This window comes from Halichoerus grypus, chromosome 3 (genome assembly GCF_964656455.1).
Source record: "Halichoerus grypus chromosome 3, mHalGry1.hap1.1, whole genome shotgun sequence".
Classification (NCBI taxonomy): domain Eukaryota; kingdom Metazoa; phylum Chordata; class Mammalia; order Carnivora; family Phocidae; genus Halichoerus; species Halichoerus grypus.
Window position 1 is genome coordinate 110,850,016 of NC_135714.1, and position 123,158 is coordinate 110,973,173.

The window sequence follows — 123,158 nt, forward strand, 5'->3', positions numbered from 1 at the left end:
GGTTTAATTCTGAACCCCATGAAACTCCCAACCTTGGTAAAGTGACCTGGACTATGGACAGAACTTATTTTCCCCCTCCTTTGGAGTTAAGCCAGTCGCTCACAGAATTTCTTCCCAGTAATGCATCACATCCTTATACTCACGGTATTTCCACAGTCATATTCAGATTTTACGATTCACTCACTGTGGTCTAGGACAGTGTTGCTCAAATTTTTAAGTCTATTTCCTCTTTTTGATAAAGTTAAACATTCCAGCCTTTCTAACGAGCAGTCTTCTACCCTCTCTGACCCTAGAGATTGTGAAAAGAGCCATCACTAACCCTCTCACTGGAAATCGCTGACTTGTATTATATGTAGTACACCTGGGCTCTTTTGCACCTGGGCTCATCTCTTGATGTCTTATAGTGGCAATGGTGAGAAGAGACAGAAGGAAAACCTAAAGGACAAAAAAAGAGGTAAGTGAGATAACCTTTTTTCTCCAAAGCCTACAGAAGGGATGACTTAACCTACTGATCCTACCTCTAAGCATCCCCACAATGAGGACCTGCCCAAGTAGAAGACAGCACTGCTCTCTTTGCCCACCTGTTACAGGGAAATAAGCAATTCAAAAGAGAATACATTTGAAGCAGGATCCAAAAATAAAAGATGTAAAGAGAAAGCAGGCTACGTAGAAATAAGCACATTTAATGCTGAGAGTTAACATCTGAAAACTGCATACCTTGGTTCCTTGGCATCAAGCAGTGTCCCTGACCCACATGATAACTGGTTCTCCTTGGTGTGGGAAAAGACTGGAGCAAGAGAGCTGTGAGATTAACAGTGGGAAAAGTACAGGTACTACAAAACAGTGTTCTGTTTCCTGTTGAATTTTAAAATGCTAAGCCTTTAAATGGTTAAAAAAACCTAGTTATAAACACGTATTGCTTTATTGCTTACATCTTTCCTTGGGGCACATTCTGTTCTTCATTTCCCTTACTTGTTCTCTGGTCTGCAGTTTTGAACAGCAATTCGCTGCAGAGATCCCTGGGTTAAGTAGTGAGGGAAATCATTCCAGCTTAAGCATGTTAAGTTTGGATGAGGGCACAGAATTTTCAAAGAAATTGAAACTTACAATTGTGCTTAATTGGCTTTAACCCTTCAACATATTGTGCAGAAGTACACTGGGTAATAATATATACTGTTGCTCTGTGCAGATGTTAAAACGTAAAATCCTTTAAATGCAAACAGCACTTGTCATTCCATCTACTATTCAAATTGTCAGAGATGTATCAGCCAACCCTAACTACCCTCTGCAGGCAATCTGGAGCCAGCCTGCTGTTTAATAACCAGCATTTAACAAGAAATAACATGTAGATGTGGTGTGTGGTTTCAAACATGGTGTTAAGCGTCATTAAAACTCAGTCTCCTAAGAGTCTTATTAAAGGAGTCCTTTCCTCACCATAATAAAACATTTCTCTGTGACTGTTTCCATCTAGCTGCTAACAATACAAACAAAATGCCTCTTAATTTAGCATCCCACTAGAGGGCCATTGTGATTGTAGAACTGGAAAGGCAGGGAGGAAAAAACAACCCTAAACTACCTTACCCAAATCCCACCTAATCAGTGAAACGGAAGCACTAGGAACCTTTGATTTTAGGATTTACTTTTACATTTTTTTTTCCCTCTCTCTTCCCTTATGGTCTATGCGTGGTTATTATTTGGAGCTGTGCCTTTGTTCAGGACTCTGAGGAAAGATTGCTGATGACTTAGAAATGGGCCCTGCATCATGGGGTCAGCAATCTGCCGTTGTTGGATGGGCTGATACAGTTCTCAAGACAATGCATACATGAAACTTTTCCCGTGAGAACTCATGTGCTCTTGATGCTACTATTTATTTGAAAAGAGAGTGAAATTTGCTCACCCTACAATTAGTCTGAAGTCCTCCCATCTTGTTATTACAAGAGAAAATACATGTGTAATTGTGTCAATGAATACAGATAATAATTTGAATCTTCTATGGCAGAAACAGGGAAGAATCCAATTCTCTTTCAGATATTCGTTCTTTGAAAATGTCTATGCCAGTTTTCTCTGTACAACTATCCTCACTGTTTCATAGACAGTTACAGAGCTAACAAAATTGACAAATCACAATAATATTTTGATAGAGGATGCTAACAAATTAGATTTAGGAAGATTTCATTCTAATATTTTTATTTACTGAAAAGATCTTCTAACTTGCAGTATTTAAAGTGACTCAGTGGAAACAGAGGATTGTAAGTGGCCCGCTGACTGAAATTGACCTTTGCTTTCTTTTGAAATAACCACCAAGAAAAGAGAAATTATTTTACCTCCTTTTTAGTTCATCTTACCTATGAGATTCAGATAAGTTGCCAAGCATGATGATTTTATTTTCACTCATGCTGTTCATCCAAATGCCGGAAGAAGAAATTTCCCTGAAACATAGAATAACTCTCCTAGGTTTGTAACAGTTCATGGTATTTGCCACTTAAATATATTGAAGTCCAAGAATACAGTATTTAAGATTCGACAAAACATATTAATCACACTTTTTAGTTGAGGGAGGATGATTTATCTTTAAGATATATTTGAATAGTTTAGAAATAGTTGATACTCTTCACAAACATCAAAGTTGTTTCCAGTTGGGATATGTACTTGGTTTTCTATGCTGTTTTAGTAATATGAAACTTAAAGAGTATTTTTAATATAAGGTGTTAGGCCAGACAAACTAATAAGATTGCTATTACTGTAAATTTTCTCTAGAAACATTTAGATTGAACCATATGAAGTTGCCATTTCATAGTTCAAAAATTGTCAACAATTGGCAATTTCATATGACTCAACTGTCTCCTTCTGAGATTAAACTGAGTTGCAAATTCATTTTAATAACAGTTTCTCTTAATATAAAGATCAAAGTTCAAACAGCCTTTTCTCATGAAAGAATGATTCCAACACATATGTATCTCTGTAACATATTCTCCCTAAAAACTCAGGAGATGACCCATAAAAGCTCTTTTGGTGTGCCAAGCATCTCTTTAAACAGTCCAATTTGAAAATACATGCTGCTGATGAAGACTGAGAGATGGGAGATTGAATTACTTACTTGCAAGGGTGACAAGTCAAGAGTGTGTCCAATGTCCATTAGAGGAGAATGTTTTATTCTCATTCTCTCTCTTATCTCCAAGATAGGTAGCACTGTGAATTCACTACCTTTTCACTACATTAAAATTCACTCAGGGCCAAATAAAATCTGCCAGGTGATTCCCAGGGGGCCCTCTGAGGGCAGAGCCATTAGAGAAGTACACGATATAATTAGAATGTAGACTGTGAAATCCATTCACACCAGTATAATATAAGATGTTATGTATACCCAACTGTGATTTTCTTTTGAAATCTCTCCATATTGTGTTCCTATGTGGCATTTTCCTTGTATACCACTTCCTCTTCTCAGGTACTACATATTTCAGCAATTTAGAGAAAGTATACAATATTCCACCTCAGTAGAGAATATGTCATTTAAAGGTAGCCCATCTAAAGTTAGAAAGGTCTTATGGAATTCACAAACTTAAAATAAATTAGGTCATTATGTTTTAACTCTTATAAATAAAACTTCACATAGAAATTATGATAATTTTCCAAAAAATGGAGCTCACAATATAATTTGCTATGAGATTAGATATTGATGTGCAATTAAAAAAAAAGATATCCATGCTAAAATGTGAGTTTCCATTCATTTAAAACCAGTTTTTTGAATGCTTACTCACAGCCTATACTAGGCGTTATAGATCCAAAAATGCAAAGATACAGACTTTGCCTTCAAATTATTTATTGCATAGTGGGTGGACTGAAAAGCATACATAGGCACCAACAAGGAGAAGTGCGAAGGTCAGTGGGACCACAAAAGAAACCCCTTTGTTTAACCAGAAAATGTTTTTTCTTGCCGACGCTTAAAGATTGGGAAGATGTCCTCCAGGCAGAAGAGGCAACATGGATAACAGACATAATTCCAGGCCTGAAGGAGCTTGGAATGTTTGGGTAAGTACTGAGGTCTAGATCATATAGGGCAGTACATGCTGTACAAGGAATATAAATTTCACCTTTCATGGAAATGGAGGCAATTGAAGAATTGTGAGTAGGTGAGGGATACGGCTAATTTAATTGTGTGGTTGATCTCTCTGATGGCAGTATCGATAGGTAGATTGAACAGGTGTGAGTCCGAGGAGTGAGGTGTGATTCCGATAGCCTGGTAGAGGTCTGACAGATGCCCATACCAGTGCATCTGAAGTCTGATGAAAGTAAGAGGATGGATAAAATAAATATTTAGGGAATAGAGTTGATTGGACTTAATGATCAATTGAATATGAAAAACAGAGAGAATAGAAACAGGATTTAGGATGATGTCTGACGTGAGCCTCATGTTTGTTTCAACTATCATCTATATCCTGAAGACCATCTATTTCCCCAGCCTATCATTCTAAGTTCTTTATTTTAGTTTCTAATACTGACTTTAAAACTGTGACCAATTGCTCTTTTCCTCCCATAGATGTTCCCCTTTTATTGTGCCATACCTCCAACACATGGTACCATTATTTATTTACCTCTTAGCTCAAGCCATAAATCTGCGTGTCAGGCTTATATCTCATTCCTCTTCACTGTTCACATCCACTGAATTACCTACCGCCATGATTTTTCCTTATAAATATTTTCTCAGATCTCTCCACTACTCTTATTCCCACTACCATAAATTCCCCCCACCACTTTCTGCCTTGAGTCTAAGCTACTGCATTCTTTCCCTTTTTCTGCTGAAATATCTTTTTGTTTTCCCAACTCCTGCTCTCCAATTCACACTGAAGCCAAATGACCTTTCAGGAACATAACTGGGCATTTTTGAAATCTAATCAACTTTGTTCTCTGCCATCATCTCAAACCAAATCTCACAGCATTTACTACCTCCTGTATACATACAACTTCTATGACTCAGTTTTACTGGCCTTTCTTTCTTGATTCAGCAGTTACGTATGTTTTTGAGTAACTTTTACTCATGTTTCTCAAGTCTGCATAGGTATAACTTCCTCCAGATTAGTGTAACCCTAGTAATGGGTTTACATAATGCTCTGAATCACTTTGTTGTATCACTGAATAAATATTCTTTTTTTTTCTTTTTAAAGATTTTATTTATTCTTGACAGAGAGAGAGAGTATAAGCAGGGGAAGCAGCAGGCAGAGGGAGAGGGAGAAGCAGGCTCCCTGCTGAGCAGGGAGCCTGATGTGGGGCTCGATCCCAGGACCTGGGATCATGACCCGAGCCGAAGGCAGATGCTTAACCATCTGAGCCACCCAGGTGCCCCTGAATAGATATTCTTAGTAAGGAATAATGCAATGCTGTGAAATTGGAGTATGTTTCAGACTTGGATTGGTCATAAGTCAAGGGATAAAGTTGAATGGAGGGAAGGACAATTAACATTTAAGAGGTAAAGGATCTGTGGGGTTAGTTTGTTACATGAGTCAGATGCAAGGAAACTAAAGGCCTTCGAGAAATCCGCAGTACTGGAGTGGTGAACAGTTTGGTAAACTGGGTATCAAAGTCAGTAATGAATGTGTGGGAGTTCAAAAGAGAGTGGAATAGGTTGATTGTAAGAACATTAAAGAAGGAATAATTTTTGGGGAACAGTGTGATGCGATGATCTGGAAATGGCAGTGGGCTTACTAGTAGAAAGAAGGTATGGTTATTGGCTTTCTGGAATTTATTTAATGTGGAAAAGAGGGTTCACATTAAGATAGGAAAATAAACCAGGGAGTTAGATGTATGGACTAATGGGGGAAGAGAGTGATAGGAAAGGTATGAGGGGTGGTTATGTTTAGTGAATGGCAATGGATAACAGTAGAAAAAAACAGAGTTTTTTATTTCAAAGTCTGTGAACAGAATTGAGATTAAAATTATTCTGATGAAAAAAACTGATGCAACCTCCATGTGGTTGGGGGAAGTATGACTTATATCTTGCTGTTGAATTTCAATCGCACGGGGAGGATGAAAGTTAAACAGGTCTCTGTGTCTAACAAGCAGGGAGTAGGACAGATGGTGTTAAATATCACTTGAAGCGGGAGTCCACCAGCTCTAGCCTGTGGGCTGATTCTGGCCCTGTGGCTGTTTTTGTATGCATTTTGAGCTAAGAATGCTTTTACATTTTTATACGGTTGAAAAATATCAGAAGAGTAACATTTATATCGACTGCTTTGTAATATGCTATGCACTGTTCTAAATATTTGCATTAGTTGGCTCATTTAACAACAAATCTATAGAGTAGGTACTATAATTTTTAGATAAGGAAATCGAAACTTTGAGAGGTTAGATAAGTAGTCTAAGATAATACAGCCTATGAGTAGTCTAGCTGTAATTGAAACTGAGTCTTAACACAGAACCTGTGTTTTCATCTGCTTCCCCACTTGAAAAGTTACCCAATACCATGAGGGCAGTCTGGAAGTGCAAACAAGAGAGATGCAGGTAACACATTTGGTGTTAGTCCCAGGGTGAAGTTTCAGAGAGGCAAGGAAAGGCTTAGGAGAATAAGACCATGTTTCTACCATGATGATAGAGAATTAACTTTGAATCCCAATTAATCAAAATGTTTCCCCTTCCTAAAAAAGAATTCCATTCTTCTCATTAAATGAGTTCTATTACAAAATTTTTACTCAGTTATTGTTGTTATTAGTAGTATATTTTGAATTTAATCAATTGAAAATCTGTGGAAATTTTCTCTCATAAGTACCTTGATAGTATCCTTGATTTGGTCTCTTGGCTCACAAAGCCTAATATTTTTACTGTCTGTCCCTTTACAGAAAAGCATAACAACTTTTGACTTAGAGTCATAATCTGTAAGTTACTCAAGCCCAACTGAAAAGTAGGATAAACCTGGAGTATATAAGACCATGTCTGATAAGACCAATTGAATGTTTTTTCATTACATCATGTTTAGACTTCTCTTACCAGTCTTTCATTTGTTTTTCTATCACTCCTAGTTTCTCCCTAACTAGGGGGACCAAACCAGAACATCTCCCAGTGCAGGGAGTTTGCTTTCTCCATTTGGGATTTTGCCGATGGGAAGTACATCTGTTCTTGCTGTGTGACGTTTCTTTGTTAGCTCGTTCCTCCCCCACAGCCAGTATCAGTTGTCCCCTGTGCATATAGTCACTTCATTTCTGCCAAATTTTACCAGATGTTAGTTGTGTTATTGAGAAAGGAAGATGGACAAAATCCAAAATCCCAGATCAGCTATTTCCTGCCAATGCTTACCTTTATTCCTAGGGGATACATATATACAACAAATTCCCTGTATAAAGCATCTCACATTGACAATTTCAGTGTCAATCAAATTTTATCCCAGTGTGTACATTCTGTTACATTTGCATATAAGAAGACCTAACATAATATATGTCTTGCTTCCAAAACAAGGATTATATTATTCTTAGTTAGGTTTTCAATTTTCTGCATAGCTATATCTCTAAGAGAAAATGGACTCGATATTCCTGATATAAATGGCACACACCATCAGATTTAGACCATTAATTCCTAGTCCAAAAAGTCAGAACACCAAGGAAAGAAAGTTGTGTAGAGCCCATCCTTTGTAAGGACAAGTCAAGGGAACGTAGCCAGCTAGAGGCAAACTCCCTGGAGAGAACCAGGGGAATGACTTTCCTGAAATAGCTCCCTTTCCTTCCCCAAATCACTCCCCAGAGATCACCATTGACTGATCCCATAGCCAGAGGGGACCAGGTGAAAAGCAGGGTAGAAAAGAGTGGGGAGTAAATTTGGAGAGACTAATAGAAGATATTCTTCATTACTTCCTTTTCCTTATGCAGTCAATAAATACTCAACCGTGTTTTGTGCCTGTAATTACACTAGACCTGGATATTCTGCAGTAAATGAAGCTCATTCATGGTCTAATCCAAGGGTTATTCTGGTAGGTAATGTAGTGTTATAGAATGAAAAAGTTAGATCAAAGAGTGCAAGTACCAAAGGGTACAAAAGATATGTAGATTAAACAAACAGTTAAGAATCACAAATGAAGCATTGTTCTCTTTTGTTTTTATTTTCACAACAGATGGTTGAATGAACAACTCCAATAAACTCAGAATACTGATTTAATAATGGAATATTATCAGTATAGCTCATTTAGAATATGTAATTAGATTTCATCCTTGATTATATGTGCAAATACCTCCTAAGAAAATAACAGCTGAATTTTGGTTCAGTAGCCATTTTAAAACTTTGAACCTCATGCTTTCTAAATTTTTGTGTAGTGTGATAGTCAAGGAAAGCAGTCTGTATTTATAAGTTGAAAATTTTTTAGTCTTAAATTGTTTCTAGGAAAATAAATAATATTGCCATTGGAGTAAAGGAAAGTTGCTATGGAAAACCTATTACACTGAGGTATAACCCAAGAGAAATCAATAATCATCCATTTTTGGTGTATAGTAAAATTAATGTAAAAAATTGATATCCCGAATACTACCATTCAAACTGCCATATCAATAACAATAACAATAATAATAATAATACCCTATAAAAATATAAAGAGTCTGCTCAGAGAAAAAAATCTTTTGCTGCTCTTACAGTAGGCTCCAAATTCTTAAAAGATTTAAATCTAAACTCATTTCAGTTTGCCATTTGTTTCCAAGATGATTCTGTAGACTAGAGAGCAATTATTAATATAATGGATATTTACCTCCTTGTTGTAAGGACTTTTTTGTGTCCCTAAGGTCTTTCTGTAATGAGATCAAACAAGAGACCTTCATTTATTGTTTGTGGTCAACTAAAATTCCCATAATTTTTTCCATTAATTTATTTGAAGCTAAATCTCTCTCGGGTATATTTTTTAAAAATTCTTAAATGCAGGTACATTGCATATCAGTATAACCGTATTACATTGATTTTGTTTTGTCTTGAGCCGGTTATTCTCGTTTATAATATACTTTATTCACATTAATTCTACCATCTGGCATTGTAACTGTTCTTCCTCTTTGTGTTTGGATCACAATTTTGATGACGATAGACTCAGTTCAGAAACATGTGGTGTTATCAATAGAGGCATTCCTACGGGCTGACAGAGATTAATTCAGCTGCATCAGTTCTGAATTTATCTAACTGCATGGTTTTGAACCTTCTTTATTTTTTAAATTCTTTTCAATGCATATTCTTAAATATGACTGTATGAAAGAAAGTGGGTCAGGGGATGGGAATAGAAAATGAAAAAGCCATGATCTCTACCTCACAGGCTAGCTCTACCTCACAGAAATCATGAGGCCTAGAAGGTTCAATAGGAAGAGTACATGGATGGTTTAGAGGTCCAAGGTATATGGCTAACTTTTCTTGGTGAATACTTTGCATCAGGAATTGCTAAAAATGCTATAAATGTTAGCTCATTTAATCTTCACAGTATTACGAAACACTTTGAGGTGAGTTTCAAGGTCACATATTTAGACTCTGCTTTTGAGTCTGTATTTGAGCACTGGTAGTCTCTCATCAGAGCCTATGTTCTTTGGGACCAAATTTGAATACCCATAAATACAACATTAAGAGTGATTCACTTATTCTTGCTAGCAATAAGGAAGTATCAAAAGGTGATTTATGACGAAAAATAACAATGCAGTTATTTTTTAAGAAAAATGATTCTAGAGTCAGTTTGAAGACTGGAATGGATAGGTCCATGGAAGGAGACTGGAAAAATGGAATATTTGACTTCTGTATTGACAGGAGAAGGGTCTGAGCTAAAGCAAAGCTTAGTCACTCTCATCACTTCCACCTCCATACCCTTCACCCTGCTTATGAACTGGGTCACAGGAAATCCTAAAAAAGCATTCTCTCTATTCACCTCTTACCCCAGGGAATCTCCTCCATTTGCTATCCACTAAAGCCTCTTTCCTGCACTGTTTTTGCAGATCTGCTATTTTTGATTCCATGCTTGCTTATGAAAAATTGCACTGTTTCTTGATGTCTTCAACTTTACTTTCCTAAAATCCAAATTTGATTTTCTAAAATCATAGCTCATTCTTTCCCACTTTTGCAACAGCTTTATTTCCTGGAAATCCTAATCTGAGTTTGAGTGTGGCCAGGACACTTGAAACGGAGTGGTAGGAGTGTTTCAACAAGAAAGTTGATCCTTTTATTCAAAGATCTCACTGGGCCCCAGAGTAGGTTTTGAAGCATCTCTCTTTCCCTGCCCAGCTCCGGTAAGTCTTAAGGGCTGATGGGTTTTGCCGCTATAACACATGTTGGAGGATCTAGGTCAATACTACCTGGGCTTAACTGGGACTAGTGTAGTCCTCTATTATGCCTCTTATAAACATCTCCTATAAATTTCTCATGAGGTTTACTTCTGTGGCAAATTTGCAGCCTGTCATGGAGAGGGAGTAGTTAAAAATGTATTGACTGTTCTACTTGTACACATTTAGACATATGATACTGAAAGTATCAGCATGTATGTTGTGACTAAAGGCCTCATCCTGGCTAGCAGCCATCACACAGAGAGCACAACAGATTAATTCATTGTCATTTTTTAAATTATAAGCATTCTTAATATGAATTATTTGTTTAATTAACACCTTCTGCCTTAAAGAGAGGTATTAGCATATGGAAGCATCTGTTGAGTCTGGCCTCCTGATGTGAAATGCAAGATTTCTGAAACTTAAACATGTGCACAGATATATGAGCACACATTCAAAGGCTGTAATTCGCATTTCTCATGTAACCAAATGGTTTTGTGGATAAAAATGTAAAAAGAATCACAATTCATGGTAAGATAAGCCTTCACTCTGCATAAGTGTTGTTGTTAGCTCCAGTATATAACAACCAATTATTCTGGTCACTATAATAATAATACAGTTTGTTAGACAGTTGTATTAGCCCAAGGAATTAGCATTAATTTGAGAAAGCTTTATGAAAGAAGTGACTTTGTGAAAGTAGATAAGAAAATTTAATGGAGAAGTGGAAGGGTAATCTTCTGTACCTAAGTAGAGAGTCAGAATTTGATCTATTTGTTTCAGAATTTGTGATGCCCCTTCTAAGGTGCATGTAGGAAAAAAATCAGTTATGGTATAGAAACTATGTAAATACAAAGGAATATCTGAGGGAAGCGAGGGTGCAATCAACTTAGTGTCCATGATTAGGAGATTCAGTTTAGTTTGAAAGGTAAATTGAAGTCAATGTAAGAGCCAAAATGAATGAATTGATTGTGGTATATAAATCAATAGTGGAAGAAGTTGACTACAGTCCACCAGTTTTAGCTATAGTTCAATAATAGAGCATTTAGGAGGGAAACCAAATATATGATGGCAGGAATAAAAAGAGAAATGCATAGACACAAGAAATATCTGAGGGAAAATAGGTTGAAATAAATGAGTATTGTTTCAATCCTTTGAAACTGAACACTTTAATGGTATTAATAATGGAAGAGTTTTTAGGGAAGTAAAGAGGTTTTACAATTTAGAGTGAGGAAATAATTTCTGTATAGAAATATTGGGTTCTATATATTGGTGGGCAAGTAGAAAAATTTTAAAGGGTCAAAAATAAAGAAAATACTGTCATCTCCATTAGTAGAAATGTTCAGAAAATCTGGATATTAATGACTGGCCAGCAGATGGACTAGATGATGCAAATTTCATTTTCCTTCTGTGTGACTTTTCCAGTTTTATTGTTAACATTGTCTTCTTTCAAGTGTTTCTGGTATGTGTGTGTATATGTGCATGTGTGCACACACATGCACATATACGCTATTCCTGTCGTCTGGCCGCTCTTTTTCTGTTTTCTGGTACTGAGCATCAGCATTGGAAAACAGGAAACAGCAGGTTGAGCGCTAAATAAAATGTGTAAAAATAGAAGTAACAGACTCAACGATACAGTGAGATCTATAAGACTAGAGAATTAAGAAAAAAGGCAGTTGTTTTCTTCCAATATTTGCCTAAAAAACAGATGTAATGGAGGAAGATATAATAATTTGCCTTATAAATAAGATAAAAAAATAGCCACCAATCTTAGAGAAAATTTTAGGGCCCAGTAACCACCCGATGACACCTTGCCTCCACTCAAAACTCTTCAATGGGATAATGAGAGCTAGGGCTGAAAGAAACAAGGAGGTTCAGACTTTGGGGATGGGAGCATTCTCAGATGAATCATGACAATCTTAAAGGGCAAGTAGAAGTGGAGGTTGAAAATGAAAAAATGACTTAAAGATTTCAGATGCTTACAAAATCATGTATTTGAAATGTCTATAGGTGAAAATATTATTTAAAAGAAAGGGCAATCTTGCTACTCAGGTTTTAGCATAAATACAATTTATTTCATATGCAAGACTAAAGGAAAACATAGTGAGAATTTTTAAAAGTAAAAGGGATAAAGAGAAACTCAGTACCTGAAAATCTTGAAATTTCATAGTCTGTAAAAATATATTGTGAATTCCAGAGAACCATTTTAACCCTAATTAGAACAGAATAGAAATATTAACTCTAGAGAATGGAGTTGTGCTTTTTCACTGAAAACCTCAAATAAGAGGTAATTATCCAAGTTCATTATTTTTCTTTGTTTTAATGCTGTTTCCTTTATCTTAATTCCATATCAAGCAATGTAATTCATTACAATTTAGAAAACTCATTTTCCTTTGTTTTCCACTCTGGACATTTTGTGATAATTATTCCTCCTTCAGAGAACCCTCTATCCTCTTATTCAGAGCCTCTTCAGCTTCTTATTGGATTTTTTTTTTTACATTGACTTGCGTTTCCTTTAACACGTTTTTATTTTCACTTTGATATTTTTTATTTGATTAGTAATAACCCTATGAAATGATTTCCTAAATGAAAGTTGGACAGTCTCTGGGTGAGTCAGTTTCCAGATGACTTATGAGAACTATAGGTCCTGTTTTATGTTCACCATTATTTTTACATCTGCCCATTATTTCCCCAACATAGGCCCTTCCCTTCTTGGAAACTTTCCTGTGATCCGTTTCTAGGTCTCATTTCAAACCTTTTCTCCCCCCTTACTTCTCTGCACTCCATTTGCTTTTAGAGAAATCTTTCTCCTTTCTAGTCTCCTTCAGAGGAACTCTCACATTTCATTTCTTCTCAAACTCAATTGTCGTCTTGTTCTTTCATGATTGTCTTGAAGGTTCATCAAACCCAGATCTGAATCATTAGCAATTGAAAATGACTGACTTTCTTTGAGAGTTTCAAAATTAAACTTCAGGAAGAGAGGAAAGCATTCCCATTTTATTCCCTTAGTACGACTGTGAAAATAAAACAGCAAACTTTCAATATTAGAGCAATTCAAACATCCTAATCCTGCCATACAGTCAATAAAAAATATTTATTAAGTCATAAACTGATGTAACTGAAGGCTTATCTTTTGTCTCTTTCTATGACAGAGGGTGGAAAACCTTTCTTGCAGCTTGATGTGAGCCTGTGCCCAAATGGAGGAAACCCAGCTGGTGGTGACGGTGGTAGGTAAGGGGTTCCTGGGATGTCTTTTTCTTTCTTGGTAAAATGATGGATTGAGACTGAACATGGATGTGATGTGTGATGCAGCATTCTCTCTGTGACCATGAGGCAACAAGCATGCAGATGGAGAGCTATACATTGAGGATGGTGAAGCAAAACATGAAGTTCCTGGGTCACGGATGGCATCACAGAGCGGTTGGAAGGCCACTAACAACTGCCTACCTTTTTACGTTTATTTTAGTGTGATAGGAATTTCTTTGATCTCTTATTTGTCTAGTTTCCTGTTACTTGGAATCACAACTAATCCTAACACACTTCAAAGCTTCATCCTTGTGAGTACATGCCATGGAATCAAAGCCAAATGTGTTCTTTATAGAGGAGCCCCCTTGTCTAATCTGTGTCCCTGATTCTCAGTTTCCCTTGGGGAGAAAAGCTTGCTTTCCTTCAGCTGTGTCTCTGGTTCAGACACAAATCGACAGCGTCAGTAAGAGGAGAAGGTATTGAACATTGGCAGGCTACTATCTTTTCCTCCACTCTCCACTTGAATAAAACCATTTTCTGCCTATTGCTAAAATCAATCATGCAAATTGGCTTCTTTTGTCTCAATTACTGGTTCAGGGGAAATGTTCAGACACATCTGAATCCCTGCTTATCCAAGTTGGGATGTCCAGTCTTTTTTTTTTTTTTTTTTTTGGTAATATTTATCCAATTTATTTAATTAAATGTATGTGGAGTCCTGGTATGTTATTCAGCAAATCTAAAGTAGTGACATAAACAAGTCTACCTCTTTTGCTAGCAGACATTGAACTAATCATAGATTTCTGTCTATATTTCTGATAACTCAGTTCTTTTCTCAGAATTTGTTTTTCTTCTAGTCATCAATCCTAGATCTTTAACTTACCATCATAGGACTTATAATTTCTTTTCTTTCCACCATTAACTGTTTTACACTCTTAGTATTCAGAATGTTGGCAGAAACATATTTTTTGGCAGATTACCATAGCTCTCTTGTTTTATTTCCTTTTCCACATTATCTATTTTGTATAGTCTCCCCAAGTTTTTCTTTTCATTCAAACATATTGACCACTTTGACAGGAACCTCATCTTGAAAATATTCCTTCCTAGTATTATAAGAGCACATAGAAACTGTGCCAGACACAATATATATTACAAATATTATAATTTTATTTCAAGTTATCTCAGACATTATGGCTGAAATTATTAAAATTATTATCAATATACAAAGTGTGGCATCTCTCTCGATGATCAGATAGGGGTCCCCAAATGTGGGGCGAGGATCGCGTGGAAGCCCGTGGAAAAGATTCATCCAAGGCAGAAGAAAAGAGACAGAAATTTATTGAATACTGCAAGGGAGTGGTGGGCTGAACAGCAAAGGAGAGACTGCAATGAGGCAGTGGGTGGGGGCTGTTTTTAAAGGGGGAAGATAAGAAGGTAGGGCGAGGTATGGCATTTTCCCTTTTTTGGTAACTGTGCCTGGTTGGAAGTAGCCCATTTGTTAGTTAGGGCCTGTGGATATTTTGAGGTGGGTGGCCTCATGGGCCTGTCTGTATTCAGCCAGGGGGCTACTGTGGGCCTTGACCAAGTTTCCATTGCTCAAGCCTATTGTCTAAAAGCAAGGTTTCACATATTTTTAGAATATTTAAATGTCCAATTCATACATAACTCACTTTTATGTCTTTATTTATTTATTTAAAAAGATTTTATTTTTAAGTAATCTCTACATCCAACATGGGGCTCGAACTCACAGCCCCAATTCCAAGAATCACGTGTTCTACTGACTGAGCCAGCCAGGTGCCCCTCATTTTTTTTATGTCTTTAAAATTTTATCCCATGTTGGTTTAACAAGGAAAATTTATGTATCACTAGGACATAATTAAATTCCTGCCTTTATAGTTACTATATGCAAAGGTAAAAACTTTGAACTTCATTTATAAAATATTGAAATTATTCAATAATTTTGAAACAATTCAAACTATTTCAATTGGATATTTTTTTAAAACCTAGTGTTTTTTGTAGTCATAGAATACACTGTAACAGGTGTAACCACTGGAAGGCTTGAGCTGCTGTGTGTGGTAGTGGAGGGAACATTGATTGGCTTTACAACCTGGCAAACCTGGACTTAGACATCTCCGCCACACTGATTTGGTTACCTCGTGCGCATCACTTTCCTTTTCTGAAGCTCAGTGGTCTTAATTATAGATGGTAATAATAATAGCTATTTAGTGCTGTGATGTTTTTGTCTCTTTTAAAATTAAACATATAAACTAACAAGCCCTTTTTTCTGACAATACCCTTTTTCTCTAACAATTAAAGATTTAATTCCTTCATGGAATCTTTTTGAATTAACTAGATTTCTTCTTCAAATCAACCATCCTCCAGTTCAGAAAAATTTAAAAATTTGGTCCTCGTGCTACTGTTCTGTATTTGAATTTATGACAAATTATATTTTCCTCTCTCTTTGTCACCTATGGCTTCAGCTGTTTGAGATACAGCAAACGCATTGACCATTCTGTTGACTAACTGCCTAAGATAGAATGTTTGCTATTTCCTATCATTTTCATATAGTTTATTCATGCTTGATTTGTGGTTTTTACAGAGTTAAAAATAAATAACCATTATTTCTCTTCTTTAAAAACATTTTTGAATTATTCTTACAGACATTTGGTGGAATCTCTAGAACTTACCATCACCTGTTAGTTTAACCATATTTGTAAAAGTAGTTAAGTACCTGTTAGGTTTGCCTGGTGTCATATCACAAGTGGGCTTATATGTTAGGTATAGTGGGCCCTTTGGCAATAAGATCCACTGGGCAGGAAGGAAAACTGGGCCCAGGAAAGATGATGCAGCAACAGCTCTGTGGCCTGCCTCACAGTCCCTTGGCCAGCCCCGATTTTAGCTGTAACTATGGTAGATGGTTTTCTATAAGTTCAGATTCACCTAACACTGACCCATGTAAAGCTGGTCAGGTGTCTTTCCATTTTTGACTTGGAGAATTCCTTGGCACTACAAGAACCTAACTAATCTACTCTGCCATCTTTTAAGTGAACAATTCTGGATGGCAATATTTTTATGCTTCTTAGAAGGTTTCAGAAAGTCAAGCCAACCTGTCTCTTGGTAGTAATCTCAACACACAACCTTATCTAGGGTTTTCTTTCTTCCACGTCAAGTCTACCTCTTCCTTTTCTCCTGCTTCATAAGATCATCTATCAAATAAACCTGTACCCAACCCCTTATCTCCGACTCTACTTCCAGGGAAATCCTATATAAAACAGGTGTGTTCTGTGAGAGGCTGCCCCTTGTGGTTATTCACACGGTCCCATGGACAATCGCTGAAAAGCACAATAAGCCTACATATGACTAAAGACAAATATGGTATAAAGAGGACATCTAATTTTGTAGTGAGGTTCAGGCAGGTAGACTAGAGGGTGACACTATAGTGGGACATAGTGGGATCCCAGCTGACAATAGAAAACAAATTTTTTTGTAAGAGTAAGCTGTGGTGCAGCCAAACGAGCCAATGGGAGCCAGCACAGGTGTCCTGGCCCACACTGGAAGACTGAATTTGCTGGATAGAAAGCCTGGGTCAGAAACTCAAGAGCCTATGTTACACTGGTTCAACATGTCAAGGCAAAGTGAGAAATGTTGCAATTCAGAAGCTACAAATGAGTCCCAGCCTCATTCATAGAAAATGAGATATGGTGTTTGTGCAATAAGATGCCCAGGTTGCCTTTTGTTCTTGTTTTCCAAGTGAAAGGTATTTGTCAGTTCATCTTTCTATCTGAGGAAAGTAGGAGCTAATGAAAAAACATCAGTACTTTTCTACTTCTTATTTATGTTAATGTAGTGGAGGTACTTGGAGGTTAAAGAGAGAAAAGAAGGAGAGGGGATCTCTCCCCAACTCCCTCTGCCCTTGGAACATCTATCTGAGTCATTGTCATGGAACCCCTTATGTTCTGGATTAATAAGTTTTTGTAGAACCCTTGTCTTATGTAGCTTTATATTTTCTGTAGTGTCTGCTTGGTAAAAAGTTTCAAAACTTAATTACTTCTACAGTGAACAGTCTATTAATAAGGTAAAATGCATAATTCATAGAGGATGCTTATATTTCCCAGATTTCTGAAGCAGTCAGAGAAGAGCAAAGCAGGAAGGTGGACCTTTAAGGTCTAGATGCAACATCCAACCAGCAACTAGGTAAACACCATGGAGACGGCTTAACCTTTTTGTTGTTGTTCTAGAAAAAAGAATTTGTCATGTGACACATATTGGGTTATTATGTTAAACTCCATGTGAAAATTTTGCCATAGTTGCTGACTGGGGTTTTGTGAGTCAATAAGATCTGTGTTCAAATTTCAGCTCATCACTTGATGACCATGTAACTTCGGGTAAGTCACCTCATCTCACTGTTTCCCTTCCTGCTAAATGAGTGGTGGGTTTGAAATAATCTCCAAAGCCCCTTCAATTTCCAGCAATTTTATTTTAATTCAAAACAGCCCAAATGTTCATAAAATATTCTGGAATTGACAGTACATGAGTAATCAGATTCTTAAGTGAACAAAATGAGTCATTTTTGGATATTTATACTAAACATTTAACGATCATTTTATTCCTCTCAAAATACATATTTATTTTTAGTTTAAGCATTGAGGTGTAGATTTAAGTGTTGTTGGCATGAACATTCTGACCCTTTTTACAAAAGAATGATACTCTTGGGAGATTAAAAATTCTAAGATGCAAAAAAGCCTGGGGAATGTAAACTATATTTTAGTGTACCAACTGATTTTGCAATTGTCAAATGCATTTATATTCACATTCACAATAGATTTCATTAGAGATTCTTAGCATATTTTTACCACATGATTAAAACCTTTATAGTGTTTGAAGACATCTCTCCTAAAGGAACAAATGCAATAGAAACAGATGCAGAAATCAAATAAGATAATATATGTGAAAAAATTTTTAATTATAAAGTATATACATACAAAGGAGTATTATAATTAGGTATGATATAGTGACTGCAATTGTGTAAACTGTTTCTAGATGATTTTCAAAAGTCAAATGACCAATTTGATGTCGTATTCTTATTTTTATTCTTATTCCATATTCCAGTACTCTAAAGTTAGAATTCCATCACAGCTGCTGGTTTTACTAACATGTTGACCTGGGCTAAGGAATAGCAGAACTGACCAATTTTTGTGGTGTAAGCTTTTGTGGATTTTCTAGGGCACTTCTTGGTGAAGTGTTAGTCCTGTGTGTAGGATAATGAAATACCTGCACCAGCAAGAGTGTAATGGATAGAAGTAGAAATTGAACTTGTACTCTAAGGATAATGGGATGGGAATTTGGAAGAATTACACTGGGGGACAAAGGGGATAACCATGTCAAATTATAGTCATTTAGTTGGTTCAGACTAGCCAATGGCAGTGACCAAGTCCTCTGAAGGAAAGGTCCTCTTCAGCAATATCAGGACAGAGGGCACTTGAGTCAGGTGGGAACCTGTAATCCATAGATTTATTAGTTTGCCCATAAGGCCTGTAAACTGCCCATAGCAGCGTCCTATTCTCTCTAGGCGAATGTGTAAAGGACCTTGTAAGTTCTCCTCAGTCACTCCCAGATACCTCTTCTGTGAAGATCAAGTCTTGAGAATGCCAAGAAGAAAAGTCAGCATCTTGGTATCGAATAGGTTTTAGAATCTTCTTTTGTGGTGAAGAAAAACATGAGGAAAGTATGACTAATTTTTTCTCATGATGAGTAAATAAGTTAATTTCAAAGCTCAGCGAATCAATGAATCTATCAGTCTAATAAAGTTGAGTCCTAAAAATGTGCATAAATTATAGAGGAAAAATAAAAGGCATAAAGTATAAAATGAAATTAGAATAAAGAATATGTTTTGTGAGATAAACTATTTTATTTACAGAGTTGTTATTTGGATATCTCTTCTGGTTAGTTGTATAGGAAAATGTGTTACTTTATCTCTCAAAGAATCAAACTATTTGTTCTCAACCTTTCTGGCCCATCATTCCAGACTTAGCTGAAGCTTTTTTGGAATGCAACAGCAGCCTTTACACTGTCTGCATGGCTGAGGGGTTAGGATCTTGGGGTGTTGAAAGATAACATTACTTGGTAATCTGTATTATTTTGTCTGCAATTCTGGTGGTATAGCTATGTGTCCCAGGGCAGCCTGTTCCCAATGCACGGAGAGTGGAATTAGATTCACTGAGGCAATAGAAAAATCAGCTTTAGAATATAGATTCCCCACAGTTACACTCAATGCTTGGGTTACTAAGCCATGTTTCTTCTGAGGTGATTCAGAATCTGTCCTATTGTCCTGTACGTATTTCAGACACCTGCCAACTAAGCCTATAAAAGTGGTTTATGTGGACATAACTTTCTATTCTCTGAACTTTCACTTTTTTTAAAATCAGATGATTTTTAATAATGTAATAAACTCCTGGTGAATATAAACTTAACAATCCCCTATAAATACAAATCTCATGACAAAGAAAGGAAAGATAGGCCATGTACATGATTTTCATTGGGACCATTGTCTGATTTCCTTTGGCCATTGAATATTTTTTATGTGCCTTCATTGGTAGTCAGTGGTCATCTTTATGTTGATATAAGAGGCTTTTATTAGAGAAATTATTAATAGAATGTTTATCTTAAGTCTGGACTTAATATTCAGAATCTTTTTCAAATAAACACATTCAAAATGGAAATGATTGTTATCTCTGTTCTCAGTAACACACAACTTGACAATTTCTAGAGGACTAAATGCTACTTAGAGGCACTCTGTTTTCCACTGGTCAATGCCATTGACTTTAGCAAATATCTGAAAGCAGAGATTTCAGTTCATTGCAGTTTTTTTCCAATTTTCCCACAAAGTTCTCCTTCTTTATTTCATTAAAACCAATTAGGCATATTGCACTGGCAGAGATTAATACTGCTAAATGTCAATGATGTGTCTGCTTTGAAAAACTATTGAGCTGAAGAGTAAATAGCAATACAATACAAATGCCCTGACATCTTCCTTGCAGGAAGCAAAGAGCTGTAGGTTGGCAGGAAGAGTAAAGAAGGGGATAATAATGGTTGATCACTAAATTGATTTCAGTAGTTCACATTCCCAGAAAATGAGCTGAATGTACACACAGAAAACAAAGCAAACCAAAAAGGAAAGATGGACAGTCATCTCTGGTGGGTACGGTCTTTGACATAAGTGGACACCTTTGGCAGTGTTCTCAAGAATGTGCTGAAAATGAAATAGTGATCTTTCCTCTTCTTTACCACTCACAGTGTCATTAATTAGCAGTATTCTTGAAAAGTCTTGTTGTCCTCCAGGCATGTGGACTATGTTGTTCATCTCTGAAATCTAGTTTCTATAAGAAATTTCTCAGTATGCAGCAAAACACCAGATACAACAGAAATGCTTTTCTTAGTTGAAAACCAAGGTGACTGGCTGGATCAGTGACCAGCAAATGATGGCCAGGGGACCTAATCTGGCCCACTGCCTGGTTTTGTAAGGACCTTGTGCCAAGAATGATTTTTTTCTACATGTTTTAATGGCTGGGGAGAAAAATCAAAAGTAGAATAATATTCTGAAATATATGAAATTTAAATTTTTATATTGATAACTCATGTGTCTGTAAAGAAAGCTTTATTGAAATGCAGCCGAACCCATTTATTTCTGTAGTGTCCCCAGCTGCTTTTTGCACTATAGCCACGATGGCGGAGTTGAGTAAATGCCTCACATACCATGTGGACCCAACTAAGACCAGGTGTAATTTCTCAAATTCCAAACTTTCTTTGCTGGATCTATGATGGACTCCAGAGTTTGTCTTGTTGCCTATCTAGACAGGAGAAAAATGGTCAAACTCCTTGAAAGAGCATTACCACACTGTTCTTAATAGCACAGGCTCTGAAGACTGATACCTGGGCTTACATAGTGGTTTTTTTCCCCTCCTTTAAAAAATAAATCTAAAAAAAAATTATTTCCTGGTTTGTATACATTGTTTCAGCCATTTCTTTTGTTTGCTTCCTCTAGATGGCTCCCTGCTCAGGCTCCACGGTGCAGATCTAAGCATTTCCAATGGGGTGATAGCAGTTCTCAGCCTCACATACTCATACCAACTTAATCAGAGAAGGGGTCTTATATTCCCAGCTAAACTTAAGAGTTAGAATATTACCATCATTCTCTCTGAACCAAAAAAATACGATGGGGTGATTGATGTGCACCACTCATAGCCCTCTCCTGGAAATTGGCATTGAGGTAAACTCTCCAAAATACACACGGGGGAGACGAATACCTAAGGAAAGTTTGAGATGCTGTTGCAAGGCAGAGGTAGAATAGCCACAGGGTAGCAAATAGTGGTTCACATCAAGATCAGAGAGCCTCTCAGATAATGAACACGTGCAGAGCACAGCCTACATCCACACCTCAACCCAGCTCTGTGGCCCCCACCCATCCCCAAGCATACAGTGTTTCTTATTAGGTGATAAAAACTCTTTCCTGTGGGACACCTGGGTGGCTCAGTCGGTTAAGTGTCTGCCTTCAGCTCAGGTCATGATCCCAGGGTCCTCAGATCGAGTCCCACATCGAGCTCCTTGCTCAATGGGGAGACTGCTTCTCCCTCTGCCTGCCACTCCCCCTGCTTGTGCTCTCTCTCTCTCTCTCCCTCTCTGACAAATAAATAAAATCTTTAAAAAAAAGCCCTCTTTCCTGATAAAATATGACTAAAAAGAAAGCCAAATTGCCTGTACTAGGCAGGATGTGAAGAAAAAGAAAAGGGGACCAGCAAAGTAAAGAAGTCACTGAGAATTCTGTTATGAATATCAAGGATCAATTCTATTATCTTCTATTATTCCTCTAGTCTAGGATATGTAGACAACTTTCCGGCAAAAAAAACAAAACAAAACACACACACAACAAACAAAACAAAACAAAACAAAAAACCACACAGGACAAATAGCTCCAGCCCACTTTTCTCTAGAGAGCATTTGCCTTTCTAAAATTTTTGAACAGGGTTAAAACCCCAGTGGACCTTTGTCCAAATAGAATGTTTATACTAACTCTTTGATTTTGTGCTTGCTGATTTTATTTTATTTTTAGGTGGTATAACAAAATGTCTCTTAAATCTGTTTTGTTCCATCTAACTGCTGTATCAGGTGATGTCCAAACTTTATACAACAGTTTCTCAATTTACACCCATGAATCCATCTCCCCAAGATACCCTTCAGAATGCTGCAAAATTAGTTTTACAAAAATTTCAAATGTACGTCCAGAAATTAAATACAAAAATCCTTAGTTTGGTTACTAAAATCAGTTCACTCTGTTCTTCCAGGTTCCTTTTTAAGGCCAAGTATCACACACTCTAAATTTCACCAACACTTAGTCACTATTTCCTCAACTTGCCTTGCACGTTTATGCCTCCACAAGTCTTATCATGTCATTTCCTTAGTTTGAAATGCTCCTTTTCTTCCCCCACTTCCATCTGTCTTTTTTGACTAGTCAACTGGTGATGTACTTGAGGTGTTTTTGCTTGAAATCTCTTGGTGAGAAGTCCTTTCTGCCTGGGAGTTCACTTTGTGCCTCTGGTACAGATGGCATGTGCTACACGTGGCCCGAGAATGGTGTTGGGGCCAGCCTCCCCACTAGACTGCAAGCTAGATAACTGGAGAGCAGAATGGTTGGAAGCACAGACTTGGGAATCAGAGACTGATGTTCCACAATCTAACTTTGACGCTAACTAGTTATATGACCTAAGGTAAATCAACTTAAACTTTCAGTTTTCCTGTCTGTGCAAGGGCAGAGCACAATGGCTTCTGGGATGGCTCATATAATTTGCAATCACCCTCTTTTATATTCCTCTTATCAGTTCACAGATCATAAATTTAGCACCATGCATACCAAACCCCTTAAAATTCTATAGGCCAATTTTTGGAGGAGGGGAGGGGAGAACACAATGACCAAAAAAAGAAAGAGTTAATCTTCTAACTGAATGTGATTAGCATGGCTGTAATATTGCCGACCTCTTTATCAGGAATTGGCATTGATGGACACTGTTTTGCCTGGCTTGGCTTCTTCTTAGGTGGGGAGTTGTGCAGGTTGTCAGGTAACTATATTATTTATCAAAATCCAGACACATCTGAGAGTGAAAGGGATGCTATTGATAATTACGCCGATAATAATAGGCTTAAGCAACATAGGACCAGAAGAACCTTCCTGTACATGCTGAGACATTAAGTTTGATTTCTCAGCATCTGAAAAATAACATATCCTGTAGCAGGCCACTCTCTGATTAGGAACCCAGCCTTTTTTGTGCTCCTTCCAACTTTTGTACCAAACCAGGGTCACCACCTTCAGAGCAAGGCAGCTACTTCACTCAAGGCTCTTACATCAGATTGGAGGAATTGGGAGAGGCATAACTCTTCACAGATTTATTTCCCCTAAAGACCAAATGAGAGAGTATGAAGTATGATTTCTGTTTAATCTGATTTAGAAGTATGACTTTACTAATACAAATTAAAACTTTTCATTGTCCCATATCCTACTGTGGAGAATAGATGTCTCCAGCTTGTGTCTCTTAACACTTCTTATCTAAACCCAAAATTGATCACTATCACAGTTATTTCCTTTTAATAGGGTGAAAACAACAAGAATCTATACGTAAATCCTTAATACACAGGCATATATGTATGTATTATATTATTTTCCAATATCAAATTTAGAATACCTTAAGCAGGATTTAAATAGTCCTTAAAAATGGAGATAACAACCCCAATTTCACAAGGAGGAGATTGAGATTCTAAAATTCAATAGACATGTGTGATTAAAGACGAAACTATGTAAATATGTGGTTTAGTAATGATTCTTATCTTTTCCAACGAATATGCTGCTGATTACTTTCAGTACAATGGAGGAATAGAAAGTTTGAATGTTGGAGATTTCCAAGTATTGCTCCTGGACATTCTTTGCTCCAACAAGTAAACTCTCTCCTTAGGTAATACCTTCCAGTTTTGTGACTTAAACACCATCTATAAATGTTCATTTGTAGGCCATACCTCAAATAACTAAATACTTTCTTGCCATCTCCACATGTATATATAATACACATTTTCTAACTTAATTATGTCCAAAATAAGCTCTTGTTTTCCCAGGACCTCACAGCCCTTTCCTATCCTATGTTCAAATCCCAGTAAAGGTCTCTACTCTCCAACCATAGCTTATGCCAAATCCTAGGAATTAATCTTAGTTTGACCTCTTCTTTCATCCTTAAAAAGTGTAAGTCAGTCAGAGAAAGACAAATACCATATGGGTTCACTTTTATGTGGAATTTAAGAAACAAAACAAATGACGGGCAGGGGGGTGGGGGCAGGGGAGGGGTGGCAAACCAGAAAACAGACTCTTTTTTTTTATTTTTTATTTTTTTTTTAATTTTCTTTTTGTAGTTTTTAATTTTATTATATTATGTTAGTCACCATACAATACATCATTAGTTTTTGATGTAGTGATCCACGATCCATTGTTTTCGGATAACACCCAGTGCTCCATGCAGTACGTGCCCTCCTTAATACCCATCACCGGGCTAACCAATCCCCCCTCCCCCCTCCCCTCTAGAATCCTGTTTGTTTCTCAGGTCCATAATCTCTCATGGTTCATCTCTCCCTCCAATTCCCCCCCCCTTCATTTTTCCCTTCCTTCTCCTAATGTCCTCCATGTTATTCCTTATGTTCCACAAATAAGTGAAACCATATGATAATTGACTTTCTCTGCTTGACTTATTTCGCTTAGCATAATCTCCTCCAGTCCCATCCACGTTGATGTAAAAGTTGGGTATTCATCCTTTCTGATGGCTGAGTAATATTCCATTGTATATATGGACCACATCTTCTTTATCCATTCATCTGTTGAAGGGCATCTTGGCTCTGTCCACAGTTTGGCTATTGTGGACATTGCTGCTATGAACATTGGGTGCATATGGCCCTTCTTTTCACTATATCTGTGTCTTTGGGGTAAATACCCAGGAGTGCAATTGCTGGGTCATAAGGTAGCTCTATTTTTAAATTTTTGAGGAACCTCCACACTGTTTTCCAAAGTGGCTGTACCAACTTGCATTCCCACCAACAGTGTAAGAGGGTTCCCCTTTCTCCACAACCTCTCCAGCATTTGTTGTTTCTTTCCCTGTTCATTTTGGCCATTCTAACTGGTGTAAGGTGGTATCTCAGTGTGGTTTTGATTTGGATTTCCCTGATGGCTAATGATGATGAACATTTTTTCATGTGTCTGTTAGCCATTTGTATGTCTTCTTCAGAGAAGTGTCTGTTCATATCTTCTGCCCACTTTTTGACTTGATTATTTGTTTTTTGGGTGTTGAGTTTGAGAAGTTCTTTATAGATTTTGGATACCAGCCCTTTATCTGTAGTGTCATTTGCAAATATCTTCTCCCATTCTGTGGGTTGCCTCTTTGTTTTGTTGACTGTTTCCTTTGCTGTGCAGAAGCTTTTTATCTTGATGAAGTCCCAAAAGTTCATTTTTGCTTTTGTTTCACTAGCCTTTGGAGATGTATCTTGAAAGAAGTTGCTGTGGCCGATGTCAAAGAGGTTACTGCCTATGTTCTCCTCTAGGATTTTGATGGATTCCTGTCTCACATTGAGGCCTTTCATCCACTTTGAGTTTATCTTTGTGAGTGGTGTTAGAGAATGGTCGAGTTTCATTCTTCTGCATGTGGCTGTCCAATTTTCCCAGCACCATTTATTGAAGAGACTGCCTTTTTTCCATTGCATGTTTTTTCCTGCTTTGTCAAAGATTATTTGACCATAGAGTTGAGGGTCCATATCTGGGTTCTCTATTCTGTTCCATTGGTCTATATGTCTGTTTTTGTGCCAGTACCATGCTGTCTTGGTGATCACAGCTTTGTAATATAGCTTGAAATCGGGCAACGTGATGCCCCCAGCTTTGTTTTTCTTTTTCAACATCTCCTTGGTGATTCGGGGTCTTTTCTGATTCCATACAAATTTTAGGATTGTTTGTTCCAGCACTTTGAAAAATGTCATTGGAATTTTGATCGGGATGGCATTGAAGGTATAGATTGCTCTGGGTAGCATAGACATTTTAACAATGTTTATTCTTCCGATCCATGAGCATGGAATATTTTTCCATCTTTTTGTGTCTTCTTCAATTTCTTTCATGAGTGTTTTGTAGTTCCTAGAGTATAGATCCTTTACCTCTTTGGTTAGGTTTATTCCGAGGTATTCCGAGGTATCTTATGGTTTTTGGTGCTATTATAAATGGAATCATTTCTTTAATTTCTCTTTCAACAGTTGCATTGTTAGTGTATAAGAAAGCAACTGATTTCTGTGCATTGATTTTGTATCCTGTCACATTACTGAATTGCTGGATGAGTTCTAGTAATTTGGGGGTGGAGTCTTTTGGGTTTTCCACATAAAGTATCATGTCGTCTGCGAAAAGAGAGAGTTTGACTTCTTCTTTGAATACCTTTTATTTCTTTTTGTTGTCTGATTGCTGTTGCTAGGACTTCTAGTACTATGTTGAACAACAGTGGTGAGAGTGGGCACCCTTGACGTGTTCCTGATCTTAAGGGAAAGGCTCTCAGCTTTTCCCCATTGAGGATGATATTTGCTGTGGGTTTTTCACAGATGGATTTTATGAACTTGAGGAATGTTCCCTCTATCCCTATACTCTGGAGAGTTTTAATCAGGAAAGGATGTTGTATTTTGTCAAATGCTTTTTCTGCATCAATTGAGAGGACCATATGGTTCTTCTCCCTCCTCTTATTAATGTGTTCTATCACATTGATTGATTTGCGAATGTTGAACTGCCCTTGCATCCCGGGGGATAAATCCCACTTGGTTGTGGTGGATGATCCTTTTAATGTATTGCTGGATCCTATTAGCTAGGATTTTGTTGAGGATTTTGGAATCCATATTCATCAGGGATATTGGTCTGAAATTCTCCTTTTTGATGGGGTCTTTGCCTGGTTTGGGGATTAAGGTAATGCTGGCCTCATAGAATGAGTTTGGAAGTTTTCCTTCTGTTTCTATTTTTTGAAACAGCTTCAGTAGAATAGGTATTATTTCTTCTTTGAATGTTTGGTAGAATTCCCCAGGGAATCCATCAGGCCCTGGACTCTTGTTTTTTGGGAGGTTTTTGATCACTGCTTCAATCTCGTTACTGGTTATTGGCCTATTCAGGTTGTCAGTTTCTTCCTGTTTCAGTCTTGGCAGCTTATAGGTTTCCAGGAAGGCCTCCATTTCATCCAGATTGCTCAGTTTATTGGCATATAGTTGTTGATAATAATTTCTAATAATTGTTTCTATTTCCTTGGTGTTGGTCATGATCTCTCCCCTTTCATTCATAATTTTATTAATTTGGTTCCTTTCTCTCTTCTTTTGGATAAGTCTGGCCAGTGGTTTATCAATCTTATTAATTCTTTCAAAGAACCAACTTCTAGTTTCGTTGATCTGATCTACTGTGTTTCTGGTTTCTAATTCATTGATTTCTGCTCTATTTTTAATTATTTCTCTTCTAATGCATGGCTTAGGCATCATTTGTTGCTTTTTCTCTAGTTCTTTAAGGTGTAGAGTTAGTTGGTGAATTCGGGATTTTTCTATTTTTTTGAGTGAGGCTTGGATGGCTATGTATTTCCCCCTTAGGACCGCCTTTGCAGTATCCCATAGGTTTTGGACCGATGTGTTTTCATTCTCATTGATTTCCATGAATTGTTTAAGTTCTTCTTTGATTTCCTGGTTGACCCAAACATTCTTGAGCAGAGTGGTCTTTAGCTTCCAAGTGTTTGAATTTCTGCCAAATTTTTTCTTGTGATTGAGTTCCTGTTTTAGAGCATTGTGGTCTGAGAATATGCAGGGAATAATCTCAATCTTTTGGTATTGGTTGAGACCTGATTTGTGACCCAGTATATGGTCTATTCTGGAGAAAGTTCCATGTGCACTCGAGAAGAATGAGTATTCTGTTGTTTTAGGGTGGAATGTTCTGTAAATATCTATGAGGTCCATCTGGTCCAATGTATCATTCAAAGCTCTTGTTTCCTTGTTGATTTTCTGCTTAGATGATCTGTCCATTGCTGAGAGTGGAGTACTGAGGTCTCCTACAATTAACGTATTGTTATCAATATGACTCTTTATTTTGGTTAACAGTTGGCTTATGCAGATGGCTGCTCCCATGTTGGGGGCATAGATATTTACAATTGTTAGATCTTCTTGTTGGATAGACCCTTTAAAAATGATATAGTGTCCTTCTGTGTCTCTTATTACAGATTTTAGTTTAAAATCTAATTTGTCTGATATAAGAATTGCTACCCCAGCTTTCTTTTGAGGTCCGCTGGCATGGAAGATGGATCTCCATCCCTTCACTTTCAGTCTGGATGTCTCTTTAGGTTCAAAATGAGTCTCTTGTAGACAGCATATGGATGGGTCCTGTCTTTTTATCCAATCTGCAACGCTGTGCCGTTTTATGGGAGTGTTTAGGCCACTCACGTTGAGAGCGATTATTGAAAGATATGAATTAATTGTCATCATGTTGCCTGTGAAAACGTTGTTTTTATAGATTGTCCCTGTAAATTTCTGTTGCAGATCACTCTTGGGGTCTTTCTCCTTTTATAGAACCCCCGTTAATATTTCTTGCAGGGCCGGCTTAGTGGTCACATATTCTTTCAACTTCTGCTGGTCGTGGAAGCTCTGCATCTCTCCATCCATTCTAAATGACAGCCTTGCTGGATAAAGTATTCTTGGCTGCATGTTCTTCTCGTTTAGTACCATGAATATGTCTTGTCAGGCCTTTCTGGTTTGCCAGGTCTCTGTGGATAAGTCTGACATTATTCTGATGTTCCTCCCTCTGTACGAAAGGAATCTCTTCCCCCTAACTGCCCTTAGGATGGTTTCCTTAGTTCTAAGATTTGCAACTTTTACTATTACATGCCGGGGTGTTGGCCTGTTTTCCTTGATCTTGGGAGGGGTCCTCTCTGCCTCTAGGTTGCGAATGTTTGTTTCATTCCCCAGATTAGGGAAGTTCTCAGCTACGATTTTCTCAAATACATCTTCTAGCCCTCTCTCTCTCTCTCCACTCCCTCCGGGATTCCAATGATTCTGACATTGGAACGCCTCATGGTGTCACTTATTTCTCTGATTCTATTTTCATGGATTCTGAGTTGTTTTTCCCTGGCCTCCTCTTTTCCCTTTTTATCTATTATACTGGCTTCCAGATCACTTATTCTTTCTTCTGTCTCAGTTACCCTAGCTGTTAGATTATCTAGATTGGATTGGATCTCATTGATAGCATTTTTAAGTTCTGCCAATTCACCTTTTATTTCTTCCCTTAGAGACTCTATGTTGCCATTAATTGATTTCTCCATTCTAGCCATTGTCTTCACAATTGCTAGCCTGAATTCCACCTCCGACATCTTGGTTATATCTGCATCCATTTGTAAATCTGCAGCATAAGTCATAATCTCTGAGTCTTTTCTGTTTTGGGGGCTCCTCCTCCTAGTCATTCTGTTGATGGGTGTTTGAGGGAATGTATAGAGTCGAAATTATTGACCAGAAACCAAGCAAGATGCATCTGTTTTCTTGGGACCTTAGGGTTGCTGGCCTCTTGTTTTCCCAGCCTGTCTTCTGCGGGAGGGGCCTGACACGCTGTTACTCAGGCAACCCTGTTTGGGCGGAGTTTTCCTGCCCCCCTGTGGCGGGGGATGGGCTCAGTGGGAATCAGTCTTGGGGCTTCTGTTCTCTGGCGGCTTTCCGTGTCTCTTCCGCGAGTCAGAGCAGAAGAGACCGTTTCCAACCCTCTGCCTCAGAGCAGAGAGACCGCAGTCTGTTCTTCAGTGAGCTCTCCAGGCCGCACTGTCTCCGTTTCTGTCCGTGCTGCTATAAACTGCAGCGTCCTGGGTTGTGCGCCCCTCCGCAGCGCTCCCAGTCCTGCCTCCAGGTCCGGGCACGTCTCTGCCCTTTGTGCTTCTTTTTTTTTTTTTTTTGTGCCCTTTGTGCTTCTAAAACCGCCAGCTGCTCACAGTTCGTGCGCGCGCGACTCCGCCACTTGGGGTTTCCACCCCTGGGGGTTGCAGTTCACCGGTGGGATCCCGGCGCACCGGGTTTCCGTCTTGGAGGCTGCAGTTCGTGTGCGCGCGACCATTGCTCCGGTTTCTGTTTGGGCGGCTGCAGTTCGCGTGCGCGTGACCCCACGGGTCTGGTCCTCCACCCCGGGGGCTGCCCTAAAGTCCTTTCCCGACGCTACCGGTCTGTGAGTCTGTGCCCCGGCCGCAGCGCGCGAGGCTGTCACTCACCGGCAGTGTAGGATCCCCACGTCCAGGCACCCTCCCGCTGCCATTTATCCTCCGATATCTGCCCGCAGGATCACGGCTCTCCGCTTTGTACCTCAAAAACAACTACCTGCGATATTCTGCTTGTAGAGATCCAGATCTTCTTACATCTCAGGCTGGTTTTGTGGGTGCTCAGAGTGGTCTGGTAGTTATCCAGCTCAATTCCAGGGACCAGTTGAAATAGGGCCCCCTACTCCTCCGCCATCTTTCCCCTCCTCGCCCCAGAAAACAGACTCTTAACTATAGAGAACAAACTGAGTGTTGCTGGAGGGGAGGTGGGTGGGGGATGGGTTAAATGGGTGATGGGGATTAGGAGGGCCCTTGTTGTGATGAGCACTGGGTGTTGTATATAAGTGAGGAATCACTAAATTCTACACCTGAAACTAATATTACACTGTATGTTAACTAGCTGGAATTTAAATAAAAACTTGAAAAAAAATTATCAATTTACCTACAAAATCAAACTCTAAATCATTCACTTGTCTTTATAGCCATCACCATCATGTACTCCTGTTCCCTAGAGCACTGCGATTGTCTTCTAAATTCAGCCTTCTGACAACATTCACAAACCATTCTCCTTAAAGTTTCTTAAAAACAAACTAATAAACAGATCATGTTATGCTGCTGCTTAAACACTCCCTGAATGCCTTTTTGTTTCCTACAAAGTCTTTATAATCCTGTTCTACCTCTCTGACCCCATCTCATGTACTTATTCAAAATATTTAAGACACACTGTCTCCATCTCCTCCTTGAATGTGCCAAGCTCTTCCTTGCATCCTGGCTTTGCTCCTACTGTTACTGTTGCCCAAAATGTTTCACCTCTGAGTCTTTGCAAGGCTCACTGGTTTTCACCCTCAGGGGCTCAGGGGTCACCTCTTCAGGGTAATCGTCCCTGGCTACCTTATCCTTCCCCAGTTGTTCCATTATATTTTTGGTACTTATATATGTCTATGTATCATATACATGTATGTTTTCTTGTTAATAATTTGTCTTCCATCATGAGAATGTGATCACAGATTCATTGCTAATATCCCTGACACGTAGTTCAGTGCCTGGCTTATAGAAGGAGCTCAATAAATATTTGTTGAACTATTTATGAATATATTTGATTAATTAAGGTAACTTAAGTAAAAAGGGATAACAAGAATTATTACTCCCTCTTCATAGGTCATGTGAGTGGATTTATTTGGGTTGTGAAGCGAAAGGAAACCCATTTGCATTCTGCCCTCTTAGCACCAGAATAGAAGACCAGACCCTAATAACATGGCTTTATATTCTCTGATATCTTCTGAAAGGTCCAAGAGGTTCATTGACATTTCTTATGTCTTGAAAAAAATGAAACCAAATGTAAGTGAACAAAGTATTAAAATTCAAGCCAGTAAGTGTTGTGTGCAAACTTTAAAAAGTAGTATAGCTTGAGTAAACACATCACTAGATCAGCAGATGGATAGCAAAGCAATATTTCCTGAACAATTAAAGAAAGGGATTCAGGATAAGACTTACTTGCCTAAGCAGGTTTTTAATGCATATAAATTTGTTTTGTTTTGGAAGATGCTTTCTAGAAGACTTATTTATTATAGTTCCAAACACATATTTAATTCTATTTTTATCACTTTTTTTTCTACAGCCCCCTATTTTTACAAATGACAACTCCATTTATCATCTTACATTTTCTAAGTTATATAAATCTCATACTTGAGCGGAATTAACTATGTTCATCTATGCAACAAAAGTGTTCTGCTTCATAATTTAGCATATTCGTAATTAGCACTGATCAGTTCCCAGAACATAATTATCAAACTCCTCCTCCATAGGTAAAAGCAGATTTAGTCTCAGAATCTGTCTTGTACCTTACATTGGCTCTAACCAGTTCCCATTCAAAAATGTAAGGATCTCCTGTCTTACTTAGACATATCTAAGCTCAAAGCATCTATTCTTGCCTGGGTCTATTTCTATTCACTGCCTGTAGCAATGTCAGGCTGGTTCAAACTGAGTGTTCCATATATGAAGAATACAAGCTGTGGTGACATTTTTGCTAAAGCAGTAGCCTCAGGTGCTCGGCCAGCATTTGTACCAATGGTGGTGAGAATTAGAAGCAGACTCTCCATATAAGGCTCAAAGAAAGGGGATTTTGGCCATATGGGCCAAAGACATTTATGTTAAAATAATTTTGATTATTGCTGTCAGTCACCTCCACAAAGTGTTTGGCCCTTCCAGGATGGCCAGCAAAGGACATGTCTGGAGCCAAAGCAAGGTGGTAGATTCAGATTTCCGTAGAGGCTACCATCAACAACATGCTGCTTTTATGGTGAAGTGGATCAGGATCTTAGTGGTAGTGGCGTCTCTCCAATGGAATGCACACTTGGCAAATGGGTGAATTTTGGCTCAAGGGGTGATTTACCACAGAATCAAATTGGTCTTTCAAGACATGAAACCCTTTCAGTAGAGCATGATATGGTAATTCGAATATATCCTTTGCCTATTGGAGCTTGGAATAACTAACTTAATAGGCCTGAGGCATAAAGGCCACAAGCTTGGTGGTCAGTTCTTTCAGTTTACAACTTCAGTCATTTCCCAGAATGAAATTAATCCCCTGCAAAATGGTTCACATGATTACATATTTCTCTTCCTTTTGATTCAGTTCTAGAACAAACCAAATAGTTCTCTTCAGTTTTTTATTCTTCCCTGATCCTGGGCCTTGCAGTATGGCCACCCTGTTCCATGCTAGTTGGATGTCTCTACTGCTGCATTCTGGAAAGAAGGTTAAGATATATCTTGGCTTCTTCCCTTCCAGGAGAGTCGATGCTAGTCATCCTCTTTTCCTGCCACCACCAGTACAAGATATCAAGAGGTGAAATAACTTTGGCAATCACTATGTGAAAACGAATAGACAAATAAAATATTATACCATATCCTTATTTCAGGAAAATAGAACCTACCCATTTGTGTTTGACAAACTCTCAGTGCTTCTAAAAAAACAGCCTTTGTAAGACAAAGATCTGTTTTAGCTAATTAAAACATAATACCATGCATGATAAATCATAACAACTACAAATGATTATAGGCCAAATAAAAGAGCCTCAAAATACATAAATTGGAGTTAAATATAGACAATTCCACAAAAGTTGTAAAAGATTTTAGCAACCCTCTTTCAACATTCAGAGAACAACGCGAGACAGCCTGGTATTGGTATAAGGAAGACAAATGGATTAATGGGACAGGATAGAGAACCTAGAAAAAGACCCACATGTATATGGCAAATAGATTTTTGACATAAGTGTCAAGAGAATTCAATGGGTAAATTTGAAAGTCTTTCCAGAAAATGGTGCTGGAACAACTAGACACACTCCTGGGGAAGTAGGGAAGGAAATTTTGTTAACACTTATCTTACATCATACATAAGCAATTAACTTGAAAGAAATATAGAACTAAAGGTAAAAGCTAAACTATAAAATTTCTAGAATAAAACATAGAAGAAAATCTTTGCCTTGGGGTAGGCAATGACTTCTTTGATAAGGCACCAAAACATGAACCATAAAAGAAAACAAATAACATTGGACTTAATCAAAATTCAAATCTCTGGCTCTTTGAATGCCACTATTAAGAAAACTAAAAAGCAAGCTACAGAGTTGAATATTTCCCAAACATATTCCCAAATATATTCTCCAAATATATACCTGACAAAGGATTTGTTTCTAGAATATATAAAAAACTCTTACAACACAACAATAGGAAATCAAGTGTATAGAATGACCCAAAGATGTGAGTAGACACTTCAAAAAAGAAGATATACAAATATATGAGCATATGAAAAAGCTCAGTATCATTCATCATCAGGAAAACTGTGGAAAGCTATTTGTCCTTTCCTGCAAAATGTGAAACATATACCTAGCAGACAAAATACCAAATCTTAGGTATTTACCCAAGAGAAATGAATCTATATCTTCCCACAAAGATTCACCCTCAGATGGGGATGGCAGCTTTACTAGTAGTAACCAAAAGCTGTAAATAACTCAAATGTCCACAGATAGGCAAAACATATGTGGTACATCCAAACACTGGAATACCACTCAGCAATTAAAAGGATCAAAATACTGATAATTGCAATAAAAGTGATAGATTTAAATTCTCTATGCTGAGTGACAGAAGGTAGACACAAAAGAACACATAGTATACGGTTCCATACATATACAATTTTTAAAAATGCAAATGTATTTAGAATGACTAAAAGCTGATGTTGCCTTTAGACATGGACAGAGGAGAAGGAAGGATGGACTGCAAAAGGACATCATCTCTTTCTCGAAATACTGATGATGTTCTGTATCTTGATTGTGCAGATGTTTTCAGAGGTGTATCCACCAAAATTCATCTAATTTTATACTTTATATAGGTACAGATTATTGTACATAAATTATGCTTCATACAATTGATTTATGGGTAGCAATGTGGGGATTTAAATTTGTAATTTTCTGGATCCAAGGCAACCTTGTTAACCAATATTTAATTACTTCTCTTAATATGTTTATGTAACTTCATGATTTAAGCTTGGAGTTTCGTTGATGTAGCAAAACCACACTAGACACACTCATTTCTACAGTGTCCATGAACAAGCTACCTCTTCGGTCTCTAGCTAGTGTCATCAGTGCACTATGAAACTATGAACTGTGGGGCACCTGGGTGGCTCAGTCTGTTAAATGCTCAACTCTTGATTTCAGCTCAGGTCATAATCATGGGTGGTGAGATCGAGCCCCATCAGGCTCCACACTGGGTGTGGAACCTGCTTAAGATTGTCTCTCCTCCTTTGCCCTTCCCTGCCCTCTCTCTCTCTCTCAAAAAACAAAACAAAACAAAACACTATGAACTGTTACTTTATGAGAATATGTGAGGTTGGCATTATTCCAAGCTGCTTAATCTATTTTGGTTTTCATCATTGTATATCTACCAATAAGCCGTTAAAAAAATCCATGATGGAGTGGGAAAGGAAACAAACTAATTTCCGTGGATATTGTTATTTTCACCCTCTGCTCTCTGTTCTTGTCATCCCAAGGCAGTTATATCTTATGCGAATAGGGTCTCCCCATGTCCTTTGTTCCTTATTTTATAAAGCATTCTTTTACATTGTAAAAGTACTAGTATTACAGTGTGGTTAAATATGACTAGTTTAATATCCTCCCAGAGATAATAGATCCTTGAACTTGTAGAAAATCTTTTATGTGGCTGTTGGTTGTATATATATTTTTATATAAATATATAAATATATAAATATTATATATATATTTTATATATATTTATATATATTTATATATATTTATATATATTTTATTTTATATATATATAATATATATAAATATATATTATATATATTTATATTTATATTATATTTATATAGTTTATATATATTTTAGACTTGCCCTTTAAAGTAAAATGTTGTGGTTGTTCTTCTTTCAAGTGTCCTTTTGTTTTATGATTTAAAAATGCAAAAAGTAATAATTTCATTTTAGTTATTGGAAGTAGGGTTTAATTATAAAGCGATTCTTCCTTCCCTTTCACAGAAAAATGAATCAATAGAGTTTTCCATGTGGCTAAAGAAGACAGAGAGTACAAACAAGGTGGTGACTATTATTGTGGCAACACAACATTTGTATTTACCCATTTATTTTTCCACCAGATATTTTCAACATAGAATATTAAAAAGTTTGTGATTTTCTTTCTTGGTTTTATTTATAACACATTTACATGTGTTTAAATTTAACTCTGTGTTTTTCCACAGAGAACTGAATTGCTCTTTTTGTTGGCTATTAAAAATTGTTTTGAGAATTTCAAACACATATTTCTGTTGTAATCCTTGGAACTTTTAAAAACAATATATTTGGGAAGGGGTAGTTTCCTGATTACCTGATTTTGTAAGGGTACATAAACTTAGAATTCTGAAAAAAAATTCCCAAATCTTGTGTTTTTCTCAACTCATCTTTCCTCATGGCTTGCTTTTAATTTTTAAAGTTCATTTCATAGCTTCAGTTCTGATTTTCATTTTATTTTTATTCGGCTTTGCCTGTTTTCTCCTTGTCCAAGTTTGTGTCCAGCCTGGCTTCTGGCTCTGGGCTGGGTGAGCCCTAGTGTAGTGGAAGGAACAAGAGTCTTAGAGTCCTGAAGACGTGAACTTGTAACCTAGTTCCATTACTGCCTAATTGTGTCCACACGTGAGCTATTTAGTTATGCTGAAGCTTATGTGTCACGTGGACTTATAATAGTCAAATTACAGTGTGGTTTTGAGAATAGAATGGGGCTCTGTAGGTAAAACACCTGGAGAGTAAGTACTAGTTCTCTGTGCTTGATGCTGTGTTCTTCCCAGCTACCCAGACCCTGACCTCCAACCCTGGCATCTTTATTCATCCATTTCAGTGATACCAAAACACACCATTCCTGATAGTTAGCTGATTTTTAGATATTAAAAGGCTCTCAGTTCTCACATTGCAACTAACTTGTCCTGCATTTCCTTGTGGTAATTATTTTATTATCTACAATGTGAAGTTGACTTTAGTGGCAGTCACAGTCCTGATCTTATCTTTAGTTATTTATTTTCCTAGAGGTAGTAATCAAGTATTTCATGTTGAACTTCCAACATTTAATTGATGTACCAGAGTCATTATTCACTTTCTGTTATATTTGTTCAAATGACAGAAAATGGAGTTAGAAATTGAGAGAACAGTATTGATAATATTGATTGAGCAAATTCTTCAAAGAACATTATGTATATCCTATATACTGTATTAATTCCTAAATTATTAAGCTTTTATGTTTAATAATTATTATTGTTCTATAAAAATAATATTTTGCATGAAATGTAATAAGAGAGCCTAAAAATGGACACTTAGTTTGGGTTTATGGGGCAGTATTCTCTAAGAGTTATCATAATTAATTAATATTATGTTATTATTGTTAAATATGTTCAATAATTTTAATTTGCACTCTAGTTCCTAGTTTCATTGTATATATATATAATAGGTAAATGGGACTTCAGACACAAATTCAAATTAAAAATTCTGAAGCACTTACTTAAACATGCATCCCCACCCATGACACAGTATTCCTTACTTCATTATTGCTGTAGCCAACATCTTAAAAAACACTCGCAGTTTAAATTTAGGGACTACATGAACTGCTTAATTTATGAGACCTGATTTTCATGAAAAGCACCTAAGATAATTCATAGTAATATACATTTTTTTTCAAATAATGATAATGAGGAAGCATCACAAATTTTACCAATTGCAGCATACAGAGATAGACTTTCTCACCTGTTTTGTTTGGGAAGAAAAGAAAACATCAAAAGGAAAGAAAGCCAGATGAATACTTTTGTTGCAATTAGTGGTGATGCATGTAGTGAACTGCTAAGTATCCATGACTAATCGAGATAGACAGGGCTGTCCCTTGCTAATCACAGAAGATATTGGCCTGTCCATAGGAGAATGGAGTGATTATATCAAAAAGAACAGTCAGCTATTACCAGGGCAAACTCTGTCAGGAGTGTCTGTGAATGATAAGACAAAAGGACAGAGATGAAATTAAAAGCAGCATTAACTATCTTTAAATAAGAAGGCATTTTTATGTGCTCACGTATTGCATTGAAAGATGCTTTGTTTTGTTTTTACAAAATGTATTTTTTTAAAGAAACACACTACTTTATTATAAACTCATGAAATTCATCGTCATAAAAATTTACCATAGTAATTGTTTCCTACAATATTGTAAAGCACTTAAAGCTTTATCATTATTTTATATTCTCTACAAAATCTCTAAGTGCTAATTACAGCCATCAAATCAAGTACAGAACAGAGGATGAAGCCAAATGAAGCAGGTGGGTTGAATTTTTGTGGTAAGGTAATGTAGTTCTGTTTGTTTTTGGTCTGCCATTATTTATGTAAACACATGATTAAGTCTTAGTTTATAATTAATAAATGATTATTTTCTACCAAATACAGGTTTAACTTTTTTTTTAAAAGATTTTTTTTTATTTATTCATTTGAGAGAGACAAGAGAGTGAGCGAAAGAACAGCAGGGGGAGCGTCAGAGGGAGAGGGAGAAGCAGACTCCCCGCTGAGTAGGGTGCCCAAACCAGAGCTTGATCCCAGGACCCTTGTATCATGACCTGAGCCGAAGGCAGACGCTTAAACGACTGAGCCACCCAGGCGCCCCTACAGGTTTAACTTTTAAGTTTTGTTGTTGTTTTTGAGGCTTCTGTTTGAATATCATCTCTGAATTCAGCAAATATTTTTTTTTTAGGAATCAGCAGTTGTAAATTAACCTTTTGGTGGATTATCACTGAATCATCTCTGCTCTCTCATTATTATAGTCTTTGAAAATTTCCCCCTTTTCCAGTTCATTGGATAAATCTAACTAATCAAAGAATAACACAAAAATTCATAAAAGTTCAGTTTATAAAGAAATATATTTTCAAATTTCAGAGCTCTAATAACTGAATATATTTGGTGAAAGAATTATGTTGCAGTGAGTAAAAAACCAGAATTTTGGGGAATTTTTTTTTTTTTACTCTTTTCTGTAGAATGCACATAGTTACAGAATAACTTCAGTAGAAAAGAAAATACAAAGTCAATGCAAATAATATTGTCAATGCATGTATATACCAGATACTGTTGTAAATACTTTTATATATACTGAGTAACTGACCCCTCACATCAATACTGTGGTAGATTCTGTTTTTATCCTTGTTTTACACAGGTGGGAACTGAGATATAGGAGACTCAAGTACTTCAGATCACACAGTTAATATGATAGAACAAGAATTTAGGGGCACCTAGGTGGCTCAGTGGGTTAAGTGTCCAACTCTTGGTTTTGGTTCAGGTCATGGTCTCAGGGTCCTGAGATGGAGCCCTGCCTCAGGCTCTGCACTCAGCGCAGAGTCTGCTTGAGATTCTCTCCCTCTGCCCTGCCCCCTCCCCTACTCATTCGTGCACGTGTGCTCTCTCTCAAACAAATAAATAAAATCTTTAAAAAAAAAAACACAAAAGAACAGGAATTTAAATCTATTCAGTCTGGCTTCACAGTCCGTAATTTTCATTACCGTAGTATTTTTCATTTCATGGTGAAGCAGATACAAAGTTGTGTGACAAGAACTTTGACTTGGTTGGGTTGATAAGCTTGATTTAGATTGCTATGGAATAAATAGAATAGGTATATCCTTGAATTTTTTTTTCTTTCAATGATTGCTGTAACTCAGCTCCAAAGAGAGAACTCTACAGACTAGGCATAAATTTTTGGTTGGCTGAACAACTTCAAGTCATATTAAGTCACAAGGGGATTAATATAAATTGAAAGCCTCAACGAGCTTGCACCAAAATTCTTTGAATGTTTACTTTAACTGACTTACTGCTTTTATTCAATTCTAAAACATTATAAATTTTAGAACAATTTCTGGGTATAGAGGGGGTTTAACTGAAATACTAGGAACTCATTGAATTTAAGACACAAGCAAATTTTGTAAATGAGAAAACACAGCTCTGCTAATCAATGAGTAGCACATCATTATAGTTTGTCAGTGAGTTGTTGACTCTCAGAGGGTTGTCCATGACGGTGACCAAATTCATTTTGGAGAAGGTAGGGCAAGATGAGTAATGTAAACTTTCCCGAGATTGGCTGCTGAAAACTTGATCTTATGAAAATTTATTTTTCCAATTTTTTTTCCATTTCCAAAGGGCATTTTTTCCCTCGACCTGAAGAAACCACCCTATCTTTCTGACTGTGCAGAATATGGGCTTGCTAGTACAGGTACTGGAGGTCTTGCTTTATAGGTGACCAATATCTTCTGACAGCGCCTTCACCTTGCCTATCATAAGATCTGAGTCAGTGAGCACAGTCTTCCTTAAGATGTTCTTCCATAGGCAACATTGCATTGTTATCTGAAAGTCCCAAATGGACCACGTCCTTCAAGTGAGGTCTTGCTAATCTTGGTGTTTCCTGAGCTGGCCACTAATACCACAAGACTATCCAATATAACCTGCCCTCACTCCCCCAGGGGAAATTGGGCAGAACCGCACTAAAAGATGCCTTTGACATAGCCCTATGCTTCTGGCTTTGGAGTTGCTGTATGTGGTTCTTTTATTCCCTAAATAAACCTGAGACATATTTTAATTTTTCTGAAAAAAGCCAATGTCTTTTAATCTCCTACACATTTTTTAAATGATGCTATTATCTTCCAAAAATTTAATGCTTCTTACTCTCCCTATTGGGGCTATAGGTGCCCTAGGTGCCCAGTGAGACCCTCCCGTTGCTCTTGGAGGCCACCTCCACGCATAAATAAAAGCCTGCTCCACAGAGTCTTCACCAAACTTTGTTCTTTTAATTAGATGTATACTCAGGGTTTCTAGACTCTGGGTTACATTTCACTTGACCTTCAGATGGTTTTTCTTCTTACTAACTTACTTGTACAAGCTAGATTATTTCTTCTAACTGAGACATGTTTCTGAGAGCTTTTAATGTATTAATTAACCTAGTATTTTTAGCATCCATAGAAGTAATTACTATAACTACCAACATTTTACTGATGAATAAACTGAAATACAGAAGGGCTAGATAACTTACCCATCGTCATCAGCGGGCAATACAACAGGTTTTGCATTCAGGCTGTTTGGGTATAGAGTTTACACAGTAAACTGACAGCTGTGCTACTGTAGAGGGGGAAGGTGGATTTATATTGGGGTCAGGGAATTGACGTATTTCACTGCTGATGGTCCCAGTACCCTCTATGATTCCTATGTAGTAGAAGGTTCAGTAGGATGGAGGATTGTTAAAGAGATGTGAAGGGAGGGGCAGAACTTTGGTCAGACTTCCCTTTGGTGTGATTTTTCCTCTCATCAGAAAACCACAAGCTATACTATAAAATGACAGGGGAGCAAGGGAGTTGAGGATATCAAGGGAGAGTGGTTCAGGTAAGCAGACATCTAGGGTGAATAAAGAAGAGAAGCCTTGAGAGACTATTGGAATGGAATAGCACAAAGTAAGATTTTTTTCTGCAAGTGAAGGATGGCATTTTGTTCATGTTTAGTTAGAGAGAGGTAGGTAAATCTTGGAGAATCTCAATGCTGTGGACAGTAGAGTCTGAGTTTTCTGATCCAGAAAGTCTGAGGATAAAGGAAATGGTAAAGGATGTATGTCTGGTTGGAATCTTGATGGGAGATGGATTTGTGAGAGGAAGAGTAATTTGTGATGCAGGCATCACGTGGGAGGAAGCCAGGATTTAACCTCCAGGTTTCAGCCAGAATATAGGCATAGAACAGTTAGCTAGGCAATGGGGGTCCTTCGGATAAGTTTGTCAGGGACAGTACAATAATTCTACCATGGTGATCACATGCTTTTCTGACAGAAGGACATTTCAGGCTTTTTGCTTGAAGTAACTTATCAATTAAATCTTCTCTGTTATTAGTTGTAGGCTGTTATACATGTCTGATGAGACTGTGGTTGTTTATGACTTAAAATAGGTGGGAAAAGTGTGCAGTGATTCCTATGACAAGATTTTAAATGCAGCGAAAATTGTCAAGGCCAATCTGTTAATAGGCTTCTCTTTTTAATTAATTAATTAATTAATTTATTTATTTATTTATTTTTATTATGTTATGTTAATCACCATACATTACATCATTAGTTTTTGATGTAGTGTTCCATGATTCATTGTTTGCGTATAACATCCAGTGCTCCATGCAGAACATGCCCTCTTTAATACCATCACCAGGCTTCTCTTTTTATTGCTTGTAAATTTTTCTGCCAAAATCAAGGGCTGAAAGACGAGTTTTGTTCTCTGTAGATGGTATTCCTACACTTGTATTACTTCAACAACATTCTCCCTATTTCTTTATAGCTTAAAAGCTCCCTGGATATATTATAAGAATCACTGGGCACAAGGTATATAAAATAGTTATGCAAAATAGCTATAAAGCCCAGGATGTTCTCAGGTTCAGTTCATTTGCTTCACTACCAACAGACTCGTTTTGGTACCAATCAGAGTTTTGGTCGCCTACTCCTTAAATATATCGCAAATCCTTCTATTTCTCCCCATCTCCATTATTGCGCCTTTGCTCAGGCCACATCATCCTTTGTCTGCAATGCTACAGTAGCTTCCTAACTGATCTTCACCTTATCCGTCCTCCTAATCATTCTCCACACTACAGCTAATGGCATCTTTCTAATGCAGAAGTGCAGTATCTCTCTTTAAAGTCTTTCAACTCTTCCCTATTTTGCTTAGTAAAAAAGTCCAGGGTTGGGGCACCTGGGTGGCTCAGTCGTTAAGCGTCTGCCTTCGGCTCAGGTCATGATCCCAGGGTCCTGGGATCAAGCCCTACATCGGGCTCCCTGCTCTGCAGGGAGCCTGCTTCTCCCTCTCCCCCTGCTTGTGTTCCCTCTCTCGCTGTGTCTTTCTCTGTCAAATAAATAAAAAATCGTTAAAAAAAAAAAAAAAAAGTCCAGGGTCTTTTTAGATCTCCTTCTTAATCTCTCTAGTCTTCTATCTCAGTACAAGTGTCTTTGGTTCTAGAACTTTGATTAGAAAACGGTTCTGCCTCTCATTCCTCTCCTGTTCTTGCCACCTGGTTGATTCCTAATTCCTCTTTCAAATTTGGTTTGGATGTCACTCCCTATAGGAAGACTTGTTCCTTTTAGATTAATTAGGTTTTCCTGTTTTGTGTTCTCAAGCATCCTGTACTTATTTGTTTTATTTAAACTGTTCAAAAGATCTTGAAATCACCTGCTTCTTTCAACAGAGTATAAGATCCTTGAGGTCAATGTCCACATCTTTTTCATGGTTGTATCTCTGGTGTGAAGCACAATGGTTGGCACAGAGTAGGTGACCATATGTTTCTGGAAATTGAATGTAATTTGATATTACTCCAGAGCAATCTTTCTCAGGTCTCTTGAATAAAGAAGACATACAACACCTATTTCAGATGGTTTTCTAGACATAAAGGCTGGGTTTATTCTGAAATAACTTGGAGGGTGTCTGATATATTAAGCTGATTTTTGTGTCCCCCTCAATCAAAAATTTTCCTGATCTAGGTCTTCAGAGCCATTCTACCTATTTTAAATGTCTATAGTGGGTTTCTCACTCACTCAGAAATATTCCTGAGCCAGCTCTCCAGAGATACTCAGCCTATCTTTAAACCATCTTTCTCTTGCTTTTAGCTCCCCTTATCTTTTGTTTTCACCTTCTGATTCTTTATGCTTTCCTCTTGCTGACACAGCCACATCCATATAGATGGAAACTTTTTCTCTAAATAGTGCTCTGTTTTGGCCAAAATCTGGGCCATCAAAAATTCCATGTATAAATCCCCTAGGTAACATATACAAACAGATATAAATGAAAAGAGTTTATGCAAATACATATATACTTGAGGAGGGACGTGTAATCTCAGGATTGGCACTTGTAGAAGAAATCATATGTGATTAGGCAGTACACATTACAGGCAGAAATAGTGGGAAGTCTACAGCTGCCATTTCAGAATATCATAAAATTTAACAACTATTCCAAAACATAAATGCATTTTTACCAATGGTAAGTCAGATTCAAAGCAAATGATTGCAAAGTCTCAAATATGTTTTTATTTTAAACACCAATTTAACAAGTTTTTAAAAAACAAAATTATGTAGGTTCCGTACACACTGATTCATAGACAGGTCTTATGTAGACTTAGTTGTAATTGAGACAAGTAAAAAGTAAGGTTAAATAAAATTATAATTTTATACAGGTTTTTTTTTCATCTGTAGTATTGGTATCTTCTTTATTTCTCCCAAGACAGCCCTTGGGTAAGTGACATTTCAAGATGCCACCAGAAGATAGATAACAGCATCCAATTACTTTAGGGTTAATCGTTAGCAACATGGTTGTACTAGTGACATTGTTTATAGTGTTCAATTAAATGCCAATTTAATGACACTCCACATTTAAACAGCACTGCTGAGCTCTTATGTAGTTCCCAGCCCGGAGGATTGACCAGCTGTCCACCCTTGTTGACCCCATGCCTTTCTTTCTATCTTTCAAGGATGCAGGTAATTGCTAGTACTGAAGGAGACTCAAACAAGCTATTTTCTGGCTGTATTCATGATGCCTTTCTTAATAGGAAATGAATTGGCACTCTTCGTAGTGCCAAATATCCAACAGGAAAGTGGGTTTGGGTATTTATGTGGTAGGAATTTTGTTTCATGAAGCCTTGGCTGGATATTCCACTCTAGATTTACAGCTTTTCATCATACCTTGGATTTTGAGGGGAATGATGGCTGCATTACTATTGACTAAGCAGCTGCAGGATTATCTCTTCCACCCCACCAATTCACCTGGGCTTTTGGAAATAGGTTTTCAGACCCAAAAAGTATTCCCGTTCCAAGGGTGAGAGTGAATAAACCGAACAAGCGCTAATATTCAGCTGCAATGAGACTGTCAGGTCCTGATAATTTGCATCCAAAGAAACCAATTTGAACCAAAGTGCTGCTACTGAAATGTGTCTTTTACTAATAGACTCCTATAAATATACGATGTTTTGTTCATTCAAATATCCTCAGGTGAAAGAAAATAAAGTTAAGGTCATTTTCACCCCACAGCTTCACTAGCCGCTTGTTCAGATATATTTTAGAGATGACCTCCAACGGGAATGTATATTGAAGATATCCATCCCATCCCCCTCCTTATCCCTTTAAACAAATATAGCAGACAAGGAGTGCCTGGGTGGCTCAGTCGTGAAACATCTGCCTTCAGCTCAGGTCATGATCCTAGGGTCCTGGGACTGAGCCTTTGTAGGGCTCCCTGCTTGGCAGGGAGCCTGCTTCGCCCTCTGCCCCTCCCCCCCTTCTCCTGCTTTCTCTCATGATCTCTCTCCCTTTCACTATCTCTCTCTCAAATAAATAAATAAATAAAATATTTAAAAAAATATATAGCAGACAAGAGCTTACATATGCCATGCCTGCAGTGTTTTCTAATGATATAGATGTGCAAGAGATAGTCTCAGAGGACTTCACAGTCCAGTGGGAAAGACAGAAATAAACAGAAAAGTATAACATAGTGTGAATATGACTATGATGAAAGTGGTATTGCACTGGGCAATAAAAAGGAGGAAGACATTATTATTTTTAAAAAATTCTTCTATTTATTTATTTGAGAGAGAGAGAGAGAGAGCAGGAACTGGGAGGAGAAGGAGAAGCAGGTTCCCAGCTGAGCAGGGAGCCTGATGTGGGGCTCGATCCCAGGACGCAGGGATCATGACCTGAGCCAAAGTCAGATGCTTAACTGACTAAGCCACCCAGGCACCCTAGAGGGAGACATTCTTGTCAAAAGAATATAGGAAAAAAAAAGAATTAAAGAAAACACATACAGAAAAAAATGGGTTGAATCACCAATCTGAGGTGATTTCAGCTCTTGGTTCATATAGCTATATTGTCAACTTCTAGAATATAAGGTTGGTTTTTTTTTTTTTTTTTAAAGATTTTATTTATTTATTTGACAGAGAGAGAGAGAGACAGTGAGAGAGGGAACACAAGCAGGGCAAGTGGGAGAGGGAGAGGTGGGCTTCCGGCGGAGCAGGGAGCCTGATGCGGGGCTCGATCCCAGGACCCTGGGATCATGACCTGAGCCAAAGGCAGACGCTTAACGACTAAGCCACCCAGGCGGCCCTAGAATATAAGTTTTAAAAATACCATACATCACCTATGAGGAAAATCTGTGTGAAAGAATAGTATCAACTTGAGTAATGTGAGAATTAAATATCTCATTTGAATTTCTTAATATAGGATATAGTAACATCTGACATATAGCAATTGTAAACATTCTATATAATTAATCAGAAACTATTATTAATGAAAGATGAGCAAATGTTTTTTATTAAGAATATATATTTGTGGGGCGCCTGCGTGGCTCGGTTGTTAAGCGTCTGCCTTCGGCTCAGGTCATGATCCCAGGGTCCTGGGATCGAGCCCCGCATGGGGCTCCCTGCTCAGCGGGGAGCCTGCTGCTCCCTCTGCTTGTGCTCGTGCTCTCTCTTTCTCTGTGTCAAATAAATAAATAAATAAAATCTTTTAAAAAAAAGTCTCATAAAAAAAGAATATGCATTTGTATGAAGAATGTATACCTATGTCTATAGATCTATACTTAGCCATAGTTACAGCTATATATGGAGCAACAGAAAGAGAGAGAAAGAAGGAAAGAGTCCTATTATATATCAGATATTAATACTACAGGAAACTGCTCAAGGAATCCTATTTTATAGCAAACCACATTTGAGAAATACTGTTTTAACTAAATTATAAAAAGAAGCAAACTATACTTCAACACACTGGTTTACCAAGACTACGCCTTTGTTTTCTATCACTTCTAGCTATTCAAGTGAGAATTTAATTAAATGTTTCTTACTTGAATAAATAATCTGATAAAATGAGATCAGTGATGGCTAGTGCCTGGAGGAGACTGTCTTTGGTGATTGATGGCTCTGTGAATGCCATGCTGAATCTTATTTTACATTATATTCCAACCCGTAAGTAGTGTTTGATCTTAAGCAAAGCCAATCTGAATCAGAAGATTGAATCAAAATTTTGAGGATGGAACATAATAATCTGGTTATTTTTCCTCTAGGATTTCAAGTCAATCATTAGAGTTAATAATATTTCTTAATTTGTGAAACATTATCATGATAACTCTATGGAAAATTTCTTCCTTGTTTAATTTAGTTTTATTCTAATTCCTATTTCCTATTCCTTTTTTGGTGATCATTTAATGAGGTCAATTTAGTTCTTTGAATACACATGGATCCTTGAAGTCTGCCCAGTGTTTTTGATGCTACTATACTTATGTGTTTTTGTTGAATACATTTTATAATATAAGTAATACTGTGCTGTAACATTTTCCTCTTTATCCTTTCTTACTTGTTTCACTCAACACTAGTTTTTAGATGTATACGTATATACTTCATTTACTTGAATTGATCCACAGTTCCCATCATGGATAGCCTAGAATGTGATTTTTGTATCTTGAGTATTTGCATACTTAATTTCACTAAATGTTGTCACACTGTTCTTCAAGAGGTCTGGGACTATTTGCACTCCCACCAGAAGAGCATGGTGGATTTCATCAGCATAATATTTACCAAAGAAGGATTTTTAATAGAAAACCTGTGCAAATTTCTGTAGAAGTAAATCTCTATAGTGCATGTTGTATGATATATAATTTAAGCAAAACAATCTGGTATATCTTGTGTTAAAGAGATGCTCAATAAATACTTTTTGAATAAATGGAATGAAGTGCAGTTGACTTGTGGCTCTGACACTTAAGAGTTGTGTCCCTTGGACAAATTAATGAATTTCTTAGTTCTCTGATCTGTTAAGTAGACCTAATAATACACATTTATTAGATTGTTAGAAAGATTATATGAAATAGTGTTTGAAAAGATTTAGCAAAATATTCAAAAAATAATAAACATTATTTTTTGTTATTATTTTCTTCTATTTATTATTTAGTGGTGCCATGGAGGTTCATACATAACTGCAAAGCAGTGACATTAAGCAAGTTTTGAAAGTGAAGGTAAGCTTACACAAATCTATCATCTCTATTACCATATTCCCAGTAGAACACCCTTAGTGTTTAAATACTTAAACTTCACCAAGTGCATGTAACTCTCAATACCTTTTGAAGCTGATGTTTTACAGAGGAAATTTCATATTCACATGTGGAAGGCAAAATACAACCATTTTTAGAAAACAAGGTGCATGAAAGCGCTTCAGTTACATTTCAAATACAATTAGGAAACCATGACAATCCCATGCAAATATTTTGAAAAGGGAAGCATGTGTCAATAAAAGACACACACATGTATTAGAGATATTTCTGGCTATAAGAGCCAATATCACACTTACTGCAAACCATTCTCTACCCACGTACTTTGTCCTAAAGGTGTTTCCAGAGTGCCCTGCAAAGTCAACCCTTATTTTAAACTAGATTCACATGAGTCTTCCTAAAATCAAGAAAGTGTCAAAGAAGGTATCTATAAAAAAGAAAATAAGTAAATGAAAAAACATAGTATAGTGGGAAAGATGTGCTATACACAAAGGCAACTCTGTCCTATCTGTATCAATTGTTTGGTAATCAGGAAACAAAGTTTTAATCATTTTATTCCCTAGCATATTCATATAACAGTTTTCTGTGTTTTATCTACATTTAAGAAATAAGTTAGGTGTTTTACTAGAGTGATCTAAGTAAGAGCTATGGTTTACAATATTTGAGAGGAGTCTTCTTTAAAAGAATACACAATTATCCTACATTTATTAATGTTATAAGCATTTATTGCTAAGCTTTCTTCCAAGATCTTGAAAGGTGCTTATTCAAGCAAGGAGCTCTCAAGGTTAAGCTTCATCAGCTTTATAATAAATCAACCTCTGGAATTTGAGATTATTGTGTAATGCATCATAATCTCTCCCTTTTCACATAATAGGAAATAGGTACCAGTTAGCATTTTGGCACAGAACATCTGATTTTCAGGAATGTGTAACTGACTGATATGAAATATAGGATTCCTGTTTTAAGGCAAACTATGAAGAAAAAAATACAATAAATTAAATGAGAGGAAAAGAAGTCAAGCAATTGTAGCCAAAAGTTCCTCTTTAGTTATTACTTGATGCAGTAAATCTCTACTGATTTTCTTTTTTTTTTTGGACTCATTTGCTATTACTAAATGTATCAGCTCTTAGATTCTCAATTTAATAGAACTGATTGCACTTGTAAGCAACAATTACAGGTGATTTTATTTTTATTTCCCATTTCCTTAAAATACAGTGTGTGGAGTTATTTGTTTCCATGCCCCTGATGAAAACTTATGCAGATTCCATGAATTTTCTTGTCTTTCTTAGGCAATAAAAGTTCTCTAGTTCCTCTGAATCACAACTCAAAAGTTAAAATGTCCAGTCCTACGTAAAATAAAAATTTTCAAAATATATAAAGAACTCACCCAACTCAATATCAAAAAAGCAAGCGATCCAATTATAAATGGGCAGAGGACTTGAATAGACATTTCTTCAAAGAAGACATACAGATTGCCAGCAGACACATTAAAATGCTCAATATCACTCATCATCAGGGATATACAAATCAAAACCACAGGGAGATATCACCTTACACCTGTCAGAATGGTTATTATCTAAAAGACAAGAAATAACAAGTGATGGTGTGGATTCGGAGAAAAGAGAACACTTACGTACTCTTGGTGGGAATGCAAACTGGTGCAGCCACTATGCAAAACAGTGTGGTGGTTCCTCAAAAAAAATTAAAAATAGAACTATAATATAATCCAGCAAATTCTACTTTTGGGCATTTCAACCAAAGAAAAAAACACTAATTTAGGGCGCCTGGGTGGCTCAGTTGGTTAAGCGACTGCCTTCAGCTCAGGTCATGATCCTGGAGTCCCTGGATCGAGTCCCGCATCGGGCTCCCTGCTCGGCGGGGAGCCTGCCTCTCCCTCTGACCCTCCCCCCTCTCATGTGCTCACTCTCTCTCATTCTCTCTCTCTCAAATAAATAATAAAAAAAAAAAAAACAAAAAAAAAAAACACTAATTTAAAAGATATATGCACTCCTGTTTTCACTGCAACATTATTTACAATTGCCAAGATATGGAAGCACCCTGAAGTATCCATTGTGGATGGATGAGTGGATGAAGAAGATGTGATATATATCAGAGTATTACTAGCTATAAAAAGAATGAAATCTTACCATTTGTGACCAACATGGATGGACATATTTTAAGTGAAATAAGTCGTACAGAGAAGGACAAATACCATTTAATTTCACTTATCTGTGGAATCTAAAAAACAAAACAAATTAACAAGCAAAACAACACAGAAACACACTCATAGATACAGAGAACAATCTGGTGATTGCCAGAGGGGAGAGGTGAAAGATGGACGAAATAGGGAAAAAAGACTAAAGGGTGAATTAAGGGTACAAACTTACAGTTATAAAATAAATAAGACACGGAGATGCAATGCACAGCGTGGGGAATATAGTTAATAATACTGTTAACAACTTTGTATGGTGACAGATGGTAGCTTGATTTATGGTGGTTCATCACTTCATAAGGTATATAAATGTCAAATCACTATGTTATACACCTGAAACTAACATAATATTATATGCCAACTATACTTCAATAATTTTTTAAAAAAATTTTAAAGGTGAGTTCCAGTTTATCTTCTCCTTTCTCACCTAGTACTCCTCTACTCCTTTTCCCCATCTCACCATGGATATTTTCTGACCTCTTTCAAAATTTGAGCATGGGGCAGAAGAATAGATAGAGGAGGAAGAAAAGTTCTGAACCAGCTGGTACTGGTGTGATGACCTGGTAATGACTCTTTTTCCTTCTGTCCCTGACATTTTTCCAGCTGCATTTCTTTGAACAAAGTAAACGAATCTCTCTCCCACTTACTGCTTTTTAATCCTTATGCATCTCTCAACCCCTTTTTTCTCTAGCTTTTTTGTCCAGAGAAGCTGTATCAAACAGGACCAAAGATGACCCCATGCTACCTCTACAATACGGTTCATGGGAAACAATCATATATAGGCTTCACCCCAACAGACTCTGCCTCTTCACCATTGCACCTCTTGTATTCTGCTCTAAAGCAGTAACTCAGCCCATCCTTTGTCCTATATATTTCCTAGGCAAAAAAGCCAGAAGCCAGACAACAGCCTCCCGAAACTGTAAAGGCACATTTAAGGTTCTCTTAATGACAAAGAATGAAGAACCCTCCATCCCTCCCCCTTAGGGGGTTATGGGGAGAGGACTCATGAACAAATAACCACTCACTACAAGCAAAAATTTCCTTCCCTTGTATTTATATTACCAATGTAGGTAAATGGTTTTAGAAGTTAGTTGTTTTGTTTCCTACCATCTTCTGTGAAATACATTTATCCTGAACTGAAAACTCACTTGAAATCTATTTTGTCTTAGTACTTTATTTTTTTAAAAAAGTACTTTCTTATGAAGAAATAAAACAATTTTTGCAAACCTAAATATTTTCAGCATAGCATCTTCTCGTATTTATGTGGTAATTAAATAAGATATAGTATTTGCAGTGGTTCTTATTGAATTTATATCATGGTATACTTAGTCATCTCTTTAAAATGGCATTAAATGTTTTAGTTTGTAATGTCCTTATTTTTCCTTAACTGATGTTAATAGTAGTTATATGATATTATGATATGATATTATGAGACTAGCATAATATGATCTATGCCATTGGTATTTAGCCCTAATCTGAAACAAAAAGGCAAAAATGCCTCAGGGAGAGATACTGGTCTTTTAACTTAAGGGGCATACAAGATTTAAACATTTCATCCAGTTTTGTTTGTATTTTTCCTGTTAGAAAAATAAAGATAACCACTTTGGTCTAGTATAAAGAAAACATAAGTATGTCTTAAGGACAGTTGCATCAAATATTTTGAATGACATGATTCTGGGATCTTAAATGTGTGTGTGTGTGTGTGTGTGTACTTAAGACCCCCTTCTAGAATACTGTATCAGAAGGGTTGAGAAGCTAAAGGAAATAAATTGACAATTGACAATCCTAAAAAAAATTAAAAGGAGGGGGTAAGAATTGAAGACTGGATTTTGGGTAACACGAGAAGATATTTTTTACTGCTCAAAATTTATTAGGATCTACTACTTCTTTGACAGAAACTATAAATAAAGTTGCTTTGTAAATTGTTTATTCTCTTTGTGTAGGTTAACACTGAAATTTTAAATAGTTGTATAAGTATAGATTAGAAAAGGTTTACAAAAATAAAAATACAAACATATTATTTCCCAGAAAGAAAGAAATATTTTTATACAGCAGCAATTCTTTTTTTCCAGTGTATTCTACCTAATACAGTAAATGTCGAATAAATGAAGTTTCATTTTTTTAAATATCAGCTATTTATTTTTATTAACATTAGAACAGATGGCAGTTTTAGTAATAGTAGAATTATGATGGCAATTTCTGTTTTCAAATGAATCTTTCAGTATTAAAATAAAAAAAAAAAATTCAGACTCAGGGCCTGGATGGATCAGGTAAAAACGCTACAGGTTTAGAACTTAACCACTGCTATTAAAGGTGCTTTTAATTCTGATTCTGATGTAGAGCTTTCATATAGTTACAGAGCTTCCGGTGGAATTAGGTCCATGCTATCTATACCCTGCTAATGAGTCCTACTTTGCCTAAGTCGTGTTTATAGTGTGCGAAAATCTTTTTCTTTTAAAGATTTTCCAACGGTAGTGTCTGCTGTGCTGTGTGAGAAATGAAAATCTTTAACAAAATAAAAAAAAAAATCAAGTTTGGTACCTGCTTAAGTGGTTGTTCCACATTATGTTGACACCTCAAACTTAACTCTTCCGTTGAGCACACTTCTCTGACTTTCCTGTTGGTCCTTGGGTAAGATGCATGTAACACAACATAGAGATACAAGTAATATACTTGCTGATTTATTTGAGGATTTCCCTCAATTAATGCTGTGTAGAATTATAATAATCCAACTTGATGATGTTTGTATTGACATTTGGATGAGTATGACTGATAAATCCCACTCGCTTCCTCTCCAAGATCACTGCTGAGCATTCTTTTAATTCACTGGTGTGATAACATTTACAGAGTCAGGGTTATCTGAAATAAGGATAAAGGTAAAAGATTGAGACTCTAAAGTTCAACTATGAAATTTAGATTTAGAGAGAATATTAATTTGGGGGTTGTTTAAGATAATTTTGCCTTTTACCAGTAAGAAAATTGAGGTGGGGCAGATAGAGCCAATAAGTGATGGTGTTAGGATAACTGTGAGTGAATATCACCGAACACAGACATCCCACCCGCCACTAATCCAGGGCTCTGTCAGCCACGCTGAATCCAAGCATGAAGAGATAAGACAGAAATATGCTTTCCAATCTTAAGTCATCTGAAATTTACTTAAAACAAGCATAAACTAATAAGCTACACTGCCTTAGGTCTGCTACTTTCATTCTTATCCATCAATAACACTTCACACATAGTAAATGCTTGATAAATATTTGTTGAAATGAATTAAATTTATTCAAGGATAAATATAGTGTAACACATCTTTCTAAGGCTTCACCACCTTAATATCAACTCATGAATTTTACTAGCTATGAGGTTCTACCTATTCAGTAGCAGTATCTGCCCTTTACTGAAGACTGTTAATTCTGAAATACCCCAAAGCTAGTGGTCTCCCATGTGCAAAAAAAAAAAAAAAATCACCTTTTGCTGTTTTGCTCTGAGGCCAGGAGCCCCATCTATATCTCTGTTGACTGTACCTGTTATTTGAATATTGTTCCACAGGACAATGACATACGGCAAGAGTGGCTGCCCTGCCCTATCAAATGCCCAAGATGGGGCGCCTGGGTGGCTCAGTTGGTTAAGCGGCTGCCTTCGGCTCAGGTCATGATCCTGGAGTCCCTGGATCGAGTCCCGCATCGGGCTCCCTGCTCAGCAGGGAGTCTGCTTCTCCCTCTGACCCTCCTCCCTCTCATGCTCTCTGTCTCTCATTCTCTCTCTCTCAAATAAATAAATAAAATCTTTAAAAAAAAAAAAAAATCAAATGCCCAAGATGTTCTACAATAAGGGATGGAAATGGGGAAAAAGACTTTCTCCTCGCATTTCCATAATTCTCCTCTTCTGGGGGCCGGTAGCTCGCCTGCTAGGTCCTACAGATTGGAAAGTGGAGGAGCCAATCTTTAAAGGTAGTCTGGCTCTGGTACCTGGGTGGCTCAGTCGTTAAGCATCTGCCTTCAGCTCAGGTCATGGTCCCGGGGTCCTGGGATCGAGCCCCGCATCGGGCTCCCTGCTCAGCGGGAAGCCTGCTTCTCCCTCTCCCACTCCCTCTGCTTGTGTTCCCTCTTTCACTTTGTCTCTCTCTGTCAAATAAATAAATAAAATCTTTAAAAAAATAAAAAAAAAATAAGTAAAGTATATGATATTAGGGGCACCTGGGTGGCTCAGTTGGTTAAGCGTCTGCCTTCGGCCCAGGTCATGATCCCAGGGTCCTGGGATCGAGCCCCACATCGGGCTCCCTGCTTGGCAGGAAGCCTGCTTCTCCCTCTCCCACTCCCCCTGCTTGTGTTCCCTCTCTCCCTGTGTCTCTCTCTGTCAAATAAATAAATAAATCTTAAAAAAAAAAAAAAAAAAAGATTATCCAAAGGAAGTCACAAGGCTCAGTCCAAAGTTATCAGGGTAAGGACGGCTATCTCCCCTACCCTATGGGGAAGCACCACTGCAGAGTTATGATACAAAAGGTTTGGATGTAATCCTATTACAGGGAGGGGGTGAAAAAATGGAACAATAATTCATATTACTGCAATTGGGAATAATGGCAATGACAACGGTGATAGTGATGATGATGATAATATGAGCAGATTTTCTTTTTTCCTTAATTTTTAATATTAAGCTATATTCACCCTGAGATTTTATCCTTAATGCTAAAAGTCTAATAAGTCAGACTTACAGAATTATTTTCTTTTTCTTCCCAGGAACAATTAAAGAGCATTTTGGGGGAAAAAATTTCTTCTAAGTGAAGAGAGAAGGGCATAGAGATACTGTGTCAAAGAGGACACAGGACTTTGAGATGTTCTTTGAAAGTGTGTCCCCCAGTCAACATCTTGCCTAGCTCCCATGATCTTATACTTGAGTATTAGAAAGAAAGAACTGTGATCCCAAATGTGTAATTTTAGAAGAGACTCTAAAAATTTGTTTTAAAATATGGGCTGCAGTATTTTGTTGGTTTGATAACAAGGATATGTCACACTTTGAATGAAGATTTCTTCCTCCCACTTTGCGGGCGCTCCCGAAACCCAGCAGTCTGAGAATGAAGTAGAAACCAGAAGCATGTGAGCCAGAAGGAGGAGAGGACATTGTGGCTCAACAAGCAGGGGCATGAGCAGGAAATCCCATTTTGCGGTGTGATGCCTTCATGAGACGAATAGCGGAGGCAGGAAAGAGGTAGTCTCCCTGGTATTGTGACAGAACTGGTTCTAGGACATTCGCAGACATAGTAGCTGAGAAGAAAATTCAGAGGAGGAATTTTCCTGCTACTGCAGGCTCTTTTCTTCCAAGCCAGTGTTTTGGGAGGGATTGCAGCTTATGTTGTTGTTGCTATTATTAAGTACCGTTACTTTTCATATATTAGTGTTTTACCTTCAATGTTGTATGGGAAGAGTGAACTCTGACAAATCTTATGTTCATGAAAGGAATATGGTTACCCAGTGAAATTCCCTTTGCTTAGGTGAAAATAAAACAAAATTGGTTCTATCTTAGGGAAACAAGGATGAATGATAGCTTATCAGATCAATGAAAAATTGTTGCCGTTGGATAAGAATACGCCCAGTGGACAAAAATTTGCTTGGCACTTCTAAGTTTTTATGTTTCATAATATGTTACACAAGGGCTAGAATTTATTTATTGCTATCAAGTTAGAAGAAAATAAAAGTTACCCCATCAGTACCATAGAATTGTATTCCAATACTTTTTATCACCTGAGGGACATTCCACAGGCTGTGAAATTCTCAATAAAATTGTAAACCTCATTGAATTGTCTCACACTGAGTTGAATATCAATAAAACAACAATTTCATTGACAAGTACTGGCCAGCAAAAATGGGAATCACATTGATTTACATTATCATAGTTTCATATCTTTTAGCAGACATTGTCCCTTAGGTTTAGCCCTCAAATAACTTTCTTCTATCTTTCAACTTACCCTTTCTGTGGGACTTTCTTCCTTGAGAATCTCATCTATTCTCATGCTGTAAGCATCAATGAATCCTGAAATTGTATTTCTAGACCTGCATTTCAGTCTCCTTGATGATCTACCTTGGAAAACCCTACAAGGAACTGAGACTGGGCAGGTTAAAAAACAAATCCATTCATTTCCTCTCCTCAGTGTTTTCCACAATGTGCTATTCTTCTGGACTTTCTCATTTCTGTAAATAAATCTAGTGTATTAAGGCCAGAGCTATTATCCTTCTCCCGTTTTCTTTATATTTAATCAATTCAAATTCTATGTCTACCATGTGTCAATATTTTATCCCCACATTTCCATTTTAAGTCCATTTCCTCTACTGTAGAGCCTCCTAATTCCCGAATTCTTTGAAAAATTCTTCCAAATGCAATTTTCAGGTTTACTTCTTTTGCCTTCTTTATTCATCCATAATAACCCACTGTTGATTAATCTTCTTAAGATGCAGTCCTTCTGCTACTTCAAACTTTTATCTCTGGGTTTCACTTCAAATGCCATTAACTCCATTAGGATTTTTTTTCTGGTGTCATAAACATATACAGTCTCTTGGTTATGGAATTTTCTTGTAAATATTGCCCCTCAAATACTGTCATCAATGATTAATCCTTTTTAAAATGTGATCAGTTTTGTGTTTGTTCTCCTACTTTTGCCCACCAGGCAAAAAAAGTGTCTCCTACTGCTGAGAATGATGAGTTACTCACCTTTCTAACCCAGGCTGTAATTTGTACATAAAAGATGAACAGGAAATGCTACTAAATTTAATCAGCAACTTGACTCAGGCCCTGTGAATTCGCAGTTTATTTTGTAGCAAAAACAAATATCATAATTTTCTTCCAACGGTCATGCTGTTGAAGAATTTAATCTAGAGTCACATCAATACCCAAGAACACAAATGCTCACAAATACCTATTGTTATTCTTTTGCTTTGATTTATTAGAAAGCATTTCCACCGCCCAACCTGAGGAAGACATTAATGTCCTCTGTTTGACACAGGGGCCTGTTAAAAATATTGGAGGTTGTTCTCACCCGCTGAAGCACTGGAATATTGGATCGGAAGTTCTTGCCATTGACACACTGGTGTGAGTGCCTTCCACAGAGCAGATGTTACATATCTTTCCGGTGAATTAATCTGGATGCCTATTGATATTGAAAATGGTGTATTTTTGGTAAAATTAACTGAGACATTTCAGTTTGTCTTAAAATTCAGTAAAACCTTGATTTGCAGTTAAAAACAGAGAGAGATGTAATTTATATGCTCAGTAATTCTTTAAGTAGCCTCTGCATTTACTGATTTCTACTTCTCTTTATGACCAAGTCTAAACCAACTTGTACTGTTTCTCCGATGATAGTTAGATTTGAACATGTGTTGAATCTTGCAAGCTTATCTGCTGTGAAAATAAACATAAGTATGGTTCATTTGAGATGATCGCTTATATTTTCTTGGCTATTTGGGGGTTACATGATCCTAATAGTACATGCTCTCCCTTAGCTTCTGTTTCATGAATTGACATTAAATAAACCATGAAACCCTGGTGGTAAAATAGACAATTCAACAACTAAAGAGACAGAAAATGAAGATAGTATACTTACTTTAACACTGCCTCCATTATTCTAAACCTCTTAACAGCAGTAATAAAATATTTTAGCAAGAGTTACCAGATGCAGTAGGAATTTAATTTTCTTCTCGGAAAGGCGAACTTGTTCATAACTCACCAGAGAAGACTGGGCTTGTAAGTTATTCAGTTCTTCTTATTGTGATAAAATTGGGGCACAGAGTAATCTATTTTTTTTTCAATGTGGTGGATACACATAAAGCTAAATACTTGAAGTAAAAATTAATATGTGTGAGTTATAAATTGTTACTTTGGGAAATATAAAGTCTTGGTGGTTTCAATACTACAGATCTGAGTATCTTTCTCTGCACTCTCATCATGTAAAAGGTTTTGCTGATGGTTTTGTGTAAGTGAGCAGTGTGTGGACAGGTATGCTGGAGAAGAGGAAGCAGCTTTTATCTGTGCTGCAGTCACGCTCCACCCACCTTACATGTGGGATGGGCTTTTCAGGGAATCACCCTACATCTTTGCTTTACTGACTGTGGAAGCCCCGTTAGCTGTCTGTTGCAGGGAATTTAGAAGGTATGGACCACATTGTCCTTAAAGAACTGTTTTGGCCTAATTTTGTCCAATTTCAGTCACAGACCTGCAGCAGATATTTGAGAAACATAGTTTCCTTATAGCCATTTCCATCGACTCAAGTTTAGTGTGAGCGGTGCTGCTGTACATGCAGAGTTTAATTATGGTTTTTTTTTTTTTAATGCTTTTTTTCTTACTATTACAGGAATTCACGAATTTGGAACCCTCAGAAATTTTTACAAATACATAGAAGGAAACATTTCTCATCTCAATGATAACACTGCAATGTGTTCTATTTTATTCCTTTTATTATGTATATGCATACATATATGTATCTGGTCACATATGTATGCATTTGAATCTTACATTTTTGTGTTACATCATTATTGGAAATGGTTGCATCACAGTCCAATGAGAGATACACCCTAATTCATCTATCCAGTCCCTATTATGAAACATTGATTTTTTGTTTGTTTTTATTATCATAAGTTCTATTGTAATGAATTAACTTCTAAAGAAAATTAGTTTTTGGCGCCTGGGTGGCTCAGTTGGTTAAGCGACTGCCTTCGGCTCAGGTCATGATCCTGGAGTCCCTGGATCGAGTCCCGCATCGGGCTCCCTGCTCAGCAGGGAGTCTGCTTCTCCCTCTGACCCTCCTCCCTCTCATGCTCTCTGTCTCTCATTCTCTCTCTCTCAAATAAATAAATAAAATCTTTAAAAAAAATAAAAATAAAAATAAAAAAAATAAAGAAAATTAGTTTTATACAAACTGGTGAACTGTTTTCTTTCAAAGTTCACCTTATTCTACTTAGCTTACTTTTCATAGCAAAGACAGTCCTTTTTAATTAAAAGTATACAAAAATATTCCTTATGATATATGTTACTTACAAATAAAACTCCTTGTTCTTTCAAAACCATAGCTCCTTTTCTCTCATTTCTCGGTCCTCTTTCTCTGGCTGCATTTTTCTGACTCTGTTAATACCATCTGTCTAAATCTTCTTTCTAGGTCTCTGTAACTCTGACCTATCTAGGTTGACTTCCTAAGTCTATGACTGATTTTTGTTTTCCTCTCTTCACACTGAGCAATTCCCAGGATGTGGCGCTCAGTCTTCTCTCTGGCGTTTCTTCACTTGAGGAACTCATTCATTCTGAAGACTTCAGTAATCAATGCCATGTGAATTGAGCCTATTTTTGTTTGTATTATATCTTAGCTCTTACTAATGGGATAGACCCTTGAACCACAGAATATACTATATGATTTTCCCTTACTCTACATACTTCATACAATATTATTAGCACTGCTACTACTGTTAATGGCAATGCTCACTGGCCACTGCATATGCCAAGTGTTGCGCAGAGTACTTTTTTATATTCATCTAAACTGACCTTCACAAAAATTCTCTGAGATATGTATTGTTATTCTTATTTCACAAGTAAATATGTGAGTTCCAGGATGTTAAGTATTTTACCACAATCTATATGATCCTAAAGAACAGATATAACCTATTATAACATCCAGTCTCATTGTAAACCATACATTGCACACAGATCATTACCATATTGACAAATAGCTCCTTTGTAAGTCAATTGCTTTTTTTTCTTAATAACTAATTCAAGATTCAATATAGAAGTTAACCATGGAGTTCAACAATGGTTCTGATGAAGCAGAAGAGCTAGGTTCTCATCTCACGGAGTCGAAGAATGAATCTTGCAGACAAAGGAGAGTGAGTAAAGTGATAGAATTTTATTAAGTGAAGATACAGAAAAGGCTCTCAAGATTGACAGGGGTCCCGACAGGGTAGCCAACATGGGCCTCCACTGACAGTCTTTTATTTAGAACTGACCAGGGAGCTTGTGACCTTAACTTTCTTGTGATGTCTTGGCTTGAGTAAGGACTGGTGAGAACATCTTCAGTGGCTTACTTCTTCTTAGGGTCTGGTTATTCTTTGTTGGTCACAGGTGACTGTCATAACAGAGGACACCCACCCCACATGTCTAGGGCAGGGTGGCCTGTGTGTTCCCTTATCTCTGGTTTCCCCACACCTCCACATTTTTGGCATTTCTGTGAGCCTGATTCTGTAGCCCCCTACCTATCTCTCCCTACCTAGCCCCACCTGTCCCTTTCTCACTGAGAGAAAGCAATTCAGAATTTGAACCTGAAATGTGAGGTTATAGATTGTTCCCTTGCTAAACCTGTATAGTTTTTAATCCCTAATCTGAGTGCAATTTGCAAACCATGTTTCCATTATCCCATTCTATTCTTTCTTGCCCTCCTCAGCCAGTGGGGCCTGGATAATGGATGTAGGGTTGGGCATAAAGGAATTTGTTGATGAGTAAACAACACAGCCACAGATCCGCAGACATGTAGGACAGTGGGGCTAAGCATTATTGCCAATATGAATCCATTCCAGGGAACATTTTCTGCCTTGGTCCGTGTAGCTCTTCATTCACCTCCTTCGTTTACTTCTTATGGCTTCAGGATGTCTTTCTCTTTCTTCTTTCACTTCTGTTGTTACTTTTTACTAGAATATCTCTCTTGAATAATGTGGCCTCACAGTTATTCTCCTCATTGAGAAAGAACTCCATGACTCTTTTGAAGTTTTTCTTCTAGTCTGGTTTCCTTTCCTGTCAGCAACAAAGAAACAACACAAGTTTAATTGAAAAAAAAAAAAAAAGAAAGAAAGAAAAGAAAAGACTGTGGCCAAATGTCTCCTGTGGGAGTGAAGAAGTCCTAGGTCTACAGTCCCAGGGCAGTGCGCTCTCATTTATGAGAGCATGGACTCCTTGAGTGCAGACCTGAATTTTAGTCCCACTCCTTTTTGTCACTTGGCCAAGGGGTTTCTCCTTTCAGAGACTCAATTCCCTCGTGTTTAAAAGGAGAAAGCTGTGAAATTCAGCTCTATTTCATAGCATGGTCTACAATCAATGCCTTCTTTGTTTTGTAGCAGTGGGCAGAAAGGGAAAGGGGAAAAGGAAGCCCGGATGGTGAGTGAACGGCCACTCCTCCCAACTCAGCCAGCCTGTGGGGCCCTCAGGAACCTGTGCAGGGTGGGTAACTGCTTCCCGTTGCCGTCAATAAATACAGGCAGTTTGATTGATTTCAAGTTTATTACCCACTGATAATTATTGCATTTTATAGTAGAAAGTATATTAAAACTGTCATTAACCTTGTCAAATTGCTAAATTTGAAAAATACTAGTACAATTTTCACTTCAAAAATCAGGTTATTTCCTTGATCCTTCCCCACATTCTTTCTCTTCATTGCTGGTTGCTGAACTGCATATTACCTTTTTAATTCTGTACCTTTGTTTCCTAGCCTACCCTCATTTGCATTTCTAAAATCAGATGTTCCTTTCATATAACACAGTATCCTAATTAAAATATTAAAAGATGCTTTTTGAATGAAAAGAATTTACATTGCCATAAAAAATTCTGAGTGATGCGGAATGCTTCCTTTTTATAATTCAATGACACTTTCTCTCTGAATTATTTTGAGTTATGAAGTTAACCCTGTCAAGCCTTTAGGATGGATTAAAAGTATAGAAGAGGAATAGGCTGCAAAAGGGAGTGTGGCAGAAAAGAAAATGTTGGATTCATAGTAAAATTTTGGGGAAAAAATTTAATGTACTTATTTTCTAATTAACTTTAGCTAAGGGATTTTATTTTCTTGATTGGTTGATTGATTTGTTCATTTGGCCTTCACATGCAGAATGGAGCTAATCACATTTCTTAGCTCCCAGCTTATTGTTCGCCTCAGTCTGAGGAAATCATATGCTTGCTTCATTTTACTTTTCCTTCTTCCCCTGATTTCCATTCTCACCCTACTCACGCTTGCTTATATGTTTGAAGTACACCCTTAAAAGCTTCCTTTAAATATCTACGTGTTTATCTGTATTTTAACATAAGTGATGCATTATTCTGTTTCCTACTCTCCTAACTCAACACTATGATTTTGAGGTCTGAATATTATTACCGAATATGCCTCTAGTTTGTTGCTTTTTAGCAACATTCCGGTCATTGTTCTCTTCGTTACTTTATGGATGGACATCGGAGTTATCTTCTACTTCCTTCACCCTCCTACAACACCAGGATAAATGATGTGGGAAACAAAAACAGAAGAAATATTATTAAATTTCTTTACTACTTGCAGCCCATTGACAAGTCCTTGAGGTGGGCAGAGTGACATTCCCCTAGGGACTCAACTGCCTGGATGTTGACACTTTGCTAAGGACAAAAGGCGATCTTAGGCAAACCCCCAGGATCCTGTAAGTCTACTTTAACATAAAAAAATTCCTTTGGAAAATTCCTTTATCTCTACCTCCCCCCACCCAAGATACATGTTGGCAATCATTACCCAAGCATATGACCCACCGATACATATCTGAAGGGTCTCATGACCAAGGTTTTATTAGACAGTAATCAATGACCTTTTCTGAACAATAGCTAGCCCCATCAGGGTCCTGGAAACCTTGCTTCCAAAATTCCTTAGAGACTTACGCTATCCCTAACCCCTCCCAACTTGAAAGTATATAATGGACCACTCCTCACGACCCAGTGCAACTCTTTCTGCCCACGGGTGCTGTCCCCGTGCTTTAATAACATCACTTTTTTGCACCAAAGATGTCTCAGGAATTCTTTCTTGGCCATTGGCTTTGAACCCTAACATCTTTCCTACATCAATAAATATCTAGCAGAACCCTGTGTGCACGTTAGAGTTCAAGCACTGGATCACAGGGTCTACACCCCTTTAAGGTTTCCAAAACCTTCACTATAGCCTCACAGAATGGCTGAACCAGTTTAGGTGCTCTAGAATTCTTATATTGCCCACTTTTCAGAAGCATGTGTTGTCATTCTCCTCTTTCATTTTTGTATTCTGATGGGAATAAATGATAACTCATCAATTGAATTCCCAGTTCCAAGTACAGTTCTGGAGGAGACTGCACAGTTGGAATCTGAACTCTACCACTCACAAATTGTGTGACTTCAGACGAGTTTCTTAATCTGTTTGTCTTTCAGATCTTCTTTGGCGAAGGAGAAACAACACTAGCACAGAACTCTTATTGGTGCTGTGAAAATTATATGAGGAAAGATACATAACGGCACTTAAAAGCCCAATTTAAGTGTCACGGTCATTATCAGTTTATTCATCAAATGTAAACTCCATGAAGGCATTTCTGTTTATTTTCTGTTTTGATCCCAGTGCCTAAAATAGTGTTTTTACATGGTGAAGTACATTGATGATGTTGAATTTTTATTGAATTCCTGAAAAATACTGAACTTAACAATATTGTGTCATTTTTAATGTATTAAGGGATTCAGTTTTCTGATTTTTTTTTTTTCTGTACTACAGTGGTATAAATCTAGAAAATAATCCGCCAAAGGCTATCTGGCAAAAAGAGAAAAACATAAATTAAAAATCCTCCATCCCACCCTCTCATGGCAATCTGCCCTCGCCTGCCTGAGGACACTTGGTCACAAGCCTCCCCCAGGGACTTTTCCTAGACTTTAGCATTTTCAGAGCTTGATTCCTAATTCTATAGCAGTCCTAGTGCTGAGCTGGGGGAGGGTGTCAGAAGCCCCCGTCAATTTTCCCCTCTTTATTAACTTAATCAAATTTGCAGATGATCAAATGCTGAGACGAATGACCAATTCATTCAATGAAAGAATTACAATTCAAAAAACATGTTGACTCAAATGAAACAGTCAAAATTCAATTTAATGTAAATTAAAATGTAAGGTATTATATTTACAATCAACATTTCTATTGTCAACTGATGGAATATGCAAGAATTAAAGGAACCTTATATTAAATTATTGGGAGTAGTTGATCAATTTGCCTATTGTGAGATAATGCAATGTGACTTCTGAAAAAATCTTTGGGGGATGTCTGCTTCTGGTAGACTAGATATTTTGATAAAACTTCCTATATCAGAAAACCACTTTCAAAATAAAAGTCTTTTGACAATGACATGCCTGTATAACATAGGTCTCCATGGGCCCTGCAAATTCACATTCTTCTTCCTTCTTTTCCTCCTTATCGTTATCATCTGAGATCTGTGTCTGAGTTGAAACAGAGTGGTAAGATGTGTGAAGAAATGGAGTTATCATGGGAATAGATGCCAAAAGTAGTTCTGCATTTTAGCATTGGTCCTCAGGCCAGGGCAAGGTTTTTGAGCTGAGTTTGAAGCATCTCTTATTGATCAAGACCCTTAAATGGGATTGAAGACTTCCAGCACAGAGGCAACTTTTGTCTTCTAGAAGGTAAAAATCTTGTCTAGAAGAAAGCATTGCCAATTAAGTTCATAAGATCCTTAAAATTGAGATTAATAAATGAACGTATAGAGATGACTAAGCATGCAAGAAGGGAAGTCACCACAAGTATATGTCAGCAGAAACAATTAATATGGTTATATTCCCCCCTCCCCGCATTCCAGGCTACAGATATTGGAACTTTCAGGTACAGGCTACAGAATAGTTATGAATAAAATGTTTTTTTTTAAATGGATGAAGTAAGACATACAAATAAGTGACAAGTGACTATTAAGGATGACTAGGCATATTGAAATAGAAACAAATAGAAGTTCCAGAAATAAAAATATGATTGCTAGAAATAAAAACTTGGTATACAGATTTACAGAGATCCTATATACCCGAGTAGAGAATAGATTGAATATGTATATATTATATATACATATATACATATTCTATATGTATTCTCTCTATATATTTTCTCTCTATATATATTCTCTATATATTCTCTCTCTATATAAATTCTCTCTCTCTATATATTCTTTCTCTGCAACGATCTCATTCCTAGGTATTTATCCAGTGGCTTTGAAAACTTCTATCCACACATAAATGAATTAATGCTTATAGCAATTTTATGTGTAATTGTCCAAAACTGGAAGCAACCAAGATGTCCTTCAATAGGTTGAATGGAAAAGCAAAATGTATATATCCATACAAGGGGATATCATTCAGCAATAAAAAAGATGAGCTATCAAGCCACAAAAAGATGTGGAAGGATGTTAAAAGCCTATTGTTAATTAAAAAAAACCAAACAGTCTGAAAAGACTACATACAGTATGATTACAACTACATGACATTCTGGTAAGATGAAAATTAGAGTAAAAAGATCAGTGGTTGGTAGGGTTTTGGGGAGAGTGTAGGATTAATAGGTGAAGCAAAGGGGATTTTTAGGGTAGTTAAGCTATTCTGTATGACATTCTAATGGTAAATACATGACATTCATTTATCAAACACATAGAACTGTACACATCAAGAATAAACCTTAATGTAAACTATGAACTGTAGTTAATAATAATGTAACAATATCAGTTCATTAATTGTAACAAATGTACCACACTAATATAGGGTGTTAGTAATAGGGGAAGCTGTGGTTGGTGCAAGGGGCATATGGGAATTCTCTGTATTAGCTACCCAATTTATAAATCTAAAACTGTACTAAAAAGTCTGTTAATTTAAAATATGTGTTATGCCATATAAAAATAATAATTTTTAACTAATTCTGACCTGTGAAAACAGCATTTTCATATGGTTCAAATGTATATTATCCACACAAAATACTTGTTTTAGGTACTGGTTTATTATTTGAATTTAGACCTAAAGTTCTGAAGTATTGTTGAATTTGATTATTGTATTTACCCAAATCAATACTCAAAAATTGGAAATAAATTTTATGATCTGTGTTATCTAATTACATATATATATCACATGATTTCCAAATATTCATTAATATTAATGTGGTATTTGCACAACCTTAAAGAAGAATTAAGATTAGATACAAGATTTTCTGAAATTAATAAAATATAGATATTTATCTTGTTAATAATTTTTGGTAATTTAAAAATCCCATTAATTTTTACTATGATGGTGGCTCTTGTTTTACCGGATGTGTTTGACTTCTCTATGATGATGAGGTAACAACCCAACAGAGAGTGCTGAGTAAGTGTGGTTTCCTCTTTTCTTGTTTTTCCCATCACTTGTTTTTGGAGCATTTTCTTCCTAATTTTAGTTTGGGGATACTGTTCTGACTTCAGGATTCACTTTAGCCATTCATTTCCCACTGCTGTTTCTTAATAAGGAAAGTGCAATGTAGGAAGCATCTTTCAGGTATCCATAAAGGGCCAAACAAAAAGGTGAAATCTCTATATTATATAAAGGGCATGACCACACTTAAGTGAATTGCATGCACCACAAGGAGTTCACTCATTTCCCAGTCTCAGAGATGATTCCCCTGCTTTAAAGGCAGATAAAGCAACATTTTTGAAGAGATAAAATAACGCATTCATTTTTTTAGCATGATTTCATGATTTTAAAGCACATAAAATTATATTGTGGTGAAGTTTTTATCTAAATATCTTTCATGGCTTTAGTAATGCCAAGGGGTACACAACTAGATTAAGCATCTTTTACATAATTATATACAATGAGCCTAAGTATACTCAACATCATTGTGATTGATTTTGCTGAATAAGCTTGTAACATCAGACTCATGATTATTTTGAAGTTAAAGGGTAAGTTTTTATCTGGCAAAAATTTTAATGTACATAAAAATGATATGTAAGCATTTATGTATATATGTATGTATTCTACCAGTCTTTAAAACTAAGTTACTCAATATCTACTATGTGGAAAATAGGGATTTACAACATTTTATAATTATACAATTCTCATTTGGAAAGTTATTGTTTTGTTTTTCAATTTGAATTGGAAATTATCTTTAAGATTTTTAAATACATTGAGCATTTGAGGAAAGTTTCAATATTCCAAAAATTTTATCAATAATATAAAAAGTTAATCAAGCACATTTCTATACCAAATATCGCAAATATAAATGAGAAAAAGAACTATTATTAAATAAGTTATTTGCATAACAAATAAATACATAAAACTGGCAGATAACAATAATATTCTTCAGAGGAAAATGAAAAAGGGCAATGTGAATAGCAGATGCTAAAAGTGTTGAGAGAAAGACAGACAGATAGACAGAGGAAGACCAACTGTGAAGAGGGGCAGTAGACTTCTTGGTTTGACATCTAGGGGCTATTTTAATGTTGTTTTCTGGCTAAATCCCTTGTTGCACCCAGTCCTGCAGAATAAAATCAACAGACATGCAGGCACATTTTACCCAGTATCTAACAGCTCTACTGGAAATTCTTCCTGTGTAAATTCCACCATAAATATCATTGAGTATTGTCTTTGTACCTAAATTAACTTATATCCCCTTATTGTTATTGTGTTATTTCAATCTTTATTGTTCCCATTATAAAAGCTATGTTCACTAAGAACAATTTGAAATATACAAAAAATTTAAAAAAAGAAATCAGAATCCTCTCTACCTGTGGTTGTTACTCCCCAACTCAATCACAATTAGATCACTTGACATCCCACCTATTTTTAAAAAATAATCCAAAGGCATTTATGAGTTTTTCGTCCTAGGGGCCTTCTTTGGGTTTTTGATTTAGACTCATTTCTATACAGGGGTTATTGAGGCTCCATGTAATTCCCCCTTCTAAGACTTAAAACATTTCGTGTTGAATATCTGTTTAATTGTCTGCATTCATTCAGCCTCCCACCCCTGCCCCCACCCTGAAGAGGTTGTAGACTAAAAAGCACAGACTCTTTCTGTCTTAGCCATCACTGTGTTCCTAGCAACTAATAAAGCACCACACACATAGTAGGGTTGATAAATATTCGTTTCATGTATGAGTAATGATCGTAAAAGTGTGTATCCTCCTTTTGCAATTAACATAATAGCATAAGTATTTCTCCATATTACAGTATTTACTTTTAAGTATTTTTATGTGGTTCACCATCTGTTCATTGCATAAAAATCAATTTCAAGATTGTTGGACTCTTTGACTTATGTTTATCACCACTATAAACCAAGGTTCTCAGCAGTGCAATCTCCCTCATCAATTCTCACTGTATCTTATTTCCTCCTCACTTCTATAAATTGCAACTAAATCTTTGTTTTAAAAAAAAGACAGGAGCAAAGTCCTAATTCAAAGACTAATGAGCATGGCAAAGTTAATGAGAAAATCCTAGAACTTCTTCTGTGGTTCTTTATGCCTGTTGGCTTATTTTGTAATTTAAAGACATCACAGTAAACACAAAAGAACCATCTTCCTTCTTTAAAGAAAAAAAAAAAAATATATATATATATATATATATGGCCTCTGTCATTCTAGTTAACTTTAAGATTCCTTTTCTGGACTCTAATCACCACATTTCACATAAAAGCATTGAACAGGGCATGAAAAAATTTTCTTTTTTTAAAATTTGGTAAACTTATTATTTTAATATCTTGCTGATCATGTATTCACTCAGTAATACAATGAATATGTATTAATTGCATTGCAGTACAGCTTAGCACAGCAATCACTACGGTATTATGCAAGGTACCCAGTTTAGTGAGATGAGCAGCCACACAAGCTACAATTTATTACACACTTCAAAATTTACAAAATATCTACAAAGATATGTAAAGTATGTAAAGATAAGAGATCTTTCTTTTCTCTGTGTGGGTTTTCATTTTAGGGAATGGTATCTGGAAAGCTTCTGCATCAAGTAGCTGTGGTCTAAGACTTAGAAAAAATTTGCTTGATGAGTAGGGAGGATTTAAGATATTTTTAAAGTAATGTTTATAGCTAAAATATCTGGCATGAACATTATCCCGGCTTTTCTGACAGCAATACAAAATATTCAAGCAAGCTCATTTTGTGTAGCAGACAGGGGAGAATCTGAATTGACAATTAGAAATCTTTATTCCTAAAATATAAAAAGTTATCAGTGTGAAAATCTATCAAGTGTCCAAATCTCTGTAAGTATTGCTTCCTGACTCGTTATCAAAAATCTCCCCGGAAGCTTAATAAATTGCCAAAACACATTCAATTACATATCAGAAAAGGACTTCTGTACCTCTTGGAGAAGAAGACTATAGCTTGGATCATCATCACTGTCTGTGAAAACATGAATCAGTTTAAAGTATGTTTTTTTGTACTGGAATGATATCTCTTTCAGTTGGGAGTTCTGGGTCTTTTATGCAAATATTGTTACCTGAGTATATCTGAAATTTTCTTTTAGAATCATCTTCAAAGTAAGGACAGATCAAAGTGCAGGGTCCTAGATCAAAAAAGCAATGCCTTTGTAAAAACTCCTATTTTTGTTTTAGTTCAAAGCAAGTTAATAAATGTTCTCTCCTCATCTCTCTGTTAATGATAGTAACATCATTATAGGGAAGCAAAATTTAACACTGGCTTTCTCATAGGTTCAGCCTGAAGAGCAAGAGGGCCTTGTAAAAAAATAGAAAAGTAGGAGACTGTACTGTTTCTTACACTGAAGGAAATAACAAATTCTAGTGCTGTAAACAGGAATTAAAGGGACACAATAGAAATATGTCTGAGGCCTCTCTGCATACCTCCGTCTCAGCGCCTATCACACACCGAGCACTGTGATGAGATGCTTGTACTTTGTTTTCTTCACTGTGTCATAAACCTCTGGAGAAGGAAAACAACATCTTATTTATCCTTGTTTCATTAACACCTAGAACAAATATTTGCATCATAATAGCTCTGCGTTTAAAGAACTGAAATAGGGGCGCCTGGGTGCCTCAGTGGGTTAAGGGTCAGACTCCTGATTTCCGCTCGGGCCTTGATCTCAGGGTCCTGGGATTGAGGCTCGCACTGGACTCCGTGCTGGCTGGAGTCTGCTTGAGAGGCTCTCTCTCCCTCTCTCTCTGCCCCTCATCCCCCTGCTCACGTGCTCTCTCAGAAAGAAAGAAAGAAAAAGAAAGAAAGAAAGAAAGAAAGAAAGAAAAAGAAAGAAAGAAAGAAAGAACTAAAACAATGTTTTTAAAAAGACCTTTTGATAATGGAGTGTTTTTGAATAACTATGTCATAGACAAGATAGAACTTTGCCTCGTGATTAATTTTGTCATGTGTAAAACCTAAAAGGACTTGTAAATGGACTAATCAAATTAACATTTACTCGGGGGGATTTTTCCATCCATTTAAACAAGTGCACATATTTTACCTTAGAGTAAAAAAACAAAACAAAATTATACTATCACATAAAGATATAAAGCTTCCTTTAACTTTTAGTTGTTTTTTAAAAAACGCAGTCATGTGTCACTAAATGAGAAAATTCGTAAGTGGAAATTAGTCATTTACAAGAGTTTAAATGAATTACACAAAGCTCTAAATAAAACAGATGACCTCATATTAACATGCATTCTATTTTTACATTATTTGTCAAGATTTTAAACAAAATATCTGGATTACTGATATTTCATATGTACTAAAATGAGCCCTTAGATTTGCTGTATAAAAATCTTCTCTACAGTCATGACAACATCAACATGTAATAAGAAAGATTATAGCAGGAAATAAGCCAAATATATTATACATGGATATGCTTTGAAAGATATTCTACAGACTTGTGATACAGTTTTAAAAAAATGATATTTCACAGAACATTGTCTCATGAGAAGTACCTTGTAAATAAAAAGTTAAACAAAAGGAAACAACAAACTAACAATGATTAAATAAGTGTGGGATGTGCTGAGAAAACAAAGCTTAAAAGTTTTATCACAGTACAGTACAAAATCTTAGAACACGCTAAGGTCAGTTTTGAATTTCTGTGTGGATGCTATAGTGAGCTGCATTTTGTAGAGGTGTGTGGATATGCAGGCAGCTGGCCTTTTTGAGAGGAACACATTGGCCTTTCCCAAAACAAATGTTCTGTGGCACACATTTTATACTTCTTTAAAGCAGTATTCTGTCTTTGAAATGATGACATAATTGAATTGTTTGGAGAGCTTGACTTTGGCATATGAACACATAGTTTTCCGTCAACACCTCTCATTTATTTGTTCATGAAAATAATGAACATGGAAAAAGTTTTTCAAGAAGTTTGGTTGTAAAACGAAATGAAGAGATAGTTTGTTAGAAGAAGAAAACTATATCTTGAAGGAAATTGAAATGGGAAGGACGTTGTTGTGAGTGAGCGGTAGGAAGAGGAGGACTTATTGAGTATTAATTCCTGAGGAGGTAGGAGAGGATGGACTTCCCAATACAGCTGGGAGAAGTGGAATTGGGTAAGAAGAGAGACATGTGGTAATGTCACCTAAAAGAAGGAGGAGAGGGTAAAGACAGATAAATTCGTTTGCCACAGAAGCCTTCTGGTTCCTGTAAAATGGGATCCCTTGTAAATCATGAAGTTTCACTGGCGGAACTTTGGGGAAAGGAAGATGTGTGTGTGTGTACGTGTGTGTGTGCACACTTGTGTGTGTGTGTGCATGTGTGTGGGTGTTAAAGTAGTTCCAAGAAGTATAATTTAGTGGAAAGAACCTGGGCTTAGCCTCGTGAGATTAGATTCTATTCTGATCCTTCCACTGTGTTGTTAAACATTACTTACACAAGTGATCTATTCTCTTTGACCTTCAGTGTCTTCACCTTAGAAATAAGGGGAACCACCCAAATAAGTTATTTTAAGATTTAATGAGCATGTGCATTATCTGGAGGATCTTATCAAAGTGCTCTTCCTGATTCAGTCAACCTGGGATGGGGCCTGAGATTCTGTACTTCTAATCAGCTCCTGGGTAATGGGATGCTGCTGGTCTGTGCAACATACTTTGAATCGCAAAAGCCTAAATAATCTGATCACTAAGATTCTTGTACATTTATACGTAACTGTTATATACTAAGAGCAGGCATGTCAACCTCTCAGACCACCATGCTCTAGATGTTTTCCTGTTGCCGTTTGGAGATTTTACCAATATATTTCACACTATGATGTAATAATAAATGCCCACATATTCATGATAGAGGTCAAATCTGTGTGCAGTTCAGGTCATTCTTAGATGAATACTATACTATAGTTGATGTAATATGTGAAAACATATAGGAACTACCTATTATAAAAATATTTACAAAAAAGATAAATATTTCTTATCCTTTTCCCTTCTTCTGTTTCCATCTCTGTCCTCTCTCTTCTCTTCTTCTCCACTCCCTTCTTTTTTTTTTTTTTTTTAGATGTCTAAGACCAGAACTCAGTGGTAAAACGGTAAAGTCACAAATAGTCATAACTTATTTTTTAACGTGTATAATCTGTGGGTAATCAAGAGGAGATGTAATACACATTGGTGTGGAGGATTGTGCATTGAAATTGTTACCTTCCTTACTTCCTTGTCAGAATTGAATATAAACTAGTCCTGGAAGCAGATTATTTGGTCTGAGTATATCACTGAATATCATTTCAAATCAAGTATTTTCAGGTAAATATTAAAAATATCAATTCCCCATAAATTAAATGCTGCTTAGATTCAGTTACTGTGTGTCGAAAACAAGAAAAATTTTTATTTGATTCCTAATGAGGAGAAAAGAATCATAGTTCCCCTATTATGAGTAAGTCCATACAAATGTAGAAGTAGAGGTCAGATGTCAGCTTGCTGCCGGATGTATACTTAATGTTTGTCACTATATCAGTCTTGACATCTTTTATATCTATGTCCACATATTGACATCCACATTAATATTACAGCCGTGTCTGCATCTCACAAGAGTTTCCTGAGGCCTCAAGAGCCTGAAGCCTCATGTTAACAGCAATAAGCAAAATGTACCCGGCCCCCGAATCTACCCACACAATATAGGAACTCAGCCTTCTGCAAAAATACCTCAATTATTTCTGCAATTTTTCATGGTTTCTCAACAGCATGTGTATAGTCTCTTCATGTTCTCCTGCTCAGGCTCTCTCCTCACTGGTTGTTCTCGGAACGGCTGGTTGACAGCAGTATCTTTCCAATACTCTGACCATCAGCACTCTGCAGAGAAGGTCAGTGTCTAATCAAAAGAGTGGGTTCTTTGTGCCCCCAGAGCTGCAATGCCTCAACCAAGGAAAAGAAAATTACTGTTACTTAAGGAAATAACCAGTGTAAGACTGATACCAAAACTAAGTTATCAAAGTATATGAAATACTTACATTTTTTTTTTTTTTTTTTTTTTTTAAAGATTTTATTTATTTATTTGACAGAGAGACACAGCGAGAGAGGGAACACAAGCAGGGGGAGTGGGAGAGGGAGAAGCAGGCTTCCCGCTGAGCAGGGAGCCCGATGCGGGGCTCGATCCCAGGACCCTGGGATCATGACCTGAGCCGAAGGCAGACGCTTAACGACTGAGCCACCCAGGCGCCCCTGAAATACTTACATTTTAATGGCATATACTCACTAATTAAAGCTGGTGTCCAAGTTTGTAGTACTGAGAATCAATTCCAAATTCAGAAATTCAAGAGAGATGAGGTAGAATGATATGACAAATCATAGAATCATAAAAAATATGAGTTTAGTAAGTGTTGGTAAAATAAAATACATTTATTATGCTCTCCAAAAGGAAAAGATCTTTAAGAGCGTTGGGTCCTTGTGAGGCTCTTAGGGAGAATGAAAATGTGTTTGTAAGATTTGTAGTTTGAGATTACTGGGGACTCTGAGGAGCAGGAGAGAATGTGGGCATATGGGATGGAGCAAAAGACCTTAGATGGTAAACAAGAACTTACTAAGTACCTGCTGTGAAGCATTAGTTGGAAAATTAGCTCTATTGGTTATGGCATAATGCTAATGAGCCCAACGTTGAGTGTTTCCCCTTGACTTTGGGGTCAGTTAGGTGTGCTTTTCAGTGGCATCTGATTACAAGAAAGGCTTGGCAAGCTCTTTACATGCGCTGCTCAGGCTCAGGGCACAGAGCAAGCGTGGCAACTCCACCCATCATTTCTACTGGATGCACACACTCAAACCATATGCACTTTGGGGCCTATCACAGCAACACCGGGATATATATCTATGTATGTAGTCATGAATAAAAACAAAACTTCTTTTAATAGTTGTTTTATTTATATTTTTCTTTGATGTCAGTATTGGAGAATGCTGTGGTGAGGTTTCAATAAGGCATTTTGGTATGCATAAGAAGTCATATAAACGTTCATATACTTTAACTTAAGAATCTCCTGAAAATTTAGCTTGGAAAATAATTTGATAACTAAAAAAGATTACATATATAAATTTATTGTGTAGTTGTTTATGCCAGGCAAAAATTGAATGTGAGCTAAATGAAATGTCAAATTGTAGAAGAATGGCTTTTTCAGTTTTAGAACATTACCGTATAGAATGTTATGTATGAATAAAATAAAATATAATTATGGCAATTGAAGGACAATATAGGAAAAACTTATGAGAGAATGTTAGAAGAAAAAAGCAGCATAAAATGTTAAGTACATTATGAATACAACTTTTGAATATTTTAATATGAATACGACTATTTGAATACACACATACACACACAGAGAGAAACAAAAAAAAGTATAGGAATCTAGTTGAGAAAGAAAACAGTCGAGTTCAAGTGGTGGCAGGCAGTATAATTCCCTAGATTAGTGCTCAAATACGTAGGTGCCGCAGTCCGTCATTTTGAATTTTAGCTCCTGTTTACTAGCTATGTGACCACAGGTAATTGTTTCAACGTTCTGTACCTCAGTTTGCTCATCTGGAATCCTGGGATGATAAGGATCATTAATTCTGAGGAATTATTCTATTATTCTCATTCTAATAATAAGGATTATTAATCATTGACCTATGAGGTTATTCTAGCCTCATAAGAATGTTCGACTATAGGATGAGATGATTTATGCAGAAGCCCCGATCATATATGGGTGCTTAATATATATTTGTCATTATCAGAGCAATGGATAGCAGTAATTATTATTTTGCCACTCATGATTTTGTATTTTTCCAGTTTTCACTTTTTAATTTTAATAATGATAGCAGCAAATATTTAAATGCTTCTCCTTTGTCAGGCAGGGGCCAAAAGCATGCACTTCAGAATCAGGCAGACCTGAGTTTGAAACCAGCTCTGTAATTGACTAGTTTATAGTTAATTACTCTGTAATTTGCTACTTTTGTAATGTAAATAGATTTAACAAACTTTCCAACAATTCCACAAGACAGTGAGGTATAAGATAAACCTCATATATCACAGTTGAGGAAACAGATTCAGAGAGCTGCATTGCCAACAAGAGACTGAGTCAAGATTTTAATTTCTGTTTGAGCTTAAAGACTATGTTCGTAACCAATTCAGTATACTGTGGCTATTCCTGACTATTTATAAATAATCATCGCTATAGCCACATCAATTTGAGGTAAAAATACTAGTAAAGGGAGGGTTGGAATTACAGCCTCCTTGAATCCTGGCCTATGGGTGGGAGGTTGCTGTCGGGGGCTGGGGGAGTGGAAACGCCTGGAGTTTTCCCAATCTCCATCCTCTGTTCATTCTCACTAGGGCCCCTGGATCCCAGGCTTCTGTGTCACGCACTTTTCCGGCTCTGCCCCAGGCACAGCTGCTGCAGAACTCGTCACCTCACCGTGCTCTCTCTTGTTATTTGTCTTCCTCTCATCTCTCCACATATGATATCTCTGAGATACCTTGCTATTGAATGACTTAAGTGTTCAGCGGTCCCTTCCCGAGCCGGGGACTAGGGGATTGCTCCCGCGGCTTGTAGCTTCCCAGGGGAACTCCTCACCCCATCCTCCCGGGCATACCTCTCCAGAGGGTATGGGAGTTAGGAAAAAGGGCTGCTTGAAGACACTCCACCAGTAACGGGTGTGATGGCCAAAAGGAGAGACAATTTCACACCTGCCTCTTCAAGTTGACTTTGTGTAAGAAAATGGTAAAATAAATAGCAGCCCTTTGTAACATAGCATAAAAAGACGCATGACATTTAAATCAAAATGTTATTAATATCTTAGCTAGTTTCAATAAATGTTAAGCAGAAGTATATTTATTCAAATATTTTCTCATCTCATATATTTTGAAACCACAGTCAAATGTTTTCCTTTTATATTCACACTCCCATACCTTTTTCCATTTGGAATCACGTCAATCAGTTTTACAGCTGAAGGCAGTGACGTGCTGACAGAAGGTGAATGCAACACGATCTGGTTTCCGATTAAATTTGCTGTTTGCTGCTCTAAAAGTTTGGGGAAATTATTTTCTTTTAAAACTGGGAGTGAAAGCTTCATAAAGATTAATCTCAGTTAATAATATTGTGGGAACCCAGGATGCCAGAGGTATGTGGTTCTTAGATCCTGACATCTTAGCTTAACAAGGAACCAGTTTTCTTATTTGGGTACGTGAGTCTGTCCTTGATGTTTGTGAACCTGTTTTTGGAACTTCCTTTCTTCTCATGACTTCATGAACCAAAATGTATGATTTTCCTTTATCCCTCTCCTCCATGAGAAGTTTTTTTTTTTTTTTCTTTTCTTCCAATAATTTCCCCTCTGTTTCTTAATTCTTTGGTTCTTGCCTGTTTCTATATTATATTCCCTCTACTGTAGAGTCAGTCCATATTATAAAAATTTCATTTCTATCTCTGAATTCTCCCTTATAGGACAGTGTTAAATCTCTAAATACCAACCATATGTTACTTGAGTACCTTATTGTTACCTGACACTTAACATCGTCAAAACAGAATTCATTAATTTCTCTCCACATCAGCTTTCTTGATATTTTTACATCATCACAGTTCTATACATAGATGTGAAATCTATATATCTTCTATGTTTATACTTCTTGTTTTTCCTCATTCAGTGCAATAAATTATTGATTCCTATTTTTTGTCTGTTTATAATGCCTTTGAAGTTTCTTTTTCTTAGAATAGTTGGAGAATTATATTTAGAAACTGGACATAGTAACATCTCAAACTTTTGCTTAGACGATGTGATAGCCAGCTTCCAAGATGGTTCCCAATGCTTTCCACATCGTATATTCATGTCCTTGTGTAATTTGTTCCCACTAAGTTTGAGTGGTAAATAGAACTCAGCAGAACTGATAGTACATCCCCCCTGAGGTTCCGTTATAAAAGACTACGGTTTCCATCTTGGCCTTGCCTTCTCTCATGCCCTTTTCTCTTGATTCATGTTTGCCATGAGATAACCAGCCTTACAGAGAAGTCCATGTGGCAAGGAACTGAGACCACTGTCATAAACCAGTGAGAAACTGAGGCCTATTGCCAGCAGTCAAATGAGTGAGCTTGGAACTAGATCCCTCAACCTCACTGAAGCCTTTTGGTAACTATAGCCCTACCAGATAGCTTGTTTGCAGCCTTAGGTGAGACTCACCATCAGGGACATGTAGCTAAGCTTCTTCCAAATTTCTGACCTGTAGAAACTGAGTGAGATAATAAATGTTGGTTTAACCTGCCTTTGGGGGTTAAATTGTCATGTATCAATAGATAACCAATAAATGACTTTCTAATATAAGAAGAATATTTATATGATTATATTATCTTGAAAAAGGGAGAGGGGAGAGGGGTCCAGCATAACTCTGCTGGTGTCCTGGGGAGAGGGGTCTGCCCCTTGAGTGGAGAGAGGGCTCAGTGGCCCTGAAGACATGAACAATCTCTACTCATGAGACACCGTCAGAAACAAAGGATTAAAGTCAGAAGAGATGTTAAAAGTTATCTAAGTTTACCCAAAGAACCCATCTCCTCTTAGTCTTTTGAAAAGTGACTGAAAGGATCTGAAAAGAAAAGAAGAGATTCACCTAGATGTTTGAAAGTTATATGGTAGCTGTGCTGAGGATTCAAGTGGCAGCTCAGGCTCTGATGAGAATGAGGAAGAAACCTTTTAATCACAATTATAAAATGTTAATTGACAAGCCCATGCACATCCAGATGATATATCTGGCAAAGCTCCTAGCATACTGTGTAGAATAGTTGGTGTGCAGAATGTTTTTTCTTCTAAAACAAACTATTCTTGCAGTGTTTCATGTTCAAGAAGATATTCATCAGAGCCCAGGAATTTTGGCCAGACTTCAGATAATGGGGAAGCATTCATCAAAGAAAGCAAAACTTCTTCAGAAACAGGCGTAGTTGCTAAGTTAGCAGCATATGTTCTGTATCGTGCCACCTTGCAGAATCAAGTGAAGACTAAAACAACACCAGTCTCCATGGAAGTTCTGATGATATAACATCATTAGCAGTAGCCTTCTGAAGTTTGTCCCTGGCTTTAAACACGCATCCATAGGACCTGCCAAGGGAATAACCTCAGGAAGTGTGAGAATTGATGTTCCCATGTAGACTTTGCCCTTCATACCAGTTTTTTTTTGACTTTTGTAATTAAGAAATTTGCTAATTTTAATGATCTATGAAGATACTAATCATCGGAAATGAACCGAACTCTGGACTTCTGATACGATGTAAGTGGTTCTGACTTTCACCACATTGAGTGATGTGTTGAGAACATCTTGTCTACCCTGGAACTCTTAGATAAGGTGTACAAATTAGAAAGCTTTTCTAGTGGAACGACTTAATGATACCAAATGCTTCTGCTTGACTTTTCATAAAGAGTTTAAGAAAGTGTGCAAGACTTTCAATCTTTGAATGGGAATAGAAGTGTTGACAAGGCACTTCATGTCAAACATCAGTAGTCATGGTGAAAGTGTAATTGGAGAAAGATGTACACCCATGCAAAATAAAATGAAGATAAAACTGGAATGATATATATGGCCAATCAATTCATCATTTTGGTTGATCTTCAGGTATAGACCATTGATTTCATGTGATCTTATGAAAAAATAAGATGGACATTTTGATACATTTTTTGTTTTGTTATATGCACCTTACCCTTCTATTTTCTCTCTTGGCTACTGTGATATTAACATATTTTAATTTATTCTACTCAGGAGTTGCACAAAAATTCTTTTTGAATGTTTTGAATACTTCAAAGAAACTGGGTCCATTATAGAGCCATTAAAACTGTTGTAAAAGAGAGGTTCCAAGTCATAATTATCACATGGGAAAAACATTAAAAGGGATAGATTTTTATGAAGCCACAATTAGTAATTTAGTCACAGTAACTTGAATTATTCATTTTCTCTTGAGGATACATGTTGATGGATGGAAAGACAATTATGATCAGTGGGTAAGAAGGTAAGGCCCTGACCTCTAGTTTGTAAGATAGTATCAATTAAGGAGATATCAACCACTCTTTGAGAAAGGCACAGATTCGTCAAAACAGAAAAGTCTCAATCGCAGCAATTCAAAGGATATGAAAAAGTTATATTGCATCTGACAAGAGGATTATGATTTTGATTCAAGGCTTATCTGATCAGTACATTTAATAAGACCCATCAGCTGGCTCTAGAAACCTTGGGAGGGGAATTTAACATATAATAAATTCACTCAAATGAACCAGTATATTTTTCTACTGGGAAACTGTTAAACATAGAAGACATATAAATTCCAGATTTGTCAAGTGTGTGGAGAAACTGTTTTAGTCAACATGGCAGAAGGGTCATTGTGTAAAGGTGGACAATTTTGTTCTATATTTGAAGTTTTTGAAAGAGTTTTGTAGTATTTTCTGGGTGAGGATTTATGTACATTATTAACAAGAACTGAAATTTAACTCTTTGGTAAAATTAAAGTTATCAATAGCCAGATTAAAGGAAATAATAGGAGAAGAGTAGAATTTTAAATGTGTAGGAAATGCAGATACAAATGGGGCTTTTTGGTACAGGTTGAATATTTGGAGCTTTTAGAAGTTATGCCAGTCATATCTTCAGTGTTTTTCTTATAAAAATATGTAGCAAAATCATCCTGCTTAGTTTATTACCTAATTATGGAAGCCATATTTAATTCTGAGTTTGTTTATGTTTACTGGGGCACATTTTAAAATTTTACAGAACTATTTTTATTCTCAATTTTTTTATTTGGATTTCTTTATGAAACCAGAAAACAGCATACATATTATTGTGTGTTATATATATATTTATATGTTATATTTTTTAAAAATCAAATCATTAAAACTAAAATATTTAACTGGAATGGTTGACAAGATTTTATTCACAGGATCTCATTCTCCATGTTGAAGCACTGGGGAAATACAATATTGTCCTAAGTTGATTTTATTTTTCTTAGTAAAATGTATTCCCCCTCCCCCCAAAATAGGATTCTATTGTTGTCTGGCATTTCCCTCAGTGTCTGCAATAATAGTTGGTATAACCACATCCCAGAATAGATGTTCTGAATTGCCCAGGAGAATCAAATTGAAAGTTGCTTGAAGGTAAATCAATTTCAGATTTCAAAACCATTCCAGCTCTACTTTCAGCATCCCAAATTTGTTAAAACAAAACAAAACAAAACAAAACTAATCTGCAAGTGAAATTCTTGAATTAAAAAAAAAATTGGGGGGCGCCTGGGTGGCTCAGTCGTTAAGCGGCTGCCTTTGGCTCAGGTCATGATCCCAGGGTCCTGGGATCGAGCTCCGCATCAGGTTCCCTGCTTGGCAGGAAGCCTGCTTCTCCCTCTCCCACTCCCCCTGCTTGTGTTCCTGCTCTTGCTGTCTCTGTCTCTGTCAAATCAATAAATAAAATCTTAAAAAAAAAAAAATTGGCACATATGGTTGGGATTGTCTTTCATTGTGTTCAGTAATAATTTTAACAATAATTACAAACTTGAGTGGTTTTAAACACTGTTTTCAAAAAAGTAAGGAATAAAAGGGATATGAGGGTAAATGATGAGAGATTTACTTTCTTTATTAAAAAAAAAACAACTTTCTACTAAGTTATGACTAAAGAAGAGAGTTTTACCAATTTCCACTGAAGTCCATAAAATGAATTATTAGAAATTAACTGCATATGTTCTAGAAATGCTGTTGGATCTTCACCTGGCCTCTTCAAATGGTTAACATGGATCATTTCCTCTGGAATACAGGTAGATCTAATGAGAAATTAATCAAAATGATTAGCCTCTGCATTTCTTCAGCCACTGAATCACTTTAGAAGATGTCAGTGGAAAGCCCCAGGAGACCATCTTAAGTAAGATTTTTGTTTGAAGTTAAAAACGTATAGAAAATTAAAAACTAGCAATTTACGAATCTAAAATATTGTCCTATTTTGGGTTATAATAGCGTCGATAATGTTCACAGGTTTACTTCATTTTATGCAAGAAACATATATGTGCAATAACATATACTTGTTACTAGAAGTAAAATTTGTTATTCTATAATGTAAGAGTATATGGATCCGTATGTCTCTTTGGAGACATAAATATAGACCAAATCACCCCAAGTTATTTTTCGTGTGTTAGATGTATGTAATTTCAGCTGATAAATTAATGGATACATAGCCTAAAACAGTGGTTCTCAAAGTTTGGTCTGTGTATCAAGTGCATAAGCAGTTGAAACTTGTTACAAACGCAGATTTATGAAATTTATTAAATTATGCAAATTTATGAAACTTCTTACAAATGCAAATCTATGGGCCCCACCCCAGATCTCCTGAATTAGAAACTCACTGGATCTGGGCCAGCAACCTGGGTTTTATCCAGCCCTCCAAATGATTCTGATCTGTGCTCAATAGAGAGAAACATTGTCCTAAACCAACACGGGGAAGAGGGACCCACTACTAAAGGTGGCATTCTCACACTTTTCAAATCTTAAATGTTGAAGAATCTTTCCACAAAACTCAAATTCTTTAAGACTCCCAAAGCAAAGATTATAACAGCTTTTGTTTTCAGGCTCAGTGAACTAAACTGAAATCTTGAATTTCAAAACTCAGGCGCAAAAGCCAGTTGTCGAGGATTCTCTAAGGAATTGAAAAAAAACAGAGGGCATATGATTTAGTCTCAGTAAATTCTGGGAACTAGTTCTTTGTATAATTCATATGTGGACATGTTTTATTAGCTTCCAATTCTAAAGCAAAATGAGGCATTGGCTATTGTGGAATTTCCCACCCAACTATGAAATATGTATCAGTAATACCACTTCAAAGACTTTCCTTGTTTGAATCCTGTGAACAACAGTTAGAAGATCAGGAATTCCTAATGTCTAAACACAGTTTGAAGTTCTGTTTATTTTGGGGGCTATTTAACTCCAAAGGATAATGAATAGAAGATAACAATGCACCGGACTTTTAGGTCCTAGCCATGACTCCAATTGTGTTATTTAATGATCCAATGTCTCCTTTATGGTTCAAAATGGATTACTTACCTTGGATCTGTCTTTATTTTTTGTTGTTGCTGTATTTTGTGTGTGCGTGTGTGTGTGTGTGTGTGTGTGTTTTAGGGTGGGCAGGGAAGGAGGAGTTTAAACCCATTCCATTTTTTGTGTGTATATGGAAAACTAAAGCTGTTAACAATTTATAATGCTATGAATATCCACTTCCATCCATATTTGTATTATGATACTATATATTTTATGATAATTCATTAATATGGAAGCTTATTTAAAAAATTTTTTAAAATACAGATTTTTCAACTGAGTTTCTTCCTTTAATTTGTATTTGACAGTTGTCAAAGTAAATTTCATTATTTGTGTATTTTTGAATCTATAGATCATTATTTCTACAGATTTAGTATTTTGTTTTCTGGTAAATTATATGAGTATTGAGAAAGTGATTCTCACATGAAATAGAGATACATATACATATGCATATAGGTAGATATAGGTATATATCACCAACTTGTTCAGAAATCTGGTATAGTGATATACAGTATATCTATACTGTATATATACATTTACTGTATACATTTATATATTATATAACATAAAATATTTAAAATACTTATATATAATTTTACATATATGTAATTAAGTTAGAATGAAAAATGGAAATGTTTGTCACCAACTTCTACAAAATGTAATGTGTTTTCTTGTGAAAAATCTTTAAACATAAACTATTTTAAACTACATAACTTAATCTGTTTTTAACTATAAACAACATTAAAACAATTTGTTAAATAATAATATTTAACTCCCACCTAAAATCACATACTACCCAGCAAATCATTAATTAGCTTACTTCAAGGTAGGGGTCTGGTGGTAAGCAACTGTAACCACTAATGAAGGCAACGAACTATAACCAAGAATGTCCTTCAATATCACCTGAGGAGTTTAAATACACACAAGTAACTGTAGTCTACTCTAGAGCTCCCCAAAAAAGAATTTGCAAGACACAAAGCCTAGGACTTTTTGTTTTAATTCTTGGAAAGAAATTTTCATTTTAAAACAAATAAATGGGTGGTGCCTGGGTGGCTCAGTGGGTTAAGCGTCTGCATCTTGATTTTGGCTCAGGTCATGATCTCAGGGTCCTGGGATCGAGCCCCATGTCAGGCTCCCTGCTCAGAAGGGAGTCTGCTTCTCCCTCTCCATCTGGCCCTTCCCTTACTTGTACACGCGTGTGCACGCACACTCTCTCTCTCTCTTTCTCTCTCTCGCTCTCTTTCTCAAATAAATAAACAAAATCTTTAAAATAATAAAACAAATAACTGGGCAATATATGATCCATTGGATACTGAAGAAAATTAAAGAATCTAGTATATGCTGCCATTTTCAATGTTTTGCTTTTCTGGGCTTAACTGGGAGGACTCTCACAACTAGCATTTTTTTTTCTTCAGGTCATTCTCCAGCTATTCAATCCATTCTGCTTTCTGATTTCCATATATCCCCAGAACATCGGATGGTTGTCCTTTTCCAACTTCCAGAACGTTGGTGGTTTCATTCTCTCTTGTGTAGTTTCTCTTTCATATTATCTATAATTTCAGGGGCCCTCTGTGTGTGAGGAGAAACAGAAAAATACATATAGTCTACCACATTTCATCAAAATTAGAATTATCATGACTGATGCACATTTTCTTTTTTGGGGGGCGAGTTTTCTTCTAGTAGAAGTTTGATTATAATTTTGCTTTTGTTCTAATTGACTAGGTCATGTAAAAAAGAGCACAAATTATTTCCAGTTTAGACTCATTTTGTTCATCTTCTGTACACACTTTACTTTCCATTGGTTTTAATCTTTTGTTTTTTGTGTTCAAAGAAGGGTTTTTCGATTGTTCTCAAGTTTCCCTCCATCTTCTCTTTGGATTGTCCACCATGTCACTCCCACCTCTTGCTGCCTACAATGTAAAAGTTACTTCCGCTCTTTCTGGTCTCCTGTATTCTGCCCTATTTCTCACCCAACACTCGATCTTCCCCAGCCTATTTTTAAGATATTCTGCCCACAAGTACTAGAAATTGCATGGTCTGTTAACATTTAAATTGCTGGTTCAAGGCTAATATTCTTCAGATTCCTATGGCACATAGGTTCCAGAGGTATGCCTATCTTCAGGGTAATACTTCTTACTTTTGTCTTCTTTTCCTCAAGTACATGCATTTAGTTCTCTCTATTCATTATTAGTAAAGAAGAGATCACCTTACCAGCCATTTACCAACAGATAAGATGACTAATCTTGACGATATTCATAATAATCTTTCATATCTATCCACATCCCTTTCCAAATTCTTAAAGGTCAGATTGCCCTGTGTACTTCTTAGTCCAGTATACACGGTTGAATAGGAAAACAATTAGTGCAGATTTTTTGTTTGTTTATTTGAGATACAATGAAAAACAAGCAAAAGAACACAAAGAATAATAAAAACAGATGAAAGCCATAGCCTAGTTTTCTGACAGTTTGAAGTTTTGGTTAATATGGAAAACTCTGTCAGAGTCCCTTTTATCTTTTGCTCTACCTATAGTACTTTAATTGTTGAGATTATATCTCCTAAAATACAATGTAAGCCCGCTTTTTGTCCCCCTGTGGTCTCATGAGAATCACTGCATTCAAACTGATATAAGGATATGAATGGATATTTTGAGTAGCACATTGGCCACAGAACTGAGAAGACTAATGCACAGGCTTTTGATTAGTAGAATCCCTGGTTATTTGCACCAGAGGGCAGATGGGAGCATGGTACTGTCTATTTTGGTGGGGTTGGAAGAATAGGGAGGTAGGAAAGAGGATATTTTTCCCTATCTTTCGTAAGAGTATTATATTTCAAGTAGTAAAATGTGTTAACTTTGCACTGTCATTCAATTTAAATCTATAGTTCTTCTGGTTAAGAAAATTTTTCTTTTGGAGATAGATTAATTATTGTTTTAGTAGTTAGCCACTTTGTGAAGTTTTGTCTTTAATTAGGAAGAATTTGGAATTGGTTATATGAGGGAAATAGACATCATTTTTGTAGGGCTATATATTAGTATACATAAAGCACACAGAAACATGCTATGAGTTAATCATTGCTCAAAAATCCAACATTTATATTTATGGAGTAATTCTTTTTTGTGGGTGAATATAACATTGGAGATTGTACTGCTTCAAATGTTAGAGTGGCCAAATAAATAGGATTGACATTATAATCATTGTAGTGAAAAATGGGATCTGAATACTGTGATGTTTGTTAAGAAAGTTGCATTTTTATAGGACAAAATAGAAATAATTTTTTAACTTTTAACTTTTTTAAATTTTTTAATTTTTAAAATTTTTAAAAGAGATTTTATTTGTTTGAGAGAGAGCAAGTGAGAGAAAGAGAGAGAGCACAAGCAAGGGGGGAGGGGCTGAGGGAGAAGAAGTGGGAGAAGCAGCCTTCTCATTGAGCAGGGAGCCCGATGCGGGACTCGATCTCAGGACCCTGGGATCATGACCTGAGCTGAAGGCAGACGCTTACCCGACCAAGCCACTCAGGCGCCCAGAAATAACTTTTTTGAAGACAAGTAGTTCCAAATTGGATGTATACTTCAATGTTTGAGTCTTTCCACTGGTTAGTCCTCTCTTTTAAAGCAGTATGTTGTACTTAGAAAATTGAGAGGGGTAGCATATTCTTGGGCCGTTGATGACTTTCTGGCTTTTTAAGTGTTCCTCAAATATGCCACATGTGTTCCTGCTAGGGTCTTTGGGCTTACTATTTTTTCTGACTGGTATGCTATTTTTCTAGGTATCACTTCCCTCATTATCTTACTTCCTACAAATTTATATCAAAATATTAATCCCTTTGAGAGGCTTTCCTGGATCATCATATATAAAATTGTATTTTCCCAAGTACTTACTGACTTTCATTGTGTTTTTCTTTATAGTACTTATCCTTTCTTAAATTATATTAATATTATTAATCTTTCCACTATAATATACCTTTCACAAGGATGATATTCCTTGTTCTAGAATAGTGCTAGCGTGTTATTTATGATAGAAAGCACATAGTAGATACTCAGCCAATATTTATAGCATGAATGAATGAATAAGTGAATCAGTAGAATAACTGAATGACTCTCATTTATGGTTCTTAAGTGGCCTGAGTAATTACAATACTGTCCTCCCAGAGCACAGAAAACAGGGCCAGGATCAACATTGTATAGTCAATAGGGTAGAGAACATGGATGGACTGAGCTTTGTACTCACAGTTGCACTGCAAAATATTAATTTTGCTGACAGCATATTTTTTGATTCTGAAACAGTGCAATAATAGATTTGTTTCCCAGCTGACTTATTAAGAGCTTAACTCATATTGTAGCTGAATTGTAATATTAATTTCCCATTTTGATCCAGGCTCTCAGACCCTCTATAAACATATACCCACTTCAGTGGACTGTGGCCAGGATAGTTCTAAATTATATATTAGACCAATCCAGAAATGTGAAGATCAAGGCCTTCCAAATGTTCATATTTATATGCATGGGTAAAAATTACTGAAACTGGAATATGTCACGTGAAGAAATAGTTTGGCATAATTGCAATTTTAGACCAGTATAAAACAAACATTTTAGTTTTATGAAAGAAAGCCATGGAATTTTCACCACAAGAGAGCACAGAGGGAGAGGGAGAGCAGACTCCCTGCCGAGCAGAGAGCCCAGCCTGGGGCCCAGTCCCAGGACTCTAAGACTATGACCTGAGCTGAAGGCAGATGCTTAACCGACTGAGCCACCCGGCCGCCCCTTTGATCAACTTGTTTCATCTTCCTCCTAGGAACAGCAGGTTAGCCCAAGCTTACGTTTTTGTTTGCTTATTTGTTTGTTTGTTTGTTTCTGGCAATGGCAGATAACAAACGAAAATATCTCCACCGTTCAAGCTCAGTTCATGCCTCTGCTTAGATTGCATATTCTAAAATCATGCTGGCCAAAGCAAACAACATGGCCATTCAAAGGCTGAGGGGGAGGACACTACAAAGTTACGTGACAAAATCCCTGGGTACGGGATGGGTGAAGAGTTAGGGCCATTAATGCATTAAATTACCACATTCATTGTACACATGGGAGGAAGATATTTAAGGAGATGGACACTGAAAGTCCAAATAGTATAAAACATTCAGAAAAAAATATTGGGTTCTTAAACCTTGGAAGTCTTCTTCTAAGCCTGAAGTCAAACCTGCTGGTACAGTTGGTAGAGAGGCCTAGCCGAGGGAAAATTGCCACTCTCACTAATTGCTTCCAACAGGAAACCAAGATTACCTAAGTTTGTGTGTTAGTTCTGTTTTCAGTACAAAGTATAGCTCTTCCTGAGTTTATGATAGGGTTGTGTCCGATAAAATCAACATAAATTGAAAATAACCTAAGTCTAAAATGCATTTGATGTACCTAACCTACCAAACATCATAGCTTAGCCTGGCCTACCCTAAATGTACTCAGACTGTAACAGCAATCTAGTTGCTCTTAAGGGTTAACTTGCTTCGAGTTAACACACTCCTTGCTTGCTGACTTAAGACCCTTGGTCTGTAACAGAACTAATTTACTGTCTTTGAGATTTGCAGACCACTGGCCTTGGGGAATAAGGAACCAGAATATTCCCAGGCCACAGAGGCCGGCAAGTCTGTTTGAAGCCCCCTTAGCTTTCTGATTAGCTCAACACTCTTTGAGCAAAATGTTTTTCTTTTTTAAGATCACACAAATGACTTTACTGACCTCCTTTTGCGCATCTTTGGACCTTGCCCTCCTTTGCAGAAAGAACAGAGTACCCTTGCACAACCCCTGAGCACCAAGGAACCAGACCTTCTTACATAACCTCTGAGCACTGAGATAACACTGTAGCTGACATCATCGGTCTGCACAAAGTCAAGAAATGTCACAGACCATTGCACTCCCTTAACTGATTAAACTCCTTTAAAAATCTCTGGGCCAGGCAGGAAAGGCCTTTGGACAAAGATCTGCCTTCTTCCCAGGTGGCCAGCCTCCTGAATAAAGCTCATATTCTTTTCCATCAAAATCTTTTAAATATTGGCCTTTCTAGTGATGGACAGCTAAACTTGGGTTTTGGTAGCAAGAACACTTATGTTAGCCTACAATTGGACAAAATCATCTAACACAAAGCTTATTTTATAGTAAAGTATTGAATAGCCCATGCAACCCATTGAATACTGTACTGGCAGTGAGAGACCGAATAGCTGTATGAGTACAGAAAGGTTGTAAGTGTATCGGTTGCTTACCTTCATGATCTTCTGGCTAACAGCTGCCCAGCATCAGGAGAGAGTATCCTACTGCATATCACTAGCCCTAGGAAAGATCAAATTTCAAAATTTTATGTACTGTTTCTAATTGAATGCATATTGCGTTCGGACCATCATAAAGTCAAAAAATCAAAAGTGGAACCATTGTAAGTTGGGGACCATCTGTATGTGTCATTTGTTTTTCTTTTAAAAATATTACAAACCTAGGGGCACCTGGGTTGCTCAGTCGGTTAAGCACCTGCCTTCAGCTCAGGTCATGATCTCAGGGTCCTGGGAGGGAGCCCCACATCTGGCTCCCTGCTCTTCGGGGAGTCTGCTTCTCTCTCTCCCTTTGCCCCTCCCCCTATTTGTGCTCTCTCTCTCTTAAATAAATAAATAAAATCTTTAAAAATAAAATATTACAAACCTAGACTGCTAATTGGGTTTGATGGAATGATTCAAAATTAGATAGCAGTGATGGCTACACAACCCTGTGAATATACTAAAAACCACTGAATTGTATACATTATAAGGATGAATTTTAACATAGGTGAATTAATCTTAATAAAACTTTTATTTAAAATTTGAAGAATTTGTAATGCTATTGTATGTATAAATAAGAAATTATACATATATATTTAATTTCCAACTTTTTTGTGCCTAAATTTATGAACAATAAAGGAAAATTTTTATTTTCTGTTTATTATTCTGTTCGATGTAGAATTTTGAAATGCTTTCTTAAAACTGATTTTGACACAGTTCTCAACTAAATGCACTATAAAACCTTAAAATAAAACTAATTGAAACACTGTAAAACATTCTAAAAAACATCTTTTTATGTAAAGTATCAAATGTACTATTAAAATATTTATCTATTATTTAGGTTCTTCCTCGCCTGCCCCAAGTACCGTTTATGGTGAATCACTAAGAATATAATCACATTTCTATACAAAACATAATACAAGAGCTTTATGAAGTACATATTAAATACAAATTATAGGTACTGGGAGAAGGGTAGGAATATATTGACAAACAGGACAAGGTCTCTGCCTTCAAAATTAAAGAAAATTTTAATCCTTAGATTTTAATTGAAAAGTTGCTTTCTGAATTTATTTTTGTTATTTTCCTGGATTCTTTACACAATGAACCATTTGTTTAGAAAGATGTTATTTATGGGTTTTCTGACATCACATTATAAATATCTGCATTCTTAAGTTGTGATGCTAATATTCTACCTTAAGTTTCCCCCCAAAATTGTTGATGTGACATTCTCATAAAGATCTTATCAATTACACAGATATAAGTACTTGAGCAAGCTTTTGTTAAAGTTATGATTCTACTGTATGAGTCTTCCATTAGAGAGAAGTTCAGAAACCAAATATGCCAAATTAAATAAGGTTTTGTGTACACAAAAATCACTATTTTTGTGTCATGAGTATAAATTAGGCTGATAATTTGACTTACTCTCTCTCTTCTCAGATGTTTTTTGGCAAAAATAAAGGCCCAGATGTGCTAGTTTGAACCCAATGCAATTGTCATTTTGTAGGCCCCAAACAGTAAAATACTGACAACTTTGTGTGGCTCAAGCAAACGAAAGCACTACTGATAGAGTGTATTTTGAGATACACAAAGACCTATTTGTCACTTCCTCACAAAACTGTATTTTCTTCTCTGTATTAAGATATTAAGGAAATCCCTAAATTGGTTGGCATTAAATTATATCATGTTTTAATCCCTCAAAATGTTTCCTGGACACAGAATCAGCATTTCTATTCTTCGGTATCTTTGTGATTTTGTTGCTAACAATAATGTAGAAGTATTTGAAGACAATTTATTTACTGCAATCAAAACCTGTGCCATTCTAAATGGATTTACTGGATTACTATCTAATCAACCTTCAGATTCCTTTCAAAATTAATCTAAACCTGAAAAGAAGAGGGAGAAGCAAACAGAGGGCAGAATATTGTATTTAATATGAAGATTTATCTCGAAAAGCGTGTTTTATGGAGAATCATTAAAAAGTGCTGAGAATGCCCTTGAAGTTTATCAAGCTTTGGAATAGATCATCACCAGATAAGCTGGTTTGAGGCATGAAGTTTCCAGTTATTAGTATAAATATCTTAATTTCTTTCTGCATTAGTTTTTTATCTATATAATATCAGTCATAATATAATTTCCTGAGCTTCACTGTAGAGCTATCATTGAGATTAAATATGTAATATTCATAAAAACTACTTGTAAAATAAAAATAATCCAATAAATTTTAATAACTACTATTTTTTATTAATTTAAAATTGCAACAATGCAATGCCCTAAAAAATATGACAAAAATAATTCATGTCTCAATAGTATTTCAAAGTGGTAGTTATATGACACTAAAAAAAGACCAAAGAAAATGGCTCTATTTTTAAAACATTAACATAATGTAGTACATTTTACATTTATAATAATCTTACCATTCAGAAGTCCTTTCCCCCAGATTTTATATGTAAGATTACGTTTTCGAATCTTCCTGAAAGAAAGCTCATTCAATTGTATGTTTTCAAATTTATGTATAATCAGAAACACTACCATAGCCTGCAATATCTCTTCTCTTCAATGAACTAAATTACTTTTATTGTACCACAACATGTGAATAGACTTTTGCCATTTGCTTTGAAAGTAAGCATGCTCATATAGTAAGTTGTCCATCAATAACTACTATTTGTGTATTAAATATAAACCAACTTACTGTATTAGGCGAGATACCTGTAGCTGAATACATGACTCATATTGATGGACTACGAGAACATTTATTATCTAATGTAACTATAATGTGCCTTCAGTCCAGAGCTGTTTGACATATCGGTCCAACGATATACTCGAAGACATGAGGTTCTTTTCACCTCTTTTCTCTACCATGTTCAGTTCGATTTTATGCTCATGGCTGCAAGAAGAGTGTAGTAGATTTGGATGAAATATTAAGATATGAAAATACGCAGGCAAAGAAAGGGATTCTCTCTTTCCACATTCCCAAAGGAGACTTAAAACTCCCTATAGGACTTTTGCTCACCATTCATTTGCCAGCATAGAGTTGTATGCAAATGAGTGCCCATGGGAATGGGATTGCCATATTGGCTGAGATAAATCATTTAGCAAGGGAAGGATGTTAGAGATTGTTTGAGGAAGAACTAATGATAGTCACACTGAAAGTTGACCAAATGAAAAAATAAGCTCTAGGGCTACAAAAAGTTGAGTAAAATATGAAATGTAATTTTAATATACCACATGGAAGAGTCTACATGGCTTATCTATGAATAGTATTTACATAGTTACAATAATGCAAATATTGACTATTGACTTAAGTGCTAAACACTAAAAACCCGACTTACGTAATTCCATTGGAAGACAGTGGGTGCGTATAAATATACGTATGTTAATACTTGCATTTCTGTAATATGTGCTTTGGTAGGAAGAGGACAGGATAAAAAGCCCAATCTTTCTCTTCTATTATCCATTTTGGGAAGTCCGCAGATAGTTTTTATGATTGAGTAATCAAAAAACAATAGAAAAGAAACCAATCAATAGGTAAATTATTCCTGAAAACAGAAGACTAGCTTGTATATACTAGCCTTTGAGTAAAGAAAGCGAATGGCTATAGAAGCAGTCTTGTTTTTAATTTGTCAATTCTTTTGTACTTTTAAAAAAGCATGCCACTTGCATGAAGAATCTCTTCAAAAATCAGTAATATGATACATAAAGGAAAAAAAGAAATCCAAGTACCACCATGATATATGATCACTCCCCCACCACCAAACATATACACCGTTTAAATGAAATAATGCCTGGAATATAGGCACAGATATCTGGCACAAAATACACAATAAATATGTGTGGAATACTTGAAGAAAATGATATAAGGTTCTCTCTTTCCAACTCAATGTTATTTCATTATTAATATAAAGTTTAGAAGTAGGGAATAAATATAGAAATTAATCTTTATTCAAAAACTTTTATTGGACAGTTGCTTATCTTTAAAGTTTTCTATTAAATAGAAACAAATGATGCTCCATCTTCATGATTTCATAACTGAATATTCTAAAAAATTAACATTTTCAAAGTGATATTTTATGCAATAAAGACATTTCATTTTTTTTTTTTTTTTTTATTATTTGTATTCCACCAAGGGAGTTTCTAAATAGAACACGTATCTATCCCAGGATAGCAACTACATAGTAAATAGGTCCAGATGTTTAGGATAACAATTTTCCACCTGCATGTCTTTAGGATTCCTTTGCCTTATTCCTCTCTACCTCCCGCCAAGTTCCCTTCTGTCATATCTTATTTAATGTAGCAGATGTGGATTAACTAGAGATGTACAACAGCTTTTTAAAATCGAACAATTACAGATTTTATCAGCATGGTAATAAAAAATTATCATGTCTTTGAAACTCAAAAAACCATTGGGTACTCGAAAAGATTTAAATAAGTTTACAATTCTCACATTAAGGTTCAGCAATTTTTCAAAAAATAGTTCATATGACAGCTACAAGAACCTTGGAAAGGACTTTTTTGTGGATTTTTCTTGTACAATACACTGTGCAATCTAAACTTAATTGCTGCATTTGAACCCAAGTAGAGTTAGGGAGATGGGGAGGTTTAGTTTCCTGAGGGACAGAGAGATAACAATGAAAGGTGAAATAGGTGCCCTAGGTAATACAAGGAGCGTGTCTTTAGGGAAACCTGTCTTATCCGTATAAAAGGAACTCTAGCAATATCTTGAGTGTCCCCAAGGATCGGTCTATCCTTATGCAGATGCAATAACCATGGTTCTGTATTGCGAGCTCCCTCCCATGCGTGATGCTGTCTCCGGTGCCAAACCACTGAAGGAGAGAGAAATGATGACGCTATATGTCCCATTGATTCTGCCTCTCTTGTGGAGTGTGTCAAATAAATTGCATTTTTCCTGAGCCCATTTAGATGGAGTATTATCCTGCTGTGTTCTTTTGGATCCTGTACAGATTTCTGATTGCTGAATTGTAACACTAATCATAATAATTATCTGTGTAATAAGTTCACAATATGAATTGTTACAGATGGTCACATTTTCTATCACAGAGCAATCAAGCTTATTTGTACAATCTACTTGCTCCTAGATAAAACAAAAGGCAACATGTAAGTTTCTGTATGTTCATCACACATTATAAGTAGCAATTTAGGTCTAGTACATCAGAGAAAATGAGAGATGATAAGAGAGAGTGCTAAAGAACTTTTCAATAAGAGCATATTTGGATTTTGCTATTAGTTTTACAGATATTATCATTATGTAGCCAATTAAATACTAAAGATTTGTTGTGTTTTTTCACAGCAAGCAATTTCTTTTTTCCTATCTAGAATCTGAAATTCATTTTGACAAAAGAGGACATGCAAATGAATTATAATTCAAATATAATAACTATATAAGTTATTGAAATAGGATGTTGAGCATATTTATGACCTTCAAAAAAATGGTTTTCTAGGATTGATTGCAACTGGAAACAATTTACCCTGTCATTTTAACAGTTCCCATGTGATGTTTTCCTTGATGAACCAAATCTGGTCTCCATTTACAGGTAGTTATCAGGGCTGAAGAGATACTTTGTAGATACTAATACTCTGTTTTTGTTTTCTTGTTGCTGATTCTGAAACATGGCCCATTATTTCTACTAGTATGCTAAAAAAAAATTCATTACAGCAAAGGAAAAATGACTTCCCTGACTTTTATTTAATATTTCACCTAAATCAAAGGAGACTTTTGCTTTATGAGGGTAAATTCACAGAACATACTTGAAAAGACTACCAACCTAAATTAATTGTCCTGTGCTGTCTATCTTATATCTATTCATAACCAAATACACACACACATATTCATCTGTAAAAATACTTACATCCTATTACTCTGCTTTTTGAGTTCCTTCTTGGTTTTATTAATGATTTGATTTTTAGCCACTAAAATACACTGATCTATCCTGAAATAACCCCCCCCAAATGATTTTTGCTTAGTAATTTCATATCATAGTCACTGTTAAGAACCATTTGCACTATTTCCTTAGTATTAAAGTCATTATTAGAAGTATCAGCAGTATAGTTACTTAGCAACTCTTTTTTTTTTTTAAAGATTTTATTTATTTATTTGACAGAGAAAGACACAGCGAGAGAGGGAACACAGCAGGGGGAGTGGGAGAGGGAGAAGAAGTCTTCCCGCAGAGCAGGGAGCCTAATGCAGGACTCGATCCCAGGACACTGAGATCATGACCTGAGCTGAAGGGAGACCCTTAACGACTAAGCCACCCAGGTACCCCTAGCAACTCTTTAATTACACACGACTTAATACATTTTAAGCTAATGTCAGAGATCCATCTGAATAGACAAGCAATAGTTGTGTTATTTGAGAAGTGAAGGATTCAAATATTCTTCAGAAAATAAAAACATGTAAACTGGAACTTTTCCCTTAGTCTTATCTGATTGTTTATCCTATCCTATATCTACATCATATAAATTAATAGATAACTAGATAATATATTAACAGATAGCTAATGCAATCTTTAACTCTTTCTCTTTTTTGAGTGACAATTCTGATTTGTTTGTATTTCCTAAAAACTTGATTTCCACTTTATTGTAAAGAATAAATCATTAAATTTCCTTTCTAATTTGCAAGCCAAAAAAAAAAAGGAAAAGAAAAGAAAAAGAAAACTGTTCTGGGAGAGCCAGAAGACATCAATTATTTTATTTAAACTCCAGGAGAAAATAAAAAAGATACCAGACATCATGTTCCTTTTGATGCCTGGAAGATAGTTAACTGAATGATTTAAAAAGGTTCAAATATAGGGGCACCTGGGTGGCTCAGTGGGTTAAGGGACTGACTCTGGATTTTGGCTCAGGTCATGAGCTCAGGTCATGATCTCAGGGTCCTGATATCAAGCTCCGAGTTGAGCCCCACATGTGGGACTCCACGCTGAGCGTGGAGCCTGCTTAAGATTCTTTCTCTCCCTCTGTCGCTCCCTTCCTACCACACCCCAAAGAAAAAAAAGTTCAAATATAAATAATTCACATGCAACATTATTTTCCTTAGGTATTGAAGGATGCATGGTACAATAAAAGTCATGTAAATATACCACAGAGATTTCCATAACCACGTCTTCTCTCTGACTCCCAAGGACATGTCTCCTTCCAAGACCATGTTTTTACATAAATGATTTTTAGGCTGACCTACATATTTCTCTTGCTAGTTTTCAAGAGTGAAAGTTACAAACATCTATTTTGTGCTTAGTTAGCCATGTGTTGTGGCAAATGCTCTCTATGGATTATTTTATTTAATTTTCACAATTTTGTGAAGAAGTTATGGATATCAGTCCCATTTTCAGCTCAGAAAACTGAGGTTTAGTGCCATTACTTAATTTACCCTACCTGGGTCATTCAGCTGGACCTAAACACGTTTCATTCTCATTCCAGAGTCAGAGATTCTTAGATCTTAAGCATAGTTATTTTCAAGAAAAATATTCAGGGGTGTGTAGGGGATGGGCATACAGAATATCTTTAAATATCTGTAAATATCTTTTCTTACAAAGTACTACTTCCAGGTTCTAGGGGCCAAATCTTCAAGTTAAAATTATTACCAACATTAAATGCATGTTTGCCAAAGATTTAACTCATTAATGACTGAACTAGTAAAAGAATAAAGCCTTTTCAAAGAGCATTTTGAGTAACCAGGTGTTTATGAGCATTTAAAGGGTTAGAACTGGTTAAGGCCCAACAGAGCAAGAAAAAACAAAAACTGGAGGTTCTCTTTTCTAATGGATATTATTTACATCTTTGCCAACAGTAACAAGTTAATGTGTAACTTCCAGAGTCTAAGCCCTTAATTAACCGTGAAAGCCAAACAAAGGTACCTTCCCTAGAGGATTAAATAATCTTTGAATGAACTCAATAAACAATGTCCCTGCAGTTTCTTGGCCTTATTTGCATATTTTCAATGATTTTTCTTTACGAAATTATCAGCCCTAATTCCTGACACCTTGCTTGTGGCTTTGATGTCATTTACACCCTGAGGCTCCTTTATCACGCTTTTTATTTCTGCCCTCCTCACTCCCTCAGGTTGTATAATTTCTTTATAAAGTATGAGTGTAGGTTTTTCTTTCTCATTTCTCTTTAGCACTCTGAGGGTCCTTTGAACCCGACACCTCTTTTGAAAGAAAAGAATCTGGGAAATTTAGATCCATTATTACCTCAAATAATTATCACTCTTCATTTTTATTTCTTCTGCTTTTGAAATAAATAAATCTTATTTTCCATATATTCCACCTTTTCTTCTAGTCTCCCTATATCTAAGCTTATCTTTAATCTTTTGTATTTCTTTGTTATTGCTTTCTCTGAGAAATTTCCATGATCTGATGCTCCAATTAGTTTATATATTCCTCATCTGTATCCATATAGTCCTTAATTCCATGTATTTTTATTTTATATATATGTGTATATATAAACACACACATACGCACACATACATATATTCTGTTTATTTTGTATGTTTTCCATTCTTTGTTTTATCTTGATAATATCTTCCCTTTTTCTTTTAGTTTATTTTTGTTTGACCAACTTCAAATTTGATAAATGCGTTTTAATATTTCTGCTTTTAACAGATTCGGTAGTTGTGTGTCTCAAGTGTCTTGCTATTTGTACCTGTGAGTTCATTTTCCTTTAGGAATATAAACTACGCTGTCTTTCGGTGCTTATGAAGGAAAGCCAGACTCTGTCAACTCCAATGTGCTAAAGGGATTTGGGGGGTGGGGTGGGGGGTAGATGATTCCCAGAGTGGAAAATCCCAGGCACCAATAAACCATTAGTAATGACTGCCTCCATTAAATAAATCCTTAGCGAAATGGGCTTCCCCCTTTACCTTCCAAGGAGAATCAGCATTAGGACAGACAATTCCTACAGTAGTTTACAATCTGCCAACCCCGGGAGTTTGGAGATGGTGTGGGGAAGTGGCTGACCAAATTTATTCCCCATCTTTCTGTGTCAGCTTTTTATAAGCACAGGGCTTCTGTGCTGTTCTAATTTTATTCTTGAAGACACCTGTGCCAGAATTCTGAGTCGTCACTGGTGTGGGGCAGGCACTTTTTGCCCCAAGACAGTTTTTTTTTTTTTTTTAAAGATTTTATTTATTTATTTGACAGCGAGAGACACAGCAGAGAGGGAACACAAGCAGAGGGAGTGGGAGAGGGAGAAGCGGAGCAGGGAGCCCAATGCAGGGCTCGATCCCAGGACCCTGGCAGACGCTTAACGACTGAGCCACCCAGGCGCCCTGCCCCAAGACAGTTCTATGGGAGAGGCTGAAGCAAGCTTCCCATAGGTCCCTCCTATTTTTTGCTCTCACAAACCTCCCCTTGCTGAGTCAAAAAGACGGCCTCACACATAACAGTTCAAACTTCTCTCTGACACCACAAGATTTTCTTACATTATATTTCCAGGTCTTTGATTCGTTTCTTACTTTTATTGTTCAAGTCATATAAAACTTGAAATAATACTTTTTTCCATGACGCACAAATTTATAATAGAAGCAAGCAATGTAAAGTGAAAAATGTTCATAGTTCAAATATAAATACTTTATTGTCAAGTTTCTATGAAATGAAATAAGAGTTCTATTATTGGAAATGTTCCATATTCTATATACATTTCTCTGCGGTCTTTTAAATGTGTTTCATGAAATGAAAGGAAAACACAAATACATATCAGTCTTGATTTTTTTAATCGTGGCTATAACTGAGTTATCATTTGGAAATGCTCTATTTTGCAAGGCAAGGAAATACAGCAAGAATCTTTAACATTTATTTAGACCTAGTTGAAAGGTGGCATGAAAATAAAGCCTTTCATCTCTTCTTAATGATTTCTTATTCAAACTCAGCTGGGGTTCTGAGAGCAGAATGTTCTGCTTTCTTGGATCTCCAGTCAAGGGAACCTTTAATTCACTCTGTTTCATAATAAATCTAGGAAAGCCAGTTATGACAAAATATGTGGCAGTGCATAGCTTTCATTTCTGCCATATTGTATATTCTCCATTCATTGATTTATTTCAGGCAAAAATATATAAAACAATAGGTAGATGGTATGTTCTCTGATTGATTTTACATGTAGTTAAGCTATTCTAAGCAATTTTAGGTTGAAATTTTTCTTTATTATTTGTGAGGATCACAAGTGAGCTGCTTGGTTATTGTAATATGGAGCTAAGAGCTTAGGTTTTGTCTATTAATTATTTTGTAAGATATGAGTTTAGCTGAAACATTTGTGTGTTTTTTTGTGTGTTTATGTTTCAAACATGCACAGCATGTGGTTCTCTGAAAAACTGATAAAAATACTTGTGATTTTTCATTTGGGAAAATAATACTTGAAAATTAAATTTTAATTTGAAGAGAAACTCCATGTCTTAGAACATGGCAGAAAGAGAAATCAGTAACATGATCCCCTGGAAATAAGTTGGGGAATGAATTCCATTTGATGTGTGAGATGATTACTACGGACTTTGGGAAGAATTGATTCTGGCTATCTGTAGACTCACAGTCACTGTGGATCAGGATACCACATTCTAGAGCTCCTCGTTCATTGGAAGTACTGACGTGACTCCTTGATTATTTACAACAGCACAGGATGTTTTTTGTATATCAACTCTGGCAGAGGCAAAAAAGGACGGGAATGAAAACGGTTTCAAACACAGGTGCTTCAACTACCATTGTACTTTCATATTTCGAGTTTTACTACCTGTCCTTAACTCGGATCCCATTTTTCACATAATGTAATAACAACACTGCTGTTACATAGTGATTGGTATTATAAAGTGTGCTGTGAGATAAATGCTGTTATTATGAAAATCCTATTAGCAAGTCCCTATGTGCTGTACATGCGGGGCAGATTTATTAGCATACACTCTGTAGTCACTTTCCTGAAAACAGTTTTACCAGCTATGAAATACTATGCAATAATTCCATTAATAAATGTATCTAATTGCAGTGTATAAAAGTGAAATGTTGAATAGCTTGAAATGGCTTCTGTGAATAATGAGATTATTTCAAGTAGATGCACTGAGCAAAGGATACACTGTGTTCCCCCTTTTTTATACTGCCACATGTCAAGTAACAGATCATTAAAGTGCATAGTCAGACAGGCTAATGAGAAAATGTAGGTTCTTTTACAAAAAACCGTCAGTAGATGGCAATGTGACTGTTTTATAAAGCATTTTTATTCCATATGGAACTAAAAACTTGAGATCATTCACATTTGCTACCTAAATTACTGTAATTTTTCCCCCCCAAAAGGGCTCCAAGAGCCATTTTAAACTGTTCTTTAAATAATTGATAGTTACAAATGAAAAGTCAAGCCTAGAATTTCCAAAATGATCAAAGTTGTTTTAATTTTCCATTGGTCATGGTTGAATAAAAATAATGTTACAAACTATACCATCAATAACCAGGGATTATGGAGCCTCATTTCAAACTAAAGTATTTTTAGCAAATCCATATTACTCTCTCACTTAGGCACTCTGACCAGCTATGGCCCACGGGTGGACTATTTATAAGACTCAGGAATAATGTCACATTGAAAATTTTTATTTTGGTTTGTTTTCATCTTCTCTTTTATCCTTTCAACTCTCTTCTGATCCAAATAAATCACCTCTGTTGTTTTTAGTGATGTTTTATATAAGTACTCACATAATAACATATATAACATTAAGTATTCCTAAAAAGTCAAAGCTTGCTAGGGAGTCTGCATATACTTCAAGAGGCCATGGCTTCTGAATTAATCTCAAGTTATAAAAACCAAAAAAGGATAATATATTCTGCAGAGAAGTTCTGGAACTTGAGTTTTGGCTAACATGGAAATTCTAAGAAAAGGAAAAATATGTTGAGATTCTTGAACAATTCTACCAGAAGAAACAAAGATATTACTCAACTCCACAGAATGATTTAATCATATTGGGCTTTAAACTTGTGATTCCATTTAGGGTGTGTGAGGGTAAAGGAAGACATAGTACCAGGAATGGAATTCTATGAATGGGCAATGTGGTACAATGGGGAAGCACTAATCAGTTAAATCATATGACTACCTGTCATGGTTTAACCTGTGGGAGAGTCAATTAAATAATCTGGGTTGTTGTTTTATTGATAAAATTAATGAAAGTAACTTGTCAATATCTAATATTTCTTCAGCTCTGATTAGTGATTGAAAGTCTCCTTAACTTTTGCCCTATTTTGAATAGCAAAATAGCAGTACCCAAATGGAATAAATCCATCCCCCAGGGATCCTATTCAGTCCAGGATCCTTGAGACCCTATTTAGAGTCCACTCCAAATGAACTTAGAACTAATTAGTTCACATCTCAAAAACTGGGATTTTTAAGGGCTGGCTTCTTTCTTTCCATAGCTTCTTAGAAGTCTTCCTGAATGTGGCAATTGAAAGTCCATAAACCACAAAGAATCCTTGGATCTGTATTCAGATATATAATCTAAAGAATAACTTTGCCAATGTTTGAAGGTAGGGATAGCATTACTTGTAGAAATATATAATTTAATATTAACATACATTGAAGAATTAAGGGAGATAGTAAACTTGCTTTGATTTTTTACTTTATAATTTGAAAAAATCAGTAGTTCTCTCTTATGATTTATTTTGACAACCTTAGTAGCAAGGACAAATATAAATTAAAAACAAGAGGCTTAATTCTCACTGTTGAAAATGGGGGAAGGAACCATCTTCCCATTCTTTTTATCAGAACATTTACCTTAGAAAACTTGTAATTGTGATACTTTCTCATCTCCTTGATATGTATATAATTTTTTTTTGAAGACCTTTGGTCAGTTGGCCTAAGGTCAGTTTTATGACCAAGGAGTCTTTCTCAAGAACCTGCTAGCCATCTCCTTGAAATGCTAACATCAAGGGAGATGGCTCCACTATCTCTCATTTCTGTGGGAGGGTAGGAGCCTAAATTCATGGTGGTCACCTTGTTCCAAGATGCCAAATTACCTCTGGTCATAAAGGTGAGAAGTTTATTTTTCTTCTAGATAAAGCTAATTAGCTAACACAGATGGTCACCCCAATTAGCGAGTAAAATTAGGTTGAATTATGTGTGACAAATGGTGTTGTCAAGTCTTTTTACTTGAGGACTAGTTATTGTTTATCTTGAACAATGTTCATGTAATGGGTTGTATCTGCTTGGCTATATAAAAGACTACGATTTCTTTTTCTCTTTGCAGTCTCTTAACTGATTGCCTGAGAGGCTCAGTACATTTTGGTGTAATGTTTATTCAGTCATAAAAGGTGTTGTCATTTTTGTTGTTTTTCTCTACAACCTTTGTGGAGAGAATTTCTAAGTTGGGAGATTTTGTTTTTAATTATATTTCCCCAACAGTATTTAACCAGAATTCAGATCTGATTTTCTGGCTTGGATTTTTCTTCCTCCCAATTCAACTCAACCTCACACATTGCTTTGGGCAAGAATCAGATTTTTATACTAGTTACCAATTCCTACTGATACAGTTGCAATTTATCTTCATGATCATTCATTCTTCATTAAAGATAATTGTGTGTCTTATAGCATGTCACTTTCAAATAAAGCAATCAAGAAATACATAAAGAAGAAAGCTATCAAAGAAAGGTAATAGGTCTTAAAATAAGGAAGCAGACACTTTAGATGAGTTTCTATTTTTAAAAAATCTGTGGGCTTGTATATGAAATGTTTTAGTCAATAAAGACAGCTGTTTGACAACATTTGTGGCTAAAACAGTGTTAAAAAGAAGTAAAAAATGAATAAAATGCTTTTCAGAATTTTTCATCTCATTTGTGAAGGAAATTATATTTATCATTAAACAAGATTTATGTGTACTCCTTTTAAAATAGAATCTTCTTTTCAAGGAAAACATGAGAAGGCAGAGACTTTTGGATTTCCTTTGGAAGTAGACATGTTAAAATAATTGAGATCTATATGTATTATAAAACATCTTTCTTTAATCAAATGTTTTATTAGGTATTTCTCCATCTGCCATCATCACATATACATGTGAGTGAGAATACTTGTTCTGTGAGGTGATACTTTGATAATTATCTTAAATCAAATGTCTGGATGGAAGGTTATATATCGTTAATTTTGCAAGACTTCGTTAAAGACCAATTAAAATACAAAAGTATAACTTTCCTTTATAAATGTCAATATTTCTACCTTTTAAAAACATAGTTTTTTTACTATACTAAATAGGAAAATAACTGTAAACCCGCCACAATCCATTTCTAAGTTTTATCATTCTTGCTATGTATGCTATAAAATTATATACAGAGACATAAAATACAGCCCATTGACCCACCTTCACTTGTATAACAGACTTTGGAAATCAATCTTAAAGCATAGATTTGATTCCTCAAGAAGAGGAAGGTGAAAGAGTAGCATATGTAATCTGAGTATTCTTAATATCTGAACTCTATGGCATCCAGAGTTTCTAAATGATTAGGTGTTGAAGGTTAGATTGGACGTCATTCAAAAGACAATTTTCCTTGGACTGGCAATAATATCATAGGCTGGCCTAAGACCTCAAAGTCATAAGTTGTTATCAATCTGTCTTCAGAAGAGATGTTATTTTATAAAAATCTCTGAGGTTAAAGGAAGAGACTAAACTTGCATTAAACATCTTTTGCTTCTCTTGTTTGAGGAGTGATATACAATAAATTTTCTATACTTATTTCTTCTGGAAAATTCCATGATGAATTGATTGTGAAACTTATTACTTTTAGGAGATTGACATTTAAGCACTGATTTACACCAAGTATATTTTCTGCATGCAATCAAGCTTTATTGATGTCTTTAGTGTTTTAAGTATTGTACCAGGTATATTTGAGTGCTAAATAAGACTGTTGAAAGTAAAAGCTTTTTCATTTCTCCATATACTTACCCTGATTTACTTACTCAGATTTTCAGATGTAGCTTTGATATAATGCTGAAGAAAAATAATCTGAAGGCTAAATGGAATTATATTCCTGCAAGAGTTGGAAGGATCCTAAGAAACTTTTAGTTGTTTTTTTCCTTTAGTCAGAACTACATTATCTCAGATATGTGAGAATAATTCCAAGAATACTTTCAAAAGTAACAATCTGTTTTAATCTGTAGCAACTCTGAGTCTAAGGAAATTGTTCACATAACCAAATCTGTTACTTAAAAAAATGTTTTTCACTTATTCTCTCTTAGATGGAGTAGAAGCTTGACTGAAAGCTTCTTTGATAAAGTCTGCTGTTAAGACAGTTAACAAACTGTCTTCAACTTGTGATTTTTTTATTTGAATAAGTAAGTTCTTTTATTTTCTATGATTTTAGTCATTGGAAGGTAAATACGCTGGATTTATTTTTCAGTATCTTGACTTTGAAATATCTATCTTGACTTTGAAATAATATCTTGATTTCTAATCATATTTGGGTAGCTTATTACATTTCTAGGGAATTTGTTTAAATTTTTAATATTTTCTCTTTTTCCTGACTTAAAGAGTCTTTTTCTAAAGGGAATAAAATGAATAAAATTAATACTGCCTCACTAATTTTTTTGGAAAACAAAGTACTCCAGTGTTTACATGTTTATTTTAAAATTCTCTAAAGTAAGATATTCTTTGGGAACACAATATTTTTCATTTGATAAAAGTTAGATCTATGTATTTAGTAATGAGTGCTTTTAAATGCATAATTATTATGACTTCAGATACCTAGCAATTATTCTTACATTGATGAATACCCTAAATGACGGTATGATTATTCTTTTTCTGCAACATCTTCAACTAGATTTTATGCTCTGATCTTATGGAGAACAACTTGGTTTTATATGTCATCAACATGCTACAAATGACAAAATGATTGGTTACTTAGGATTAACTAACTTACATTTATAGCAGCCATAGCAAATAAAAAGGAAATTGGATTGATCAAACTAAAAAATTTTTAGTATTTTTATGTGCTGTGAACTCTAAGGAACCATTGTGAGGATTACTGAGAGCCAATGGGGTTGGCTCCTGAGTTTGCTGTAATTCTCCCAGTGTTCCACTGGGAAGGGTTTCAAGCAGTTTTAAAAAATTATTTATTTTTTATGGATCTAAAATAACAATAGGTGGTAGCAATAATGCCCAAAGCTTAGGAGCAATTAAACATAATTTTAACCTTTTCCAAGATTGGGTAGGAAAGGTCCTCATGTGCAAATATTTGTCTTAGGATTAAATAGCTGATTAATAGTATACAAGGTAATAGCAGGTACATGGCAAACAAGGAAGTATTGGGATGGAATACTTTAAGTAAGAGAGGAAAATGTGGGCCATCTTGGAAACTATTTACTACTTTTGTGTCTGAAATGGGCATAGATTTTTAAAATATATGCATGAGTATAAACATCATAACAGGGGCGCCTGGGTGGCTCAGTTGGTTAAGCGACTGCCTTCGGCTCAGGTCATGATCCTGGAGTCCCTGGATCGAGTCCCGCATCGGGCTCCCTGCTCGGCAGGGAGCCTGCTTCTCCCTCTGACCCTCCCCCTTCTCATGTGCTCTCTCTCTCATTCTCTCTGTCTCAAATAAATAAATAAAATCTTTAAAAAAAAAAAAAAAAAAAAAAAATAAACATCATAACATTATTGATATTCATATATGAATCAGATATGCATTTCACACCTAATATTTGCATTATGATTTCATTACTATTGTTGCAATTTACAGTATTCATTTTAAAGGTCACTGTATGTGTATTATTAGATATGTTTATAGTTTCCAAGCTGCATTTTCTAGCACACATCTATATAGGCAAATAGAAGACATTTCACCTTACTCGTACCCAACTGCAAAATATTTTCACTGTAAAATTAGAAGAAAATTAGCTAAGATTTCCCAGAACTAATATCTTTAATGACAAGGTTTCATTACATGTATCATGAGTCTACAACACTACAGAATCCCAAATCCATTATCCACAATGCTGAAATCCAAAAGTAGGAATATCACAAACATTTTTTGAAACTAATTTTTAATAGAAACTTTCCCAAACTGATATTGCTATTTATAGTGTTTATCTCTCTTAGAGTGGATAGTCGTACATTTTACTGCATATATATTAAGACTTGATTACTGTGTAGAGTGCTGACCCTGCTGTGAGAATTACACAATAAATAATATATGCATCAAATTAACCTCGCAAAACTTGACAAATTCTAAATTATGAAGCACACCTAACCCTAACGGTTTTAAATAAAGAATTGGGACTTGTATTATTTAAGCCAAAGTGAGATTTTAAAACTATTTTATCTGAAAAAAAAAAACTATTTTATCTGAAGTTACATATTTCAAATTATTTGTTCACCATCCATTTGTTATTGAAGGTCACACAGAAAAACAAAATATTAAAGATGGAAGGTATTTAGAAATCATGCACTTCAATCATGCACTTTCTCTTTTAGCAAGAGAAATTGATGGTCAAGGAAGTAAATTACTTTGTTTAAAATCATGCAGCTAGTAAGTGAATGATGGGAGAACTGATTCCAACTCTCTGTAAATAACAACAAAGATAAATAAATGAAAAGTGGGGGAAAAACTTGCTATGCAGCAGCAGAAGAAAAATGTGATGAGATCTTGCAATTTAATGGGGGATATAGTCCTGGAGCAATTGGATACCCATATGGAAAAATAGACTTTGACCTCTACCTCACATCATACACAAAAATCAATGCAAGATGTATCAGCGTCCTAAATGAAAAAAGTAAATCAATAAAGCTTTAAGAGGCAAACGTAGGAGATTGTCTTTCTTACCTTGCTGTAGACACAGATTCCTGAAGTCAGGTACAATAAGAACTAACCATAAAAGGAAAACAAAGGATAACTTGAACCTCAAAGACAAATTTCTTTTTATCAAATGACACAATGAAGAGAGGGAATTGCAAAATGCACAATAGAAAGAAAGAGATATCCACAAATTTCTGACAAATATATGAGGACTATATAAAGAACCACCACAAATCAATTAAGTAAACTACCCTGTTAAAACACACACACACACACACACACACACACACACACACACACAGGCACAGTGGAATTCACTTCACGTAAGAGGGTATCCAAAAAACAAACAAACAAACAAAAACCAGTAAGCAAATCAAGAGGGGACCAACAATATTAATCATCAGGATGCAAATTAATCCACAATAAGATAGCACTACACTCTGAAAACGAAAAAAGACAGATAATACCAAGTTTTGCCAAGCTTGTGGAGAAACTGGAACATTCCCTCACTCTAGAATAGCTACAATCACTTTGGAACACTGGCAATATTTGCTAACCCTAAATATAAACGGATTAATCTTACAAATGTTATAGCAAGTGAGAACTCCCCTCTCCCCCCCAAAAAGGAACTTACTGTCTGATTTCAGCTTTATGAAGTTCAGGACTGGATAAAATTAATTGTGATAAAATTTAGAATAGTGGGTGTTCTGGAGGACATGTAGACTGTGAAGGGACCAAAGGGAACCATATAAGGGTAATGGAAATAGTCCATATCTTGGTCTGGGTGGTGATACAGTGGGTAGGTACGTGTACATATTCTTCCTTGAGCTGCACACTTAAAATCAGTCACTTAAAACACTATGTTTATGATGTACCTAAATCAAAAGATGAAGAAGATTCAGGGGAACCTAATTGGGTAAGTTCATTTCAATTTGAAGTGCTGGAAGGCAATTCACAGAGGAAATAGTACTTGGACTAAGCATTTATTCAACAAATGATTATTATGTTTTCTCTATTTGCTAGCCATTTATTAGTTACTAAGAATACCTAGAAAGTAATTCAGTTACCCTCAAACTGCTTAGCCTGGTGACCATGAATGGTGAATAGAATGATTTTATGTTAGAGGGAAGATGATTTCAAGCTGGATGGTGGTAGCAGCAAAGTGTGGAAATGCATGGATTATTTAAGAAATGAAAGTAGCTCATTTGAAGGAGGATAGGTTTCACTGAATAATATAATAATCCCAAGTCCAAGTTTCTCTACCTTGTATAGAAATATTTTCATTGTCTTTCTGTCTTTTGCTTTCTGTTTATCTTTTTTCTCTTTCTTTGTCTTTTTCTCTCTTCCCCACTTCTTACTTTCATTCTTTTACTCCCTTTTTTCTTTTTTTCAATAAACTTGCATGGATCCCCAACTCACACGATTTATATATCCTACTGGGTTCGTTTTATTAGTATTATGATCATATATCACCTATGTAGATGTAGCTATATGTAGCTCTATCACCAGAAAGAGAGATTTAACAGGATCTTTAATTCCCAAATAACCAACTAACCACAGACTGGTGCATTGAGTTTCAAAGAGTGAAATGCAAAAGGGTATTCTGAACAACTATTTCAAATTAAATCAATTCTTTTTACCCTGAACTCCAGTGTAAAACTCTTATACATATTGAATCTGTCTGGGATGGATAGTATGTGAGCTATGAGATTCTTTTTAACACTCTAGCCTGATTTACATGGCTCTTTCCCCCAAGTCCACACACTAATTCTCGTTTCAGGGGGAAAAGATGTGTTTTCCGCTGAGGTCTAGAACAAAGCTGGTGCATTCATTCAACCCCTGGCCTCCCCAGAGCAGGAAAAGATTTAGAACCACAAAACAGCACAGCCTAGAGGTTGTGATCATAACTTCTAAGATGGAGAGATTTGGAATCTAAGGCCAATTCTGCTACCTGTCTGACCTTGACCAAGTTGTTTAATACCTGCTCTTTAAATTTCTCCTCTTGTAGATAATAAATAATACCTAATGCTTACTAAATGGCAATCATTGTTTAAAGCATCCTTATAGATATTGACTCATTTAATGCACAAAGCAATGGAATGAAAAGGACATTATTATTGTCCTCATTTTACACACTAGGAAACTAAAGAGATGGCAGCTTAAGTAACTTGCCTGAAATCATATTAACTTGTGACTTAAAGGTTGTTTTTGAAACAATGCCAACCCAGGGCCTTCTCACCTCAATCAAGATTGACTTTGTCGGGGCGCCTGGGTGGCTCAGTCGTTAAGCGTCTGCCTTCGGCTCAGGTCATGATTCCAGGTCCTGGGATCGAGCCCCACATCGGGCTCCCTGCTCAGCGGGAAGCCTGCTTCTCCCTCTCCCACTCCCCCTGCTTGTATTCCCTCTCTCGCTGTGTCTCTCTCCATCAAATAAATAAATAAAATCTTTAAAAAAAAGATTGACTTTGTGGTCGTAGTCAATCAAATATTTTCTGTTTCTCTTTTCCTTGCTCTTCATTCTTTATCTTATATAAAAGATTCCTGCCTCCAGCCATTTTGCAATTGTCCATATGGAGACTTTCTGCTGCATGGAGTGTTACATGGAACTTGTTTGTATCACCTAAATTGTCTTCTTTCATCATTTTTTTCTTTTTTTAAACATTTTTTATTTAAATTCACTTAATTAACATATAATGTATTATTGGTTTCAGAGGTAGAGGTCAGTGATTCATCAGTCTTATGTAATACCCAGTGCTCATTACATCACATGCCTTTCTTAATGTCCATCACCCAGTTACCCCATCCTCCCACCCTCTCCCCTCCAGCAACCCTCAGTTTGTTTCCTATGATTAAGAGCCTCTTACGGTTTGTCTCCCTCTCTGGTTTCATCTTGTTTCATTTTTTCCTCTCCTGCCCTATGATCCTCTGCCTTGTTTCTTAAATTCACGTATCAGTAAGATCACATGATAATTGTCTTTCTCTGATTGATGTATTTTGCTTAGCATAATACCCTCTAGTTGCATCCACGTCATTGTAAATGGCAAGATTTCATTTTTTGATGGCTGCGTAATATTCCATTATATATATAATCATCCTTTAATCATTTATTTTAATACCAGTAATCAAGTTAAATAAAAGGAAATGAATTTAGTTAAACATGAATCTGCTCTATATTATGGGAGTTACCTAGAACATATAAATGATTTTACTAAGTATTATATTTGTTTTGCTAAATTTGAGAGGAAGCAATTCTAAGCTTAATAGAATAAAATATTTTTTTTTTCTTAAGTCTAGAAACTGACAGTGCCAATCAAAATAAAGTAAGGTGGGAGAGAAAATCAGAAGTATTGTGGGGGAAAATAAATTTCTTGGTAGATTATTCAATTTATTTGGAATAGGGTCAGGCAAAATATCTACCTGTAATATATGGATTTTAATTTTGAGGTTTCAGATTCATTCAAAACCACAGGAATTTGTGAGTAACAGAGAGAGGGAAAATACATATTTCTCTTGATAGTTAAATCGTTATGAAACAAACTTAAGAAAAATACATTATTAGACTCCCCAAACCAACTTAAGAAGTTTAATTCATTATACTTCTTCAGCTATCCAATAAGTTGTTATAAATCTAGTATGAAATCAAGGAAAAATAATAACATCTTCCTTTGTAATCTTTTTTTAAAGATTTATTTATTTATTTGAGAGAGAGAGAGAGCGCGTGTGAGCGTGAGAGAGGAGGTGGGGGGGAAGGGTAGAGGCAGAGGGAGAGAGAGAATCTCAAGCAGACTATCTGCTGAGCACAGAGCCTGAGGTGGGGCTCAATCTCATGACCCTCAGATCATGACCTGAGCCAAAATCAAGAGTTGGATGCTTAACCAACTGAGCCACCCAGGCACTGCCATTAGTAATGTTACTGTATCTATCTAGGCAACTAGACCAGAAATATGGAAGCATTTTCCATTTCTCAAATCATGAAGTATCTTGCAAAATGCATACTTTGAAATAGGTTCTCACTGAATGACTATTAAATGAACAAATAAATGAGTAGAAAGCCACTCAAATTTATAACTGAAACTAAAGATAAAGAAGTAGAGTCTGTCATTTTTTTAAATTGCCCTAAGAGTTTAGGACTAAATAGATCCACAAGAAAATACTGTCTTCCTCACTCAAGTAATTTAATCAGGCAGTGTATATAAGCAAATACATACAATGTCTATAGTACATTCTAGTCCCTTTCCTTCTCCTTCCCTTTTAAAAATGCCTCACTCAGCTGAGCACCATGACACCAAGATGAATTTAATGACGTTTCTGTGATGTATTTGAAATAAAAATACCTTTTTTTTTTTTTATGAAGAAATACTATGCAAGAGTAACTTTGGGGAGAAGGCATGGACATTCCAAACAAGCCAAAATGAATATGGCGTAAGGTAGTTAGGTATTGCTAACCTGCATAGGGTAAGAAAGTACTTTCCTGTTTTGTATTTCTTTCTACTTCGTGCTAGTACTAAACTTATTAAATTATATAATTATTCAGATAACTCTTTGGAAAACAATATCTTAGATATCTAAACAAAATTCGTTCTGCTACAATCAACTCTTATTTTTTTTGTTTAATTAGAAGGTACTTGTGACACATCTAATCCAAAGCTCTCATTAAATACCAGCAGTGAAAGCCTAATGCCAATCATACAGAAACTATGTGGATATGACAAATTCTTTATAATTATTATAAAAATATATTAAAAGTGCAATTTCACGGCCAAGAAATTTAAATAAGATGAACCAATTTATACTTATGTAAACAAATATCTAGAACTGCATTAAAAACTAAATATCACCAAAATCATTCTTGTTAATAAAGTTACTTCCCTTACACATGAACTAATTATATATTCTTTTTATTTACTAAATGCTTATTATTGTTCATAGACATAAATTACTTAATTCCTGTCATTTTAAACTCCTAATTAAATGTTAGGATATTTTCTTCTTTTAAAATTTAATATAAAGTGATAAAAATTAAGATATATCCAAAGAAAAAGATGAGTCGCTATAATATTAAAATTTTAGTGGCACCTCGGTGGCTCAGCCGGTGAAGCATCTGACTCTTGATCTCAGCTCAGGTCTTGATCTCAGGGTTGTGAGTTCGAGTCCTGCATTGGACTCCACACTGGACATGGACCCTACTTAAAAAAAAAATAATAAATCAATGAATTTTCTTGGATCTCATATGAAAAATATCATGGAATGGAAGAATTTATATCAAAACAGCAACACCTTCCCCATCATTTATTTCATCAGTTACATTTGTGGCCCAGTTATCCAATCTTGAGTCACTTTCTTAATTTACTTATGTGATTTAAGGGATTAAAATTTTTTCTAGTGGCTATTTTGATACCTGTCATTTCATGAGTTGTGAGGTAATCTATTTGCGTGAAAAGAAAGTTGATGAGTCAATGGTATGAATCATTATATTAAAGCCCTAATTATAAACCACTAACTTACATTCTTTTAAAAATTTTTTCAGAATCCCTAATATAGTTCAGATTTAAAAGAAAAGATTTTCTATAGATGGAACTCTTTTGTACCCAGAGTTGTCAGCTGTAGGCCTGATGATCTTGACTTTCCATTCTATATAGTACCACACTATTTTTTTAAGTAGAAAAACAAATGAAAGCTATTATTCTTAATGATTTAGATAGGCTCAGTTTGGAAGCTATTCCTTAAGATTCAATTAGATGCTTTGACAGTTATTTTACCTCTTAGATTCTAAAGCTATACTAAAATACATGCTTTCCCTCCCTGTTTTGCTCCTCCCCCCCCCTTATTTGGCTTGCGAAGCATAGAGACAGTGGAGTAAAATTTTGATAAATAGAGATCAGCATTAAATTCTGGTTCATTTCCCAAAAAAGGCATATGTGGGTTTTGGTTTGAGATTTAGGATTATTTTAAACAGTGAATAACATCAAACATTGAACTGTGATTTGGATCTATCCACATCGGTGCCAACTCATACTTACAAAACACTTCAAAGTATATATTCTGTTTTTAAGAAACTTCATTTGTTGTAGTCTAGTAATATGGAAATGCCACAACATTTTCTAAGATCAGAGAATCATTCATAGCATCACTTTTTCAAAATCATTGCCTAAAGTGATCATCTATCTAATCTATCATGTTCAAATAAGTCAAAAAACATGAAATAAAAATCAAGCCTAACAAAAAAATGTATTGTGTCTCCTATAGAAATATGAGTGACTATGGAATCAGCACTGTGCAATTCATGTTGCTATTTATTTTCTCGAAATGTTGACCTCTGTAGCCAAACTCCTACTTCAATGAAGAAACAGAAATTTCACGTAGTTTCCATTTCTCCAGGACACAGCTCCTTGCTGCCATTTGTTTTCCCTGTATTGTATATGCTAAAACTAAGGCTTCTGTGATGATTTTTTCTCTGGCATATATATTGGTTTCCTCATCTTTCACAAAATCAGTACCAAAGATTGGTGAAATTGGTGCCAACTGCTTGTCAAGAAGTATTGTGAATTGCTTTATTGAACTCTATCATTCACTTTTTATTTATTTGCAAGTGGTAGGGATTGATTTTGAAGTATATGCCAGTTAGCTTTACTTGATCAGTGGTACAGCCTAAAAGAGACCACTTACCTGGAAACATATATTATTGCTTTTAAGGGGTATTGTGTAAGAGAGTAGGGATGGAATTAATCAAATCACTAGTTATTAAAGTTATAACTGGGGAAAAAAACAACAACAACAACCCAGATGCCACCCTTACCATTGTGGATTATTACCAGGTTCTAACATGTTGTATCAGTCAAGCTCCTGGTAGGGAATGGACTACATTGTCAAATTGGGAATTTGAAGACAGTCTAGTAAAAGTATTCACAAAGATGTAGCAAGGTATAGCAAAATTGAGGGGGATTGTATAGTGACATGGAGCACTATTATTACCCCTAAACCTGAAAAATAAGGGCAAGATGAAGTTATAGGAATCAGAAGAGATGGTACCTTGACAAGTTCTGTGATCTTCAATTAAGGCACATAGTGAACCTTCCATACAGAGCTGGGGGAATGGGTACCGTGATCTTCTTCCTCTCTCCAAACTCCTGCTGTTGATCCTCTTGGCTGGACCCAACTGGTAGCCAGACAGCTAGAAAGTTTGTTAATGTACCACCACTGGGCATAGGTGGGGTTTGGAAAGTTGGGAAAGCAGAGGAGCATAGGAACAATAATGTCCAAAATACTCTGCATACTATAATTTATGGTGGTGGAACAATTGGATGGCTAAATAATTTTGCACTGGTTAAAATTGTTTCTGTTTTTTTTAACCGACTGCCACAGCCTCCAATGCAAAGATATATAGATATAGATACAGATATAGATATAAAGATAAATTGACTTTATTATATTAATCCCTTAAACTTCCTGTCAGGTAGAAATCATGTAATGCTGCCCTCATTTTACAAATTATTAAATAGCCTAGCAGCAGACATGTAGCCAGGAAGTGCTGGAACGTGGGTTCAAACTTACCTTCTATTTTGCAAGCCCAGTGTTATCTCCATTAATTTCTTTTTATTAAAAAATACTTGGGAGTGTTTATTTTCTTCCCCTAAAAAGTGATGATTAAACATTCTTGGCAACCTTAAGCATTTGCCCTCAGTCAATCAGTTGAGTAACCATTTTGGTTGAACGATTTGACACATCATTTACTATTAATCAATTAAGCTGATGGTTTATAGACTCAGTTTGAAGTGTGTTAAACTAAAAGACAAAAGCAGTCTTGACTCCAAAAGAGTCTCCTTCATCTTCTTGTAAAATACTAAGGAGTTTATCTCTGAAATATAGTTTAATATAATCATTATATATAATTGGTTATATTCTATATCTTAATATAACCATTATATAATCAATATAGTTCATATAATCAATAATAATTATAAATGTAATTATATTACGTTTGGGGAAAGTAATTTAATTGTATGTTTTGTTCAAGTTTTGTCTTCTTCTTCTTCTTATTCTTTTTTAAAGATTCATTTATTTATCCTAGAGAGGAAGAGAAGGAGAGCATGAGTGGGAGAGGCAGAGGAAGAGGGAGAGTGAATCTGAAGCAGACTCTACGCTGAGTGCAAGTCCGATGCAGCCCTCAATTTCACAATCCTGAGATCATGACCCCGAGATCATGACCTGAGCTGAAACCAAGAGTCCTAGGCTTAACCAACTGAGCCACCCATGCACCCCTCAAGCTTTGTCTTCTTAATACCTAAGTGATCTAGTATGAAGTAAGGCAGAATCCTTCATTAGGTTTGCTCAAAATTTAATGGCAGAGAATTAGTTTATCATTTTAAGCTGTCCTTTGTTAAAGCTATTCATTTATAGTCACCATTAAGTGTTAGTGTTCTGACCATGCAGTTCCAAGCCACAATGACTCAGTGTGACATGGTGGGCAGACCACTGGTTTCTAGGTAAGAGCTGGATCTGGCCTCAGCAATGGCACTAGCCAAGTTACTAGAGAGTGTTAGCTTTTCAATCCATAAAACGTGTTTCCTGAAAAATCTGGCATGGAGTTTTATCATCTAAAAATTATCTTCTACCTCAACTATTCTTCCATGTTAGAATTGTTTACTTGAGTAAAAACTACTGAACTCACGCAAACATGACAAGTGCTTCATGCATGTTGTTTAAAAGCAAGTAAAACAAAAATTAGTCCTAATCCCTGCCATGAGAATTTGGGTCCAGTAGTAATTAGCTCTTTTGTTCTATCTTAATTAAAATGTACACTTTTGTTGGTAGCGGTAGTATAAAGAACTGCTAATTTAGATTTTTTTTTTCCATTTCCTTCATTAACTTCAACATATTTACATGGAAAAAAAAACTATACAGTGATAAAATAAAGACCAAATATTTTAATTTGGTTTGAGTAAATATATGCAACTCTATATATCTTAGTAATTTAAAATAAATGTATTATATTGGGTTTCACGTAATCAAAAAAGCAGAGTAGTGTTACAACTTCATGCAAATACTAATTTCTATTGTGTTTTAGTAATGCATAGAAATAGCATTAATAATTTAAAAATATATTATATTGCTTATGAAACTACTTAAGCATTTTTATATTGAACTGGATTTCTAGTGAAGCACTGACCAAGAAATCATCTTCTAAATACTTCTTTAAAAAAATAGCTTAGCAGCTAATACATTTAGTGTTAAAGACATTTTGCAAAAATATTTACTGATTTGTTAATATGTAAAATTCAGTTGCATGTAAACAGCAAGAGTACTGAATTTAGTTTGCAGGCTTATTTTTAACTATTTCTAGCTGGGTCACTCCTTAGAGAGTAGTTGTCCCTGTAGATATTATGGAGATTGGGAAGCATTTGAAGTCAAAAAGGAAAAGCCGATGAAGCTTCATTTCTACTTCAGCCTATGGAACATCCTTACTGAGGAGGAATGGAGCTATCCTAGCTGTCCACACGTCATTTCTCATGTGGTTGGGAATTTCATCCTAAATCTTGAATTATGTTTTCAAGACCATGGCTAAGAAATGCAGACCCTAGATGTTCCAAATGCATGGCCTAAGTCTCTCCTACGTCTCTTCTCTATCTCCATTAAATTGCTGTTCTCACCCCTCCAGCACATGCTTCTTCAAGTCAGGCTTTCTTTCATGGTATTCCTTCTGGTTAGAGCACTTCCACCCCTAAATCATCCTTAAAACGTAGTTAAATATGCTTTTATTTCTAAAGTTTTCCTGTAATATCTTGTCCCCATCTTCTACCTTCCATTTTCCGATTTACCCTCCAACTCAGGAAATAATTAGATAATTGTCACATTTGCCTTAGAGTCATCCTTAAAGTAAATTTCATGAAGGCTTGGATTTTGTCTAATTTGGAAGCATTCAGAATGCTGCTTGATACTGATCGAAATTTTTTTTTTTTTTTTTTAGTAGATACGTGTCTCTTTTCCTTGTGGCTATGTTCTGTTCTCTGTAGAGAGATTTTCTTTTACACACTGTAGAGTTATTAAGCTTGGGGGCTTTAGAGAAATACTAGGTGGTTTAACTCTCTAAGTTGACCAGAAATAAATTTTCCTGAGGGTGTTTAAGATTATGAAATATGTGAACTAGCTGTAAACCTGTATCATGCTTCAAGAAAAAAAAAAAAGAAAAGAAAAAAGCACACTCACGATTGTTATGGGTCCAGAAACACCGCAAATTACATTCTAGTTCTGAGGAGACAATTGTCTTGTTTCTAATTATCTTTTTGAAATTCACCAAACTGAAAACACATGCTTAATATGCTCACACAATACTTTGAATTTACAGATGGGATACTTGGTATTGCATTTATTCTTTTTTTTTCCCTCATAGATTTCACACCCTTGCAAAAAAAAAACCTAGGGACAAGTGCTAAGTCATTTGATTTATTTAACTCTGAATTTCTTTGCTTTAGGATTATAAATCAGACTCTTATTGTCACTTTAATGCAGAAAGGGTTCTTTTGTGTTCATAATATAGATCAAGATGTGATTTAAGTCGAATCTTGTCAAGGTAACTCCTTTTTAAACTATGAGAAGAGACTTGGCTGTAGCCCAAAACTAATGGGAGTCATATTTTATAATAAAAAGCAGTATGTTAGTAATAGAGGCTTTGCTGCTTCTTGCAATCTCCACAAGCACAACTTCTTGTCAGTTTTCACAGCTAATGCATTTTTTGTCAAGTCGTAAGCACTTTAAAAAAGCCTCTACTTAATATTGTGGAAGAGAGAAATTCTAATTTCCAAAGGAAGCAGTGAAAATAGAGATCTTAGCCTGGAGGAATAAGATATAAGATGCCTGACTATCAAAGGAATCCCATTTTGAAAAGAGAGACCATCAGAAAGTAGAGTAGTGTGAATATAAAATTGAACAAACTTTCAAATTGAACATAAAGGGGTGTCATATTGCCAGTACTTTTCCTCTTCCTCACACTTTATAAAGGGATCCTTCAACTGATCAAATATAAAAAGATGACAAGAAGTAATTTATATTGTTCACATCTACTATGTAATGACTCCTGTGAGGAATGAAAGCTAATTTCACTCATGTTTGCATACACTGTAGACACTTGTCACACATTGCTTATAGCTCGTATAAGGCTATTAGTCTGTACTGTAGAGATAGACACTGATGTGAAACTAGAGCAAAGGTTTCAGAGATGCTAGTTACTTAAACTTTTAACTTCTGTGACTGCCAATGTGAGAAAGCCAAAGATATATTGCATAGAAAAAAAGACCATTGTGAGCAATTAAGTCAAGTGGGGAGAATTCATTTTAAAAATACTGATTACATTAAGTCATCTTCCTAGAGAAGCAAGTCAGTTTTATTTATTAAGTTCATAAATTTTATGAAAAAGAAAAGCTAATTCAATTTACAACTTTATTCTTCTATTTTTACATGGTATATGAGATTTCCAAAGCTCTCATTTGCCTATTAACTTACAGGGTTTTCAAAGACTTCCAACATTTCAAGGACTTTCATGTAGCTTTTTAATATTTAGTTTTGAATTATGCAAATCCACTGTGTTCACATTGTTATAACTGTCTTCATGTTTTCCTCCTTCGTGGGGGTGTCAGTAGTCTTTGATGTCAGCGTGGCTTTCTTCAAGAAATATCATCAGTGGTTTAGTAGATGTAACCTTTTGCCTTTGCTCCTATGTGCTCTGGAATAAATTTATTATGTCACAGACGTCTTTCTTTTTATTTCTCCTTGAATCGTGTGATAATAGTGTTCTTTATTTATATGACTGAATTCCAAACAGCAATTAAGCTGCTTTGGACATTGTAATAAAATCTATCACTTACCTCATTTCATTTTATACTTCACAGTTTGGTTTATTGAAATATTTTAAATCTATTTTCCAGATGAAAATCCTGAGTTTTACAAAACTTAAGTAAATTGTAAAATCAGGGTGTAAATACAGATCTTATAACTCTAGTGGGCTTCTCCCCCCTCCACACACAAAGTTCCCTCAAGTTATTTTGAAGACAAGTCACCAACTCTTCTTAGGATCATGAACTTAAGATTTAGAATATCTCCAAGTATTAATAAGGGTAGTAAAGATGAGTTTTAGAGAGAGAAATTTAATTCCTACACAAATGTACATGCGTGCCTTATTATTTTATAAGAACTATCATTCCCAAAAAACCATTTCAGTAGAACTTGAAACTTTCACTTTTTATCTTACCTTTCTTGAGTGGTAAGATAAACTCTTACTCTCTTACATATGACTCTAGAGAGAAATATAATAAGAAAAATAATTTTGGACAAAGAATCTTTTACTTATAATCTAGTAAGAGATGTAGTTTCTTTCTTTTTTTTTTAAGAGATGTAGTTTCATTAAGTAATGATCTGTTAGTGGGACACATAATATCACTTCCATAGTTCTAGATTATTCAGTGTCTTATTTAGGTCATTTCTACTGGAATTAATTTGCTTATATGCCCTAGTAATTTAACATTATTTGTTATCTTTTATAATTCTTTAGACTGTAAATTAACTGTTTTTGTTCTAGAAATCAATATCTATTTTTAAAATCTGAAATTTTTTTAAAGATTTATTTATTTATTTTAGAGAGGGAAAGCAAGGGGGAGGAGTAGAGGAGGAGGGAGAGGAAAAAAATCTCAAGCAGACTCCCGCTGAGTGTGGAGCCTGATGTGGGGCTCAGTCTTAGGACCCTGAGATCATGACCTGAGCTGAAGTCAAGACTTGGACAATTAACCTACTGAGCCACCCTGGCACCCCAACACCTATTAATAAAAATCATCACTTTTTCAGAAAAAAAGTTTGTTCTTTTTGAACTAGGTATATGCTAAAAATGGAGAATTTTGTGTATCACTCCATTTAGGTCATTTATTAAAGTGAAGGAATATCCTTCCTGACCTTCAATTGTGTATCTTGATTTAACCTGTCTTAATATGTATTTGTTGTCCATTAATATTCTCTTCAAGTAATCTTCTCCATTCCCAAGGGATTCAACTACCAGAGATAGGCTGAGAAGGTTTGAATTCCCATCTCCAATCCAGAACCTGCACTGAGCTACACATTATATGTCCAATGTCTCATTAGATCTTTCTACCGGGGTGTCTTAAAGACAAATTAAACGAGTAAACTCATGACCTTTCCCTACACTCTTGAACAAAACCCTCCTCCAGTGTTTTCAATCTCATTCAATGCCAATACCATATACCCAGGTGCTGAAGCCAATAACTTTCAAATCATCCTTGACTCCCCTCTCTTCCTCACTCCTCTTTAAGTCTATCACCAAATTTTATTGATCCAAACACTTCTCCCTTCTCTCACCTTCTCTTTACCCTTGCCATTGCTATAGACCAGAGAACCACTGCCTTTTAATGCCTAGACTAGTGATAGAGCCTCTTGACCATTTTTCCTAATTCTTATTGCCATTTACAAAAAGTTCTAAATGCTCAATATGGATAGCAAGTCTACGTAAAACATCGTCTCTACCCACCTCTGGAAGTTCATTTCTTATTCTTTTTCAATACCCATGTCAGTCTATACTTCAGACAAATGGGACATACTCAGTTGGTTCTACACACACTTTCTCTTTTCACATGCAGACTTTAGAACAGAAAATCGCTTCTTTCTGGATCTCCTCTTTTTCACCACTACATATACATAAGTTTATGTCATCCTTTATGTGTTAAGTAAGATGCCATTTCCTTTACTAATCTTCCTAGAGCAGATTGGGTACCTCAGTAAACAATATCTCTGAATCTCCTTTCATGACAGTCATCAAAATTGTAATTATGTGTTTATTGCCTGTCTTTCACCTTAGAACTTAAATTCCGTAAGGGCATAGACCATTTTATTTCCTCTGCTGAATTCTTTGTATCTATCATAGGACCCTGACAAAGAATGAATGCAATAAGTATATGAGTATTTATTGAATAAATGAATATCATTTTGGTTCTTGATTATTTGTCCACAAGACTATCCATTTCTGGAAGCATCATACCATCTACTCTGTGGATGAATATATATTTACACATTGACATCCAAGTCCTAGTTTGTGATATAAGATCCAGTCAAGGTTAAAAACTGTCCTTTACCTTGGGGGCAATTAGTAGCCTTCCTTTGATCCTGCCATTCAGTCAGCGTTAAATATAACTTTCAAGAATTGGGACTTTCCTCAAAAAAGTAAATTTTACTTACTTACTAGTTTAATTTAGCCTTTAAAAATCAATTGCCAAATATTATTAAAATTCATGAAAATGAATTAGACAGGATATGTAAATCTAAACCCCAGAGATTTCAGAAACCAAATCACAAATTTTAAATCTCATTAATTAAAGTCACACCTAAATAGCCCACACTGATTCCTCTTATTTAAAAAAAAAAAAAAAAAAAGATTTTATTTATCTATTTGAGAGAGAGAGAGAAAGAGAGAGAGCATGAGAGGGAGAGGGGCAAAGAGGGGCAGAGGGAGAGGAAGAGGGAGCAGCAGACTCCCCGCTGAACAGGGAGCCTGACTGAATGGGGGCTTGACCCCAGGACCCTGGGAACTTGACCTGAGCCAAAGGCAAACACTTAATCGACTGAGCTGCCCAGGCACCCCTCCTCTTATTTTTTTATGACAGTAGATCTATACAAGACTCTTATATCCAAAACAAGTCAGAAATGGTTACATTTGAAAATTTGATTTGCACCATATGGGGATGTTGGTCTTGTGTGGGTTCAATAAGAATGTACCTTTCTTTTTTTTTTTTTTTTAAGATTTTATTTATTTATTCATGAGAGAGAGAGAGAGAGAGAGGCAGAGGGAGAAGCAGGCTCCCAAGGAGCAGGGAGCCCGATGCGGGACTCGATCCCAGGACCCTGAGATCATGACCTGAGCCGAAGGCAGACGCTTAACCATCTGAGCCACCCAGGCGCCCAAGAATGTACCTTTTCATATTATGAAACTATGATTTGGTATTTTCTGTGATTTTGTCAAATATACCCTGTGTTCTAATCTCCATTCTGTCACAAAGCTACATTCCACTACTAATTATAAATCATCTTGAGATCTTCGGTTACCACATAATGTTCAGAAAGGAAAGTGCCATTGACCATCATAGACTGTGGAGTATGTGCATTGGACTTGAGCTCAAAAGGGCTCTCACTCTGACAGTCAGAGTTGGCCAAGTAGAGAACTGTGGTAGAAATGTAGGCTGTTACTGGAAAATAAAAAAGAGGAATACAAAAGAAAAAAAAAAAAACAAAAAAACTGCTCTGACTCTGACAAAGCAATGGAAGAGGAAGGATTCTTCACCAGATTAAGTCTTAAACAATGCTAATTTAAAAGAGTGACAGTGTCTAGGGAACTCTCAATTTCAAAGTACTGGTGGATTTTCTGGAGATGATGAACTTTTTAAATCATCAGATTTTCAAATTAGAAATGCATCACCATGGCAAGGCTTACTAATTTTCCTCAGTATCCATTTTCACACTACCCTCCTTGCACACCTGTTTTCGTAGCATCCATGGGAGTCCAGCTGGAGACAACATTTCTCAGCTTTTTGGTCTGTTTCCACCTAAGTTCTCACTAAATGGAAAATAAACAGCAGTCATACAGCAAGTTCCATGCCTGTTCCTTAACAGAACAGTGCTTCCTTTCTATTTCTTCTCTCCCTCCTTTTCTTGGGATTGATCGAGTGAGCCAGCTACAGACATGTAGATCAGGACAGGAGGGTGGCTGAGTAAAAAGTCACAAGAAACCTGGGAACACATCTTCTATGGAGAACATGGCTCACCTAAACTGGGACTGAAATGTGAGGAGAGATACAATTTGAAGAAAAACCTGTATTTTTATAACTCTTTTGTAATAATTTTTTGATTTCCTAAATAATAAAGTTAAAATATGAATGTATAGGGATATGTATGTATGCATACCTGTATGTATGTGCATATGTACATTTCAAAATCTGCTGACATATAGCTTAAATAAGGTGTTTTGTGTTAAATTAAGGGCAGAAGAAATCCTTGCATTTGTAAAAATGTGATGTGATACAAGGGAGTATCAAGGAAAGTAGACTTGATTTTTTTTTTCAAACTGATTAGTTATTTATCTCCTTTTTTGATGGAAAATGCTAGAATATAGAACACTCTGTTGTACAAAACACAAATATATTTAAAAACTACTAACCCTAAAAGTTTTTTGACTGTTCTCTGCATAGTGTTGTGCAGCCTTCCAACGGAAGGATGATGATGACTTTCTTTAAATGCCTAGGCTTGATGAAGTT

The 123,158-nt window shown here is 36.0% G+C and overlaps 2 long non-coding RNA genes across 8 annotated transcripts; both read left to right on the forward strand.

The window, feature by feature from the left end:
• Nucleotides 1-297: 297 nt before the first annotated feature.
• Nucleotides 298-77,952, forward strand: LOC118551210 (uncharacterized). Of its 7 annotated transcripts, XR_013446462.1 has the most exons (7): nt 298-454; nt 3,948-4,029; nt 13,403-13,477; nt 48,344-48,407; nt 61,728-61,830; nt 73,553-73,638; nt 76,128-77,952. It is a non-coding gene; the product is annotated as an uncharacterized LOC118551210 (long non-coding RNA). The 7 variants fall into 7 exon arrangements; XR_013446459.1 differs by lacking the exon at nt 61,728-61,830 and having other exon boundaries at nt 13,403-13,481; nt 73,348-73,638; XR_013446463.1 differs by lacking the exon at nt 61,728-61,830 and having other exon boundaries at nt 13,403-13,481.
• A 26,350-nt stretch (nt 77,953-104,302) lies between these two features.
• On the forward strand, nt 104,303-118,600 carry LOC118544268 (uncharacterized). The gene is made up of 2 exons (XR_004921502.2): nt 104,303-104,401; nt 114,929-118,600. It is a non-coding gene; the product is annotated as an uncharacterized LOC118544268 (long non-coding RNA).
• The last annotated feature ends 4,558 nt before the right edge of the window (nt 118,601-123,158 follow it).